The 144,179-nt window shown below is 37.7% G+C and overlaps 1 protein-coding gene and 1 pseudogene across 1 annotated transcript; both read left to right on the plus strand.

The window, feature by feature from the left end:
- The first annotated feature begins 5,342 nt into the window (after nucleotides 1-5,342).
- LOC149185953 (putative germin-like protein 2-1 pseudogene) lies at nucleotides 5,343-101,319 on the plus strand (annotated as a pseudogene).
- A 32,913-nt stretch (nucleotides 101,320-134,232) lies between these two features.
- Nucleotides 134,233-134,847, plus strand: LOC149185954 (putative germin-like protein 2-1). The gene has a single exon (XM_089409185.1). The coding sequence runs from the start codon at nucleotides 134,233-134,235 to the stop codon at nucleotides 134,845-134,847; it is 615 nt and encodes a 204-aa protein (XP_089265311.1).
- The last annotated feature ends 9,332 nt before the right edge of the window (nucleotides 134,848-144,179 follow it).

Below are 144,179 nucleotides of genomic sequence, written 5' to 3' on the forward strand. Positions count from 1 at the left end.
GATTTTCATTATTGTTGATTATCTGATTAACATATTATTTTTCTACGTGGAAGACGTTGCAGGAATATATGATGGTAGTTGAGTCAATCTCAACTGTATAGATGGAGGATATTAAGGGAAGCTCGATATCGAGTACCTGAAAACTATGAAGTCAAGATATGGGGATCTTGAGACTAAAAGGTAGCAGTATGAGAAGATAACCTGAAGGTCAAAGGAAGACCACTTTCAGAAGAAGCTATGATCAACTTGAAGTTTGGAAAGGCTCAATGTAATGCCTTCATATCAAAGAATAAAGGGATTAGCAAGAAGAGTGGCTTGGAACTTGTCACAAGATTGAAGAGAGAAGTTTTCCCCATGATGCCTTAAAAGAAATAAATCTCAATGTTATAGAGGAAAGAGGGAGCCAAGAAACTATGAATAATTGGTAGTTGATACTCTTATGAAGACAAGTTGTAAGGCTTCTCATGATGACCTCCCAAAGAGAAAGTATATATCTCCTCTGATTTTGAGAGGGGGTGAAGGAGTCTCATTGTATAAGATCAAGGTTCTATTCTCAATGTTAAAGGAGAATAGGTATGTCCTCTCTGGTTGAGAGGGAGTGGTGTTAGAAATAACATGTGCATTCTTTTATTCAGGTGATGAAGAGAGAATGGAGGAGGATTGGATAAAAATTTGTAGTTTCCTTGAGGATATAACATCCAAGAATGGAAAGGGACAAGCACTCTTTTAGGACGTGACAAGTATCCAAGGGAAGAGTGGTCAAAGAGGACTGATATTATTTAAGGACTCAGGATTAGAGATTCAAGATAAGAATAGTCCTAAAGGGACATACCTTGCAAACATTTGGATGGGGTGTATACCTTGTAGAGGTAGTGTGGTATCAAACATAAAGCCTCCCAGCATAATGCTGTTGATTAAAGTAGAGCTTGTCCAATTAGGCCTCAGGGACAATGTTGATCATGATGATGATGCTTATAGTATGACTTATCAATCCAATGCTTCAGTTTGAGATATGATGTTGTAGTGGTTTTTGTTAAACACACATGGACAACAAGAGAGATATGAAAGATAAAACATGCAAGTACCATTTTTATTAACAACTGATATACATTTATAGTACATTGTTGTGACTGTTGGGTTTCACATCCCAAGGTCTCTTCGACTACTTTGTCTATTCAGCTTCCATACTAACCCATTGAGGATTAGGTGTCCAACATTCCCCCCCTTAATCCGAAGGGTTATGTATGAGTCCAAGAAGAGACCTGTAATACAAAATGTGAAAAAATGCATGGCAGCACTAGGCTGAATGTGCTCTCTGAAATGTTGGTATAAAGGGCGGTGGTTTAAGGATGACCACCAACACTGGAACGCTTAGTGCAGTTCTCGAAACTCTTCCAAAACTGGCAAGAAACTGAATTCTTCTGCTAGAGGAAGTGCTCCTATTGTTTTGAAGAGGGAAACCTTCAACCATGAAAGGGAGGTCTCACCGCATATAAAAGGGAGAACTTCAACCTGAAAAGGGAAGTATCAACCTGTGATGGTTTAAGGATGACCAACAACTCTGGAATGCTTAATGCAATTCCTGGAACTATTCCAAAACTGGCAAGAAGCTGGAGTCTTTTGCTAGAGGAAGTGTTCTCAATTTTTTTCCTAGAATTCTTCCGAAACTGGCAAGAAGCTGAAGTCTTCTGGTAGAGGAAGTGACCCAAATTTCCAATTGAAGGCATGTTCACGGGCATCTTTGTCTCTGGCTACAACTCTGAAACTAGTGTGGCAGGTTTTGGCTCAGGCTCGCTTGATGTGGCTTTGAAGCTTGTAGATGACCATCATTTCCCCCCCTATCAGATACAAGGTGAGATGATGGAGAAAACTCAACTGCAAGACTGTTCAATACTCTGGAACAAGTTCTGACATGTGTTTGGAATATCCTCTTGGTTGTTGATGCCCATTGCCAAGAAGTGATCCATCCAAGATGAATCTTTGTTCTTGCAGGACGTTTGTTTCTAAAGCATCTGTGTGAAGAATGGCTGGTTTTATGACAATGCTTACATGGATGAAGATCAAAACAGTGATCTTTCAGATGGCCAACTCGGTCACAGTGTTGGCATTTCACAATCTGTTGTTGTTGTTGTTGCTGTGGAAGAGAGGCAGAGTCTGGAACAGCTGGAGGTGAACTGTCATGAGGAGCAGGTGAACTGTCATGAATGAATCCAACGCTCTGAAACTGAATGGGCTTTGAGTAGTCTGGAATATGAAAGGACAATTCCTTGTCATATCCAAGACCAGTTCTGTGCTTGTTGTGGACAAGCTGTTCCCAAGGTCTGATGATGGGCTTTGGAAGTGCAGACTAAGTTTCTGCATCTGCATGTACAATTGCTACTTTATGGGGTACTAAATCTGAATGAACTGTAACATTATTGACTTGTTGTTTATGGGAGTCTGTTTCATTGTTCTGAACAGAAACAGGTTCAGAATGATGATTCCTCTGTTTTAATTCTTCTTGCTGTAGCTGAGTTTCAAGCTGCAAAAAATCAATTTTCTCTTGTGCATTTTGTAGACAAACCTGAATGTCTGTGAGAGAAAATTTGCTGACTTTTAATGTATCATGATTAGAGGAATGTATCAGAGTTTTTAAGAACTCTAATATTTCAGTAATTCGAGCCATATTTTCCATTGTCAAAATTACACTTTTTTTTTTGTTTTTTTTTAACTGATCACAACTATTACCTAATGAGTAAAAGTAACACCCACTCACAGTACAAAGACACAAAAAAATCCTTTGTAAATGTGCAGCAAATGAATCAAGGAATCAATGCATATATATGTAGACAGAGACTATAATGAGTTTTAATACCACAACTGGGGCAACAGCAACTGCAAACTTGCTTGGATCCTTCAAGTACTCCTTCACTTTCAAATCAGAAATGATGACTATCAAAACTTCAATAATTATAACACCATGTCATGGGCAGGACTTGAATACTCATATGCTTTGACTGGGGTACAAATTAATATTCTCTGATCTTGCCACTTTCTAGCAATGAAGAGAAGCAATGAGAGTAAATTCTAACAAGGACTTTCAGACCCAGAATGCTGCTCCAACACTTACTCAGGTCATAGGCGTGGGAATGAGTCTCTAGCACGCTGAAACAATAGTGATAGAGCTCCTTACATGTCCAAATACTTAGCAAACTGTACAGTGCTGGTCATATATACCATAACATTTTACCATGACCTTTCAAGAGCCTTCCAACTATGCACAGTTTCAGGAAAACATCTAGGAGATTAGAGAATACTCGACCCTGCTTCAGATGTATATGCAGCCAATTATTAAGGAGATTTGACTCTTTGACAGTGATAAAATCTTTCCACAAAGGACAACTCGAACACAAACTAATAGAACTTGATTTGAAGATGCTTTGAAACCAAATTTTCCTCTTTGGATAAGCTACAACCAACTCAACCTCTTGAAATAGGCTCTTCTTTGTCTAGACAACTGTAAAGATATTTATTGAGTTTTACTGCAAATTGAGATGCACAGTGAGAGTATAATACCTCCAGAAACTTCTCAATCAGCAATATGATATATTCAATGATTTCACCATTAAATTAAATCACTGCTGAGCACATTACATCAGTCACTGGGAGTAATTTACTCACTGGAAACAACATTGAAGATACTAGCCATATTTTTTTGTGCTCACCATAAAACATGTATCGGCCTTGAAAATTAATTAACTCAGGTGTATACAATCTATACCACATATATAAAAATAAACAATATACTTCAGAGGAACATAGCTCATATGGGCGCACTTACTATTCCAACGCACTTAGCTCCATTGTTTGCGTTTTGAAAGCATGGACAAACACTGCAAATCCCACAGGTCGTATTTCTTATTAAACGCCCACCAAAAATTGTGTTGATTGATGACCCATGTTGTGCAGTTTGGAATTCAAGCTGGGGCTCAAAATATCAACCAATGAATTGAATTCATGCATCTATGATATTTGGTCATCACTTCACCACATTTGTGGCCTTCAAAGCTTTCACTATAATAATAAGGCGCTATGAGGAGACGTGAGATTCAAAATTCATATGAGAATCAAGCATGATAGTTGATGGGAAAACCAACAGTCGTTAAGGCAAGGTGACTTCAATGGACAGGACTCACTGCTTCATACATGTCAAACTATTTTTATATGACCCTTTCAATATGCCTTTATTTTCCAATCCTAACGCTTTCGCTTTTGAAGAAAATCGGTATGTTAATTAAGGTAGCAATATTTGACCATTCCAATGGCTTTGCTTCACTCCTCCTCCTACAATATCTGATTCTGAACTCGTAAAGGTAGAGCTTCTTGCATGGTCGTTGCAACACAACAACATCCTCTTCCGAGAGTTTGCACTTATATCTATTTGGATAACTACTAAAATGCCTGTTGGTGCTCATACACTACTAAGCTGCCTTGCGGAGCCTTTAAAGCAACCAACTGAGCTCCTTCTTTCTTTGGAACAGCATAGTGTATCAGATAACCTCAAGGAGTTTGAAGATTGGAGAGAGTACTATGCATGTGATGCCTTATATCGCAATTAGCTGAAGATAGAAATGGATAATGACGAAGTTTCTCCTATTGAACTCTCATTTGAAGAGAGGGAAAAAGAAGCTGTGGCAGCAAGGCAAGCGTTAAATGCATCGTTGTCTTTATTGGAAAGAAAATACACGCACTGGCTGACGGGGATTCAAGATACAGAAGAGGGTGAATGGCTTGAGTTGGATGGAATTGCAATGTTCTGTCTATCTTCTGGTGATTTCTTACAACCTGATGCAACGACATGCACTGCCTTGACAAGTGCCTTATATGCCTGTGCTGGAGAGTTAGCTACAGAATGCCAATTGTCGGTTGATATTTCTATTTGCACGGCTTTAGATCATGAAATTTACCATAGCAAGGGGCTTCACACTACTGCTAAAGAATCAAGATTTGATTTCAAGGAAAAAATGCTCGAGGGATTAAATCACATCCAGAGATTAATCTTCCCATACCAAACACATCTCCACGCATGAACAACACATCTCCATGCTTTTGCTGCGCCACGCTCAGCACATCTATTTTAATACATCTGTTAATTTTTTTTTTGAATGAGACAGCGTAGTATTCCGAAAGTGTAGTATTCTGGCACAACGTAGTGGATAGGTGTGATGTCGCTGGATTGGTGAGCATTATGTAAAAAACAAACTCAACGGATCAAAGAATAATACCATGTCAGAGAATAATGGTAAATCGCAGATGGAGCAACACTTTTTAAATGGGGCGTTTATGGACAGAGAGGGCAGGTAATGGCAGAGAATGAGAGCACAGGTACAGAGAGCGTCGGTATGGCAGACAGAGGTCAGAGATGTCACTCAGCAGCGGATTTCAGGCAGAAAATTCTCAGGATAGAGCGCATACAGTGTCAGGAGTATGAAGGCGCTTCTATATGGAGAGCAGACACCAACAACGGTATTAACAGGTTGCAGCTAAAATTTAGCTGAAGAAATATTCATGAGAAAATATTCATGAATTTCATGGTAGAAATAAACTGCAAAAAAAGGCCATAAAACAAATGGCTCAAATTAATTATGCAGGGCAGGAATACGCGTACTCTGATACCATGTTAAACACACATGGACAACAAGGGAGATATGAAAGATAAAACATGCAAGTACCATTTTTATTAACAACTGATATACATTTATAGTACATTGTTGTGACTGTTGGGTTTCACATCCCAAGGTCTCTTGGACTACTTTGTCTCAATTATGAATACATCCCTAGTTAAGAGGGAGTGTTGAGAAATGTAACTAGTTTCGCTCTTCATAATTGTTGTACTCATTTCAATATGTATCATATGTAACAAACAACAAAATAAGAAAGAAAAATTATTATTATAAAAGCATGGGTTTCATCCTCATCATCGATGGTCTTCTAAGTAAAATCATGTTCTTCATGCTTCTAGGGTTTGTTAGGTCTTAGAATTTATTGCCATGAGTCAATGTAGTCAACATCATGTTTATAAGACCCTTTCGGGAAATTTATAATTGTAAAAATAATTTTTTTTGATTCAAGAAAGTCTTGGAATCTCTAAGAGTACAATTCGGCCATGGGATCATCAAGTCATCCTAAAGGAGGGAATTTGAGCCCTTGAGAATGCTATATAAAGGAGAAGTTTGACCTCATTTGAGAGAGACACACTCACAAGTTCGACCTATAAGAAATAATTTGATCTGTATATGGGAAAGACATAAGAAGGAGAGAGTTCTAGGAGAAGTTGGATGGATGAAATTTCCTATTTTTGCACTCTATCTCTCTCACACATGAAAAATTATAAGGTTTCTGGGTTGCAGAAACATTCTGAAGTTGCAGGTATGAGTTGCAGTAGTACAAAGTTCATAATCTGGTACTTGGAATAGGGAAAACCCTTATCTTGACCTCATTGACCTTGGGAGAGTTGTCTTCCTCTAAGTAGGGCTCAGAAAGAGGATATTAGGGTTTCCAAGAAGTTATTAGGACAAAGTTGTTGCGTCGAAGTTGCAGACTGAGTAGTAGTTTTTTTCGCTGGCAGGTCCAAGTTGCAGGGTGTAGTGATTTGGTGCGGAATCAAGGAAGGACTTGAGGAAGGGCCAACTTGGTACTAGGAGAAGGGCTTGGTCTAGGGATTAGGTCTTTCTATCTCATTTGAAGCAAATTCTAAGAAGAGGAGTTTCTGGTTTTTTCCATGGCTGAGAGCTTATATATGTGTCCTCTTTTGTTATTGTTATCATTCTTGGTATTGTTTGATGAAAGATCTAACTAAATATTCACAAGCACTATCAATGTTAAGGAAACTAAGATATAATAGTTTCCGCATTAAATTTTCTAACATCTAGTGTAATGGTTTCCATGTATATTTTGTGTTACTTTTTTAGTTTATGAGAATGATGTTTTATCATGTGTGACTAACTTTAAATAAGTAAAAATTGTCATTATACTGATTCACCCCCCTCCCCTCTGAGTATAATTGTGAATCCAACACAAAATTGGTTGAAACATTAATTTGATCAACATAGATTTGAATGCTCCTTTGTTAAAGGGGATCAAGTGTTCCTTCACCTATAATGTTGTAAACAAACATCACTCATAAATAAACTTCTCTACAAGTTATCTCCTAAGTTCTATGGTCCCTATTAGATCATATAATGCATTGGTCATGTCACCTATAAGCTAGCTTTCTGTTAGATCCCTATAATACTAGTGATTACCCCATTACTATTGTAGTTGTATCCCTTATTAATATTGTTGTGCCCCTATTGCCCCCATATTGTTATTATTGTGCCCCATAGAAACCCTCTATTGTTATTTTTGTGGCTTTATAGTATTATTGTTGGGTCGGCTGGGTTATATTGTGACCCCTTAGACTCTTATATATAGAAAGGAGGTTTTGTCATTTGTAGCATCCAAGAATTGTTCATTTATGTAATGTAAAGGAGGTTGCCCCCTCGAAGAGGCTGAATTCTAAGGCGTTGATCTATCTTTTCTATCTTTTCTTGTGCTGGTTTCATAACATTTGGTATCAGAGCTTTGGATTCTAGGGTTTCGCTGCTCCAAACAGGTCATCGTGGCATTTTCGCTATAACATTTTTTCTCCGATGTTTCAGAAGCTAAAAAAAAACCCATTTGAGAAGACATCATGCTGAATCTTGGTTCTGAATTTCATTTCTTTTCGCTCTATATTTTGGAGATATGATCTAAGGAAGTTGGTCTTTTTGCAGACTTCTGAATTACATTCCAAACAGGTGACCTGAGGAAAATCGTCATAACTTTCTCTCTAAACATCGGATTGAAATTTCATAAGAAGGTACAGAAAGAGAACAGAATTTAGTTTTCTTATATATATTTTTTAGAGCCAAAGGTTTAAACAGTGACTCGTGGCACGTCATACAAGTTCGCTCTACTGAACTAGTCTATAATCAGGTCACTGTGGGAGATTTCGCATAACTCTTCCGTGGTAAATCCAATTTGGATCAGACTGGTGGAATTGGAAAGAGGACACAGAGGGCTATTACAGGTTGCAATTTTAGAACTATATGATTCGAAATTACAGAGATACATCAGATTCAATATCAAGCTCTTACAAAGTGAAAAAAGGTGTGTAGTTTTTTTAAATTTTTGCATAAGCTTGGTTTGAAAAATTAGTTTGAAGGAATTCGAATGGCATAGTAAAGAATTATTATCGGTAATTGATGACCCGAGGGAAGAAAATGCAAACACCTAGTAGGCAACCTGAAAGCTCTAGCATGACTCATGAATAAGATGAAGAAATGCAACATGATATATCAAAATTACGAGACCAAGTGCAACAACTGTCACTTGCACAAAAAGCAACAGAATCTAAGATGGATGGTTTAAAGAAAGATGTAAAAGCTAAGATGGATGGTTTAAAGAAAGGCGTAGAAGCTAATATGGATTGTTTAAAGACAAGCATGGAAGATTTGAAGACAGGCATCGAAGATTTGAAGACAGATTTGACAAAGTTTCTACAAGAAATGCTTACTAATGGTGAAAGGGTAGTAAAGGAAACTCATGATGAGAACAAAAGAAATGTCAATCACGATTTCATAGACTCTAATGTTGGATCGAAGACCCACCATATTCCAAAAATCGATATGAGGAAGTTTGATGGCAAGGATCCCGCAACATGGATATTACAGATGGAGCAATTTTTCGATCTCAATAATGTGCAAAACACACAAAAGGTACATATTGCAACTTTATATTTGGAACCAAATCAGTTTGTATGGTATCAATGGCTTTGCTCTCATAAACGAATTATCGCTTGGGCAATTTTTAGGAAGAATTGACAGCACATTATGAGGATACAAAAAGCAACACTTTTTTTAGCCAATTGATAAGTCTCAAACAAAAGGGTTCAATAATGGAGCACATTGAGGAGTTCCAAAAATTGAACATAAGAGTAAAAAATATTCCAGAGGAGCATAGGTTAACCTTCAATGGTTGAGGACCCTGAAGAGACAAGTCAATTGCCTTTTATTGATGACCTGCTACCTGAATATCTTAATGAATATAGGAAGACATAGTGCTGGACAGGAAGGTGAGGATGACGTGCAGGGGAGATGTGTACCTCAAAATTGGGCTTAAAGGTTCAAAGCCAAGTAGTGCAAAGTGGATTGAGGTTAGACAAGTGAGAAAACAATACCCTCACTTAATCGATGCTTGAAAACCAACTTTGGTGGTCCAAAAGCTTTTTTAGTGGGAAGGCTGTGATCCGAATTGGATCCATAAAAGACTGTCAAAGAACCATGAATGTATCAAGTCGGAACAAACACTAAAGAATTCAGAACCACGATTAAAAAACACCCTGAACTAGTGGCAATGGCAGCCAGCGTGGAACAATGAGGATCTCGGTCAAAGCACACTAACCGAGGCCCATGGAGACTGCACGGGAGGTCAAAGTAGCCCCTGGGAGCCCTGGATTGGGAAAGGAGGTGATTTTTGTTGCGTGATTAGCGCATCTCTCGGCACACAGGGCCAAAATAGAGGAAGCCCGAGGACTCGGTCGCATTGGGAGCTGAAGAACCGCGGGCGAAAAGGAAAAAGTGCTAAAAGGACAAAGGCCGAACCTGCGCTCTAGAAACCGGTGATATTGATTGGGCTGCCCTCAAATGGTAAGTGGTTTTGGAGGAGAGCGGAGCAATTCCACTCAAAGATCGACGCGTGGCAAGCGGAGGTGAGAGAAAACCACCGTTGATCGCGCACTAACGGTTTAACAAGTCAACCGCGTGAAATATGCGTATGACGTTGGATCTGGGGGACCCAGATCGGATGACTGAGATTGCATCCAATGGAGGAAGCGCAATCAACGAGGGAAATGAGCCGCGATTTAGAAGGACTTGGAATCCATTTGACTGCCACGGTGGAGCAAAGACTTCCTCCATGACGTAACTAAAGAAATGAACCGATGAAGCAGGCTGGCGCCATTTAGAGGAGGACATGTGGCCACTCTCTAAGCACTGATGATGACGGCGAATAGGGAACTCCAAGCATAGTTGCAGAAGGCGAATTGACAGAGGCGGAAGAGGAACCGAACAGGCATGGGAATGAATGGATTCAAAGCCATGAACAGAGAGAAGAAGACAATTATCGAGAGGGATAGAGAACCCCGAGAGGTAGAGAAAGAGACCAGAATCCCAAGAGGAGGACAAAACATAGAGAAAGAAGATAGTGAAGCAAAAGCAGAAAGAGGACAGAGGGCCGAGCTGACCAGAGGTAGCGTCGAGCACCAGAGGCTTGAGAGATCCGAGCCATCCTAGAGAGGATTTGTCCAGGCTGAGCACCACATTGGGCTCTCCCTTGTAGACCAGAAGGTCACAGAGCTGGTAGGAAGATGAAGTCTATGTACTCAAGTGGCTTGGGGAATCCAAGAACCACCCTGCCAAGCAAACCTACTTAAGGAGAACTCACATTGAGTCCCTGCACTGTAATTTCTCTGATTAAGACATAATAAAACAAGGCCACCACTGAAAGCTAGAACAAAGATGTAGCCCTAGAGAATAGGGTGAACTCCTTATTAATATCTTGTGTCTTTGTGTTTTCTTACTATATTTCTCTATTGTCTTTCCATTTAAACTGTCTGTGTATTGGCAATCAGATCGATCCGTTGCTTAAATAACACAGAACACACACCAACACATGAGTCTATAATACCTTTGTTTAATAAATCTTCAATTGATGTCATTCATAGGGTGATTATCAGATCAACTACACGTAGGGACTTTTTATCGAATACCATCTTCCACTTCTTCAAGTTGATGACTCCATTCATATCAGTGGCCTAGTCTATTTCTAGCAACGTGGGATAAGGGTCTCTGTCATCGACAATCTCTATTACTTCAAAGTCTGTCTGTGTGCTCACACCTTAGATATCAACTGTTACCCCTTGCAACTGTCCCATGGCAAAAAACTTCTGTTGGTTTCCATTCATAATTGAATAGGGGACCACTATAACGCGGGCCTGCCCATGCATTCCCATGTCTACTTTGGTAACGCATTCGCATCCAAACCCAGGTCTACGATTACCTGATCCATTTCACACTCACCAATATGTGCCGTCAATCTCATTTCCCTCCCAGTGCACAATGCATGCTTTCCCAGTTTCCAGACTATGCACTGTTCCCCTGACCCTCCGCACCTAGTGATCAACTTCTATAGTCCCTTAACTGCCTTAGTGTCGCGCAGCAGTTTCATGCATGTCTCCAAAGAGGTATTTAGCATAGAAGTATCCATCCCTATCTCTAGTTGATCCTTACTACTTGAAGTGGAGGCCTCCGCGAAGCTCTTCTTAGCTTCCATGAACATCTCCTTTGCGCGTTCTAAGTCAAACTTAGGTTCCTTTGTAGGGGCCTTGCGAACCCATGCATCTTCCTCGAGCTGCTTCCCCTTATCTTCCCTTGTAGTCACACCACTTCTGAGCACTATATTCACATTTGGGTCTTCTTCGCATTGTTCAAACCTCATCATTTGAATATTTTGAGTCGGAGTAGGCTAGAGTACCCCTTTCTCGTGCATCTGTGCGATCAGCATAGGAAAATATACTATTTCATGATCAAATTAAGCACAGTATGAACAAGATACTCTTGTCGAGTTGGTACAATCATGGGCATAGTGCCCTGGTCCTCTGAAATTGTAACAAATCAACTGTCCATGGCCCCTTCCTGGCCCCATTCCTCCTCGTCCTCGACCTCATCCCTGAAATCCACTGCACTCCATTCCCGCCACTTGGTTGAGGGCTCACGTTTCTGTTTGCATTCGATAGGCTAGGGTCTGATCCATCATTAACTCATAGCTCCAACAAGTACACTCGTCGTGGCCCATCGACCTACAGAAATTGCAAAACAGTTGCTGGGGTGCCGTTGTATACTTCTGCAACAAATGACAATTATCTGTTGTTTGCTTTCCTCCTATTTGACAAATCGCGCACGATAGCCTAGGTGCCACACTCGACCCTGCCTGTGCCTCCGGTCTCAATGGAATTGGCCCCCTCCTGCCAAGTAGTTCATGAATACCGGATAGTGGTCCTTGTCGTGGCCCTGGCCTTTGCATTTTATGCACCACACTTCCTCACTCGCCTCCAACCGTGGTGCCCTATCCTGCTTCAAGCTCTGCATTTCCAGGCATATATTCTGTAGTTGTGCGTGGATTTGTTGAAATCCTAGCCCCAGATCCTATATCGGTGTTTCATGCAACCTCATCACCATTTCCAACGCTTCGGCCTGGGTAGCGAGTTTCTGTTGTGACAGTGCTATCCTCAAGTACGGTGTTAGAGATGCCACAAACCATGCATGATGCAGTGCATCTGTGAACGTCATATTAGCCTCACAAATTGTACTCTTCAGCCATTGATCCAAATCCCAGGCGGTCTCACCTGGAAGCATCGCAATCTCTTTAAATCTAATGAATGACTGTGTCTCTGAATTCAGTCGGCTAAATTCTCTGTTCAGTGCATTCTGGATCTCTACTATTCCTACATTTAGGTGATCATTCGAGTGCTTGATATACCATGTCAACGCGCAATCCTGTAGTGCACTCACCAATGTATCCTTCTTAATGTTGTCATCTGTGACCCATTGTGCTTCCCATACTGCTCTCACCACGAACCAGAACTGGTCCGAATCATCATTCCCTAGTCCTTTGAATACGGGTAGCTTGATCGCACTCACCATGCTAAACTGCGGGTTTGGTGGAGGTGGAGTTGGTGAAGATGGAGGTGAATTAGGTGAAGCGGGTGATGGCACAAGTGGAGGTGATAACTGCGAAATGCGCTGCCTTATCAAACTAACTGCACTTCTCGGAGAGACCCGAGCGAGCTCTTCCTTTCTCTCTCACAAAGGTGAAATTAAGGGACTATTTCCTAATCCCTCGCTACCTTTGTAGATCTTTCTGCTCTGTGTCGTTCCAAACATTAATGTATTCACGTAACCCGATTTTCACATAATAACATCTTAATCCAAGTATTCAATGATTTAATGTACTTACCTCGCAGTCCCTTGAGAAAAAGTCATTCTGCTTCACTATAGCTCACGGTCATGACTACCACAAACTCAGTGATAAACCCCCCTATTATTCGGTCAAGCCATTGGTCCACAACTTGCGCAATCTTATCTTCTGATGCCTCTAGTCTGCGCAGTAACTTCGGAGTCCACACTATCGGTTGGTCGAGCTTACACCTTCCCTGGCTGTTGGCTAACCTCGCGAACCACTCATATAGTTCAGAAGGAAAGGATGCGAAGAACATCTCGTGGATTTTTGTCTACACGTAGCAATCCAGCAACCTTTTCTTAGATACCTGCGGAGTTTTGTTTTCCTATGTCACGAACTCGTGAAGCTTCTTGTCCAACCACTCTTCAATTTCCTTCTTTGTTGGGTTCCAGTGGCATGATATCAGACATCCCTTAGGCAGATCCCAGTCCCGACAACAGAACCATTTGTTGGCTTGTTGGGGCCTGACCCAGGTTCAAAAGCGATTTAGCCAAACAAATCCCGAAACTACCGGCCCTTTCGCCAATAGTCCACTGTGCGCGGACTGAGGTATCACCCAAGGTAGTATGGGAGGGTGCTGGAACCAAGTTTTTGCACCCCAGGGATGTCTTGATGAAGTCTGGGAAGTTCGCGAACTGATCCTGCGTGCTTGCGCTGCTTCGTGCAACCGTCTGTCCTTTGCAACTTGTGTGACTGCTTCCGCATAGCTCTGTAAAGAGCACGAAGAGGTGCTTCATAGATCCTAATTCCCGACTGTGTGTTTATTATAGATCTTAACTTAATTATGTGGGCCTAATATTCTCATTAATCATTCAACATTCATAACAAGTGCGCACAATCATAAACTATAAAGAGATGCATAAATATAACAGAAGCATAGACACAAAATATTCCAAAATCAACTTATCTTTTATTAATTCTCTGTCCCAGTACAATCCCAACTCCGCCCTGCACACTCAGCTGCAGGGGTCGAAGCACATAGCTGCGGACTCTACCAGGTCTCTACGCACTCAGCTGCACTGCCTCTTCCTACTACTACAACCTAAGAGTCAGACTTACAAACTTAGAGCTAATTCATCATCCAAAACCCCTTATGACTTCTCAAAGCTAAAACTTCCTTTACACTTAGAGCCTTGCTCTATTTATACAATCCCATGGTCTGTGGACCATGGGTAGGCCGACATACCATACATAAAATTATATTATTTTAGGGCGAAAAACCCTAGACTCTCACGCTCTGCCCCCCTTTTCGTGGGGTCTCTACATTACACTTTTACCAAAATTCGGGCTTCAAGCTCCAGAAACATACTATGGGGGGATCTGCTACCCAACACTCCTTCTCAACCACCTAGGCTAAACCCAATTGACATATATATTTTCACTACTCATGATAGGCAATATTGTATCAGAAACTGTAGTGTTGTACCACAACTCCAGATAAGGCAGACAAATCTAGATTCTAAAGTCAAAAGAGTCTAGAAAGTTTCCAAAAGATGGCATGTAAAATCCACAACAAAATCAACATTTTTTTCAATAATAAGAAAACTATCCAAGAGAAGCCAATAAAACAATGATTTCCTTGATGCACAATGTATTGACATCGACACTTACTGGAGTGATATTCACCTCACCAATAATTTATCAAGTTATTCATTCTCACTACCAAAAAGGTGTAGTAGGATGACACTCAAAATGTGATCATAACGTCTCTCTACACAACCAAACATATTTTCCCAGTCTTGGTTGAGCCAGACAGAATAACATATGCAATGATCCACAGCACTCCAATTTCCAATATTTTAATGTTTATGCTATGGTCCCACTGATACTATTTCAATTATTAATGTTTCTTTTACATGCAACACATATCCAAGGGAAATCCACTTAGCATTTCTCCTCATGGGGTGAATAACACTCCTTCTCAACCACCTAGGCTAAACAAACTTGACATATATCTTTTCAATACTCATGATAGAAAATATTGTATCAAAAAGTATAGTTTTGTACCACAACTCCAAATAAGGCAGACAAATCCAAATTCTAAAGTCAAAAGAGTTTAGAAAGCTGCTAGAAGATAGCATGTAAGATCCACAACAAAATCAACCAATTTTCCAATAATAAGAAAAAACTCCAAGAGAAGCCAATAAGCCAACGATTTCCTCGATGCACAACGTATTGACACGACACTTGCTGGAGTGGTATTCACCTCACCAATAATTTATCAAGTTATTCGTTCTCATTACCAAAAAATGTAGCAGGATGACACTCAAAATGTGATCATAACGTCTCTCTGCACAACCAAACATATTTTCGTAGTCTTGGTTAAGTGAGACAAGGTAGAGAAAGTTATATTCTTCAAAATTAATGCAAATACCAAGAAAACATGTTTTACTTCCCCTTAAAACATCCCATTTTTTACCTTCCTATCTAGACTGTTGAAATCATCGATATGAGAATTATTCCAAATGGTTTCCTCATGTTAAACCATCTCCATTTTGCAGAGAAGATTGAGCTATACAAAGTTATTTGACTTGTTTAGAACGTTTTTTGTAATTTGAAACATGCTTTGGTGCCCTTGTGTTGTCCATCAGATCATCAACTCAAAATGAATTCCAAACTCAATCTTTAAATTGTATCTCTCTATCTTGTCATCAATATAATAGCGGAATGTATAGAAAAAATGGCCACCATGCCTCGCTATGCCTTGTAACATTTCCTTAAATAAATCAAGACGGGCCTTCAATGCCATCATTGACCAGAATTTTTAAAAAGGGATAACAAAAATTAACTTGGGCATAAGAATGCTAAATTATTATGAACCCAAGGATAGTTACCCATAATGGACACAGTTCATTTTTTTGTCACACACCCCATGCTTTTGTGGGTTTTGGAACAATGAATTGACTTGGTAAAATCCAATGTTCATATTCATTCAAACTACACATATTACCAAGAAGTGTGCTCATTATGTTTGATACCAAACTTTAGATAACTAACCTATGCCTGAAATGTTAATCTGGATCCATGCTTTTTAAAGTTAACCTGCATGAAACATGTGATACTATTCTAAACCTAAAGATAGCTACCAATAATGCACATAGGTAAAGCACATCCCATGTTTAATGGATTTAGAACTGCAATGTGTCTTTGTAAACCTCAACTCCATACACATTCAAACTGTAGTGCTTAACCAAGGCATATACTTACTATGTTTGATAACAAAGAAGTTAGAACTAACCTCTGCCTAGCATAGCATGGCCACTAATGCTAAAAAATTATGTTGAATTCATATCTAAGCATTACGAATAATCACCACATGAACATATACCATCTATAAAATCATGGAAATGGTTCGCATCCCTCACAATGATTTCCCATCCATCAATCCTGAAAACGAGCTTTACAACAGTGTGACAATCGCTACATACACATAGATTCTTGATAATGCAAAGAGGTGTGCCAGGGGATGTTTCGAGAAGCCCAAATGCTATGGCCAAATTCTCACTATGATGGTAAAGGGAGTGCTCCTTTTCTCTTGATGAAAATCATGGAGTGAAAATCATGTATCAGGAATGTAGCCTGCCTCCTTCAATTGTCTAGTGAATTCCTCCAACTTTGCATAGATATCTTTAAATTGAGGATGTGTTCTACAACAAACATATAAATCCTATTATTTTCTTCAATCCAGTTATATCCTAGTTCCTTTTTTACCCCATGGTCTTCCATTATTTTTCTTGCATTTGCCACATCATCCCACTGATCAACTACATCATAAATGTTAGACAACATGTCATACATTTCATCATCTTGTGGTTCCAACTCACTCAACCATTTTTCTAGCATTTTTCCAACCTTCATGTTGCCATGCACTCTACAGGCACCAAGCAATGTTCACCACACCAGACTACTAGGTTCAAATCAGTTTTGAAGCTTGCATTTTGGTCATGATAGTTTCATCCAGGCAAGCGGAAGATTTCGTAAACATATTTTAATCCTCTCTAAATCTTGATTATCAACACATTCAGAAAGGGTAAAATGAAGGGTTCAAAGATGGAGTATAGTTGGGTAATGTAGAAGGAAGAGATATTGGTTTGAAGGCTTGTTTTGAGATAAGGGGGGAATTGGGTTTTTACAGGGGTTGTATCAATATATGGAAAGTTTTCAATTGAAGTTGAACCAACTGTATTCTTTGCAAGGGTACAAAAGAACCTAAAACAACTTGAGGAATTAGAAGATAGTTAACCACTTTTGGATTCAGAAAATGATTCAGTTCAGGACATTTTGGGAGCGATGAGAACAAATTTCGGAGCCATTTGCACAACATTATCAGTTCATCTTTAATAAAATGGATATCCCAAGAGTAAAAAAGGAACTGGCTTTTTAGTGAACAATTTTTCCCTTTGCATAAGTTTTGGCAGAGTTACTCATCAAGGCACACATGGAAATCGTTTTTGCACAGATAAAGAACCATTTCTTTTATTTAGAACCTGATTTGGGCCTAATTAATTCTTGTTTTGGATTGGGTAGATTTAGAACCAAATTATCACGTGGGTACTTACCCCATGTCTTCAGTGTCTGGGGCAATGCACAACAAGTGAGTCTAAAATAGGTGATCCACTTTGAAGTGACCCTTGTTGTTCATTCAGTTAAAATGTTTTCTCCTGCAACAATAACTAATCTTGGACCCAGATTTGAAATTTTGGGTTGTGATGTTGAGACACTGGGGGATCATCCCATTTTAGAGGTGGATCAGGATGTGGAATATGGTAATATCATGATTTCTTTCATCGATGGGGATAATAATCGACTTAGTTTCAATCCAATGAAGAATTTTGATGGGATTACAGCCAAAGAAATGATGGAATTGCTGGGAGTTATGCCATGTTGACGGTGTTGGACTTGCCAGCATTTAGGGGATCTCCCTGATATGAAGTCCAAACTAGACCTCACACCGTTTGGAGTAGGAGTCCCAATAGTGGGTGGTAGTGTAATGCCTTGACCAAGGAAACACGCAGAGGAAAATATGATTAGGTGAGAGAAAGTGTGTGACCCTGCAGAGAGTCAAGTGCGATGCATGAAGGTTCCAACACATGAAGGGAAAAGGAAGTGCACACCTCGGAAGCTTGTAATAGTACACAACTTGAAAGGAACACATGAGCGAAATTCCATCACAAGCTAAGATGCAAAATATTCCACAAATTAAAGTGATGATTTAATCCAACAACACACATTCAACAAGATTTGTACAAATGCATACAAAGTAGTTCATAAGCATATGTGTAAGTTAAATATCATCCATTGCCAACACAACAAGAATAGTCCTACTATATTAACAACATATGCATGAAAGTGTGTTGCCTCTGGTTTTATTATTATAAGTGAAACCTCCATCCATAAATACACCATTGACAACCACTAGCCCCAATAGTGGAACATTACAGTCAAGACCACTTTCTCCTCAAAAGAAGTATACTCACTCTACATTATGGAGAAGCCAAGGCCCTTCACAATACTCCCAAGCTCTTTCTAAGCCTAACCCTAGCCAGAAGCTTCGCTCCCAAAATCTTGTTACATGAGTTATGAGGTTCTATTTATAACAAGAGGGGTTGACTCTTCAACTCCCCTTTGTGACCTTTGGACTACCCTCATGAATTTTCAACTTATTCATTAAATGACACATTACATTCCATGGTGACTTTTCATATTCCAATATTGACACTTTGAATTTCACTTACAACATAATTAAAAATAATATTACATTTTCCACATGTACCCACATAAGATAAAATAAGGTAGTGATATACTAACAAGACAAAACACTATGATTCCGAATTTGGGGAAAATCTAGCTCGACAACCTCTACTTGTTTTTTCGCAATCACATATTGGTGCCAAGCTTGGTACTATGTGATGGTATCCCCAAACTACTTAACAGTGTCTCTTTGGAAGTGGATTCTGGCCTCCATGGCATCCAGGTACATTGCTTGGAACCTGTGTCCAACTCGTTCTGAAGCATGAGAAACATTGTCTTGACCTTGACAGGGCCACTGATGAATTTCTTCATGTTGTGTGCATTCAACTCTAAGTCTTCCATGGTGGCTTCTCGTCTCAGTTGCGCCAAGTACTCATCGATCTCCAACCAGACTTGGTTCTTGGGTTTAGCATTATAGAGGGAATCGATTGATGGGATTTGGTGTTTTCTCACCAAGACATCCAAACTACTGTAAACCTCACATATGAGGCATGTTTGTGGTCGATGAATGAGGCGAGTTATTCATTGTTCTAAATCAACATTCGAAACTTCGATTGCTTCATCTCTACCTATGGATTTATCTTCTTCACTAAGTCAATCGAGACTCTTTTGTACCTCATTTTTCACTCTTGTACATGGCCGATGGCAACACGTATGTTTTTCAGAGTTTTAACAAAATCTTTGCTCCACTGTTGTAAGCCATGAAAATGAACAACTGCTTTATGCACAGTGACAAATATATCATAGAGCTTCCACATGGTTTCTCCAAGTGATTATACTTTAGCAAGTATCATTTTCCTCATCTTACCTAGTGCGGAAACAACATTTTGTGCTGTTGCTCGGAGTTGTTCTACCTATTCCCTGGAAGCCTTCAAGTTCTTTGCTAGTTGTTCTTTCTTGGCCCTCAGATATTGAACATTTTACCTTGCTTCTCCTACATAGGCCAAGATGGATTCGGTAATGGCAATTGGATGCTTCCTAGTGTCTGACATTGTCACCCTTTCCTTGATGAATGCAGGTGATGCGCGATCATCCAGAAAGTACTTCTTTTGTGCCTACACAATCCTCTTTTGGAAATCATCGAATGATAAATTGTACACATCCATGACCTGATCATCATCAAGGAGAACAACATCTCCTTGCTCGCTCGGGACTAGCTCTGCTATTGGAGGTGGTAGAGACCGAGGGATGACCTATGGTGCTCTCGACTGACGTCAACATCTTCATGTTGTGGCTCATGTTCCAACTCCATGTCTATCACTTCAATCAATTACTCAATTTGTTGAGAAAGCTCCCAATTCTGCATCTGCTCACCTTCCTCCTCTACTGCTCGTTGTTCCAACACTTCAACTTGTAACTTCATTGTTTCCTCCATCATCGTGCCTTTCCTTTTTTCTTCTTCCTACTTCTGCTTCTTTTCTTGTTCTCTCCTCCTCAATTCTCCTTCTTCCTTCAACTTCTTCTCCATCTCCTGCAGCTTCAGTTTTGCTTCTTGCAACCTATGCTTTTCTCTCTTTCTTCTTTCTTCTCTCTTGATCCATTTCTCCCTCTTTTCTTCCATTTCCAAAGCTACCTTCACGAGCATATGATCTGCCTTCATTTTTCATCTTTTCTCTCCCTCTTGATTGTCAACAATCTTCCTATTTCCCCTGTCCTACATTGGATTGTTGCCTTCTACTATTGTTTTTGTTACATTTGGACTTACTGCTATCTGTAGAGCATAATTCCAATTCCTTGCTATACTGACCGACTCATTGAGTATGGAGGCATTGTAGTAATACCTCTAAGGGTCCTCCTCTGGCCAAAGAAATATCTCGTTGATCCATGGAAAGTAAACTCTCGTATAGTGGTCCTTGCAAATATCGTGGGGATAATACAGATTAAAGTCCTTGGCGTCAAACTCATTTTCACTATTTCCTTAGCCTTGGAATATGCATCTTTGTCTCCACCAAATAATCATATGAAGGTGCCACCTAGTGACGAATACTGTTATGTACCTAGGGGGGATAATATGGGGTACCAAGGGTGGTACCCAAGGTAATAATGTAATAATGGGATGGGCCATAGTAATAAATAAGGTGGTTAACCCATGTCATGTAAGGGACCACAAGTAGTTAATAATAATGTAAGGGGCCCATGGTATTAGTTGATGGTATAAGGAAACCATGGTAATGGTACATGGTATTGTATGTATGAGGCCTATATAAAGGCTAGAGACTCCACAATGAAGATGAAGAGAAGTATTATTGTATGAACAGGCATATGGCTTGTGGAGTGTTCTCCTTCCTTAAGGAGTGAATGTATGGTGTTGCCCTACCTTAAGGGTTTTGATCAATAAAGAATCATTTCATCTTATTTCTGGGTTATTTGCATTATCTCATGTTTTTATATCAGATCTATTATATTTCCGGGTTAGATCTACAACAAGTGGTATCAGAGCTACAACAATTGGTATCAGAGCTACAACAAGGGTTTTGAGATCAATAAAGAGAATCATTTCTATCTATTTTGATCTTGTTCTTTCTTGGGTTTATTTCTGTTATCATATATCTTTTGGATCAGATCTACAACAATTGGTATCAGAGCTACAACAAGTGGTATCAAGCTCTTTCTTGGGCAATAATAAAGAAGCATTTCATATTATTTCTGGGTTTATTTTCATTGTCTTGTATTTTCATATCAGATCTATATATTTCTGGGTCGGAGCTACAACATTTTCCCCTTTGATTAGAACTCTATTTTGAAAAAGTTTAAGTATTTCCATACTTTTCAGAGATAATTGTTTCTTCCAGCGAATCGCCAATTGTTGTGCTCTACAACAACCCCCCATTTCATATCATTTTTATTCACAAAACTATCATATGAAATGGGTCCCTTTTAGTTTTGATTGGTATCAACTTTGTATTATTCAAAAAGGTTCGAAAACAAAATGAAAACATTACAAAAAACCTTTTTGACAAACCAATTTTGGTCTTATAATATAAATAATTAATCTTTTATCATTGCGATAAAGCGATCGCAAGATCGCATATTTCAATGGCAAAGGAGGCATAACTTAAAAACCCATTGGTTTGCTCCAACGCGATAACATTCAATAGCCTATCGGACATCGACAATCATAAGTTCCCATAATTAAAGTGCCTTTCGATCCGATGCGATGTGATAAACTTCCGTTCGCTCCGATGCGATGCGATATCGCTATCAGCGATCGGCGATATACCATGCATGCTTTTTAAAGTGCCCCAGTTAATACTCCCGATGCGATGCGATATCGCTATCAGCGATCGGCGATATACCATGCATGCTTTTTAAAGTGCCCCAGTTAATACTCCCGATGCGATGCGATATCGCTATCGGCGATCGGGGATTTCAAAAGGTGTCAATATAAAGATTTAAGTTTTCCCCGACAACCGATTGCGATAAAGCCAAAAGCACAAACTTCAAAAAGCCGTTAAAGCAGAGGTATTACGATTAATTCGTATTAAAGGCCTTATCTTTCAAACAGTTATTTACCTGCGCTCAACCGCAAAAACATCCAAGGCACGCTTAAACAAATCATTCGGCCGATCAATGATATGATGGGCATTTAAAGGATTGACAGGTTTTAACGGCCATTTAATGAAATAGTAAGTCTAAAAATCTTTTCATAGATTGTATCCGCGGCCACTTTAAGTTAATCCTTCATCGTGCATCGATCAATATATCTCACTCGTATTACGTTTTCACTACCAATTCACTGTGTTACGCTTATTTTCACTCCTGTGCAGAATTCTTCCGAAGCGGTAAATTCAAGCAGAATGGGGAAAAAGTCTAAGAAAACTGCAATCACGTCCGCTTCACCAGCCACTGGACAAGTCGTCGCTGATCCAGGAAATAAAAAGAAAGGATTAATATCTGATACTACATGTTCAGGACTTGCCAAGACCACTTGGCAAAGTACCTATAATTTGATCGAAGCCGAAGAACCAAAGGTGACGGCAGTACAAGCTACAACGGGTTCCAATCGAAAATCTGATGGTACTTTAAAGGACTTAGCTGACTCCTTCCTTCATTGGATAGCCGCTCGGGAGCAAATTCTCCCATATACGGATGTAGTGAGGTGGGAAATTGAGGAAATCCCAATCACAGACAGAACTTTCTGCACCAGAGATGGGAGAATCTTCGGTTCATTCAAGGCTGATGATTTGAGGCAAATGTATCATTTGCCTGAGCTAGAGAAGAAGTACAACAAGGCATTTCTGGAGAAATTCCGAAATGAGAACGAAACTGAATCCGAACCCATTCGGGATTGGAGGCAAAATCCGGCGAAACACAAGCATGAAACTTCTGGTAAGTATTATGTTGATTCCCTATGTTCTCCTTATTGCTATGCTGGGATAATGATGTGTAGATTATGGGGGTTGCACGATTCCTCTAATTTCACTATAGAAATAGTTCCCTTGATGGAAGTGGCGTGTAATAGTGAGATAATGGATTGGGCAACTATATTGTCAGATAAGCTAGCAACAACAGTTCTTGATTTTAGAACTAAAACCCGCGTCACCGAAAGGCTTATTCCCCCATTCTACTACAGTGCCTATATACTAGACACCCTGTGTTTTAACTCTGAATTTCCCGTGCTCGGCTGGAGGTGGACTGCACAAGACCCCACGCCTATTCATATATACCATCAAAAATTGTGGAAAACTTCCTATAAGCACCATTTATACCAAGTCTGCAATGGTTTCATGTTACCCATTCATTACTCTATTTTTAATAAACCTGCTCCCAAAATTTCTTACCAAGCAGGGATTGATTTGACATCAATAGGAAGATGGTTCGGAGAGGAAAGATTTACTTATATAAGAATTTTCAGCAGCCAAGCCGAACCTCATGTCCTTCCTTTGTACATACCTGAAAAACTGCATGCAAGGGAGATAACCTATCAGATTACTGCCGAGGGAGTTAGACAAACTCTAAAGAAAAATAAGAAGTAGGTCTGGCCCTCCTTTCCTCTGAGATGTGGTGTCTACACTTTGCATGATTTTAAACATGCGGAAAAAGAAGCTACGAAGATGAAATCATTAACTCTAGCGACTCTCCCTAACAGGCGATTTGATCCCAACAAAGTCGCCTATAATGCTCTTGAACAGGCCAAATTGACAAAGTTTGATCATATAGAAGATAAACTTGATGACCTGTTCTCCTCGGCTGAATCAATGTATCAAGTTAGATTGCTGGCCATAATGGAATACAAAGATGAAGGGTTAGTTGAATTCAACAGAATTAGAGAATAGAGTTTGCAAACTCTGCCTCTAGATCTGTTAGCAGCAACCCCAGCAACAAGACCAAGCAGCGTGAACAACAACATTCAAAGGAACCGCCAGTTATAATAGAAAAATAGGAGAAAGTGCAAGAGGAAACCCAGACTAAAGAGCAGAAACAGAGCAACATAGAGGTGAATGTGGATACTCAAATTGATCCCAAATTGCTCCAGGAATGGCAGCAATTCGATTCAATTATCAGTAATCTTGAATGCTCTAAAGATGTCAAGACATCAAAAGCAGCAGATACATAGGAGACCACTTCAAAACAGGTTCCAAGTGGAACCAGTGGCCTACCCAGTTCAAAGGAAGTAGAAATAATCCCAAAGGACCCCTCCGATCAAATTATTTTGTAGATAGAAGAAATTCCTCCCTTGGATGTCTTCTATAGCCCAAGGCACAAAGCTGTGGTAAAACGACAGAGGAAGAAAAGAAGGACTGATCAACCTTCCCTTTTCCCAGAACAAACGGTCACGGGCAATGTGGTTTGGAAGGAGGAAGTTGACCCCTCTGATGACCTAACAAAACTATCGCAATATGCTGGAGCCTATTTGGCAGCAACAATAGACAAGGCATCAGAGGTGAGTCTTTTATTAAAAACGAAAGTCCAGGAAATCTTTTTATTGCAAGCATAGCTAACAGAAGCACAACAGAAAGCAGAGCAGGAAGAACAGCAATTGTTAACACAACAACAAATAAATAATCAATTAACTCAACAATTGCGGGAAGAGAAACAGAGGATTGATCACAGCGCAATCCAAAAGCAGAAAGAATTGTATGAAGCCTTGGCACAACTGAGGGCAACAAATGAACAAATTTTGAAGTCAAAAGATGAGTAGATTGCTCAACTGTCAGCACAGCTTGAGAAGACAAAGGGCGTTCCACAGATAGTCGAATTCAAATTAGAAGCATTACAAAGAAATAAGGCATTAATAATACAAATCAAGCTTCTATGTCAACAAATTGCCCAGCCGGAACCACTATGCGAATTGACGGCATCAATAAGTAAACAAACGAAAAAGGCTAGAACAGAATTGGATCAAGCTGAAGAAACATTAGCTGAATTTCTTGACAAGAAAGATACCAATCAGGGACAAGCGGCAAATTTACCAAGAATTTTAGAGTCACATAAAGAAATATTGTTTACAGAATGGCAGTCCCAGTTAATGAAAGCAGAGAGGGCAATTTCAAGATGCAAATCAACCACAAGTAATTTGGTTGAATTGGTTAATAATACTCTCTACTTGTCAAACATGATTTCCCAATGCACTCCAGGTAAATTGACAACGGTGAAAACATTGGAGCAGTCATGTTATCCAGATCTAGAGGAAAAGGGGAGATTAATTGCTGGAATTAACAGTTTAACATGGGACACCTATTGGTTCTTCTTGGTAAAACCACACAGTCAAAGAGCCACCCTCAAATGCCTTACAGATGCAATCGGGTATATTATCCCCGATATTCAGGATGCCACCTATGCCGCCCATCTTAACTCTCGCCTCAACAGACCACCCGAAGTGGAGCCAATGCTTGCGATAAGTCAGCTCAAGTTTAAAGGCAAACAACCTACTTGATGATTCATGCCGCCGACTGCCAGGTTGCTGAGAAGGAGATATTCAAGATCATTTGATACCAATTAAGTAGGATTTCAGTTTCATAGATAGTTAGTTTAATTCAATATTTATAGACCCTTTCATGTTTTTAGAAAGGGTCGTAAAGTTTTGTACTTGACTTAAAACCTGAAGTTGCACTACTGTACTTCAGGCATATTCTTTTATAAAACTGGACCAATCATTCTGATTTTGGCAAAGAAGCTTTTATGCAAATGTGCACTACTATCTTTGTTTGAAAGTATTTCTGCATTAGAGGAAGAATTTCAAATAGCGATTGATATTGGAGAGTGACTCGTAGCTCATATGGTACTATTATCTATGTCTAAATCCATTCTTTTTATATGAATTGTTATTTGATCGCCTTTGCTATTATCGAATATATGTATGTGTTTTTACAACATTTCTTTATTCCCTCCACTATTGGATGTTTATGGTAATGCTTTTCTTTTGATCATATATGTATTGATGATATAAATTATGAGTGTAGCAATATTGCGTTAATCACCTTGTTTAACTATTTAAGCAAAGTAATCCTTGAATGAGTAAATGTCCATGTTTATTAGATGGAGTCATCTACATGCCTGTTAATAAACATAGATCATCAAGCGCTACACTTCAAAGTACAATAGTTCCCGGGATTAGTAGTAATTATTTTTATTTCGCTGATAAATTAAGTTATTCGCCTATCATTAGATTATTCAATCAATCATTCATTCATTCCGTTTATTCATTGCTGGGAAACTAGTCCCATTATCCGCAGTTGGAGCTACCATTCCAAACGGAAAAGGAGTTGTATTAAGGTCCGGACCAGGTGGTTATCCCCCAATGTTGATACAATGATTTTCGGGGCATCAACACACTGACATGGAAACAAATCAAAGACACTTTCACAAAAGATTTTGAGGTAGATCTGGAGGGACGTGTTGTGCCCTACAACAACCCCCCATTTCATATCATATTTATTTACTAAATCATCATATGAAATGGGTCCCTTTAGAAGTTAGGTTGTATCAATACTTCATTATTTGAAAAAGGTCCGCAAACCAAAAGAAGACATTATATAAAACCTTTTAAAAACCCATTTTTGGTCAAATAAAACAATCTTTTATCATTGCGATAAAGCGATCGCAAGATCGCATATCGCAATGGCATAGAAAACACAAATAAGTGGCACATTGGTCTCCGCCGATGCAATATCGCTATCGGCTATCGGTAATACTCCATGCACATTTTAAAGCGCCCCATGCCATTAGCCCCGACGCGATGCGCAATCGGTGATCGGCTATCGGCGGTAATCTTTACACGGTCTTAAAACACCCCAACCCTTTCACCCCGATGCGATGGAATATCGCAATCGACAATCGGCAGTATCCCATGCACAATAATAAGGCGCCCAGGTCATACCCCCGATGCGATGCGATATCGCAATCGGCAATCGGCGATACACTATTTATGCACATTATGATGCCCATTCACCCCGATGCGATGCGATTTCGCTATCGGCGATCAGGATGTCAAAATTGTCAACGTAAGGATTTAAGTGTTCCTGACGCCCGATTACGATATAACGCGGTTTTCAAAAAGCCGTTAAATGGAGGGATATTATGATTCATTCATATTTAAAGCTTGATCTTTTAAGCAATCATTCACCTGTGCTCAACTGCCAAAACATCCACAGCACGATTAAACGGGCCATTCGGCCGAATAATGGTATAATGAGCATTTAAGGGGTGGCAGGTCTTAAACGGCCATTTAATGTAATTGTAAGATCCTCCCATGGATTGTGTCTGTGCCCATTTTAAAAGCTAATCCCTTATTACGCATCTATCAATATTTCTCATCACTTGCAAGTTTTCATTGCTATTTCTCTGTATTACGTATATTTGCGCCTCTGTGCAGAATTCATCCAAAGGAGAAAGCTCAAGCAAAATGGGGAAGAAATCCAAGAAGACCACAGGTGCTTCCACTACGCCAGCTGCAGGACAGGTTCTCACTGACAAGAAGAAAGGATTAATTTCAGATACAACATGTTCAGGTCTCGGCAGAACTACCTGGCAGGGTACCTACAACTTGATCGAAATTGAAGAACCTACTGTGACAACAGTAGAAGCCACTGCTGATTCCACTTGGAAATCTGAGTGCACTCTTAAGGATTTAGCTGACTCCTTCCTTCACAGGATAGCATCCAGGGAGCAAATTCTCCCATACACAGACGTAGTGCGGTGGGCGATTGAAGAAATCCCAATCTTGGATAGAACCTTCAGCACTAGAGACGGAAGGATTTTCGGGTCGTTCAAAGCTGAGGACTTAAGGCAAATGTACCATTTGCCTAAGCCAGAGAAGATATACAATAAGGCATTCCTGGAGAAATTCGCAAGTGAAAATGAAGTTGAATCCGAACCCATCCGGGATTGGAGACAAAATCCGGCCAAGCACAAACACGAATCTTCTGGTAAGTACTCAGTTGATTCCCTGGCTTCTCCTTATTGCTACGCTGGAATAATGATGTGTAGATTGTGGGGATTGCATGACTCCTCTAATTTCACCATAGAGATGGTTCCTTTAATGGAAGCTGCAGTGAACAGTCAAATAATGGATTGGGCCACTATTCTCTCAGATAAACTATCCATAACTATTCTTGATTTTAGAAATCAGACTGTCGTCTCTGAAAGGAAAATCCCCCCATTCTATTACAGTGCATATATTTTAGATACATTATGTTTCAATTCTGAATTTCCCGTGCTCGGCTGGAGGTGGACGCCACAAGACCCCACAGCTATCCACATATACCATCAGAAATTATGGAAGTCCTCTTACAAGCACCATCTGTACCAAATCTGCAATGGCTTTATGGTGCCTATTTATTATTCTATTTTTGATAAACCCATTCCCAATATTTCCTATCAAGCTTCATTTGATTTAACAGCGGTAGGGAGTTGGTTTGGAGAGGAGAGATTTACCTACATAAGAGTTTTCGGCAGCCAAGCCAAGCCACATGTTCTCCCTTTGTACATACCAGATAAATTGCTAGCAAGAGAAATCGCTTATCCAATTACGGCTGAGAGTGTTACACAGACTCTCAAGAAAGAAAAGAAGAGGGGCTGGCCCTCTTTTCCCCTGAGATGTGGTGTCTATACTCTGCATGATCTCAAACATGCAGAAAAGGAAGCCACAAAGATTCAATCTTTAACTCTGGCGACTATCCAAAATAGGCCATTTGATCCAAGAAAAGTTGCCTATAATGCACTAGAACAGGCCAAATTGACAAAATTTGAGCATAAGGAAGATATGTTTGACGACCTGTTCATTTCAGCCGAATCAATAGGTCATGCCAGAGAATTCACTAGAATGAAATATAATGATGAAGAGTTGACTGAGTTTAATAAACTTAGAGAACAGAGGTTGCAAACTCTGCCTCTAGATTTACTAGCAACAACCCCGGCGACATCATCAAGCGAGCCTGGTCGGCAACAGTCAAAGGAACCTCCGGTTATAACAAAGGATCATAAGAAGGAGCAAGAGGAAAGGTAGAGAAAAAAAAGAAGAAGGCAGAAGAGAGCAGGAGGAGAAATAGAGGAAAGAGAAAGAGGAACAACAAATGAAAGAGCAAGAGAAAGACAAAAGAAGGAACAAGAGCAACAGAAGAAAGAGCAGGAAGAAGTGCGGAAGGAGTCCCAAGCCGAAAAGAAAAAACAAACCACCATTGATGTCAATATAGATACTCATATTGACCCTAAATTGCTCCAGGAATGGAAGCAATTTGACTCTATCATCAGTGGGTTGGAATGTTCCAAGGATACGGACACTTCCAAGACAAACGATACACAGGACATCACTTCACCTCAGGTTCTAAGTGGAACCAGCAGCCCACCCATTTCTAAGGATGTTGAGGTAATACCAAAAGACCCCTTCGACCAAATCATTCTCCAGGTAGAAGATATTCCTCCCCTGGATGTCTTCTATAGCCCAAGGCATAAAGCAGTGGTAAAACGAAAAAGGAAAAGAAGGAAGATTGATCAATCTCCCCTTTTCCCAGAGCAAACTGTTACGGGTAGCGTGGTTTGGAAGGAGGAATTTGACCCCTCCGATGACCTAACAAAACTGTCGCAGTATGCGGGAGCCTATTCGGCAGCGACAATCGATAAGGCATCAGAGGTAAGTCTTCTACTGAAAACCAAGGATCAAGAAATTTTTGCATTACAGGCAGAGTTAGCTGAGACAAAGCAGAAGGCAGAGCAGGCAGAGCAGCAATTGTTGACACAACAGCAAATGAACAGTCAACTAACTCAGCAATTGCAGGAAGAAAAGCAAAGGATCGACCAAAACGCGATCCAGAAACAGAAGGAATTATCAGAGGCAGTGGCACAACTGAAGGCAGCAAACGAGCAAATGATGAAAACAAAGGATGAGCAAATCGCTCAATTGTCATCACAGCTCGAAATAATAAAGGGCGCTCCACAAGTGGCTGAATTCAGAGCAGAAGCATTACAAATAAACACTGCATTAATATCTCAAATTAGGCTTATGTGTCAACAAATCGCTCAGGCAGAGCCACTCTGTGAATTAACGACATCAATAAATCAGTAGGTAGAGAAGGCAAGGAATGAATTGGATCAAGCCGAAGAAATCATAGCTGCATTTCTTGACTGGCAAGATTCTGAACAAGGGAGAGCAGCAAATTTGCCCAGAATCTTAGAAACACATAAAGATATACTCTTCACAGAATGGCAGTCTCAGATGATGAAAGCAGAGAGGGCAGCTTCGAGATGTAAATCAACTTCCAGCAACCTGGTTGAACTAGTTAACAACACTCTCTACTTATCAAATATGATTTCCCAATGTACACCAGGAAGGTTGACAACAACAAACACATTGGAGCAATCATGTTATCCTGATTTAGAGGAAAAGGGGAGATTAATCGCTGGGATTAACAGTTTAACTATGGAAGCATATTGGCTCTTCCTGGTAAAGCCGCATACACAGAGAGCCGCCCTTAAGTGCCTAACAGATGCGATCGGGTATATAATTCTCGATATTCAAGATGCCACCTATGTCGCCCAGCTCAGTTCGTGCCTCAAAAAACCTCCTGAAGTAGAGCCAATGCTTGCGATAAGTCAGCTCAGATTTAAAGGCAAGCAGCCTACTTGATGAATCATGCCGCCGATTGCCAGATCACTGAGGAAAATAGGATCAAGATTTATTGATACCGATTTAGTAGGATTTCAGTTTAGTAGATATTTACGTTAATTTAGTATTTATAGACCCTTTCATTGTTTTGGAAAGGGTCGTAAAGTTTTGTACCAGACTTAAAGACTGAAGTTTGCACTATTGTGCTTCAGTCAGTATTCTTTTATGAAACTGGACCAGTTGTTCTTAATTCAACAAGGAGGCTTTTTATGCAATTGTGCACTATTGTCTTTGTCGAGAATGTTTCTGCGTTGAAGGAAGAATTACAAGTAGCGATTGATATCGGGAGTGTCAAAGCAGCTCATATGGTATTTCTATCTATGTCTGAATTCATTCCTGTTATGTGAATTGTTATTTGATTATCCTTGCTATTGTTGATTATATGCATGCGCTATAACAACAATTCTACATTCTTTCCACTATTGGATGTTTTATGATATGCTTTCCTTTTAATCATGTATATGTCGACAATATAAATGATGAGTGTGGTAATATCATTTTAATCACTTTGCTTAACTATTTAGGCACAGTAATCTTGAATGAATTAATATCTATGTCTGTTAGATGGAGTCATCTATATGCCTGTCTTTAGACACAGACCATCAAACGCTACACTTTAAAGCTCAATAGATTCCCGGGATAGTTCATAGTTTTTTGTATTCTTGTCAATAGAGTTAGTTATTCGCTCATTGCTAGTTCAGTTTATACATCACCCATTCATCCCGTTTATCCACTTTTGGGAAACTGGTCCCATTATCCCCAGTCGGAGCCACTATTCCAAACGGAAAAGGAGCTGTACTAAGGTCCGGACCGGGTGGTTATCCCCAATGTTGTGCAGCGATTTTCGAGGCATCAACATTTTTGGTGCTAGAAGGAGGGCCTGACTGTGAATGGCAAACAAACCCAAATCTGCAAGCCATTCTAAGAGTAATTCTCCCTCCGAATCCCCTCGAACTTCTCATTCGCATGCTGGTTCTCCAGTATCCAAACAAGAAGAAGAGGAATCAACTACCACTGCTCAAACCCATCATACTCCAGAACAATTAAGTCTTGAATCACCTGAAGTCCAATCTCTTATCCACAAACTTCAGAGCTTCTCGATTTCACCACAGAAATCTGAGGTATCACAAAGCAGTGCGACTTCGCAGTTCAATTTACCTCACCCTCTCACCAGACTTCAGAGCGAAAAGCTCGGTATTGAACCCACTGAGTTCCCTTTACCCAAAAGGAAAAAGGCGAAGAAAAATACTGAAGGATCTGACAGTGAAGAGCTTTCATCCATATCCTCCATTGCATCTTCCCCTCTGCAAAGTCAACCATCCACTCCCCCATTACATATTGTTGTTCACCAGGGATTAGAAGCTTCAACATCCCAACCTGCTCACTCCTCAGCATTATTTCCTTCCCATACATCTGGAATTCCAACAGTAGTATCAACCACTGTTGCTATTACAATGGCAGATCCATGGACCAGACCTGGTGCAGTCAATATGCCTGCGCCATTGCATCCATTACCAGATTATCCTGAAAAATGGCTACCCAAGTTTAATCCAGATGATGGAACCCAGGCTGAGGAACACATCAATAATTTCATGTTAGCAGTCAACTTGAAAGGAGTAACAGAACAAGATGTTGTTGTTAGACTTTTCCCTTACACCTTGCAAGGATCAGCAGGATCCTGGTATTTCTCTTTACCCTCTGGTTCCATTACCAGTTGGAACACTTGCCAAGAGCAGTTTCTTACCAAATATGGAGATGATAGGTCTTTGGCTACTTTAATAAACGATCTCTCCAATCTGAGAATAGAGCATAGGGAACCAATCAAGGAATTTAATGCCCGCTTCAATAAACTCCTGAACAAAATCCCTACAGCTTCCAAACCAAGTGAACAAATTCGAAGCGAATGGTATATCACCGCCCTACCTGCCAATATAGCCATTTTTGTAGACAGGGCTGGGAAACCTACCTTAGCCGAAAACATGAGAGAAGCACTTGCTGTGGAAAAGCGCATAAATGATCTAGAGAAGAAAGCTGCTCTGGAAGACAGAAAAGTCTCTTTTAAAGATGACTCAAGAAAGAAAACCCCAAAAGACCCATACGACATGGAGGGTTTACAAAAAGTCCTAAAAACATTATCAAATGAGATGGTTGAAATAAAGAAACAGGTGGTCGAAACCTCAACCAAAAGACCCTTTAGGACTTATAAGAAAAATGAATCAAAACCCCCAAATGTCATATCTAATGCAGACTCAGAACAAGAAGAAGAAGAGGAAGAGGAAACAATTGCACCGACTGATGATGAAGAAGAAGTAGTAGAATGTCATGGAATGTGGGATTTTATACTCCCCAACTCCGATACTGATAATGAAGAAGAAGCGTTCCCGGTCACTACTAGGAGCAAAAGTACTTCTGAACCTGTTCAGGCAACATCAAAGAAAAGGAGTGCCGGTTATGCTACAACCAAAGAAAAAACACCTGCAAAGAAATCACCTGTAGCAGTTCCTCAAAACCAGCCTTCAACTTCTAGTACTCCTTCAACATCCAAAACATTAGTAGTATCCGATTCAATGGAGTATAACATTGTTGATGACATGAAGAAAACTAAAGCAAACATTACCATGTTTGAACTTAGTAAATTAAAGCATCAGCAAAAATTACTTCTTAAAGAATTGAATGTTGTTCCCTCTACACCACTTCCCAGTGCAAAAGATGCTAATGATTCAGGCCAACCTCCTCCAGGTATGGTTGAAGCTACTGATTCAGTTCTGATCGGAGATAGATCAAATTCTCATACTCCACCCTTCCTTTTAACCTATGAGATTTACAACAGAAACTTGCACAACTGTTTAATTGACTCAGGGGCATCATCTAATATAACGCCAACTTCAGTTTGTTCTAAACTGAACATTGAACCCCAGAAGTCTGCTATCCATATTGTACAGTTGGACAGGACCAAAGTGCAAGTTGTGGGAGAAATTAATTCCGTAACTATCAGGTTGTCTGCTGATCCCAGAGTAGTACAAAGGATTGATATCCTAATAGCCGATATACCTGAATTTTACGGTCTAATTTTGAGTAGGGATTGGTCCGAAAAATTGCATGGGTATATTTCCACTGATTGGTCACATATGTGGCTTCCCTATAAGGGTAAGCCAAATCAAATAAGGATCGATCGGGAAAAACATATGGCCCATACAGTTACTGAATTTGAGCAAGAAAACCAGCCAGTAGCATTCAACAACAACATTTTGGGGAATTATTCATCAGAGTCATTCTTTGGCAACTTTACTGCCCAGTCATCCCCTTTCTCAGTCAATCATTTTACATCTCAGATTGAGAATTTTTCACAAACAGATAGGTCTAGATGTTTCAATGATACTGAGAAAACTGTAAATACAATTGTTAATACTTCTTTATTTTGGTCTTTATATTTTGATGGCTCCAAGTCTAGCGAGGGCTCAGGAGCTGGATGTATTTTGGTTAGCCCACAAGGAGAAAAGACAATGTTGTCTTGTAGGCTGGAATTTGAATGCACTAACAATACAGCCGAATATGAAGCCTTAGTCCAGGGACTGTATAAAGCGATCGGTCTTAAAGTGCAATATTTGAAAGTATTCGACGATTCTGAAATTATTGTTAAACAAGTGAGGAATGCAATCCATTGTCTTTCAAATCACCTCAAGCATTATCAATCGCTAGTACAAGAACTTACTTCGCACTTTTCCGCATTCAACATTTCCTCCATCCCCAGGTCTCAAAACTCGGCAGCCGATCTCTTAGCCAATGTAGCTTCCAAGCTTCTACCTTCTGAAGACTACAGCCTAGATAGATTTTCCGTAGAATTGCTTCTTAGGCCTTCAATTCCTGACAATGTCACTAATTGGAGAGTATTCAACCATGATAAGGATATTTTACAATTTCTAACTTCTGAAAAGTCCTATGACGATCAAATTATTGAGGAAAATGACCATGATCTACAAATGAAAGAAACACCTCAGGAAAACCCAATTCCTAAGCCAGTGGTAAAGCTCGAAGATCTTTATGATATCAAAGACAGGTTTAAACCTGTAACTAATGCAAAGCTCCAAAGTTCTACCCTTAGGTTTGAATTGATAAATCTAGGTACTGAGCATGCTCCTCAAAATATTAATTTAGGATTAGGACTTTCCTTGGAAGAGAAGGAGGCATTCATTAAACTGTTAAGGAAAAATAAACAGGTTTTTGCTTGGAAATATGATGATTTGAAGACTTATGATACATCCATTATCCAGCATACCATTCCTATGCTCCCCGATCAGAAACCAATTCAGCAGAAGTTAAGAAAAATACATCCAAACTTAGAGAGCCAGATAAAATCAGAACTTAACAAACTCTTGAAAGCCAAGATTATTTTTCCTGTCCGACACTCAAACTGGGTCTCTAACATGGTGCCAGTCAGAAAGAAAAATGGCGACATTCGAATTTGTATTGATTTCAGAAATTTGAACAAAGCAAGCTTGAAAGACAATTTCCCATTACTTACTATGGAGAAAATACTCCAATCAGTAGCAGGCTCTGAATTGATGTCCTTTCTTGATGGTTTCTTAGGATATAACCAAGTTCTGGTTCATCCTAATGACCAGCTTAAAACCACATTCAGAACAAAATGGGGAACATATACATATCAGAAAATGCCTTTTGTACTTATAAATGCAGGAGCGACATTCCAAAGAGCTATGGATATAGCTTTTAGAGGGTTGATTAATAGAACAGTAGTCGTCTATCTAGACTATATTACTGTATTCTCTAAGAAGAGGTATAATCATTTGCATGATCTAAATCAAATCTTTCAACGTTGCAAAAGATATGGTATTTCTCTTAACCCTAAAAAGTCTTTCTTTGCTCTTGATCAAGGGAAGCTCTTGGGTTTTATTGTGTCCAAAGATGGCATTTATATTGATCCTGATCGGATCAAAGAAATCTCTGAAATCCCTTTCCCACACAATAAAAAATCGATGCAATCATTTTTAGGCCAGATCAATTTTGTTAAAAGATTTGTTCCAGATTTTTCTCAAATTATTTTGCCACTTCAAACAATGATTAAGAAAAATTCAGTTTTTAAGTGGGGATCAGCAGAAAAAGAAGCTTTTGATCTAATCAAGCAATCAATAATCAATGCCCCAGCCTTAAATACTCCAAATTTTTCTAATCATTTTACATTGTATACCATCGCATCCAACTCGTCGTATCCTGCAGTACTCACGCAACTAAATGATCACAATTTGGAAGCACCCATTTCATTCTTTAGTTCAAATCTTCAGGGTGCCGAATTGAATTACTCCGGAGTAGAAAAACAAGCCTTTGTTGTATTTAAAGTAGTCAAACATTATAGACCCTTCCTTTTGAAAACTCACACAAAAGTTATAGTTCCTTTCCTAGCAGTTAGGCAACTATTAATCCAAAAAGAACTAGGTGAGAAAAGGGCAAATTGGGTCACAGCGCTTCAAGAATATGACTTAGAAATTAAACCAGCAAATATTGTTAGAGGTCAAGGTTTTTGCAGGATATTGGCAGGAGCATCCAACATTCCAGAATCAAGCGATACAGATCAAAATGAAGAAATCAATCAGATAAGTGTTACTCATTCTGAATCTCAATATGCAGATTTAATCTTTTATTTAAAGAATGGTTATGCACCTCCAAACCTATCTTACAAGAACAAAAGGGCCATTCGGTTGAAAGCAAAGAATTTTACAATTATTGATGATGTGCTTTTTAAGCAGAATTATGATTCCATCTTATTGAGATGCCTTGAGAAAACTGAAGCACAAAAGGTTTTGCAGGAGTTACATGATGGACCAGCAGGAGGAAATTTTGGAGCTGACACAACAACTCACAAAATTATTCATGCTGGATATTATTGGCCTACTCTGTTTAAAGATGCCCACGAGTATGTAAGGAAATGCCTCAATTGTCAAACTTCTAGTGGAAGACAACGTAAATCAGCTTTCCCTCTGCAACCAGTCAACATTGAACAACCATTTGAGCAATGGGGATTGGACATCATTGGGGAGATTACTCCACCATCTTCCAAACAGCATAAGTATATCCTAACCGCTACCGATTATTTTACTAAGTGGGTTGAGGCAATCCCTTTGAAGACAGCAAATTCTGAAGCAATCATTGAATTCATAGATCAATTCATCATTACCAGGTTTGGTGTCCCAAATGCTCTTGTTTTTGATAATGCATCTTATTTCTCAGGCAATGCTATGTTTGATTTCGCTATTAAAAGAGGATTTAAATTAAAATATTATGCTAATTACTATCCCCAGGGTAATGGTTTAGCGGAATCTACTAATAAAAATCTGATCAAAATCATTAAGCGAACTATCAAACAGAATCATAAAAACTGGCACAAATCCTTAATGTTTGCATTATGGGCTGATAGGATAACACAGAAAGCTTCTATAGGATCTTCTCCGTTCAATCTTGTGTATGGAAAAGAAGCAGTACTACCCACAAATCTTGTTCTTCCTTCTTTAGCCCTAGTGCAGTTCATTGAGGAAAGTCCTTCCTCTTCTATTCAGCTTAGACATGACCAAATCCTAAAATTAGAAGAGGAAAGAGAAAAAGCCAGGGTTATTCATGCCAAACATCAGCAAGTCATCAAGGCAGCTTTTGATTCAGTCTCATCCGGTTCAAAACAATTCCAAGTCGGTGATTTAGTTCTGAAATGGGACAAAGCCCATGAGGACAAGGGTAAACACACCAAGTTCCAGAAGATGTGGCTTGGACCGTTTCAGATCTGTGAAAAGATAGGCCATTCGACCTTTATATTGCAAGATTTATCAGGTTCGAGAGATTCTCTCCCTGTTAATGGCCTGATCTTGAAAAAATTCTTCAATTGAGGAGGTAACCCCTTCTCCTTTTATTTTAATAGGATTTTGTAGTTTGTAGAATTTTTAGGAAATAAAGTTGTAAGGTAACTTCCATTGACCTTTTGCTGTGTTTGAAAAGTTGTCCCATAGAAGTAGTATGGATATTTGCTTTTAAATAATAGAACTCTTAACCAAAAGGGATAATTTCTAGGAAATTAGGTATCATTGTATTCTGAAAGCATACTTCAAGTTTTGTGAACTCCTCTCAAAGTATAGAAGTATTGTAAATCATTTTCTGTTTTCAAATTGGTCTCAAAAGGTTATCAATATCAAGATAGAAGCTAATTCAATTTCAGCATCTTCAACTCTTACCCTGTCATCCATTTACTCTTAAAGGAGAAAATTGTTCATCCCATTCACTAAAGTTTATGATTACTCAGAGTGTAATTCTAAAATATTTGATAGAAAAGATAAGAGGTCTTATTACAAGCCTACTTACCATGTTCATATGGAAATAGTTTAACCGACATTACCAATACTTCATACCATAACAGGGTAATGGCTTAGAATTATAATACAAGGGTTCTCATCATGAGCCAGCTTGTTCGGTTAGATTAATACCAGTGAATGGCATTGTCAATAGCTGGCCACCAAACCAGGACAATGGCTTTTTATCTGATCAATAACAGAAAAAGGAAATGAAATACAAAATATGAAAACATGTTTTGAATTCATTATGTTAATCACACTCTTAATTGGATGGAACAATGGACAATAGCATGGTTAAAAGGTATCCCTGTCGAAACTATGAACGTTTGCTGGTGTTGTGGGGAAAAATGCCTATGCAGGACGATCCTATCCACCTAAGGTGTGACAGTGCCTTAGCAACAAACAGAAACAACTATTCTAGTATTCTTCCTTTATGAATTAAGAATGAAGAGAGATGGATGGACTAACCGGTGTCTTCCGTTTGTCCCTCGATCCGGTTTCTCTTCTCTTTGGGAGTTCCCAGCTACTTGCCTTCTCGCTCGCCCAGCTTCAGCATGTTTCTGCAAGATCACAAGAAGAGAATACTACACAAAGACATAGATTCATATTCATAACTAGTTCAGGATCAGAAATAAACTAAATACACTAATGCAATCATACATCAAAGACACATCAACATATAGGAGAAACCAAGATAGCTTTATTGATGAATAACAAGGTTCAGGAAGGGATACAACCCAGAGGGCTCCAATCCAGCATCTCCTTCCCAGCAAATGAAATTCCTATCTTCACCTTCCCTCAAAGCATTAAGCACCCAATGATTCCAATCTCAAACCAACAGCAATTCTTTGCAATAACAAAATTCCAGCCCCTAGATCTCATGGAGGAGAGATCCATATATAGATGTTTGGAGAGAGGATGAGTCAGCTTGAGATCTGACTAGTGTCCTCTACCTCTGTCAGTTCTTGCTTCCACTTGGAGGTTCTTGCTTCCACTTGGAGATTGAGAACCTCTTACTCATCACTAGTCGAATTTACTGAGGCAAGTGTCATTGAGGAAGATTCTGGAAGCTTCCAGGGTCTTGACACCTTGTTGAATGAACTTTCCATTTGTCAATTCCCGCTCAGCGCACCCTGGTAGTGCTTCTACATGCGTTGCAGTGTAGGTAGCCAGTGCAGACTTTGCATTTCAGCGCAGATAGCTAGTGGAGCCTCTGAATTGATCCTGAATTGACTTGTTTTTGAGCAGTTTCTGGTGGAGAACTTCTGTGAATTGCTGTGATTTGTTAGCCTTGTTCCTCTAGGGGTAGGAACAACATGTTTAGGGACTTTGGATCCCTTAGATTATGGACATTTCATGCTTATAGCTGCAAGGCACAAAAATGTCTATAACAGTTGCCCCCAAAAGTATGAGGCCGTTTATCGGGTGAAATGCTTTATCAGAAGGATCCGAAGTTCATTCATTGCTGGGAGGAGACCTGTAATACAATACAATACAATACATTATTTTTCATACTGCTTTCATGATCTAGCTGAGGCGGGCATTCCCATGCTCAGCTTTATAAATTCATTTTTCTGTACATAGAACAGACAATCGTCTGATGGTAGACTGATAATTTTGATGAAATTATCATCCTTTGGGTAGGATGATTATCTGCTGCAATGATGTACGTGTCAATGTCTTTATCTTTCCTGAATATATATCGCAGCCCGGATGGATGAAACTAGATCCGGGGTCTTCAAACTCGTTCGATCTTCACTCTAAGTACAAGTCGATCCATGTGAGAAATGTTTTGAAGTCGAACATGGAAAGACATCGCTTGATTACCGGTCAATGAGGTAAACCGTTAACAAGCGCGAGAGGAATCACCGATAATGATAATGACCCTCAAGGTACTGCAGTACAATTCACGTGGTGTGAATAAAGGACTTGGCGTCGAACACCACGCAAAATCTTTCGGTCGAAGGTCATTGATGTATACCTGTCGCTGGAAGTGAGAAGCTTGCCATTGAGGCATGCAAGCTTCAAAGTACTGAAGGGGTTGTTCCTAGATCAACTTCTTGGATAATGAGCTGATGTCGACAAGAAGCGATCCATCAAAGGAGGGCCTTAATGAATCCCACATCAGTGACACGGAACGGAGCTAATGATTTTGATGGAGGTGAAAATGATCTGATGACATATGATTCAGGGTGGCGGTCATGAAAGGATGAAGGATAATGTATGGCAGTGGATGGGACGCGGTTGACTTCTCTGAACGACTTCTCTTGAACATATGGCGACACTTATAAGATGGATCGGTAGCATTACCCCAAATATGGATGGTATGGCGAGAACATGGTGATGTGACCGGTGAATGAAACAACCCAACCCGACTGTGGTACGGAGGAAAAGTGTCATGTTCAAGAGCGACTTGCTACCATCAAAGTTTTCTTGAGTTTCTCCCAATTTTTCCCCAGTCATTGCTGACCAGTACCTCTTTATTTTTGTCAAGCTTTAGGAGGATAACATATGCTTGTTCTATAACTTGCCCTTCGGGCAAGCCCATCGCTATGTTTTAACGAGCCTAGCGATAGTGAAACTCGTTCTCGTCTAAAGACAAGTTTGTCGCTATTTAATGATTTTAACGAGTCTAGCGACAAAGATAACTCGGTCCTTTTCATTTTTAGAGAGTCTAAAAAGGTACATAAAGTTAACTCCAAAAGTCCTTTTTCGTCATCTAATCCCTTAAGTCCGAAAAAGTATAAAACAATACAGAAGGGATGAGTTTTCGATAGTTTTAACGAGCCGAACAAAACAAGCGCTCGATCTTTTTGTGCAATAATCCCTCAGGTCCAAAAAGATTAAAATCTAGAGGAGGGATAGCACTTCCGGTCGCTTTAACGAGCTGGAAGGCCAAAACTCAGCAATCTTTTCATATTTTATGAGTCAGATGAAAAGAGCTTAAAGAAGACTCGTCTTTTGAGGAACGAGTGATGAAACGGGTTAGCAGTTGATTCCAGGTACGGGTTGGAATTTTCCAATCACGGCAGCGTCACAAGGATGGCTAGTGAAATCACTCTTCGCAGCTGTTCCTCAAAATGGGTAAACAATCATATGGAGGTGAATGATCGGCCAATGGAAAAGTGGAGGTGACGGTGCAAACACGACCAAGGCTTTAATGGCTGATGATATTACATTCACTGTGGTTATTTACTGGGTAGTTCATTTTTTAATGAGCTTAAACGCGGATTGAAACACTTGCTCGATCTTATGTTTATTTTTTAACGAGCATGAACTATGTGCTAAAACTGCTCGGATCTTGCGTTTATTTTTTAACGAGCATGAACTGTGTGCTAAAACTGCTCGATTAATCCAGTCATATGATAAGAATGTCTCATTAAGATTCTATTTTTTATGGAGCTTCATCTCACAAAGCTTTGCTCCGGATCCTTTCGTTATGCAAGCTCAGAAACGACCAATCCTACGAGTTTAAAGGGTTAGACCTACAGGTTTAAAGGGAGGACCTAAAAATTTAAAAAATAAATAGCCACCCCTTGCTTGCACTCCAAAAGGTTTGCATGCCCCCAGGCATAAAACAGAGTTTCAAGGTTACCTCTACTTCATCTTCCGCCAAAACAATTGTTTTACCGAGAGAGGCCTACCTCTTTCAGGCTACCCAAAGATTGTTCTGTTATTCTTTCAACAAAACACTTCTTCGGCGGTGTCTACTGAGATAAACAAAGGTGAGTGACGACGCCCGCCCTCTCACATAACTTTGACAAAAGAATCTTATTCCAGAACAATCCCTCTTCCAACCACGGACGGAGTACGGACTAGTCATATTCTCCCGCGGAAACCTACCTTGTACCCAAAGTTTTCCTGCCGAAGCAGACCAGGACGCATGCCCCCTGGGTTTCAGTCATATCCTCCCGGATTACTCGCGCTCATCAGGAGGACGGACCGTGGGTTGAGACATTTCTTGCGTGAAGAGACCATTTAGGGATAGTATATGACTATTTGCGATGCATGATCCGGGAAATGAAAGCTGGTCCACGAGCTTGACCACTCTTCCTTCGTGCGGAAAACACATTACTCTAAAGAGTGAGGAGACGATGGCTCCCATGCAATATATATATTCTCGTCCGAGGAGTAGGTTATAATCCAAGGGTCCTTGAACGACCATCATGTTCATTTGAACGGTCTTCCCTTTCAATGTGATAGGCACATTGGGGAGGATCCCTAAAGGTCGACTGGTTCCTTTATCAAAGCCTGTCAGATTTCTCATTTCAGGCAAAAGCTGGCAAACCAAGCGCTTTCCAAGCAATAGAGGAAATGATACTCACAGATGCCCCCTCATCAATGATGGTGCCAGCCATTACCATTCTGTATATTTGAACGATAATTCTGAATGGTATGCTTGCTGGCAAACGGGGTCTGCCTAGTTGGTTCCAGTCGAACGAGACAACTAGGTTGCTTGGTGGTGGGACCGAATAGACGGCTGGGTATGACTCTGACGAATTTCCTTCCTGCGATAAAGGAATGGGCAAATTGCCCCCTTGTTCGTCGGAGTCTGTGTTGATGAAGAGAATTTGGACGGTGTCGTCTTTATTCTCCTCTGTGATGGTATCATTCGAAGATAGAGCCTCTGAAGGCAAAACCGGGTCAACTGCCGCCTCAACCTTTTGACTTTCGTCAGGTATGGATTCAGACGGTTCATCTTCAATGATAGGTGCTTCGGCTGACCACCTGAGCGGGCCAGCCGGGTTCTCAACTGGTGAAGGACTTGGCAGGAGTTTTTGATATCCAGGAGGAAGTTGCGCTCGTAAAATCGGGCGATCTTCCAAAACTCTTTTAGCCTCGTCTAAGAAGGGACAACGGTGGATGGCATGGTCGCCTTCACACAGTTTGCAGGGAAATCTAGCTTTCCCTCTCTGTCCTGTGACTTCACTTTCACTAGTTGACGGTGAGCTGTCAACATGGCTATCAGAGGTTGACGCCACCGAATTGTGCAAACGGGGAGACCAGTCCCTTAGTATCCGAGGAATGCAGGGACAATCTCTGTGGAAGTGGTCTCCCTTGCATATGACGCATGGCGATTTAGGCCTAGTCAGTGCTATGTGTAGATTTTTGTCAGACGCCACTTGTTTGCCCCCAGTCGCTTTTGGCTCCTTCTTCTTCTTCTCTTTCTTCTTCTTTTCCTTCTTCTCCTTAGGAACTTGGGTTTTTGTTTTACCAGTTCCGTCAAGCGAAGAGGAAGGAGGAGAGGGAGAATTAGATGAAGTAGAAGGCTGGTGGGTAACTCTGGTCTGGTCTAACTGTTGATTCGACTGTTCAGGAATAGTGGTGTTCTGAACGACATTGGTTGAAAAGAGCCAGACCGGCAGGCCAATTGTCAGTCCTGGAAGCGACAATGTGGCCATGTGGGGCACACCAACATCTCCCCAAGAGGAGAAGGGAATAGGATTTCTAAGGGGAATTCCTTGGTTGGTGTGCTCCATTTTCTCAACCTAAAGATCAACGCAGGAAGAAGGGGTGATTGTTCCGTTTAAAATAAATTTTAACGACGCTTTAGACACAACTTGCTTTTTCAATTTTAAAGAGTCGAGAAAAAGCTAAAGATGACTCTAGTCCCCTTCGATGTTTTAACGAGCCCGAAGTGACAAATGCTCGGATGGACTTTTTGTGTTATAGAGTCTGAAAAAGGCCAAAAGGAACTGCTCTGGAGTTCTAGGTAGAGGGTGTGCCAAACTTTTCGCAAAACCGCAGAATACTTTTTAGGGTACGGGCGGTCGATCTTCCTGAATGTTGTGTTCAGTGCATTGCGATCAGTAGGGCGGCCGACACGGCTTCCTAAGGATAAAGGTTTTATGCCTATAGGGGTCTCCCAATATATACGCGACGGTACGTGGGAGAACAATCTGTACTGGCGCTATCGTCCCTCAGGAGGAATCACCCACCATCAGCGAGATCGACAGTCACCAGGCTTTACGACACCGGAACACGTCTCTAGCCTAGACCTCTATGTTGTGCGTTATGTTACAAAGCGTTGTTAAGTTCATTCAATTTATTTTAGGTTAATCTTTTTAGAAGTTTGCCTTTTGAGGTTCACCACGAGATGTATGATACAATTCCTAAATGCAGTCTAAAGATGATAAGCAAGCTTTATATCTTTTCAACTATGAAAATCCTAGCTACAAAGGGAAAAGAAAGACACCATCTTTTCTCAAACAGCAATCAACACACTCTAATGCACTTTTCCTAAATCAAGCATGCAAACTATCAAGATGCAAATGCACAATGCAGGTGTTTGTTTTCCGCTTTCTTAGTATTGATGCCTAAAAAGAAAGCTTTTTGTACAACTTTGAATTTGCTTTTAAATGACAAATACAAACAAGTTTACTTTTTCGAAACCAGAAAGGGTAGAAGAGAATACAACACTTTACGACTTTCGAAATGAACACTTGTTTCGACACTTAAAAGAGGCAAACTCAAAATAAAAGCAAAAGTAAATGTATAATCAACCGTAAACAGCCAATGAACTCTCTCCTAAGATCACAATCAACAGATCTGAATCAAGGGCTACAAGATGACTATTTCACTCTTGCAAAGGAAAACTGTAAATGACGCCACAAACACATAAAAACACTCACAGTATTTTTGTACAAAAGGAGGCAGAATTTAAGCAGAGAAAAGGAGTTATCAGACAGGTACCTATGCTGGTTACAGGCTGCAAAAAACAGAGATCAAAACAGGGCAAAACAGAGCAGAGAACCCCAGCTGCACAAGGCCTAGCTGGATCAACGCACCCTCAACACAGGGGTTTTGACATTCAGCGCAGGTAGCCTTCATGGGACCTGCGTTGAAATGCAGAACCTCTTCACAGGGCCTGCGTTGAAGGAGAAACGAGAGTTTCTCACTGGGTTCCGGGTCACAGTTTGCTATTTAATCTACAGTTTCAGGCCAAATAAAAGCAACAAGCAAGGTACAATCAAAGGGATGCTTTGAGGAAGGGCTAAGATCTATCACAAAGGATCATCAAATCATTTGTGAATCCATTGTTCAGATCATAGATAAATCCAGTGATTGGATCAAAGCAGCAGCTGTCTACTTTGCATCTGAGAATACCAGATGCAGTTCGATTGTTGCTGTTGAGTCTATGAAACAAACAATGATGGAAACACAAATAAAATGATTAAACAGATCTCCCCAGCGGAGTCGCCAATTTGTTGTGGGGAAAAATGCCTATGCAGGATGATCCTATCCACCTAAGGTGTGACAGTGCCTTAGCAACAAACAGAAACAGCTATTCTAGTATTCTTCCTTTATGAATTAAGAATGAAGAGAGATGGATGGACTAACCAGTGTCTTCCGTTTGTCCCTCGATCCGGTTTCTCTTCTCTTTGGGAGTTCCTAGCTACTTTCCTTCTCGCTCGCCCAGCTTCAACAGGTTTCTGCAAGATCACAAGAAGAGAACACTACACAAAGACATAGATTCATATTCATAACTAGTTCAGGATCAGAAATAAACTAAATACACTAATGCAATCATACATCAAAGACACATCAGCATATAGGAGAAACCAAGATAGCTTTATTGATGAATAACAAGGTTCAGGAAGAGATACAACCCAGAGGGCTCCAATCCAGCATCTCCTTCCCAGCAAATGAAATTCCTATCTTCACCTTCCCTCAAAGCATTAAGCACCCAATGATTCCAATCTCAAACCAACAACAATTCTTTGCAATAACAAAATTCCAGCCCCTAGATCTCATGGAGGAGAGATCCATATATAGATGTTTGGAGAGAGGATGAGTCAGCTTGAGATCTGACTAGTGTCCTCTCCCTCTGTTAGTTCTTGCTTCCACTTGGAGGTTCTTGCTTCCACTTGGAGATTGAGAACCTCTTACTCATCATTAGTCGAATTTACTGAGGCAAGTGTCATTGAGGAAGACTCTGGAAGCTTCTAGGGTCTTGACACCTTGTTGAATGAACTTGCCATTTGTCAATTCCCGCTCAGTGCACCCTGGTAGTGCTTCTACCTGCGTTGCAGTGTAGGTAGCCAGTGCAGACTTTGCATTTCAGCGCAGACAGCTAGTGGAGCCTCTGAATTGATCCTGAATTGACTTGTTTTTGAGCAGTTTCTGGTGGAGAACTTCTGTGAATTGTTGTGGTTTGTTAGCCTTGTTCCTCTAGGGGTAGGAACAAAATGTTTAGGGATTTTGCATCCCTTAGATTATGGACATTTCATGCTTATAGCTGAAAGGCACAAAAATGTCTATAACAACTGGCAGCAGAGGCTCTACCTATGACAGAGGAGTTCACTTTAAAAAGCTGATTTGGAAAGGTTTTCTGTTTTATCATTATAAACCAATAAAGGCCTATTTAAAACTTAGAATGTATTTATTTTCTTAAAAAAGAAAGGAAGTTAGCAAAATAGTTTCATTTTACTCGGAATGCATATATACCTAGTTATATTAGAATTTTCCCCTTTGATTAGAACTCTATTGTGAAAAAAGTTTAAGTATTTCTATGCTTTCCAGAGATAACTGGTTCTTCCAGCGAATCGCCAATTGTTGTGCCCTACAACAACCCCCCATTTCATATCATATTTATTTACTAAATCATCATATGAAATGGGTCCCTTTAGAAGTTAGTTGGTATCAATACTTCATTATTTGAAAAAGGTCCGCAAACCAAAAGAAGACATTATATAAAACCTTTTAAAAACCCATTTTTGGTCAAATAAAACAATCTTTTATCATTGCGATAAAGCGATCGCAAGATCGCATATCGCAATGGCATAGAAAACACAAATAAGTGGCACATTGGTCTCCACCGATGCGATATCACTATCGGCTATCGGCAATACTCCATGCACATTTTAAAGCGCCCCATGCCATTAGCCCCGATGCGATGCGCAATCGGCGATTGGCTATCGGCGGTAATCTTTACACGGTCTTAAAACACCCCAACCCTTTCACCTCGATGCGATGGAATATCGCAATCGGCAGTATCCCATGCACAATAATAAGGCGGCCAGGTCATACCCCCGATGCGATGCGATATCGCAATCGGCAATCGGCGATACACTATTTATGCACATTATGATGCCCATTCACCCCGATACGATGCGATTTCGCTATCGGCGATCGAGATTTCAAAATTGTCAATGTAAGGATTTAAGTGTTCCCGATGCCCGATTACGATATGGCGCAGTTTTCAAAAAGCTGTTAAATGGAGGGATATTGTGATTCATTCATATTTAAAGCTTGATCTTTTAAGCAATCATTCACCTGCGCTCAACCGCCAAAACATCCACAGCACGCTTAAACGAGCCATTCGGCCGAATAATGGTATAATGAGCATTTAATGGGTGGCAGGTCTTAAACGACCATTTAATGTAATTGTAAGATCCTCCCATGGATTGTGTCTGCGCCCATTTTAAAATCTAATCCCTTATCACGCATCTATCAGTATTTCTCATCACTTGCAAGTTTTCATTGCTATTTCTCTGTATTACGTATATTTGCGCCTCTGTGCAGAATTCATCCAAAGGAGAAAGCTCAAGCAAAATGGGGAAGAAATCCAAGAAGACCACAAGTGCTTCCACTACGCCAGCTGCAGGACAGGTTCTCACTGACAAGAAGAAAGGATTAATTTCGGATACAACATGTTCAGGTCTCGGCAGAACTACCTGGCAGGGTACCTACAACTTGATCGAAATTGAAGAACCTACTGTGACAACAGTAGAAGCCACTGCTGATTCCACTCGGAAATCTGAGTGCACTCTTAAGGATTTAGCTGACTCCTTCCTTCACAGGATAGCAGCCAGGGAGCAAATTCTCCCATACACAGACGTAGTGCGGTGGGCGATTGAAGAAATCCCAATCTTGGATAGAACCTTCAGCACCAGAGACGGAAGGATTTTCGGGTCGTTCAAAGCTAAGGACTTAAGGAAAATGTACCATTTGCCTAAGCCAGAGAAGATATACAATAAGGCATTCCTGGAGAAATTTGCAAGTGAAAATGAAGTTGAATCCGAACCCATCCGGGATTGGAGACAAAATCCGGCCAAGCACAAACACGAATCTTCCGGTAAGTACTCAGTTGATTCCCTGGCTTCTCCTTATTGCTACGCTGGAATAATGATGTGTAGATTGTGGGGATTGCATGACTCCTCTAATTTCACCATAGAGATGGTTCCTTTAATGGAAGCTGCAGTGAACAGTCAAATAATGGATTGGGCCACTATTCTCTCAGATAAACTAGCCAAAGCTGTTCTTGATTTTAGAAATCAGACTGTCGTCTCTGAAAGGAAAATTCCCCCATTCTATTACAGTGCATATATTTTAGATACATTATGTTTCAATTCTGAATTTCCCATGCTCGGCTGGAGGTGGACGCCACAAGACCCCACGGCTATCCACATATACCATCAGAAATTATGGAAGTCCTCTTACAAGCACCATCTGTACCAAATCTGCAATGGCTTTATGGTGCCTATTTATTATTCTATTTTTGATAAACCCATTCCCAATATTTCCTATCAAGATTCGTTTGATTTAACAGCGGTAGGGAGTTGGTTTGGAGAGGAGAGATTTACCTACATAAGAGTTTTCGGCAGCCAAGCCAAGCCACATGTTCTCCCTTTGTACATACCAGATAAACTGCTAGCAAGAGAAATCACTTATCAGATTACGGCTGAGAGTGTTACACAGACTCTCAAGAAAGAAAAGAAGAGGGGCTGGCCCTCTTTTCCCCTGAGATGTGGTGTCTATACTCTGCATGATCTCAAACATGCAGAAAAGGAAGCCACAAAGATTCAATCTTTAACTCTGGCGACTATCCCAAATAGGCCATTTGATCCAAGAAAAGTTGCCTATAATGCACTAGAACATGCCAAATTGACAAAATTTGAGCATAAGGAAGATATGTTTGACGACCTGTTCATTTCAGCCGAATCAATAGGTCATGCTAGAGAATTCGCTAGAATGAAATATAATGATGAAGGGTTGACTGAGTTTAATAAACTTAGAGAACAGAGGTTGCAAACTCTGCCTCTAGATTTACTAGCAACAACCCCGGCGACATCATCAAGCGAGCCTGGTCGGCAACAGTCAAAGGAACCTCCGGTTATAACAAAGGATCATAAGAAGGAGCAAGAGGAAAGGCAAAGAAAAGAAAAAGAAGAAAGGCAGAAGAGAGCACAGGAGGAGAAACAGAGGAAAGAGAAAGAGGAACAGCAAATGAAAGAGCAAGAGGAAAGACAAAAGAAGGAACAAGAAGAGCAACAGAAGAAAGAGCAGGAAGAAGTGTGGAAGGAGTCCCAAGCCGAAAAGCAAAAACAAACCACCATTGATGTCAATATAGATACTCATATTGACCCTAAATTGCTCCAGGAATGGAAGCAATTTGACTCTATCATCAGTGGTTTGGAATGTTCCAAGGATACAAACACTTCCAAGACAAACGATACACAGGACATCACTTCACCTCAGGTTCTAAGTGGAACCAGCGGCCCACCCATTTCTAAGGATGTTGAGGTAATACCAAAAGACCCCTCCGACCAAATCATTCTCCAGGTAGAAGATATTCCTCCCCTGGATGTCTTCTACAGCCCAAGGCATAAAGCAGTGGTAAAACGACAAAGGAAAAGAAGGAAGATTGATCAATCTCCCCTTTTCCCAGAGCAAACTGTTACAGGCAGCGTGGTTTGGAAGGAGGAATTTGACCCCTCTGATGACCTAACAAAACTGTCGCAGTATGCGAGAGCCTATTCGGAAGCGACAATCGATAAGGCATCAGAGGTAAGTCTTCTACTGAAAACCAAGGATCAAGAAATTTTTGCATTACAGGCAGAGTTAGCTGAGACAAAGCAGAAGGCAGAGTAGCAATTGTTGACACAACAGAAAATGAACAGTCAACTAACTCAACAATTGCAGGAAGAAAAGCAAAGGATCGACCAAAACACGATCCAGAAACAGAAGGAATTATCAGAGGCACTGGCACAACTGAAGGCAGCAAACGAGCAAATGATGAAAACAAAGGATGAGAAAATCGCTCAATTTTCATCGCAGCTCGAAATAATAAAGGGCGCTCCACAAGTGGCTGAATTCAGAGCAGAAGCATTACAAATAAACACTGCATTAATATCTCAAATTAGGCTTCTGTGTCAACAAATCGCTCAGGCAGAGCCACTCTGTGAATTAACGACATCAATAAATCAGCAGGTAGAGAAGGCAAGGAATGAATTGGATCAAGCCGAAGAAATCATAGCTGCATTTCTTGACTGGCAAGATTCTGAACAAGGGAGAGCAGCAAATTTTCCCAGAATCTTAGAAACACATAAAGATATACTCTTCACAGAATGGCAGTCTCAGATGATGAAAGCAGAGAGGGCAGCTTCGAGATGTAAATCAACTTCCAGCAACCTGGTTGAACTAGTTAACAACACTCTCTACTTATCAAATATGATTTCCCAATGTACACCAGGAAGGTTGAAAACAAAAAACACATTGGAGCAATCATGTTATCCTGATTTAGAGGAAAAGGGGAGATCAATCGCTGGGATTAACAGTTTAACTATGGAAGCATATTGGCTCTTCTTGGTAAAGCCGCATACACAGAGAGCCGCCCTTAAGTGCCTAACAGATGCGATCGGGTATATAATTCCCGATATTCAAGATGCCACCTATGCCGCCCAGCTCAGTTCGCGCCTCAACAAACCTCCTGAAGTAGAGCCAATGCTTGCGATAAGTGAGCTCAGATTTAAAGGCAAGAAGCCTACTTGATTAATCATTCCGCCGATTGCCAGATCGCTGAGGAAAATAGGATCAAGATTTATTGATACCGATTTAGTAGGATTTCAGTTTAGTAGATATTTACATTAATTTAGTATTTATAGACCCTTTCATTGTTTTGGAAAGGGTCGTAAAGTTTTGTACCAGACTTAAAGACTGAAGTTTGCACTATTGTGCTTTAGTCAATATTCTTTTATGAAACTGGACCAGTTGTTCTTAATTCAACAAGGAGGCTTTTTATGCAATTGTGCACTATTGTCTTTGTCGAGAATGTTTCTGCGTTGAAGGAAGAATTACAAGTAGCGATTGATATCGGGAGTGTCAAAGCAGCTCATATGGTATTTCTATCTATGTTTGAATTCATTCCTGTTATGTGAATTGTTATTTGATTATCCTTGCTATTGTTGATTATATGCATGCGCTATAACATCAATTCTACATTCTTTCCACTATTGGATGTTTTATGATATGCTTTCCTTTTAATCATGTATATGTCGACAATATAAATGATGAGTGTGGTAATATCGTTTTAATCGCTTTGCTTAACTATTTAGGCACAGTAATCTTGAATGAATTAATATCTATGTCTGTTAGATGGAGTCATCTATATGCCTGTCTTTACACACAGACCATCAAACGCTACACTTTAAAGCTCAATAGATTCCCGGGATAGTTCATAGTTTTTTGTATTCTTGTCAATAGAGTTAGTTATTCGCTCATTTCTAATTCAGCTTATACATCACCCATTCATCCTGTTTATCCACTTTTGGGAAACTGGTCCCATTATCCCCAGTCGGAGCCACTATTCCAAACGGAAAAGGAGCTGTACTAAGGTCCGGACCGGGTGGTTATCCCCAATGTTGTGCAACGATTTTCGAGGCATCAACAAGACGATAGGTATATTTTAGTATTCAATAGTTAGGGTTATACAAGGTTACATGCAGGTACCCCACCTTCCTATATGCGGACATCATCAACTAGATTGTCTCACATACAGATGAACAGACTATGACATTGAGCAGTGCTAACGGGAAGAAGCTTTCCACCTTTAGGGTATAAGACTTTCAATATATATATCACTTTCCCGAGCCAATGAAGTGCATGGACTCACTCTTCTATGCCACCCATAGCTATGTGAACACAAGAGACATTATCAAGCACTGGGTGAAAGAGCCATCGAAGTTTAGACAAACACCCACCCATGTTTACAAGACAAAGTCCCTTAGGAAGTCTTACCAATTCTTGATCATATTTTCCTGTAGAATATATCGTTAAGAGAGCACAAAAACCTTCCATGAAGGGTGAGAAATATTACTGGACCAGCTGGTGAGTGATGGGAGTCCATTCAACTGGTCAGATCTATTGGGTCAACAGTTGAAGTCCCATGTAGCTAAGGCTTGGAATCTGGCCAAGAATGAGCAAGCAAGGTTTTTTATGTCCAAATACTTACTAGATGAAATTTGTGCACAAAAATAGTTTCCTGGCATGAACTGGACATGGACACCACAAGAGACTACCATGAACATCTATTTCAAGTTGCTTTCTGACTGCAATTATCGAGGAGTGATGGCAAGGCTAAATTACCACTTTATCGTCCCATTGTACAAGCTTATATTAGAGAAAAATACACCTTGCATGTCTCCATAAGCAATGGAGGTGATAGTAGACATTGCAGATTGGTATTTGTTATGTACCTAGGGGGGATAATATGGGGTACCAAGGGTGGTACCCAAGGTAATAATGTAATAATGGGATGGGCCATAGTAATAAATAAGGTGGTTAACCCATGTCATGTAAGGGACCACAAGTAGTTAATAATAATGTAAGTACTAAGGGGCCCATGGTATTAGTTGATGGTATAAGGAAACCATGGTAATGGTACATGGTATTGTATGTATGAGGCCTATATAAAGGCTAGAGACTCCACGATGAAGATGAAGAGAAGTATTATTGTATGAACAAGCATATGGCTTGTGGAGTGTTCTCCTTCCTTAAGGAGTGAATGTATGGTGTTGCCCTACCTTAAGGGTTTTGAGATCAATAAAGAGAATCATTTCTATCTATTTTGATCTTGTTCTTTCTTGGGTTTATTTCTGTTATCATATATCTTTTGGATTAGATCTACAACAATTGGTATCAGAGCTACAACAAGTGGTATCAGAGCTCTTTCTTGGGCAATAATAAAGAAGCATTTCATATTATTTCTGGGTTTATTTTCATTGTCTTGTATTTTCATATCAGATCTATATATTTCTGGGTCGGAGCTACAACAATTGGTATCAGAGCTACAACAAGTGGTATCAGAGCTACAATGAGACTATAACTAGGTATATAACTAGGTAACATAACTATTGTAATATAACTAGGTATATATGCATTCCGAGTAAAATGAAACTATCTTTGCTAATTTCCTCTCTTATTTAAAATTAGATACATTCTAAGTTTTAAATAGGCCTCTATTGGTTTATAATGATAAAACAAAGAACCTTTCCAAATCAGCTTTTATAGTTAACTCGTCTGTCATAGGTAGAGCCTCTGCTGCCAGCAAACGTTCATAGTTTCGACAGGAATACCTTTTAAGCATATTATTGTCCATTATCCCATCCATTTAAGAGTGTGATTAACAGAATGAATTCAAAACATGTTTTCATATTTTGTATTTCGTTTCCTTTTTCTGTTATTGCTAAGATAAAAAGCCATTGTCCTGGTTTGGTGGCTAGCTGTTTGACAATGCCATTCACTGGTAGTAATCTAACCGAACAAGCTGGCTCGTGATGAGACCCCTTGTCTTATAATTCTAAGCCATTACCCTGTTTTGGTATGCAGTATTGGTAATGTCGGTTAAACTATCTCCCTATGATCATGGTAAGCAGGCTTGTAATAAGACCTCTTATCTTTTATATCAAATATTTTAGAATTACACTCTGAGTAGCCATAAACTTTGGTGAATGGGATGGACAATTTTCTCCTTAAGAGTAAATGGATGACAGGGTAAGAGTTGAAGATGCTGAAATTGGATTAGTTTCTGTTTTGATATTGATAACCTTTTTGTGACCAATTTGAAAACAGAAAATGATTTACAATACTTCTAAACTTTGAGAAGAGTTCACAAAAATTGAAGTGTGGTTTCGGAATGCAATTATACCTAGTTTCCTAGAAATTGTTCCTCTTATCTAAGACTTCTTTTATTTTAAAAGTAAATATCATCACTACTTCTGTTAAGCAACTTTTAAGTACAACAAAGGTCAATGGAAGATACCTTACAACTTTATTTTCTAATGGTCCTACAAACTACAAAATTCTATTAAAAAGGAGAAGGGGTTACCTTCTCAATTGAAGAATTTCTTTAAGATAAGGCCATTAACAGGGAGAGAATCTCTCAAACCTGATAAATATTGTAATATGAAGGTCGAATGGCCTATCTTCTCACATATCTGAAATGGCCCAAGCCACATCTTCTGGAACTTGGTGTGTTTTCCCTTGTCTTCATGGGCTTTGTCCCATTTCAGAACTAAATCACCGACTTGAAATTGTTTTGAACCGGATGAGACTAAATCAAAGGATGACTTGATGATTTGCTGATGTTTTGCATGAATAACCTTGGCTTTTTCTCTTTCCTCTTCTAATTTTAGAATTTGGTCATGTCTAAGTTGAATAGAAGAAGAAGGGTTTTCCTCAATAAACTGAACTAGGGCTAGAGAAGGAAGGACAAGATTTGTTGGTAGCAATGCTTCTTTTCCATACACGAGATTGAACGGAGAAGATCCTATGGAAGCCTTTTGTGTTATCCTATCAGCCCATAATGCAAATATTAAGGATTTGTGCCATGTTTTATGATTCTGTTCGATAGTTCGCTTAATAATTTTAATCAGATTTTTATTTGTAGACTCTGCTAAACCATTACCCTGAGGATAGTAATTAGCAGAATATTTCAATTTAAATCCTCTTTTAATAGCGAAATCAAACATAGCATTGCCTAAAAAGTAAGATGCATTATAAAAAACAAGAGCATTTGGGACACCAAACCTGGTAATGATGAATTGATCTATGAATTCAATGATTGCCTCAGAATTTGTTGTCTTCAAAGGGATTGCTTCAACCCACTTAGTAAAATAATCAGTAGCAGTAAGGATATACTTATGCTGTTTGGAAGAATGTGGAGTAATCTCTCCAATGATATCCAATCCCCATTGCTCAAATGGCTGTTCAATGTTGACTGGTTGCAAAGGGAAAGCTGGTTTTCTTTGCCTTCCACTAGAAGTTTGACAATTTCGACATTTCCTTACATATTCATGAGCATCTCTAAACAGAGTGGGCCAGTAATATCCATCATGAATGATTTTATGGGCTGTTGTGTCAGCTCCAAAATGCCCTCCTGCTGGTCCATCATGTAATTCCTGCAAGACCTTTTGTGCTTCAGGTTTTTCTAGGCATCTTAATAAGATTGAATCATAATTTTGCCTAAAAAGCACATCATCAATAATTGTGAAATTTTTTGCTTTTAATATAATGGCCCTTTTGTTTTTGTAAGACAGGTTAGGAGGTGCATACCCATTTTTCAAATAAAAGATTAAGTCAGCATATTGTGATTCCTAATCAGTAATACTTATCTGGTTGATTTCTTCGGTTTGATCTGTATCACCTGATTCTGGAATGCTGGATGCTCCTACCTATAACCTGCAAAAACCTTGGCCTCTAACAATATTTGCTGGTTTAATTTCTAAATCATATTCTTGAAGGGTTGTAACCCAGTTTGCCCTTTTTTCACCTAGTTCTCTTTGGATTAATAGTTGCCTTACTGCAGGGAAAGGAACTATAACTTTTGTATGGGCTTTTAAAAGGAAGGGTCTGTAATGTTTGACAACTTTATATACAACAAAGGCTTGTTTTTCTACTTCGGAGTAATTCAATTCAACACCCTAAAGATTTGAACTATAGAATGAAATGGGTGCTTCCAAATTGTGATCATTAAGCTGTGTGAGTACTGCTGCATAAGATAAATCGGATGCGATAGTATACAGTGTGAAATGATTAGAAAAATTGGGGGTATTTAAGGTGGGGGCATTAATTATTGATTGTTTGATTAAATCAAATGCTTCCTTTTCTGCTGATCCCCACTTAAAGAATGAATTTTTCTTAATCATAGTTTGAAGTGGCAAAATGATTTGAGAAAATTCTGGAACGAATCTTTTGACAAAATTGATTTGGCCTAAAAATGACTACATGGATTTTTTATTATGAGGGAAAGGGATTTCAGAGATTTCTTTGATCCTATCGGGATCAATATAAATGCCATATTTAGAAACAATAAAGCCTAAGAGCTTTCCTTGGTTAAGAGCGAAGAAGGATTTTTTTAGGGTTAAGAGAAATACCGTACCTTTTGCAGCGTTGAAAGATTTGATTTAAATCATGCAAATGATCGGATCTCCTTTTAGAAAATACAGTAATATCGTCTAAGTAGACAACTACTGTTTTGTTAATCAACCCTTTAAAAGCTATATCCATCGCTCTTTGGAATGTGGCTCCTGCATTAATAAGTTCTAAAGGCATTTTCTGATACGCATATGTTCCCCATTTTGTTCTGAATGTGGTTTTGAGTTGGTCATCAGGATGGACCAAAACTTGGTTATATCCTGAGAAACCGTCTAGAAAGGACATTAACTCAGAGCCTGCTACTAATTGGAGTATCTGCTCCATAGTAGGTAATGGGAAATTATCTTTTAAGCTCTCCTTGTTCAGATTTCTGAAATCTATACAAATCCCGATGTCGCCATTTTTCTTTCTGACTGGCACCATATTGGAGACCTAGTTTGAGTGCCGAACGGGAAAAATAATCTTTTCTTTCAAGAGTTTATTAAGTTCAGTTTTTATTTGACTCTCTAAGTTTGGATGTATTTTTCTCAACTTCTTCTGAATTGGTTTATGTTTGGGAAGCATTGGAATGGTATGCTGGATGATGGATGTATCATATGTCTTTAAATCGTCATATTTCCAGGAAAAAACATGTTTATTTTTCCGTAACAGTCTAATGAATGCTTCCTTCTCTTCTACGGAAAGTCTTAATCCTAAAGTAATGTTTTGAGGAGCTTGCTCATTGCCAAGGTTTATCAATTCAAACCTTAAGGTATAAATTTGGAGCTTTGTATTGGTCACAGGTTTAAACCTGTCTTTAATATCATAAAGATCCTCAAGCTTCACCACAGGCTTTGGGATTGAATTTTCCTCGTGTTTACCTTGCATTTGAAGGTCATGCTCGTTTTCCTCAATGATTTGATCATCATAGGATTTTTCAGAAGTTAAAAATTGTAAAATGTCTTCATCGTGGTTGAATACTCTCCAATTAGTGACATTGTCAGGAATTGATGGCCTAAAAAGTAATTCTACTGAAAATCTATCTGGGCTATAGTCTTCGGAGGGTAGGAGCTTGGAAGCAACATTGGCTAGTAGGTCGGCTGCCGAATTTTGATACCTGGGAATAGAAGAAATATTGAATGCCGAAAAGTGGGAGGTGAGTTCTTGTACCAGTGATTGATAATGTTTGAGATGGGTGGAAAGATAATGAATTGTGTTCCTTACCTGTTTGATAATAATTTCAGAATCTCCAAACACTTTCAAATATTGGACCTTGAGGCCAATAGATTTATATAGTCCTTGGACTAAGGCTTCGTATTCTGCTGTATTATTCGTGCATTCAAACTCTAACCTATAGGACAGCATTGTTTTTTCTCCTTGTGGACTGACCAAAATACATCCTGCTCCTGAGCCCTCGCTAGACTTCGACCCATAGAAATAAAGTGACCAAAATAAAGAAGTATTAACAATTTTATTTACAATTTCCCCAGTATCATTAAAACATCTTGACCTATCAGTTTGTGAATAATTTTCGATCTGAGATGTAGAATGGTTTACTGAGAAAGGAGATGATTGGGCAGTGAAGTTTCCAAAGAATGACTCTGATGAATAATTCCCCAAAATGTTGTTATTAAATGCTATTAGTTGGTTTTCTTGTTCAAATTCAGTAACTGTATGGGTCATATGCTTTTCCTGATCGATTCTTATTTGATTTGGCTTACCCTTATAGGGAAGCCACATATGTGACCAATCGATAGAAATATACCCATGTAGTTTTTCAGAACAATCCCTACTCAAGATCAAACCATAAAATTCAGGTATATCGGCGATCAAGATATCAATTCTTTGTACTACTCTGGGATCAGCAGATAGCCTGATAGTTACGGAGTTGATTTCTCCCAAAACCTGTACTTTAGTCCCGTCCAACTGCACAATATGAATCGAAGACTTTTGGGGTTCAATGTTCAGTTTGGAACAAACTGAAGCTGGCATTATATTAGATGATGCCCCTGAGTCAATCAAACAGTTGTGTAGGTTTCTGTTGTAGATCTCATAGGTCAAAAGGAAAGGTGGAGTATGAGAATTTGATCTATATCCAATCAGAACTGCATCAGTAGCTTCAACCATACCAGGAGGTGGTTGTCCTGAATCATTTGCAGCTTTAGCACTGGGAAGAGGTGAAGAAGGAACAACATTCAATTCTTTGAGAAGCAATTTCTGCTGATGTTTTAAATTGCTAAGTTCAAACATGGTAATGTTTTCCTTAGTTTTCTTCATATCATCAACAATATTGTAATCCATTGAATCGGATACTACCAAAGTTTTAGATGTTGAAGGAGTATTTGAGGTTGAAGGTTGGTTTTGAGGAACTGCTGCAGGTGGCTTCTTTGTAGATACTTTTTCCTTTTTTGTAGCAGCACTTGCACTCCTTTTCTTTGAAGTTGCCTGAACAAGTTCGGAGGTACTTTTACTCCTAGTAGTGACAGGAAACGCTTCCTCTTCATTTTCTGTATCGGAGTTAGGTAATATAAAATCCCACATTCCATGACATTCAACAACTTCCTCTTCTTCATCAGTTGCTCAGGCTGTTTCTTCTTCTCCTTCTTCAAGATCTGAATCTGCATTAGATATAACATTGGGTGGTTTTGATTCAGTTTTCTTGTAATTCTTAAAGGGTATTTTGGTTGAGGTTTCGGCTACTTGTTTTTTGATTTCAACCATTTCATTTGACATAGTCTTGAGGACCTTTTGAAGACCTTCCATGTCATATGGATCTTTAGGGGTTTTCTTCTTTGAATCATCTTTAAAATAAACTTTTTTGGTTTTTCTATCTTCAAGAGCGGCTTTCTTCTCTAGAGCATTAATACGTTTCTCCACAACAAGTGCTTCTTTCATGTTTTAAGCTAAAGTAGGTTTTCTAGCCCTGTCTACAAAAATAGCTATATTGGCAGGTAGGGTAGTTATATACCACTCGCTTCGGATTTTCTCACTTGGTTTGGAGGCCGTTGGGATTTTGTTCAAGAGTTTATTGAATCGTGCATTAAATTCTTTAATTGGTTCCCTATGCTCTATCCTAAGATTGGAGAGATCGTTTATTAGTGTAGCCAAAGACCTATCATCTCCATACTTAGTAAGAAACTATTCTTGGCAAGTCGTCCAACTGGTAATGGAACCAGAAGGCAGGGAAAAATACCAGGATCCTGCTAATCCCTGCAAAGTATAAGGGAAAAGCCTAACGACAACATCTTGCTCTGTTACTCCCTTCAAATTAACTGCCAACATGAAGTTATTAATATGTTCCTCAGATTGTGTTCCATCATCTGGATTAAACTTGGGTAGCCATTTTTCAGGTGCATCAGGTAATGCATGCAATGGGGCAGGCATATTGACTGCACCAGGCCTGGTCCATGGATCTGCCATTGTAACCGCAGTAGTGGATGATATTACTGTTGAACTTACAGTAGTCTGGGAAGGAGTTAATATTAAGGATTGAGTAGTTTGGGATGCTGTAGTTGCTAATCCCTGATGATCAACAATGTGTGATGAGGGAGTGGATGGTTGACTTCGCACGGGGGAAGGTGAGATGGAGGATGTGGATGAAAGTTCTTCACTGTCAGATCCTTCAGTGTTTTTCTTTGCTTTTTTCCTTTTGGGTAAAGGGAACTCAGTAGGTTCAATACCGAGCTTTCCACTCTGAAGTCTGGTGAGAGGGTGAGGTAAATTGAACTGCGAAGTCGCACTGCTTTGCGATACCTCAGATTTCTGTGGTGAAATCGAGAAGCTCTGAAGTTTGTGGATAAGAGACTGAACTTCAGGGGATTCAAGACTTAGCTGTTCTGGAATATGATGGGTTTGAGCAGTGGTAATTGATTCCTCTTCTTCTTGTTTGGATACTGGAGAACCAGCATGCAATTGGGAAGTACGAGGTGATGCGGAGGGAGAATTACTCTTAGAATGGCCTGCAGATTTGGGTTTGCTTGCCATTCACAGTTGAGGCCCTCCTTCTAAAGCCAAAAATGTTGATGCCCCGAAAATCGTTGTATCAACATTGGGGGATAACCACCCGGTCCAGACCTTAATACCACTCCTTTTCCGTTTGGAATGGTGGCTTCGACTGGGGATAATGGGACCAGTTTCCCAACAATGAATAAACGGAATGAATGAATGATTGATTGACTAATCTAATGATAGGTTAATAACTTAATTTATCAGCGAAATAAAAAGAATTACTACTAATCCCGGGAACTATTGTACTTTGAAGTGTAGCGCTTGATGATCTATGTTTATTAACATGCATGTAGATGACTCCATCTAATAAACATGGACATTTACTCATTCAAGGATTACTTTGCTTAAATAGTTAAACAAGGTGATTAACGCAATATTGCTACACTCATCATTTATATCATCAATACATATATGATAAAAAGAAAAGCATTACCATAAACATCCAATAGTGGAGGGAATAAAGAAATGCTGTTAAAACACATACATATATTCGATAATAGCAAAGGCGATCAAATAACAAGTCATATAAAAAGAATGGCTTCAGACATAGATAATAGTACCATATGAGCTGCGAGTCACTCTCCAATATCAATTGCTATTTGAAATTCTTCCTCTAACGCAGAAATACTTTCAAACAAAGACAGTAGTGCACATTTGCATAAAAGCTTCTTTGCCAAAATCAGAATGATTGGTCCAGTTTTATAAAAGAATATGCTTGAAGTACAGTAGTGCAACTTCAGGTTTTAAGTCAAGTACAAAACTTTAAAAACCTTTCTAAAAACATGAAAGGGTCTATAAATAATGAATTAAACTAACTATCTATGAAACTGAAATCCTACTTAATTGGTATCAAATGATCTTGAATATCTCCTTCTCAGCAACCTGGCAGTCGGCGACATGAATCATCAAGTAGGCTGTTTGCCTTTAAACTTGAGTTGACTTATCGCAAGCATTGGCTCCACTTCAGGCGGTCTGTTGAGGCGAGAGTTAAGCTGGGTGGCATAGGTGGCATCCTGAATATCGGGGATAATATTCCTGATTGCATCTGTAAGGAATTTGAGGGCGGCTCTTTGACTGTGTGGTTTTACCAAGAAGAACCAATAGGTGTCCCATGTTAAACTGTTAATTCCAGCAATTAATATCCCCTTTTCCTCTAGATATGGATAACATGACTGCTCCAATGTTTTCACCACTGTCAATTTACCTGGAGTGCATTGGGAAATCATGTTTGACAAGTAGAGAGTATTATTAACCAATTCAACCAAATTACTTGTGGTTGATTTGCATCTTGAAATTGCCCTCTCTGCTTTCATTAACTGGGACTGCCATTCTGTAAACAATATTTCTTTATGTGACTCTAAAATTCTTGGTAAATTTGCCGCTTGTCCCTGATCGATATCTTGCCAGTCAAGAAATTCAGTTAATGTTTCTTCAGCTTGATCCAATTCTGTTCTAGCCTTTTTTGTTTGTTTACTTATTGATGCCGTCAATTCGCATAGTGGTTCTGCCTGGGCGATTTGTTGACATAGAAGCTTGATTTGTGTTATTAATGCCTTATTTATCTGTAATGCTTCTAATTTGAATTTCTGCTATCTGTGGAACGCCCTTTGTCTTCTCAAGCTGTGCTGATAGTTGAGAAATCTGGTCATCTTTTGACTTCAGCATTTGTTCATTTGCTGCACTCAGTTGTGCCAAGGTTTCAGACAATTCTTTCTGCTTCTGGATTGCGCTGTGATCAATCCTCTGTTTCTCTTCCCGCAATTGTTGAGTTAATTGATTATTTATTTGATGTTGTGTTAACAATTGCTGTTCTCCCTGCTCCGCTTTCTGCTGTGCTTCTGTTAGTTGTGCTTGCAATAAAAAGATTTCCTGGTCTTTCGTTTTTAATAAAAGACTCACCTCTGATGCCTTGTCTATTGTTGCTGCCGAATAGGCTCCAGCATATTGCGATAGTTTTGTTAGGTCATCAGAGGGGTCAACTTCCTCCTTCCAAACCACATTGCCCGTGACCGTTTGTTCTGGGAAAAGGGAAGGTTGATCAGTCCTTCTTCTCTTCCTCTGTCGTTTTACCACAACTTTGTGCCTTGGGCTATAGAAGACATCCAAGGGAGGAATTTATTCTATCTGCAAAATAATTTGATCGGAGGGGTCCTTTGTGATTATTTCTACTTCCTTTGAACTAGGTAGGCCACTGGTTCCACTTGGAACCTATTTTGAAGTGGTCTCCTGTGTATCTGCTGCTTTTGATGTCTCGGCATCTTTAGAGCATTCAAGATTACTGATAATTGAATCGAATTGCTGCCATTCCTGGAGCAATTTGGGATCAATTTGAGTATCCACATTCACCTCTATGTTGCTCTGTTTCTGTTCTTTAGTCTGGGTTTCCTCTTGCACTTTCTCCTGTTTTTCTGTTGTAACCGGCGGTTCTTTGAATGTTGCTGTTCAGGCTCGCTTGGTCTTGTTACTGGGGTTGTTGCTAACAGATCTAGAGGCAGAGTTTGCAACCTCTGTTCTCTAAGTCTGTTGAATTCAACTAACCCTTCATTTTTGTATTCCATTATGGCCAATGATCTAACTTGATACATTGATTCAGCCGAGGAGAACAGGTCCTCAAATTTATCTTCTATATGATCAAACTTTGTCAATTTGGCCTGTTCAAGAGCATTATAGGCGACTTTGTTGGGATCAAATCGCCTGTTAGGGAGAGTCGCTAGAGTTAATGATTTCATCTTCGTAGCTTCTTTTTCCGCATGTTTAAAATCATGCAAAGTGTAGACACCACATCTCAGAGGAAAGGAGGGCCAGACCTGCTTCTTATTTTTCTTTAGAGTTTGTGTAACTCCCTCGGCAATAATCTGATAGGCTATCTCCCTTGCCAGCAGTTTGTCAGGTATGTACAAAGGAAGGACATGAGGTTCGGCTTGGCTGCCGAAAATTCTTATATAAGTAAATCTTTCCTCTCCGAACCATCTTCCTATTGATGTCAAATCAATCCCTGCTTAGTAAGAAATTTTGGGAGCAGGTTTATTAAAAATAGAGTAATGAATGGGTAACATGAAACCATTGCAGACTTGGTATAAATGGTGCTTATAGGAAGTTTTCCACAATTTCTGATGGTATATATGAATAGGCGTGGGGTCTTGTGCAGTCCACCTCCAGTCGAGCACGGGACATTCAGAGTTAAAACAAAGGGTGTCTAGTATATAGGCACTGTAGTAGAATGGGGGAATAAGCCTTTCGGTGACGCGGGTTTTAGTTCTAAAATCAAGAACTGTTGTTGCTAGATTATCTGATAGTATAGTTGCCCAATCCATTATCTCACTATTCCACGCCGCTTCCATCAAGGGAACCATTTCTATAGTGAAATTAGAGGAATCGTGCAACCCCCATAATCTACACATCATTATCCCAGCATAACAATAAGGAGAACATAGGGAATCAACAGAATACTTACCGGAAGTTTCATGCTTGTGTTTCGCCGGATTTTGCCTCCAATCCCGAATGGGTTCGGATTCAGTTTCGTTCTCATTTCGGAATTTCTCCAGAAATGCCTTGTTGTACTTCTTCTCTGGCTCAGGAAAATGATACATTTGCCTCAAATCATCAGCCTTGAATGAACCGAAGATTCTCCCATCTCTGGTGCAGAAAGTTCTGTCTGTGATTGGGATTTCCTCAATTGCCCACCTTACTACATCCGTATATGGGAGAATTTTCTCCCGAGCCGCTATCCGATGAAGGAAGGATTCGGCTAAGTCCTTTAAAGTACCATCAGATTTTCGATTGGAACCCGCTGTAGCTTGTACTGCCGTCACCTTTGGTTCTTCGGCTTCGATCAAATTATAGGTACTATGCCAAGTGGTCTTGGCAAGTCCTGAACATGTAGTATTAGATATTAATCCTTTCTTTTTATTTCCTGGATCAGCGACGACTTGTCCAGTCGCTGGTGAAGCGGACGCGATTGCAGTTTTCTTAGACTTCTTCCCCATTCTGCTTGAATTTACCGCTTCGGAAGAATTCTGCACAGGAGTGAAAATAAGCGTAACACAAAGAATTGGTAGCGAAAACGAAATACGAGTGAGATATATTGATCGATGCACGATGAATGATTAACTTAAAGTGGCCGCGGATACAATCTATGAAAAGATTTTTAGACTTACTATTTCATTAAATGGCCGTTAAAACCTGTCAATCCTTTAAATGCCCATCATATCATTAATCGGCCGAATGATTTGTTTAAGCATGCCTTGGATGTTTTGGCAGTTGAGCGTAGGTAAATCACTATGTGAAAGATAAGGCCTTTAATACGAATTAATCATAATACCTCTGCTTTAACGACTTTTTGAAGTTTGTGCTTTTGGCTTTATCGCAATCGGGTGTCGGGGAAAACTTAAATCTTTATATTGACACCTTTTGAAATCCCCGATCGCCGATAGCGATATCGCATCGCATTGGGAGTATTAACTGGGGCACTTTAAAAAGCATGCATGGTATATCGCCGATCGCCGATAGCAATATCACATCGCATCGGAGCGAATGAGAGTTTATCGCATCACATCGGATCGAAAGGCACTTTAATTATGGGAACTTATGATTGCCGATGTCTGATAGGATATTGCATGTTATCGCGTCGGAGCAAACCAATGGGTTTTTAAGTTATGCCTCCTTTGTCATTGCGATATGCGATCTTGCGATCGCTTTATCGCAATGATAAAAGATTAATCATTTATATTATAAGACCAAAATTGGTTTGTCAAAAAGGTTTTTTGTAATGTTTTCATTTTGTTTTCGAACCTTTTTGAATAATACAAAGTTGATACCAATCAAAACTAAAAGGGACCCATTTCATATGATAGTTTTGTGAATAAAAATGATATGAAATGGGGGGTTGTTGTAGAGCACAACACAGTGTTTTTCACTTCTGAATAAACAACTAAGTATCTACATATACTGCTAAATCAACTGATATCTACTCAATTGCCTCCCCAGTACTAATCTTGGTGGTTTCCTTTGATACAACTCTCTTGGATGTCATGCTAACTATGACTATTGGAGAGATGCTCTGTTAGAGCTTGAAATTTCACCTCAGGCTGAGAAAGGTAAACTTGAAGGCAACATCAAACCACTTAGCCTCGTAGCTAGCCCTACGGGGCAGGAGAGGGCTCTCTTTGGTCTATCTCAGTAAAGATCTTCAATGGGCGAGATGACCAATAGGGAAACACTGATTTTAGGCTAGTAAACTGATCAAGAGGTTTAATTTGGGATTTTTAGGTTTATGGTGGAAAATTGGGGAATGGCAATTTTGGGTGCGGGGATTGGACCCAGTTTTCGCAGGGGGTTCTTTGGGGCGAGGTAGGAAACAATATTGATGCCTTTAATAGAGATGGATGGATGAGAATGACTGGTGAGGAGTTAAGGAGAGAAAGCAATAACCTTTAATTCCCCTTAAACAGTTGAAAACATTGATATTAAGCAAACTTAAAAGCAGAGCGTGACAGTCATGAATTCTACTTTAACGCTTCATTTGCCTAATTTGAAGAAGGAAAAGTAAGGAAATGATTCACATAACACACTTATAAGTACAAAGAGAAACACACCATCAATACATGTGACCACAAGAATCCAAAAAAGGACTGCAAAACCCTGGTCTTCCTTTGCCAAAAATTGCAGAGATACAGTGAGTAATACAATAAGAGCTTCTCCCTCAAGAGTCCAACCTCTCCAACCATGAAAATGATTGAGAAAATACATAATATAGACCATGACAACCCATTCCCTAGCCTCTAGGGGTCGAGCTCATCCTTCTAGGAGATGTTTCAATCAATTCTAAACTGAGTACTAAAATCTAGGCAGTCAAAACAACTTGCCTCTATAAGCTAGGAAACCAATTCATTCATTAAATTTTGCCTATCTTATGAATGAATCTTCTAGAAGAGATAAATAAGTGTCAAAATATCATAAAATTACATCATTTACAACAAGGAGGATGAAAATCAACTCCAAAAAGTCAAATCCAGTCAAAACTGCGTTTTGCTGAGCTGTAGGCTGAAATCCTAAGCATTTTGCCTGATGGGTCGCGCGCCATTCCTTAACGGGTCGCGCGCCTTTGAGAGGACGTTTGGGGCACTTCCAGGTGTCCAAATGGGGCAAGAGTAGGCTTGTTGGAAAGGTCTGGATGTCTACTTTCAAACCCAAGTGGAATTTCTGAATTTGGTGGTCATTTACCCCTCCAAAGTTGCAATCTCCCAAGACTGCTTTATGTGTGTCAAAAATGTGGCAGAAAGTCATTTTTTGCTTGTTTTTTGACTTTCTGGAGGCCCAAAACTTCATAAAATCTCTTGGAAATGGGTGAGCATGTGTAGCTTTTCATGAAAAATCCAGAAATGCTGAGTTTTCCCGGAACGAAGTAGCCAAATGAAAGGGTCGCGCAGGGGGTGAGATCCGTTGAGGGGACAAAACCTGTTTTTTGCCTGAAAAAACCAAAATGACCCAAAATGCTCAAAATTTCTTGGAATTTGTGTTGGGGCTGAGCTATTTAGTGCCATGCTCCTTCAAGGAAGCCTCGGCCAAGATGTTGAGGGGGTCGGACCTTTTTCTTCGTTTTTGTGCTTTGGCCAACCGCCTTTGGAGCACCTTCATTTTTGCCTTGCATACGTGCATTCGGGCCCAATAGTGGTTTTTCATGTTCCGGAGCAGGCTCAACTTCTGGTGTTGACTCACGATCATCACTTTGCTCATAGTCGGTTTCAGTTTCTGACATGGTTTCAGGGGCAAAGTGACTGAAATGTATTGCTGCTTCTGCTTTGAAATCTGCTGTTTTAACTGTTTTGAAATGTTGTTTCAAGGGGACAAGTAGCACAAGGGAAATGTTAGGGAAGGGAGACTTGGAAGGGAAATAGGGAAAAATATATGAAACATGGGTTAAAGAGAGGAATCATGACATCAACATCATCATACAATTTCATTTGCAAGGATGTTATGGAAGGTAGGGTTTAGGGTTTGATTTTTGATTTCTTAATATTTTTGGTAGGGAAATTAAATAACAGTGATAAGGGAGTAAGAAATGGGAGGTGGGAAAATGTAGGAAAGATAGGAATGAAAAGGAATACCTTAAAACAACAAAACAAACCCTAGCAACTTTGATATTTTCAAGCAAAAGCACATGGAATCTTTACTTGCAAATGAAGGCTCTTAAAATATTATCATGATCTTCTCAAGCTTTAGCAAACCATAATTTATATGATTGAAGGCCTACTGGACAAGCTTGAACAATTTGTGGTCGCTTGGCAGCTTGCTGGTAATTTTCCGTGGAGGAAACCCTGATGGGTCGCGCGCACTGCCCAACGGGTCGCGCGCGTTATAACTTAACACTGGCACAGGGCACCTGACGGGTCGTGCGCCTCCAACGGGTCGCGCGCCTTCCCAACTCACACAATTCACTCAAACTCTCTTGGAAACAATTGCTCTATCACTTGAATGCACAATGAGGCTTGATGGACAGATATGAGGGCTTTTATAGCCTTGTTTGAATTAATTTCATGTCATAACCCACTTTATAATGTTTTTCCATGACACTTTATAAACTTGACTTTTTTGGTTTCCTTTTGTCCTGAAATTGATTGATTTGATGCTTTTCTTTGATAATTTTTGCAGGGATAGCATCTGAGGGATCTTGACAAGGGAGCCAGGGTTACATGCTGTCCTTTGAATCATTTTGAATTTTTACAATTTTTACAAAATTTTGAGAAATGACATTGGCAAATTTTGAGAAATGACCTTGGCTTTAAAAACAAGGTTTTTGAATCCAAGGTGAAAATTAACTATACAAGATGAAATTTTTCGAATAAACATTCTGAAAATCATCCCTCTGGCTTGCTGGGCACTTATTGACCTTCAGAGACATGACCTTGACGATAAATTTGACCTCAACCCTAGACCTAAAATTTTTGACCTAAAGACAAGACAAGTAACCTTGACAAAGTTTAATGACTGAAACAACTTGATCCAACAGTGCTAAGAGGAGAATAAAGACACCAGCTCCTCCATCAGGGTTATGGCATGCCTAATGGAATGCAAGACACTGATGAGACACCTACTTATGCAAATGCAAAGAGCTTTGATCGCTGATGGAGGGCTACTAGACCGACTCTAACATTGGATCCAATGGGGATGGTAGCTCCTTGGAGATACCAAGAAATTTAGACCTCTGGGAGAGTAGACCAGTGCCTTATAATCATTGGGTAATGGAGTCAAAAACTCAAGCTGCAATGCATGACTGAAAACTGATGACTTGACAACACAAATTGACTCTCACTCAACTAAAAACTGACTCAATACTTAAACACAACCGACAAACTGAAAATGATGCTCAAAGTGGAGCTTATTCATCAAAACCTACTCTAACAGTTTCATTCATCACCTGATCAAGTGAAATGAAACAACCAATGCAACCAAGTAAGTATTCTGTCTGCTGGTTGAATTCTCCACAAGTTCTCGCTTATGAATAACAAGAGAGAACTACTGAAAGGCAACTCCCATGACAACTTAGAAACAGATCCGTTGAAAGATATGAATTCTCTATCCACCTCCAAAAACACTGCATAAGGATCTTGAAATTCAAGCACACTGGAACTTAGCTCATCCAATGGATTACTTCTCTTTCCTTCATACCATGAATGCAAACTTTGATCTGAGCCTTGTGACGAGACCTCTGCTGAAAATAAGAAAGAAACTGGCTGCCGGATCAAATTCATATCAGCACATGTTTCAAGCTCACATGTAGTCAATGGAGAAAGACTTTGACTGCAAACCTCATCCAAAACATCAGCTATTGGATCATGAAAAAACTGAAAAGACTGCTGCAATGTATCCATTGAAAATGTATAACATCCTTCTAGTTGTTCATCTTTTTCTTGAGAGATTTTATGAAGATTCTGCCTTATAAACTGAAATGCTTCGAAACAAAAGGGCATAGAATCTTCCTGCATCATCAAATCATGTATTTCGGCTGCCATACCTTCATCTGTAATCTGCCCTTCAAGTTCATTTGGTGGCTGCAAATCTGATGCTACAGGCTGCTCAAGAATTTTGTTATCTGTCTCATCCTCAACATTAACACTGAGAAATTGCTGATTTGTGATAGGATGTTCATTTGAAGATCTACTATGCAATCTACCCTTCAAAAACTGAAATGATTCAAAACAAAATGGTACGAAGTCACCTTGAATCATTAAAGCATGTGTGTTCACTTCCAAGTCTTCAGCTGCAACTTGATAATCAATGGCTTTTGGGGGTTGCAAATCTGAATATGAGAAGTCTTGAACAAAATTTTCTTTGCTCTCAAGATGATTCAAATCAAGACTTGTTGACATTTGATTTATGATTGCATGGTAGTTATCTCTGATGAACTGAAACGAATCAAAACAAAAAGGCAAAGATCCTTCACTTACTTCAAACTTTGTTGCACTTCCCTCCTTACTGTCATAGCTGATATGTGATGGCTGAACATTATATTCGAGCTGCTGAAAATGAACTTTTTCCTCCCACAATCTAGCCGCTGATTTGTCTGCAAGATTAGCTTCTGTTTGGAGAACATAATTATCGTCATACTGATCAAACTGAGGCAAATCATCAGTATAAAACACATCATCAAGCATACATGTCATATCAACAGATCTCTCTTCTCCAAGGTGATCTACAAAACAATCATTATCAGATCTATGACAACTAGGATAAGAAAGAAAATGTTTTGGATCAGCAACTTTTTCCTTTTCAATCAGCGAGCCTTGAACTTGAACATCATAATCATTCCTTGTGTTGATCTTGTCCATCATCTTTTCCACTGCACTTACCAAAATGGCAAGCTTCACCTCTAGAGATGTTGATTCGGCCGGATCTATGTTTTTCATCTCTTCTTCTTTCAACCTTGCCCTTCGGATCAACAGATGAGCTTCTACATTTACTGCACTGTTTTGCATCTCATGAAGTGTTGCAATATCCCTTTCTCTCAGCTGAAACTCCATCTCCGGATCAAAGGCACCCGGATAGTGCAAGAGAGCAGATCTAGGAGAAGGTCTAATATCAACTGGCATCGAATAATAAACTTGGTTAAATCTGGCTGAAAACTGTTGTACTGTCTCCCCTGGTAGTCTTTTTAGCTGGTTATACTCTTCTATAATCAAGAAAAGGTTCTGCCCGATCATCCACATGTCGAGAAAAACCTTGACAAACTGCTGGAAATCTGAAATGCTTGCATCAGGCAGGGTTTTGAACCAACTCTTCACTTTGGCTTGCAAAGAAAGAGAAAAAAGCCTAATACTAACATCTTCATCATCAACTTCAAAAAGATCTAGAAAAGTCTCAACATTCTGCACATGTTGCTCAGCGTTGATATTCTTACATTCACCATCAAACCTCGGCAAGTATAGATCATAGTTTTTGGGGAAAGCATGGAGAACAGAAGGTAAAACAAGAGGTTTATACCGATCTGGAATTTTACAATGTGCAGGTATAGAATCGGTCTTGGTCTCTTGAGATTCATCAATTTGAAGATGGCCATCAAAAAATTCGGAAAAAGGATCTTGATCAAGCTCAAAGGTATGCAAATCTTTGGTATTCACAATCTTCAGAGGGAAAGAATCAACTGCAGGCCTGGGATCTTTTCTCAAATACAGTATACGTTGCAAAGCCTTCTTGACATTCTTGGGAAAAGAGAAGAAATAATTTATGACAAAGAACAAAATTTCTTGGATGAAATTCCAACTTGAATACCTGGTCTGTCCATGTTGTCCTTTCATGTTTTTGCTGGTCGGGATCATCCTCCAGTGGAGTCTTTGGATCTGATCTCGAAAATGATTTAGAGTCGCCAAGTGAATGATTTCAGCCTTTCAAGTGTCTGATCGTTGTCCACTATCAACAATCAGATCTGAACTTGATACATGTACTGGGTAAAATGCAAATGAAGTGGCCATATTCACAAGCTCACAGAGATTGACTGAAGCAACGTTTATCTACTTCCGCTTATGCAAAGCAAAAGCGTTTCGAAGGCTACCTGGCATAACTTCAGGCTCCGTCTAAGACTTATGAAACAAACACATCAACCCACAGACAAGTTTGTTCTCCCCAGTATGGTCGCCAATATGTTAGCGCTTGAAATTTCACCTCAGGCTGAGAAAGGTAAACTCCAAGGCAACATCAAACCACTTAGCCTCGTAGCTAGCCCTACGGGGCAGGAGAGGGCTCTCTCCGGTCTATCTTAGTAAAGATCTTCAATGGGCGAGATGACCAATAGGGAAACACTGATTTTAGGCTAGTAAACTGATCAAGAGGTTTAATTTGGGATTTTTAGGTTTTTGGTGGAAAATTGGGGAATGGCAATTTTGGGTGCGGGGATTGGACACAGTTTTCACAGGGGGTTCTTTGGGGCGAGGTAGGAAACATTATTGATGCCTTTGATAGAGATGGATGGATGAGAATGACTGGTGAGGAGTTAAGGAGAGCAAGAAATAACCTTTAATTCCCCTTAAACAGTTGAAAACATTGATATTAAGCAAACTTAAAAGCAGAGCATGATAGTCATGAATTCTACTTTAACACTTCATTTGCCTAATTTGCAGAAGGAAAAGTAAGGAAATGATTCACATAACACACTTACAAGTACAAAGAGAAACACACCATCAATACATGTGACCACAAGAATCCCAAAAAGGACTGCAAAACCCTGGTCTTCCTTTGCCAAAAATTGCAGAGATACAGTGAGTAATACAATAAGAGCTTCTCCCTCAAGAGTCCAACCTCTCCAACCATGAAAATGATTAAGAAAATACATAATATAGACCATGCCAACCCATTCCCTAGCCTCTAGGGGTCGAGATCATCCTTCTAGGAGCTGTTTCAACCAATTCTAAACTGAGTACTAAAATCTAGGCAGTCAAAACAACTTGCCTCTATAAGCTAGGAAACCAATTCATTCATTAAATTTTGCTTATCTTATGAATGAATCTTCTAGAAGAGATAAATAAGTGTCAAAATATCATAAAAGTACATCATTTACAACAAGGAGGATGAAAATCGACTCCAAAAAGTCAAATCCAGTCAAAACTGCGTTTTGCTGAGCTGTAGGCTGAAATCCTAAGCATTTTGCCTGATGGGTCGTGCGCCATTCCTGAACGGGTAGCGCGCCTTTGAGAGCACTTTTGGGGCACTTCCAGGTGTCAAAATGGGGCAAGAGTAGGCTTGTTGGAAAGGTCTGGATGTCTACTTTCCAACCCAAGTAGAATTTCTGAATTTGGTGGTCATTTACCCCTCCAAAGTTGCAATCTCCCAAGACTGCTTTCTGTGTGTCAAAAATGTGGCAGAAAGTCATTTTTTGCTTGTTTTTTGACTTTCTGGAGGCCCAAAACTTCATAAAATCTCTTGGAAATGGGTGAGAATGTGTAAATTTTCATGACAAATCCAGAAATGCTGAGTTTTCCCGGAACGGAGTAGCCAAATGAAAGGGTCGCGCGGGGGGTGAGACCCGTTGAGGGGACAAAACCTGTTTTTTGCCTGAAAAAACCAAAATGACCCAAAATGCTCAAAATTTCTTGGAATTTGTGCTGGGGCTGAGATATTTAGTGCCATGCTCCTTCAAGGAAGCCTCGGCCAAGATGTGGAGGGGGTCGGACCTTTTTCTTCGTTTTTGTGCTTTGGCCAACCGCCTTTGGAGCACCTTCATTTTTGCCTTGCATACGTGCATTCGGGCCCAATAGTGGTTTTTCATGTTCTGGAGCAGGCTCAACTTCTGGTGTTGAATCACGATCATCACTTTGCTCATAGTCGGTTTCAGTTTCTGACATGGTTTCAGGGGCAAAGTGACTGAAATGTACTGCTGCTTCTGCTTTGAAATCTGCTGTTTTAACTGTTTTGAAATGTTGTTTCAAGGGGACAAGTAGCACAAGGGAAATGTTAGGGAAGGGAGACTTGGAAGGGAAATTGGGAAAAATATATGAAACAGGGGTTAAAGAGAGGAATCATGACATCAACATCATCATACAATTTCATTTGCAAGGATGTTATGGAAGGTAGGGTTTGATTTTTGATTTCTTAATATTTTTGGTAGGGAAATTAAATAACAGTGATAAGGGAGTAAGAAATGGGAGGTGGGAAAATGTAGGAACAATAGGAATGAAAAGGAATACCTTAAAACAGCAAAACAAACCCTAGCAACTTTGATATTTTCAAGCAAAAGCACATGGAGTCTTTACTTGCAAATGAAGGCTCTTAAAATATTATCATGATCTTCTCAAGCTTTAGCAAACCATAATTTATATGATTGAAGGCCTACCGGACAAGCTTGAACAATTTGTAATCGCTTGGCAGCTTGCTGGTAATTTTCTGTGGAGGAAACCCTGACAGGTCGTGTGCACTGCCCAACAGGTCGCGCGCATTATAACTTAACACTGGCACAGGGCGCTTGACGGGTCACGCGCCTCCAACGGGTCACGCGCCTGGTTCAACGGGTCGCGCGCCTTCCCAACTCACACAATTCGCTCAAACTCTCTTGGAAACAATTTCTCTATCACTTGAATGCACAATGAGGCTTGATGGAGGGATATTAGGGCTTTTATAGCCTTGTTTGAATTAATTTCATGTCATAACCCACTTTATAATGTTTTTCCATGACACTTTATAAACTTGACTTTTTTGGTTTCCTTTTGTCCTGAAATTGATTGATTTGATGCTTTTCTTTGATAATTTTTGCAGGGATAGCATCTGAGGGATCTTGACAAGGGAGCCAGGGTTACATGCTGTCCTTTGAATCATTTTGAATTTTTACAATTTTTACAAAATTTTGAGAAATGACCTTGGCAAATTTTGAGAAATGACCTTGGCTTTAAAAACAGGGTTTTTAAATCCAAGGTGAAAATTAACTGTACAAGATGAAATTTTTTGAAGAAACATTCTGAAAATAATCCCTCTGGCTTGCTGGGCACTTATTGACCTTCAGAGACATGACCTTGAAGATAAATTTGACCTCAACCCTAGACCTAAAAATTTTGACCTAGAGACAAGACAAGTAACCTTGAAAAAGTTTAATGACTGAAACAACTTGATCCAGCAGTGCCAAGAGGGGAATAAAGACACCAGCTCCTCCATCAGGGTTATGGCATGCCTAATGGAATGCAAGACACTGATGAGACACCTACTTATGCAAATGCAAAGAGCTTTGATCGCTGATGGAGGGCTACTAGACCGACTCTAACATGCTCAATAATTGTTGTACCTATGGGACAGAGAGGACACTCATGGCAAGCAAATTCTAGTTTAAAGAAAAACAAATCCAAGGCAATTTCAAGCAGCAAGTCAAGCACTTGATGGGAAGGATTACACAATTTTTCTTGATAGGGGAGACTAACTGACTCTAGTGGAAGCCTGATGACTAGAACTTCGCAATGCGTAGTTCAGGCTAGGCCAAGGCCTGAGAGAGACTTCACATTGCACAATCTCAGTGGCCAAGTTGGGAGGCTGGATCCTAGAACTGCATAGTGTGTTGTTGGAGCCAACTCAGGATATGCTCTACACAATCCTAGAGGCCAAGTTGGGAGCTTGAGCCTCCAGATTGCATAGTGCAAGCTATGTAAAGTGAGATTTGAGCAAGGGAAACCTAGATTTACCTAAGGGGAGTGTGAAACCTGAAGGTTTTAACCCCGTACAAAAATTACCTGCATACAAATTCTAAGAACATAAAATAAACAATGCAAGAGCATAACACATATACACAGATATTTTCCCATGGATCCCAAAACTGGGACTAACAACTTGATTTTTCATTATGTTCCTTTCAATGTTACAATACATATATGTACATGTCGAAGCATCCAATACCATGGACCAAAAATCATCGCGCCCAAAACCATGTGCGAAAACCATGCACAAAACCATAGGTAGGTCCGCCCACCTAATATAGTGATCTATAATTTATCTAAGACAAATAATAAGGTATTACAGACTCATGTGTATGGATATGCCTATCTTATTTTGTGCAATGGATCGATAAGATTGTGAAATACACAGGCAATGAAGCAGTTAAAGAAAACATAACAGGAAACACATATAAACACAACAAGTTTAATAAGGAGTTCACCCAATACTCCTAGGATACATCTCCTGGTCTAGCTTTCAGTGGTGGCCTCTCTATTATGTTTTCAAGTAGAGTTTTTACAACAGTGAGCTCAATTTGAGTCTCACTCAATAGATACAAATCAGCAAGACTGTACTTGGATCCCCCAAGTCTCTGGAGTACACAGACTCTCCTTACTGAATCTTGACCTCTATTGGTCACAATGGCATGAGTCCAATCTGAGACTCAGTACATGATAGGCATATACAGAGGAGTTCATTTGAACCTCTTAAGCCTTCTCTGGAGTAAATAGACTCTCTGACTCTCTATGGCTCTGTCTTAACTCTGGCTCGATACTACCTTTTCTTCTGCAGGTTAGCTCAGCTTCTTCTCTCTGCTCTTTGCTCTCTGCTTGATTACTGCTTGCCTACTCTCTGTCAGTTTGTGGCTTTAAAGCCAGTCTGCATCTTGAATATTCATTTCCGCTTCTCGGTTTTTCGGTTTCCCTGCCTCTATCCGTTTGAATCCCTCTGTCTTGCGTCATCAGTCACTGTATAACACCTCACGGGGAGGTGGCCACCTATTTCATAACGGATGAGTGTCAGTTCTCTTGGACGTGGACGTTTATTCCGTTAACTCCAAGAATGCCTACGAAACACGACCTTCTGCCAACGCATTGTCCATATCGAACCTCAAATCCTATACAACTCTGCCTGTTGAACCCATCGAATCTGGTCATCTATCGGAACACATCTCCGTCATTGATCTAGGGGCCCCAGATCCTATGGTCATCATTCATATTGGGCGGCTAAGTAGCATGATGTTTACCTGTCTAATGTGAACGATTTTATCTCTCTTCCATCGGACATGTGGCACTCAATGTATGGCATTAGGAGGAACTCAGTTGAAACCACTTACCGCTCGTAGCCTCTCCGATATTTTGCCAGTTTTGTGGAATCCTGCTTTCACGAAATCAGAATGATATCGATTGCATTTTATAACATTTCGTGTCCAAGTGCTTCTGGCATTTCCTTCTTTGAGGGGTTTGCCCTGCGATATGTGATTAGTGACTTGTCGCTAATCACATATCAGAAACTACCCGTGTTTCTCGAAATGGCCTCTACCTTTGCTAATTTGTGATAGAGCGTGTTACCATGGGCTAATGGTCTACGCGCTTAACTGACAGTCCTCGTTGCTCTGCGCTGATCACAAATTGCAACTTTTACGAGGATATCTCCAATAAGCTTGATCTTTGTAAGACTTTTAATCCTTGACATGAGTTTCAAAGAGTTCATGAAAACTTAGAGAGTATTCTAGGATCCAATTTGGATCACGAACTTCCCACTAAAAAATCTTTTGGACCACCAAAAAGTGGTTTTTAAGCATCAATCAAGTGAGGATATAGATTCCTCGCTTGCCCAATTTCTATCCATCTTTCACTGCTTGGTTTTGAACACTTAAGTCCAATTCTAAGGTACTCAACATCCTCTCTGTGCGTAGTTCTCACCTTCTTGTCCAGAACTATATCTTCCTGCAACTCGTTGAGATATTCAAGCAACAGATCATCATTCGAAGGCAATTGACTCTGCTCTTCGAGATCTTCAATCAATGAAGGTTCAAACAGTCTCAAACTTTCTACATTAACTACTGAATAAATGTGCATGTAAGCCGGCAAATCAAGGAAAAAAGCATTCTCAACAATTTTCTCAAGTATCCTAAAAGGTACATACCTTATTGGCTTCAACTTCTTACCTTCACCTTGCATTCTGTCTTTGCTGATATACAGCCAGACTTGATCACCAACTTGGAAACTATGCTTAGTCCGATTCTTATCATGCCTTGCCTTATACTTGGCTTGGCTCTTTTCCAACTGTTCTTGTATTGCCTGGTGAATCTCTTGGATCTATTCAATGAACTTGGTTGCCTTGTCCACATCACTATGTCCATCAACCGCTATGTCTTTACCAAAGACAAAATCCAAGGGAGACCTTGGTATGAAACCAAAACAGGCCTCAAAAGGAGATCTCTGTGTAGAAGAATGTTTAGCCCGGTTGTAAGCATGTTGCACATAACACAAATGTTCATCCAAAATCTGGGGATGCTTGCTGCAACATCCTCTGAGCAATTGGATCATTGTCCTATTGACCACCTCTGTTTGGCCATCTGTTTGTCGATGAAATTTTGTGCTCTTCTTTAGTCTGGTGTCCATTAATTCCCACAGACTCGACCAAAATTTCCCAAAAAATCAAGAATCTCGATCAGATACAATGGAAGTGGGTAATCCAAAATGAACCCGTACATGCTGAAAGAACAACTTTTCTATTTGTTCAGTTGTAATCTATTTTTTACAAGGTATTAAAATACACATTTTGATAGATTAACATAGAGATTTTCTCTTTTCAAAACATCTAGAGTCTGCTTTACATGCTTCAAATGTTCTTCCCATGTTTTACTAAATATAAGAATGTCATCTAGATATATAATGACAAAATCATCAATAAAAGGCTTGAGTACATCATTCATTACTCTCATGAAAGTATCAGGAGCATTATTTAAGACAAAAGGCATAACTAACCACTCATACAATCCATGCTTTGTTTTGAAAGCAGTCTTCCATGCATCTTTCTCTACAACTCTAACCTGATGGTAGCCACTATGCAAGTCCAACTTGGAAAAGTAAACAACTTCTTTCAACTGATCTAATATATCATCTATGCGAGGAAGGGGATAAAGGTTTTTGATTGTTATCTTATTCAGTTCTCGGTAATCAATGCACATTCTCCATGATCCATATTTCTTTCTCACCAAGATAATTGGAGACCAACATGGTGATGTGCTAGGTCTTATGAACCCTTTCTCGAGCAGTTCTTGTACTTGATTCTTTATTTCTGCATTCTCTAAAGCGGATAACATGTACATTCCGAACTTAGGCAATGGAGCATCTTGTTGCAAATTAATATCATGTACTATTTCCTTTTTGGGTGGCAGACTTTTAGGTTCTTGAAATAGCATATCATATTCTGAAACAACTTTTTTCTAAATCAGCTTGTTGTTTAGCATCACAGCCTCCAAATACATTGATTTTATCAGGTTTCTTTTCCTTTACAACCATCAGTAAAAATTGTTTGCATGAATTTACAATTATTTCCATCTTCCCTGATTTTATGAGAGTATAATTATTCTTGAGTTTATGAGCTCTTACAATATATTCAATTCCATCTTTAATGAGTTGATGCTTATTTTCAGCTCTATAGAAATTTGCTTTTCTATCATACAAGTAAGGACTTCCCAAAACAATTCCACGTATCCAAAGGAATTACATCTAACTCAACCTCATCTACAAATGATGAACCAATGGCAAACCTAAGTTTACATTGTCTAGTCACTTGTAGCTTTGTTTTATCACATATCCAACCCAATGGATATGGCTTTTTGTGAGGTGTGGTTAGTAATCCAAGTTTCTTTACAATTTCTTCAGAAATTAAGTTTACTTGTGAACCACTATCAAATAAAGTATCAATCTTCTGATGCTTGGAAATAACAATAATATGAAAAAGCTCATGTCTTCTTCTCTCATTTTCTTCACTATCAATAGTTTGTGCAAAATTACTAGTAGATGCTTTAGAATTTTTACCATTTATACCTGCGGCTGCGATTTTTGTTTCATCCCCTAAGTCTGACCCCAAATCCTTCTAAATAGCTGTAGCAGTCTTCTTCTTTTTTCCATCGTTCTTCTTGGGTTTTAGCTCTGGATGCAGAATCCAATAGTGTTCATCATCATGCCCATCCTTCTTGCAATGAGTGCATGAAGGTTTTGTCTTTTGTACAACATTTGCCTTCCTCTCTTTCCATTTCTGCTTTCACTTTTCCTTGTTCTTGCTTGCAGTGGGTTTTGATGATCCCCCAGCTTCTAGGTTCACATTCTTGCCCCTAGCCTCGAGATGTGTAGCCTGAACAAATACCTCATCTATGCTAGTAGGATCAAACATGAGAATGGTATGTCTCAAATAACTATGTAGACCACCTATATACTTCAACAGAGTTTCAGATGAGTCTAAAGAAATGCCTAGAATCAAAACTCTTTTTCTAAATTATTGGGTGTAACTTTGTACACTTTTCCCTTTCAATTGGCGAAGAGTTTGCCAACTCATCATAGCTTTCTGCATATAAGCTAGTGGATAGAATTGTTTTTTAATTGTAGAAACAAATCCACTCTAGACAGAAAGGATTTTACCATGCTTCTTCATGTCAGCTTGTGTCCTGCCTTCCCATCATACCAAGGCAATTCCTCCAAGGTGCAGGCTAGCCAGCTGAATCTTACTTCTGTCTAAATCAATGCTCTGCACCCTGCAATACACATCAATCTGTCTAATCCAATTATCCAACTTCTCTGCATTCAACTCTTCATCATATATCGGCAAATCAAATTTAACATCTAATTTAATCAAAGATGTATTATTTTTTATTTTTAGGGCTATTAGGAGGTGTGGGAAGATTTTCTTCTTTGCCTTTGCCTTTAGAATGGTCATTGAGGATAGATTCTTCTACTCCTTTATCTTGTTTGGAGTTTGATGAATCTTCATCTCTACCCTTCTTAAATTTTCTATACATTTACTCTACCATGGTTCTCATAGTCAAGAAACTGTCCATGAAATGAAGGTCTGATTCCAAAGGAATTTATTTTGACATTTTCCCCCTAGTATAGACTCTACCAATTTCTGGGTTAAATTCAGCCAATTCTCCTCCTCCTAGTTTAAGCTTTGATCTAGTTATCATTCACTAATAGTCCAACACAAATTTGTCTAGCCTTAGCAACCTAAAGATTTGATACCACTTGATCTATAATTGATCTAAGACAAACAATAAGGTATTACAGACTCATGTGCATGGATGTGCCTATGTTATTTTGTGTAACAAATCAATAAGATTGCGAAATACAAAGGAAATGAAGCAGTTAAATAAAACATAACAGGCAACACATATAAACACAACAAGTTTAATAATGAGTTCACCCAATACTCCTGGGCTACGTCTCCTGGTCCAGTCTTTAGTGGTGGCCTCTCTATTATGTTTTCAAGTAGAGTTTTTACAACAATAAGCTCAATTTCAGTCTCACTCAATAGATACAAATCAGAAAGACTATACTTGGATCCCCCAAGTCTCTGGAGTACACAAACTCTCCTTACTGAATCTTGACCTCTATTGTTCATAATGGAACGAATCCAATCTGAGACTCAATACATGACAGACATATGCATAGGAGTTCTCTTGAACCTCTCAAGCTTTCTCTGGAGTACACAGACTCTCTGACTTTCTCTGGCTCTGTCTTAACTCTGGCTCAATGCTGCCTTTGCTTCTGCAGGTCAGCTCAGATTCTTCTCTCTACTCAATACTCTCCGCTTGCTTACTACTTGCCTACTCTCTGTTAGTTTGTAGCTTTAAAGCTAGTCTGCTTCTTGATTATTTGTTTATGCTTCCCGGCTTTCCAGTTTCCCTGCCTCTATCCATTTGAATCCCTCTATCCTACATCATCAGTCACTGTATAACGCCTCACAAGGAGGTGGCCATCTATTTTGTAACGAATGAGTGTTAGTTCTCTTGGACATGGCCGTTTATTCCATTAACTCCAAGAATGCCCGTGAAAAATGACCTTCTGCCAACGCATCATCCATATTGGACCTCAAATCCTATACAAATCTTCTTGTTGACCCCGTCAAATCCGGTCATCCATCGGAACACGTCTCCACTGTTGATCTGGGGGCCCCAGATCCTACAGTCATCGTTCATATTAGGCGGCTAAGTAGCATGATGTTTACCCATCCGATGTGAACAATTTTCTCTCTCTTTTTCCATATGCATGGCACTCGTTGTATGGCATTGGGTGGAACTCAGTTGAAACCACTTACCGCTCATAGCCCCTCCAATATTCTGTCGGTTTTGTGGAATCCCGCTTTCATGGAATCGGAACGATATCCATTGCATTTTATAACATTTCGGGTCTGGGTGCTTACGGCCTTTCCTTCTTTGAGGGGTTTTCCCTGTGATATGCGATTAGTGACTTGTTGCTATTCGCATATCAAAAAGTTACCCCATTTCTCGAAATGGCCTCTACCTTTGCTAATTTGCAATAGCAAGCGTTACCATGGGCCGACAGTCTGTGCAGTTGACCGATGGTCCTCGTTGCTCCATGCTGATCAAAAATTGCAACTCTTATGAGGATATCTCTGATAAGCTTGATCTTTGTAAGACTTTTAATCCTTGACATGATTTTTAAAGAGTTCATGAAAACTTAGAGAGTGTTCTAGGATTCAATTTGGATCATATAGGGTCCAAAAAAAATTCCTCGGCGTGCTGCCCCGGACCCCGTAGATGGGAGCTAACCACCCCCCTCAAACCCCCTGTATAGGGAGGCTTTCCACCCCCTTGTTGTAAAATCAACACAAAGAAGGGAGGGCTTCACCCCCCCTCTAACCCCCCGGTTAACTAGGGGAGCTAGTCATGGAAATAATATAACACAACCCAACATTCTCCCACTTGTTGTTTTCTTTCCACAGGGGGCCACAAGAGAGCTTAGTCATCTATCCAGCCCTACAACTCCCATTGTTTCTCTACACCAAGAGAAATTCTCAAAGCTCACAGATTTTGTCAATGCATCTGTAGTATTCTTCAAAGTGTCCACCTTTACCAGCAACACCTTTTTGTCTTCTGTCATATCCCTCACAGAGTGATACTAAACATCAATTTTCTTTGTCTTTGAATGGTAAGCAGGGTTCTTTGCCAATAAAATTTCACTTTGGCTATCACAGTCTATTCTTATAGCTCCTTTTACTAACCCCATACTTGAACACAATCTTTGCAATCAGAGTGCTTCCTTGCTTTCATGAGTTACTGCCATGTATTTTTCTAGATCCCTTTCATTTGTCAAGAGCTTTAGATTTACAGTCCCTTTTGTCGTGCCCTTCATTTCCGCATTTCCAGCCCACCTTTACAAGTTTTCATGGAGATTTAGATCTCCCACTCGATGACTTATTTTTGTTTCTGTTCTAGGACCATCCTCATACAGATAATGCATCACCATTCTGGCTCTCCATATTTTTTCATTTCATCTCCTTCATCAGCAAGGATGAGACTATTTCATCAAACTGCAAGGCAATTGCATTGCTATCTATTGCAATAACCAGATTATCCCATGAATCTGGTAGAGAACAAAACAAGCTGATGCACTTATCTTCATCTGAAATTTTAATATCAACAGATAATAACTAACTTACCACAATATTAAATGCGTTTAGATGCTCTATCACCGAGTCTCCATCTTTCTTATGAGTTTGTTCTCTATGGGACAATTTGATGATGGAGGTTTCTCCATAACCTTTGGGAAAAGTGGCTAGAAAATTAATAAAGGGTCATTGCTCATGGCTAAAGGATTCAATACAGGAACCTTGTATATAATGAGGGAAATAATAGTGAAAATGGCCTAAAAGTTTTTGTTGTAAAAATCTAATTCCTGGTTTGAAATCCTATGATTTTTTTTATTTTAACCATGGTGGATCAATAACTCATTGGAGTGATCTATGATAGGCCCTAGATCAAATATTTCGGTTTCCACTATACCACCAAGTTTATATCCGATCTACTTGTAAGAAAAATATATTACAAACATATGAATTTGAGAGAACTGAGATGTGTCATGATGACCACAAATGGAGTAACTCCATGGGGCCACCTATTCCTTTAGCCTCATCACAACATGATTAACCATATATGATGGTTTGAAACGTTGATGCAACCGATAGTTATGTGTTGGATCCCAAAACCAATTCTACACACAAAACTAATTGCACAAGTCTAAATTCTAAAATCATCACAACATGTTTGAAATCCTATGAACTTGATCTTTGTGAGCATTGTATTCATGGTAGGAAACAAAAAGTTTCTTTTATGAGAGGTGGCCATGAAAGGAAAACAAATTATAACTTAGAATTAATACACTCTGATGTGTTTGGTCCAATTAAGTATTTAGTAGAAACCTCATATTTTGTCACATCTATAGATGATTCATCTAGGAAGGTTTAGGCCTACCTTATGAAAAGTGAAAGTAAAGTGTTTGATATATTTCAAAATTTTATGTTGTTGAAAGACATACCAAAAAAATTACTCAAGTGTTTGAGTATAGATAATGGTGGAGTGTATTGCTCCAACGTATTTAAAAACTATTGTAATATGTTTTGCATTAAACATGAGAAGATTGTCCCCAGTACTCCCCAATAGCATGGCCACTAGAAAACAGTACAAAGGAGGGGTTGTGGTACGTTATGAGCCCACATACATGAAGATTCTTGAGGAAGACCCCAATTTCATACAATCATTTGCTAGCATTGGGTGTCATCGATTCTGTCAAAAGCTGCATGGTTTTCATGCACAGATCACCAAAAATTTCGCTCTCGATTTCACAGGAGTTGGCATGAAGGTGGGAATTTTGAGCTTGAAAAATCTCCTGACACCTTTTCTCATGCTACTGAAATCATAAGGTCAAGGGAAACATTTTTTAAGGTTCAGAAGTTCCAGCTGCAGAATTGTGATGAATTCTTGAAGGATGAACATCAAGCTTAAACTTCATCTTTAGGAATAACACTTTCTGCATGTGGTTTTCAAGCATCTTGGTCTGGTTATGAACTAAATGTATCTTCTTCTTCTCATTCTCATGAGTGGCTCATTGATTCTGGAGCTTCTTATCACATGGCCAAAAACAAATCCATGTTTTCTTCTTTAGATGATTGTAACACCAAAAATATATATGTTGGTGATGATAGATCTCTTAGTGTTGTAGGGATTGGAACTGCTCATCTAGACAATGGTCAATTTAATGATGTCTTATGTGTTCCAACCTATCCTACAATCTTATATCTGTATGTTAGATAACTCATTTAGGTGAAGGTAAAATTGTTGAATTTTCAGCTCACGATGTTGTAATTAAGGACCTAAGAGATCCTAGATAGATTTTAGGTACTGGCATTGCTTATGATTCTATAAGGTTGTATAAGTTTAAAAAATTTGGGTCATCAAATATTCCCTCGGTATTTGTTGATCATAATGATGAAGTGAGCAAACTTTTTCATGAGCGATTTGGTCACTTAAACTATCGCTCCCTTCAAAATCTATGTAAAGAAAATATGGTGATAGGTCTTCCTATGGTAACTTGTAGGGATGGTGTTTGTTTCGGATGTGTACTCAGAAAATGTCATTGGGATAGTTTTGAAAAACGTGCCTCTTGGTACACCTCAACCCCTTTACATCTTGTGCATAGTGATTTATGTGGTCCACTTCCAATTGTTTCATTCTCTAGCTACAAGTATTTCTTAACTTTCATTGATGATTTCTCCAGGCGCACTTGGGTATACTTCTTAAAACTCAAGAGTGAGGTATTTAACATGTCCTCGACCTTAAAGGCCTTTGTTGAGAAATAATCTGGACATCAAATTATTAAGCTAAGATCTGATAATGGCAGAGAATATGTTAACAACAAATTCATCAAATTTTGTACTGAGCATGGAATTCAAATGCAACATACTATTCCATATACTCCACAACAAAATGGTGTAGCTGAAAGGAAGAATCGCATCTTAAAGAAAATGACTAATTGTATGATTCAATCTAAAGGATTTAGTCTTAATTTTTGGGCAGAAGAAATTAACTGTGCAAATTACATAGTAAATTGCACTCCTACTAAGGTTTTAAAGAATATCACTCCAGAAGAAGCATGGAGTTCAATTAAACCAAATGTAAGTCACTTTCATGTTTTTGGAAGTGAAGCATGGGCCCATATTCCAGATGAGAAACATAAAGCTTTAGAAACTAAGAGTGAAAAATGTATTTTTTTGGATATTCTGAAGACGTCAAAGGATATAGACTTATTCCACTTAAGTCCAAAAATGTTATCATTAGAAGAGATGTAAAGTTTGCTGAAAATATATCGGCCTACAAGCCTAGTTCAGCGGATGTGCCACCTCTCTCTATCCCTTCTACTTCTGAAAATATTTCTTCTTCAGATGATGACAGTGAGGATGACAATCCTTCACCACCTTCCCAGGATCCTCCTTCAGCTCCTCAGCTTCCAAAATGGGTCTGGGCTACTTGGGATGCAGCAAGAAATCTTGCAAGTGATCCTACAGATTAGCGACGTACACGTTCTTAGTTCGATACAACCTCTTCTTTATTGGCTCAAGCTTTAGAAAATTGTGATCCTCACGCCTTTTTAGAAGCTTCAGGCCATCCAGATTGGGACACAACTATGAATGAAGAATATAATTAATTATTGGCAAATGATACATGGGACCTTGTTCCTCTTCCAAAGGGAGGAAGACTTGTTAGATGCAAATGGGTTTATAGAACCAAGTTTGGACCAGATGGAAAATTTGATAAACATAAAGCTCTTCTTGTTGCTAGGGGTTTCTTACAATTTTAAGGCATTGACTATACTGAAACCTTCTCCCCCGTTGTCAAAATTAACTCTATCTGCCTTGTTCTTTCCCTTGTTGCCTCTTTGAAATGGGATGTCCATCAGATGGAAGTTAAATCCACCTTCTTGCATGGGGACTTGCATGAAGAAATCTATATGGAATAACCTCCTGGCTTTATACAAACAGACTCCAACCTTGTATGCCAGCTTAAGAAATCCATTTATGGTCTTAAGCAAGCCCCTCAGGCTTGGTATGCCAAAATGGATAGCTTTCTTTTAGATACTAACTTTTCCAAGTGTCATTTTGACAATACTATCTACACCAAGAAAGTGGGTAAGTCTCTTACCATTCTTGTTCTCTATGTTGACGATCTTATCCTTACTGGTAGTGATCCCAACCTTATAAACCATGTGAAGTCCAAACTTAAAAATCAGTTTGAAATGACAGACTTAGGACACTTGCATTATTTTCTTTGTCTTCAAGTCTTGCAATCCAAGGAAGGTATTCCCCTTTCCCAGTCCAGGTATGCTTGTGATCTTCTACGCCACTTTCACATGGAAGACTGTAAGCCAGCCCCTTGTCCCTTTCAGTTTGGAGCCAAACTTTTAGTCACTTTTACTTCCCATGAAGTTGATGAAACCTTATACCGTCAACTTGTAGGAAAACTTTTGTATTTGACCCATAATCGTCCTAACCTTTCCTTTGTTGTTGTCCTTATTTCTCGGTTTATGCAAAACCCACATGAAATTCATTAGAAAGTAGCTAAAAGAATACTTTGTTATGTTCGAGGTACAGTTTAGTTTGGGATTCATTACAATGTAGAAGCATCTCCTCTATTGGTTGGTTTCATTGATTCTGATTGGGTTGGTGACCCTGATGATCGGAAGTCTGCTACAGGTTATGTCTTCACTCTTGGTTTTGGACCTATTACATGGGCTTGCAAGAAACAAAGTGCCATTTCTCTTTCTTCAGTAGAAGTAGAGTATCGTGGCGCGTAGAAGCTAGTAAGGAAGCCCTGTGGCTTCGTCAGATCCTGTCAGAGTTTGGCTTTTAGCAGCAGCATTTGACTACATTTTGGTGTGATAATCAAAGTGCCATTTAACTATGCCAAGATCGAGTCCAACGTCAGTGCAGCAAACACATTGAACTATACATGCACTTCATCAGAAAGCTCATTCATGACAATGTTCTTGAAGTGCAATATTTTTTAACCGATGATCAAGTTGCAAATATCTTTATAAAGGCTCTCATAGAGGCGAAGTTTACTAAACTTTGATTTATGGTTGGAGTTTAGGAAGTTGTCACCAAGGGGGGATAGGCTCTAATGCCTCCTTCCTTCTCCTATTGTATCATATTTGTACATCCTTCAATCCTATCCCAAGTTGTTCTTAAGGGCGGATGTTAGGATATTCTGACACATAGGAAATAGTTAAGTATAACTTGGTCTAGTATAGAGTTAGGTAAAGTGTGTTTCTTTACTATGTACTTTTGTAACTTACAATCCGACAGTCATGATATGTTCTAGACATGAAGTGATCCGACGATTCATTCTCTCCTTGGTATTACCAACACTTGATCCGTGGCTTAACACTTGATTGGTCCATGATATCTATTTAAAGAGCATGGAGGGTCATTTGTAAGGTGATCGTTTATGAGAGAAGCTTATGTAAATTTTATTTCTTTTATTAATAAATTGCCTGAAGTGGCCGCGTTGGCTCAGGCCATGGACTGTTTCCCTCTTTGAGGGTTTTAACCACGTCAAGAATACTGGTGTATTGATCTATGATCTGTTTGTGAGTGGTGTCCTTTGGTATTCTATCTGAGGAAATTACCTTGTAAATTCCTACATGCAACACTCGATATTGATCATGACGCTGCTTGTACTTAGCATTGGCTCTATATAATATATCATGGAACTACTGGCAGATGTGTTGAATGCGCTCAATGAAGATGTTAGCCCATTTAGCTTCAGACTAAATGTGAGCCGAATCTACTTGAGTGGCTTCAAATGGTATGGCCACATCAATGGGGCATAATGGATGAAATCCCGTCCCTTTCTGAAAGAGGTTGTGGCTTGTTGAGTTGTGTAGAGCTTTGTTTTAGCTGTGTTGGACATAGGGGAGACTTTCATCCCACGTGCATGGATGCTTCGAGTTATACATGCATAGAATGTGTACGATCATCATGTTGACAACCTCTGTTTGGCCATCTGTTTGGGGATGGAAATTTGTGGACTTTGTAATTTTTGTTTCCAACATCGACCAGAAACTTGACCAAAATGCACTGAAGAATATGTTGTCCCGATCTAAGACAATGGAGTGTGGGATCCTAAAGTGTACCCAAACTTGCTCAAAGAAGAGATAAGTCGTGGCCTTTGCTATGATACTCTTCTTGTAGGCTGCCATGATGGCCATCTTAGAGAATCTGCCGACAACCAAAAAAACGCAATCGTTGATGTCCTTAGTAGAAGGAATGCCCAACATGTAATCCATGGAGACAAATTCCCAAGGCTGACTAGGAGTAGGTAGAGGAGTATGTATTCCTTTCTTCTTGATGGTTGGTTTGGCAATGGCGCAGGTGGTGCAGGATCTAATTTACTTCCCAACATCCTAACAAAGTTTCATCCAATAAAAATACTTATGCAATACTGCCATTGTTTTCTCTACTCCGAAATTTCCAACAACCTGATTGTAGTGCGCCTCCAAAATCATCTTAGAATCCTCACTTAAAGGAACACAAATGTGTCCCAGGTGGCATAACAGTGCATCCTGAAGGTGAAAATTTGGAACTTGTTTCCTTTCCAGGAGTGTCTGGTATATGCTGCCAAATCCTCGATTACTCTTGTAAATATGTGGCCACCTCGATGTCTCGTGCCCACAAGATTCGAGCACAGTGATCAGTGCCATGACTAGTGGTCAGCTGAGAAAGTCATCAACATTATTGGTATTTCCCTTCTTATAGTTAATGTTCAAATGGAATAGTTGCAGATAGGTGAACCATTTCTAATGGAAATTGTTCTACAACTTCCCTTATGTCTATATGAACTGTAGAGGTCGATGGTCTTTGTGGATGACTATTTCCTTCCCTGGAATATAATGCTTCCATTGATAGCAGGCCTACATAATGGAATAAATTGACAAGCGGTAAAGTGCATTTTGAGATATCTCAAGCGTACTAATAATTATTTTTTATTTTTGATAATAATAATGTTGTTCTTGAAGGTTATAAAGATGCAAATATGGATGGAGATGTGGATACTAGAAATTCCACCATTGTCTATTTATATGCTTTTGTAGGTGTAGTGTAGTATCTTTGGTGTCTAGACTGTAGAAAGTAGTATCCCTCTCCACAACAGAGACATAATACGCAGTTGCCACAAAAGCTTGCATGGAGATGTTGTGGATGTAGTGATTATTAGGAGAGATGGGAATAAAACAATACAAATATGTTGCATTGTGATAATCAAAGCAACATTTATTTAGCAAAAAAATCAACATAAAATTCTAGGAAAAAACACAATGATGTCCAATATCATTGGATTCTTGAAGCAACATATATTTAGCAAAAAATCCAACATAACATTCTAAGAAATAGCACATTTATGTTTGATATCATCGATTCTTGAAGTGTTAGATGATGGGTAGTTGGAGAAAATACACATTAAGATAATCCATATGATATGTTAACACAGATTTTGAAGGGATAAATAGGAGCTTTATAGAACCTTGGTTGGAGTAATGCAAAATTGATGAAAGACATCCTGGGAAAGGATCAATAGCTAGGAGGGAGAAACAATGTCAAAATTGTTCACTCAAGCTTCGATGTGGTCTGAAGTGGGAGATTGTTAGGTGCAAGACCAAATCAAAAGTAAAATTGGTAATCAAAAGTTAAATTTTCGCACCAATGGTATCCCTAACTCATGGTATTGTACCATGGTATTGGGCCCATGGTATTGTAATGAAATTTATTGGTATTGGACCCATGGTATTGTAATGAAATTTATTGTTATTGGGCCCATGATATTGTAATGAAATTTAATTTTATAGGGGTGTGAGTAAAAAGAAGTGAATCAAATACAGTAGATTTGTTGTCATTGTAATAAAAAAAATCTTTAATCCCTTTCCTGGTGGATTTTCTCAAATAGATTTCTATGTAAATGTATGTCCAACTTATGAGTTGATTTGTTTCAATTTATTTTTCTAATATCATTTTTTAACACAATATTTCATTAAATAATGATGACCATATACATATAAAGCACACATGTAGTAATAATAATAATAATAATATATATAAAGAATAGACGTACTATTATTTTTAATAAAAAAATCAATGATGATTATCATTAATTAATATATATATATATATATATATATATATATATATATATATATATATATATATATATATATATATATATATATATATATAATGACGATGATGATGATGGTTAATGTCCGCCAAGACCAAACATTGGTCTATTGGACCTAAAGAAACAAATTATTTATTTTGATATAAGATTTTATTCCTATGCTCAAAAAGATTGGAGAGAAGCCTCCCGAGCTCACTATAATTTTGGCATTGTAAAAGGCTAGGAAGGTCAGTATTGTAATAAATATTGTGAAACTGAGATCCAATGTGGTTGTAGGCGGGGCACTCTAAGACGAAGTGGTTTTCATCCTCGATGTTCCTATTCTCACATATATGGCAGATCCTTTCCATCCATGGAGTTTTAGGAACTGCCCAATGACCTATTTCACTATGGAGCTCATGAGAATTCATTCTAATCTTTGCTATATTAATTTTCTTCTTTGAGCTAGTTAAAATAGAGAGGTACTTTTGATCTTCTAGGGTGGGGTTGATGACCTTCTTATAATAACTTAATTTTATTTTAGCTGCTAAATCTTTCTCACACCACATCTTTTCTTTGAACTTAGAAGTAACAATATATTTAATGTTATTTATGTTTTGCAATGCATCATTCTTGTTGATCTCCCAATAGTTTAATCAGGCCCTTGTGTCTTTATGTCACCCCCGATTGAGCCTTAGGTGGTTTTGGCTAGAATTTAAAGCTAGCTTAGGAAGTCTATGATCGTCTATGTTATTGATTTTGTGCTTGTACAACAGAAACCTAATCATAGCTAGGCTCTCAATAGGGGAAATACCTGCTTCTATAAGGAGAATAGGATAGGGTGTATTACTTTTAATTTTCAGGTTATAAGTTATAAAACGCTTCTAGATTTGCTCAATCTTTCTCCATGATTCTCTGGAGATGCTGCAACCCCAAACCTCACAGCCATATAAGATAACAGGAGTGACTAAAGTTTCAAAGAGGAACTTCTTTTTATCCCACATTATGAGGTTTGTTGTTTTACAATTATTTTCAAGACCAAAATAAGCTTTCCACCCACCATTAATCCTTTTCTCAATGCTATGGTTCCAGTTGAGCTTGTGATGAATATCAATTCCTAGGTACTTGTAAGAATACACTTCCTCCAAGTTATTATTGTCATACATAAAATTAGCGTAAGTGTCCTTCTTGTATTTGATAATCATAACTTTTGTTTTGTTAGTGTTAACAGTCATACCCATGGTAGTGCAGAAATCCTTAAGAAGCTTGAGTTGCCTATCAAGATCAGATGGGCACCTTGCAAAAAGAACAATATTGTCAGCATAGAGAAGAAGGATGACGACTATCCCAGCTAAGATCGTGCCCTCACATCCTGCTTCCTCTAAATAGCCTTCGAGCTTATTGATGTAAATGCCAAATAGAGTAGGGGAGAGGGGGCAACCTTGTTTAACTCCAATGTTACACTTAATATCTTTCGACCACCCCTCATTTCTCTTTAGCTTGGCAATTAAGAGTAACATTTATTTATCCTTAAGTAATATTACTAGAATAATAATAATTATAGATTATTTAACAAACTTATGACCATTATATTTAAATAATAAATATGGATATTGTATTATTAAATGATCTTATATATAATTAACATATTTACCTGTGTTAGCTATTTATAGAAATGTTAATAATTGAATTACTGATTTGACCAAGAGCATTAGGTCAAATTAGCCGTTGGAATATAGCCGTTGGAATCTCTGCACACTCTATTTAATCAGCTAAACCGGATTGGTTCTTCAACTTGTCCTGACGATGAACCACACTGGTTGGTTCGAAACGCGTCGACAAAAGATTGGTTATGTGATTTTGCCGAAGATTATCTAAACAATTACATTCTCGTATAACCTTATAGCGGCAACTCTCAACTCGAGAGGAACCTTTAGCTCTTCTAATCTATTCCAAAGGTTGTATCTAGGAACTAAATCAAAATCCTTTCTAAAGTCCACAAAGCAACAAAATAAATTGGATTTATCATTACGACATTCCTCCGCAATGATCCTAAGCGTAACGAGGTGGTCTATTGTTAAGTGATGCCTTCTGAAACCTGTTTGGCCTTTAGCCTGCTTACCTTCACTTTCAAGCCATATGCTTAACTTCTTTTCCAAAATACTACCATATAACTTGGCTAAGAGAGGGCTGATCATAGTTGTCCGATAATTAGAGGGGTTATTTGTATCCTCTATTTTAAAAATAGGGATAATGAGGCTCTCAGTCCAAGGTTTAGGGAACCCTTGCTTGACAACTTGATTGAAAATCTTGTGGATGTGGCGGATGAGGACAAGACCTCCAATTTTTAAGATTTCTGCATTGTAACCTTCAATGCCCTTAACTTTCCCATTAGCGAGGTGATTAACCCCAAACTTAATGTCTTCTAAAGAGAAAACTTCTTTCGTTGTGAGCAGGGTTTCCAAATTATCCATGACATTTGGAGATTCATAAAGCTTTTTAAGATAGGAATTCCAATCATGAAGAGCAATTTTATTATTATCTTTAGTCTTCCTAGTCAGAATCTGCCTCCAAAATTTCTTAGGAGCTACCTTAGAGAGGTGTAAGAGATTCTCCTGTCTTTGACGAATGTACTGCCTCTTTTTCCTTTTAGTTATGGCTTTGTATATTTTTATCTTGTCCATTTTAAGAGATTCATCAACAACTTCCTTAATTGCTCTCTTCACACTTTTAAAATCTTTGTCATACCATGGATTGGTTTTGCTATTTCTTTTATTATTTGAAACTTCAATTAAGAACGTGTTAATAGAATATGAGAGGGTTGTAGTAAAATTATGATATAGGTCTTCTATGTTGTCTATACTAGATAAAGGAAGACAATTAGTTTTTAATTCATTTAGAAAGAGATCATTTTTATTTCGATCAAATATTAAGTTCTTTTGGTTGTAAGTATTATTTTCTGTGGGAACTCTATGCATGACAAAATTAAGAGTTATAAGTAAAGGGATATGATCAGAGTCAAGTTCATGGTCGTTCAAGATGTCAAAATTTATTATTTCATTGTATAATGGGAGATGGGAAATAACATAGTCTACCACGCTGCTACCGAGTCCATGGATGCAGGTCATCTTGCTGGAATTGGGCCACTTCTTTAGACCGTTGTAAATTATGAGATCTTGAGCACTACAGATCTTGACTAGCTCCAACCCAAACAAATTTTCCCCAAGGTCTTCAAAGCTCCTTTTGTACCCACTAGCCAGAGTAGGGTCTTCGTCTAACCAAAGAGGATTAGGGTTGGAATGATTGCTTAGAATAATAGCTTGGTTGTTTGAAGTTTGAGCATTAAAGTGACCTATTAAAAGGATATTACCGTCATTCCTTAGGCTAGAAATATCATTCTCTAAACCATTGTAAGGGTTAGTTTTATCTATTTTCTTCTTCTTATAGAAGTTAGAATTGAAGGGGGGAAAATAACATATTGCTATGTAGGAATTTTTATTATTAATGTCACAGATCTCTACCCAACTATATTGGTTGTGAGGGTCATTTTTATAAATCCTAGCATGGGGGGAGATGGTCTTCTTAATGTAACAAGCTATTCCCCCAATGCCTCTACGGGAGGATCGCCTTTTCCAGGTAGACCATAGCGTAAAGCCATCTATGTTAGGGGACCTTAGATTCTTCATGCTCCCAAGTTTCAACAAGCAAAATAATATCAACATCATTTGAAATCCAACTTATCTTGGGGCCTTCGTTCCATGGGAAGCCCCGACAGTTCCAAGAAAGGATCCGGAGCATGTTTAATTGCTATTGATTACTATCTTTTTGGTTTCTATCTCGAATAAAGGATTTTCTATTTCTGATTATTGCCCATTTTCCTTCCTTTCTAGCTTCTTTTACCTTTTGAACCTCCTTTCTTAATTCTTCTTGATCTTCTGGAATGAGATCTTCATTTATGAATATTCCCATTCCTTTTAGACTTGAGGTTTTACTAAGTATGTCTTACTTATGATCAGTGGAGCTCACCTTTATGCGAATTAGTCTTCCTTTATTCTCAGTTAATTTCCCCAACCTTGTTGCTTCTGTGAGACACACTGTTTCAATTTGTAATCTATTATGTAATTCTGTCTGGGCTAAGGCTAAAGTATCCTCATCTACTTCCTCTTTTAAACCGAAGATTATAAGGTTCAAGGCCCTTTTGTTACGTTTGTGGTCTAATTCTATTAATTTTTTCATTTCATCTTTAGTTGGTTTGATATCTAACTTATCTACCACATTATTTAGGGTGAGGTAGCTATTAAATTTTTCTTCTAGTTCTTTAATCATGTCTTTCATTTTAAGACTCTCTAAAGTATCATCATCTCCTTGTTGGGATGGTTGGTTAGTATCTTGGTTTTGTTTTTCTATAACCTGCAATCTAATCTCCATTGCCTCCATTTTATTCTCCAATAGTTCTATTTTATTTTCTATTTGTTCTTGGATCGTGTCTTCAAGAGATGCAAATTTATTTTCCAGCATGGCTTCTAACTCTTTTTTTAGCTTGGCTTCTCTTTCTTCTCTATGTTTCTCTAAAGACTCTATATACTCATAAAGGCCTTGTAGAGTAACTGTGCTAGGTCTGCCCTTGGTAATCTTTGGTAATTGTGGTGAAATATTCATACTTGAAATTATATGAGCAAATATGTATTAGAAAAAGAAAAAGATAAGAAATGTCTACACCTAATATCAGAAAACCTGACTGAAGATCGCCTGTGCCCACCGCAGCCCGTAGACCGAAGAATATATAGAGTACGTTTTTAACTCTTTCACCGAGCCTCAGAACTCTTTCACCAAAGAATATATGCAAAGACAATATAAAGTACGTGTTTAAATCTTTCACTGACCCTCAGAACTCTTTCACCGAAGTATATATAGAGTACGTGTTTAACTCTTTCACCGAGCCTCATAACTATTTCACCGAAGAATATATGCGAAGAATATATAGAGTACATTTTTAACTCTTTCACCGAGCCTCAAAACTCTTTCACCAAAGAATATATAAAGTACACGTTTAACTCTTTCACTGAAATTAGCATAAGTGTCCTTCTTGGATTTGATAATCATAACTTTTGTTTTGTCAGTGTTAATAGTCATACCCATGGTAATGCAGAAATCCTTAAGAAGCCTGAGTTGCTTATCAAGATCAGATCGACACCTTGCGAAAAGAACAATATTTTCAGCATAGAGAAGAAGGATGACGATTATCCCAGCTAAGATCGTGCCTTCACATCCTACTTCCTCTAAATAGCCTTCGAGCTTATCGATGTAAATGCCAAATAGGGTAGGGGAGAGGGGGCAACCTTGTTTAACTCTGATGTTACACTTAATATCTTTCGACCACCCCTCATTGCTCTTTAGCTTGGCAATTACATTCTCGTATAACCTTATAGCGGCAACTCTCAACTCGAGAGGAACCTTTAGCTCTTCTAATCTATTCCAAAGGTTGTATCTAGGAACCGTATCGAAAGCCTTTCTAAAGTCCACAAAGAAACAAAATAAATTGGATTTATCATTACGACATTCCTCCACAATGATCCTAAGTGTAACAAGGTGGTCTGTTGTTGAGCGATGCCTTCTGAAACCTGCTTGGCCTTTAGCCCGCTTACCTTCACTTTCAAGCCATATGCTTAACTTCTTTTCCAAAATACTACCATATAACTTGGCTAAGAGAGGGTTGATCATAATTGTCCGATATATATCTATATCTATATCTATATATATATATATATATATATATATATATATATATATATATATATATAATCAAAATAATTATTATGTTGAGGGAAGATTTTTAAAGCCATCTGTTTCTTTTCTTTTTTCTTTTTTTGGGCTATATCCCTAACACATACATTTAAAAAAATATTAGTAATAAAAAAACATTTAGAGATTAGCCACAAATAAAATATTTTAATAATAACATGATACATGAAGATAATGTGATATAGAAAGATAAAATAAAATAATAAAAAGAAAAAGAAAAAAAACTAAAATATTTGTGAGAACTATTATTAAGTTAAAAAAAATACATAACATATATAAAATCTAAAAGAAATCAATATTTAGTAAATAAATATTTTGCATTATTGATTATTAATTTTTAACTATATAATTTAGAATAACCATTCCATTACATCTAAGAAATATATATATATATATATATATATATATATATATATATATATATAGATATATATCGAATGTACAAATAATTTTTATATTATTTTATATTTAAGTCTTATTAAATTATAATATATATTTTGATATATAGTGGAGAATTTTTTAATCATATATAACTAATAAAATTAATGAATTGGTAATATCTTAACTATTTTTTAAAATAAAATCTAACTTACCAAAATAAAAATGATTTGGTAACATATTAACCACACACTAATCTAAAATAAGATCCAATTTACCAAACTAAGGATGAATTGTTAACCTCTTAACCACACACTAAAATAAGATCATCCAACTTATCAAACTAATAAGATCAAACTAACCGTAACCATTACAAGATTGACAATAATAAGATGAAACTAACCATAACCATTATCAAACTAAAAATAAGATCCAATTTACCAAACTAAGGATGAATTGTTAACCTCTTAACCACACACTAAAATAAGATCATCCAACTTATCAAACTAATAAGATCAAACTAACCGTAACCATTACAAGATTGACAATAATAAGATGAAACTAACCATAACCATTATCAAACTAAAAATAAGATCCAATTTACCAAACTAAGGATGAATTGTTAACCTCTTAACCACACACTAAAATAAGATCATCCAACTTATCAAACTAATAAGATCAAACTAACCGTAACCATTACAAGATTGACAATAATAAGATGAAACTAACCATAACCATTACCAAACTAATGATTGACAATAATAAGATGAAACTAACCGTAACCATTACCAAACTAATGATTGACAATAATAAGATGAAACTAACCGTAACCATTACAAGAGAGATTCAACTGGAAAAAACACCACCACAGTTGGTTTGCATGTCTATTAGGTCTCATAAGCCCTCATAAAGGTATCCACCCATTGGTTTTGTAAAACAAAACTTGGGATTTAATAAAGTTTCCAAAAGGAAGAGATTCTCTACAAAACAAATGGGTATACATGATTAAACATGAGGGTGGGGAGAAGAAGGAAAGGTATAAAGCAAGGTTGGTGGTGAAGGGATTTTCCTAAAAAGAAGGTATTGACTTTACAAAAAAAATCACTTATTATTAAAATGTCATTCATAAGAGTTGTCCTTGGTCTTGCCACCACTTTAAACTTGGAATGTGAAGAATTAGATGTGAAGACAACTTTCCTTTATGGATAATTAAAGGAAGAAATCTATATGAAACATTTGGAAGGATTTAAGATAAAAGGTAAATAAAACCTTGTCTACGGGTTGAAGAAGAGCCTTTATGGGTTGAAACAAGCACTTTGCCAATGGTACAATAAATTTGATTCATTTATGTTGGAGCATGGCATCAAAAGGCTAGAGGTTGATCATTGTGTCTATATCAAGAGGTATGACTAAGATAAGTATATTATACTACTATTATACATATGCTAATTGTTGGACATGACAAGAACATGATCAATAGGTTGAAGAAAAATTTGGGTAGTCAAATTGCAATGAAACATTTAGGTCCAACATAAAAAATATTAGGGATGAGGATTATACATGATAGGAAGAACAAAAAGTTATGTTTGTCACTAAGAAAAATATATTGAGAAGGTGTTAGATAGACTCAACAAGAAGGATGCCAAACCAAATGGTATACCTCTAGCATCACACTTCAAACTTAGTGCTAATTTGTTCCCTTATGGTGAAAAGAAGAAGGAGAAAATGAGTAAAATCCCTTATGCTTCAATGATTGGTAGCTTTACGTTTTCCATATTATGTACACATCCAAATAATTCACATTTAGTGGGAGTAATGAGTAGGTTCTTTACACATCTATAAAAACAACATTGACAAGAAGTAAAGTGCATTTTGAGATATCTCAAGTGTACTAATAATTATTTTTTATGTTTTGATAATAATAATGATTTTCTTGAAGGTTATACAGATGCAAATATGGATGGAGATGTGGATACTAGAAATTCCACCATTGGCTATTTATATGCTTTTGTAGGTGTAGTGTAGTATCTTGGATGTCTAGACCGTAGAAAGTAGTATCCTTCTCCACAACAGAGACATAATACACAGTTGCCACAAAAGCTTGCAAAGAGATGTTGTGGATGTAGTGATTATTAGGAGAGATGGGAATAAAACAATACAAATATGTTGCATTGTGATAGTCAAAGCAACATTTATTTAGCAAAAAACTCAACATAACATTCTAAGAAAAAGCACATTAAGATGTTGTGGATGTAGTGATTATTAGGAGAGATGGGAATAAAACAATACAAACATGTTGCATTGTGATAGTCAAAGCAACATTTATTTAGTAAAAAACTCAACAGAACATTCGAAGAAGAAAAATCACATTGATGTTTGATATCATTGGATTCTTGAAGCAACATATATTTAGCAAAAAACCCAACATAACATTCTAAGAAAAAGCACATTTATGTTTGTTATCATTGGATTCTTGAAGTGTTAGATGATGGGTAGTTGAAGAAAATACACATTAAGATAATCCATATCATATGTTAACACATATTTTGAAGGGATAAGTAGGAGATTTATAGAACCTTGGTTGGAGTAATGCAAACTTGATGAAATACATCCTGGGAAAGGATCAATAGGCAAGGAGGGAGAAACAATGTCAAAATTGCTCACTCAAGCTTCTATGTGGTTTGAAGTAGGAGATTGTTAGGTGCGAGACCAAATCAAAAGTTAAATTTTTTTGCACCAATGGTATCCCTCACTCATGGTATTGTACCATGGTATTGGGCCCATGGTATTGTAATGAAATTTATTGGTATTGGGCCCATGATATTGTAATGAAATTTATTTTTATAAGGGTGTGAGTAAAAAGAAGTGAGTCAAATACAACAGATTTATTGTCATTGTAATAAAAAAATTCTTTAATCCCTTTCCCCGTGGATTTTCTCAAATAGATCTCTATGTAAATGTATGTCCAACTTATGAGTTGATTTGTTTCAATTTATTTTTCCACTATCATTTTTCAACACAATATTTCATTAAACAATGATGACCATATACATATTAATTTTAATTAAAAAAAATAATGATGAATCAAAGTAATTATTATGTTGAGGGAAGATTTTTAAAGCCATCTTTTTCTTTTCTTTTTTCCGTTTTTGGGCTATATCCCTAACACATACATTTAAAAAGTTTAAATATTAGTAATAAAAAAAACATTTAGAGATTAGCCACAAATAAAATATTTTAATAATAACATGATACATGAAGATAATGTGATATAGAAAGATAAAAAAATAATAAAAAAAAAAGGAAAAAAAAAAACTAAAATATTTGTGAGAGCTATTATTAGGTTAAAAAAATACATAACATATATAAAATCTAAAAAAATATTTAGTAAATAAATATTTTGCATTATTGATTATTAATTTTTAATAATATAATTTAGAATAATATAATATATAGTTTAAAATAATAAAAGATTCAAAATAATAAATTAAATTTATTTAAATGAATAACCATTCTATTACATTTAAGGAATATCATTACAGCTAAGGGATCTATATATATATATTTTTTTTTTTGAATATATAAATATTTTTTATATTATTTTATAGTTAAGTTTTATTAAATTATAATATATATTTTGGTATATAATAGAGAATTTTTTAATTATATATAACTAATAAAATTATTGAATTGATAATATCTGAACTATTTTTTAAAAATAAAATCTAACTTATTTTTTAATGATTTGGTAACATCTTAACCACACACTAAACTAAAATAAAATCCAACTTATTTGGTAACATCTTAACCACACACTAAACTAAAATAAGATCCAACTTACCAAACTAACTAAGGATGAATTGGTAACATCTTAACCAGAAACTAAAATAAGATCATCCAATAACCAGACACTAAAATAAGATCATCCCAAATAAGATCATCCAATAACCAGACACTAAAATAAGAAGATCATCCCATCCCACTTATGAGAACGAATTATCTTAAACGTAAGAAGAAAATATTTGATACACATTAAACTATAAAAACAAGACAGACTTGATAATTGATCAGCATATGCTACTCCGTTCCGTTTCAGCTTCAGTGGAGCTTGTTTGATATTTGCAATGGGTTTAGGTGCATTCATCTCCTCCGTGGGCAGAGCCACTATGGGCATCCTCTTCCTCTTAGCGCTAATGAAGGGAGTGAGGGGAGATCCAGAGTCGTTGCAGGATTTCTGCGTCGCAGACACCCAGTCATCCGTTTTTACCAACGGACTGCCGTGCCTGGATCCCGCGAAAGTGACTGCTCAGCACTTCGTGACGTCGGTGCTGCGCAAGCCAGGGAACACATCAAGCTCACCCACGGCCGCAACCTTCATTGGGGTGAATCCGCAGAACCTGCCGGGCCTCAACACGCTGGGAATAACCTTGGCTCGCATAGACATAGGTGTGGGGGGCATAACAGGTCCACATATCCATCCCAGAGGCAGTGAAATATCTTACGTGTTGCAAGGCAAAATCTTGGCTGGCTTCGTGGAACCAAGAGCAAACAAACTCTTCTCTCAAACGCTGGAAGCTGGCGATGTGTTCGTGGTTCCGGAGGGTGCCTTGCACTTCGCTCAAAACGTTGGAGACACGGCTGCAGTTGCTATCAACGCACTTAGCAGCCAAAATCCAGGGTTTCTATACCTGCCCTTGGCCACTTTCGCTTCCACTCCGGCCATTCCCCAAGATATTCTGGCCAAGTCATTTGCCTTAACTGAAGCGCAAGTAGCCCAAATCAAGAAGAGCCTGGGAGGAGGTAGCTGAAATTTTTATTTACTTTTTATAACAATGGTATTACCTAGTATTATTATGTAATAATAATAATAGAGTAGTAACTCAATGTGTATATGCGTGGAGGAGCAAGGTGTTTTGAATGATGCACCTCAACATTTTTGCTGAGAATATCTCCCTCTCCCTCATACTGAGCTATAAGTCTCCTTAATTCTATTTTTTTTCTTCTTTTTCTATAATTATATATTTTACATATTTTTAAAAATATTATCTCTCATTATAGTATTATTATGATTAATTTTGTTTACTTCAAATTGTAGGAAATATTTTGGAAAAGAATATTAGTTTATATTTGAAAACACTGATAAAAGAGATAAATATCAAGTTAGGTTTAAGAGATAACATTCAATTATGGATCATTGAAGAGAAGTGTCACTAATAAAATTGAGTTCTTATGTTGTTTATCGATTTTAGAAAATCTTTTGACATTATGCCTAGAACAAATCTATGGAAGAGGATGGAAGAAATAATGAATCTTCTTCATTTGAGGGTTGTTGTGTCAAGGTTGTATGAGAACATTATTTCCAAGATTAAGGCCACTAAGGATTGGTCTAAAGAAATTAACTATAATATTGTAATGAAGCAAGGGTGCCCTACCCATTTTGGCTTATACATTGATAAGTTAAAAGAGTAATTGGAAGATGCAAGTTGTGTTGACCCAAACTCACTAGTATGAACATAACTCTTATCCTTTATGTTGTATTTGTTCCTTTGGAAAGGAATCATTACCATCTTGACTAGCAACTATGAATCATCCAAGATTCTTGTTCCAATATGGGTATGACTATTAATACTAGCAAAAAAAAATATTGATAATCGAATCCAAAAAAATCACATATGATACTTTCATAAAGGACAACAACAACAACATGGTAGAAGTTCCTTCATACAAATATCTTGGAATCAATATCCATCACAAGCTTAAATTTAATTATAGCATGAGAAAATGGCAAATAAAGGATGTAAAGCTTATTATAGACTTGAGAAAATATTTTTGAATATGGGATAAAAAGAAACTCCTTTTTGAGACTATCATCATGCCTATTACTTCATATGGATGTTATTTTTAGGGATGTACTATCTCCAAAGAGTCATGGAGGAAGATAGAATACCTGTTGTTTCAAATGGATGTGAGTTTTAAGGATGTAGTATCTCCAAGGAGTCATGGAGGAAGATAGAATAGATCCAAAAGCAATTTATAACCCACATGATCAAGATTAAAAGAAATACACCTTATCCGATCCTCATCATCTAAGCAGGTCTTTCTTGCATTGAAAATATGGCTATGACTATATATCTTATGTATAAGAAGAGATTAAACAATATAGAATAAAACAACTCATAAATCAATATAGACTCAATTGGTGGCTTCATAAATAAGAGAAATTCAATTACAGGAATATTCATTATGCCACTATAGAAGGACTTATCAAGACTCAGATAATCCTTTTAGCTACAAAAGAAGGAATAACATATGCCATGATCCACAACACTCCAAATTTCCAATATTTTTAATGTTTATGTTATAGTCACACTGATATTATTCCAATTCTTAATTTTTCTTTTACATGCAACACATATTGGAGGGAAATCCACTGGTCATTTCTCCTCATGGGGTGAATAACACTCCTTCTCAACCACCTAGGCTGAGCCCAATTGACATATATCTTTTCACTACTCATGATAGGCAATATTGTATCAGAAAGTGCAGTGTTGTACCACAACTTTAGATAAGGTAGACAAATCCAGATTCTAAAGTCAAAAGAGTCTAGAAAGTTTCCAAAATATAGCATGTAAAATCCACAACAAAATCAACCATTTTTCCAATAATAAGAAAAATATCCAAGAGAAGCCAATAAAACAATGATTTCCTCGATGCACAATGCATTGGCATCGACACTTACTGGAGTGATATTCACCTCACCAATAATTTATCCAGTTATTCGTTCTCATTACCAAAAAGGTGTAGCAGGATGACACTCAAAATGTGATCATAACGTCTCCCTACACAACAAAACATATTTTCCGAGTCTTGGTTGAGCCAAACAGAATAACATATGCAATGATCCACAACACTCCAAATTTCCAATATTTTAATGTTTATGCTACATTCCCACTGATACTATTTCAATTATTAATTTTTCTTTTACATGCAACACATATCTCAGGGAAAGCCACTGAGAATTTCTCCTCATGGGGTGAATAACACTCCTTCTCAACGACTTAGGCTAAAACAACTTGACATATATCTTTTCAATACTCATGATAAGCATTCTTGTATCAGAAAATGCAGTGTTGTACCACAAGTCCAGATAAGGCAGACAAATCTTGATTCTAAAGTCAAAAGAGTCTAGAAAGCTGCGAGAAGATAGCGTGTAAGATCTACAACAAAATCAACCAATTTTCCAATAATAAGAAAAATCTCCAAGAGAAGCCAATAAGCCAATGATTTCCTCGATGCACAATGTATTGATATCGACACTTACTGGAGTGGTATTCACCTCACCAATACTTTATCAAGTTATTTATTCTCATTACCATAAAAATGTAGCAGGATGACCCTCAAAATGTGATCATAATGTCTCTCTGCACAACCAAACATATTTTGGTAGTCTTGGTTAAGCCAGACAAGGCAAAGAAAGTTATCTTCTTCAAAATTAATCCAAATACCAAGAAAATAGGTTGTACTTCCCCTTAAAACATGCCATTTTTTTACCTTCCTATCTAGACTTTTGAAATCATTCATATGAGAATTATTCCAAATGGTTTTCTCATATTAAACCATCCCCATTTTGTAGAAAGGATTGAGCTATACAAAGTTCTTTGACTTGTTTAGAACGTTTTTTGAAATTTGAAACATGCTTTAGTGCCCTTGTGTTGTCCATCAGTTCATCAACTCAAAATGAATTCCAAACTCAATATTTAAATTGTATATTTCCATCTCGTCATGTTGAAAATAACAACAAGAAATGCCAAAATAGAAATGCTATAAATAGCAATGCTATAGATAGCATTTCAGGATATATTCCAATTTTAACTTGTCCTTGAATTAAAATTGAGCATTAAAATTAGAATTTAGTTTCACCAGCTATTAGAAAAATAATTAATTAATTCATCTTGAGTTAATTAGTTGGAGAAATTCAAACATGAAGTCTTTGTGAAGACATGCAACAATTATCCCTTTGATTGAGGAAGTTATCCCTTAATTAAGGAGATAAGGATGAGCTGTATTTGGGTTGTAATTGGTTAGCTTAGTTAACTAAGTTAAGTCCGGTTAAATTAGTTCCAAACAGTTGGAGGAACTATTTGTGAGTTCAGTTTATTAATGCATGCATGCATGCAACTAGTGTTCTCCAGATAAATGAATATTCTCTCATCAATAACTCATGCATGTCAGTTCAAACAAAAACCCAGTTGAGATTAAAGATAGGGACATTGTACTATCAGTTGGAGGAATTTTCCTATAAAGGAAACTCATCCATGCAGAAGGAATAAGGTTCCTTAACGATTGCACAATTCAGACAAGGTGTGAGATCAGTGTGAGAGATCAATTTTCCACTTGGTTGGAGAAGATCATCCAAGAGAAGCAATGCAAGGAAATAGGAGGCTTGGAGGGCAGAGGAGAAGGTTTGTGAGAAGTCTTGTTTGCTTGTGAGCGTCCAGGAGGATTATACTGAGAGTTGGCTACCTGTGAGAGCTAAAGCTTTGTGTAATCTTGATGTATTTCCACCTTGTATGATAATAAATATAGCAGGGTTTTTAGCTGAGGCTTTCCACAGAGTATTCTTCTGTGTTTCATGTGTGATTGAATCTTCTTCTCTATTATATGTGTTTTGTTTAATTTTGCTCAAAATCGATTAAGATTCTGCAAGTTTGATTGTAGAAGTATATTCAGTATTTTGCTTTAGTACATTGCATAATCATATTAATCTACAGTGAGAATTTCTACATGGTATCAGAGCCAGGTTTATTGAAGCAGTGAACAGTATACGAAGAAGAGAATTCGAAGTAAAAAAAATTTGGGCCGCAAGTTGCAGAGCAAATCTGAAATTTTTTGTGCAAAATTTTCAGAATCAAATAGTAGATCTAGATTCCCTATGAAAAAATACCCAAATTCAAAAAAGAAATCAGCTGAATTGGAGTTAGGATGAGGGAGATATCACTAATTTAAAATCATCTCTTTTTCCAGAAAATTTTGTCAGGGCGGGAAATATGAAATAGATTGGTGTGCTAGCCAAGAACCTGTATCAACTTGAGGTACAATATGCATGCAAAGCCTTGAGGAGCAAGGAAAAGGTTATATACTTGGTGGTTGAGAGGGAGAGTAAATTACTGCTCAACATGCAGTCCCAGAAGAAGTCTCAGACAATTGTGGAGGAGCCACAAGTAGAGATGCTAAGAGGAGACTGAGTGGAGGCATCCACTCATGCAAAAACCTCTAGTAGGGGGAAATTTCGAGCCAAGTGGGCAGAAGGAGCACATGCAGCCATACCTCCAGGTGTGAGGTGGGGCGATGTGAAGTGATAGTCCCATGAAGGCTGAAATAGGGGTAGGATCCTTGAGGTACCCAGCCTCTTTGATTAGACCTTGCTACGGGAGCCCCAACGAGGAGTAGCAACACTGGCTGAGTGGGTAGAGATAGATGCGGATGTAGCAATAGAGGGAGCTTCAGCATTAGAGGGTGTTTCTAGCCCAACAGGGAGGTCAGTTGGGAGATCAGTTACTTACTTCTCAGTAACTGAGTTGCAGTGTAGCTTTGGGAAACATGATGCAACATGATGAGAGGAGGTGCAGTGCGGATGCAATGTTGGGAGATAGGACCAGCAACAACACGGATGCAGCGGGAGGAAACAATGTGATTGATGTAGTCAAAGATCAAAGTGACAGAGGCTAGAGCAGTTAGATACTGAAGAGCCCAAAGGTGTAGAGTTTTCAGTCAACAGAGGCAATAACAGTCAGAGACTTTGATGACAGAGGCATCATTCTGATTCAGGTTGGATATTTTTTTTTGTTTCTAGAGTTGCTGGAACAACAACACTAGAGAGAAGTGTTGCATGTAGAACATTTTGAAGGTTCAGGGTCGAGATCAAGTTGAATTCCTTTCTTGTTGAGAGGGAGTGTTGAAAATAGAACCAAGAAATGTTAAAAATAGAAATGCTATAATTAGCATTGATATAGATAGCATTTCAGGATATATTCCAAATTTAATTTTTCCTTGAATTAAAATTGAGAATTAAAATTTGAATTTAGTCTCTCTAGTTATTTGAAAAATAATTAATTCATTCATCTTGAGTTAATTAGTTGAAGAAATTCAAACATGAAGTCTTTCTGAAGACATGCAACAGTTATCCCCTTGATTGAGGAAGTTATCCCTTAATTAAGGAGATAAGGATGAGTTGTATTTGATTTTTAATTACTTAGCTCAGTTAATTGAGTTAAGTCCAGCTAAATTAGTTCCAAACAGTTTGTGAAACTAATTGTGAGTTTAGTCAGTTAATGCATGCATGCATGCAAATATTGTTCTCCAGATAACTGAATATTCTCTCATAAATAACTCATGCATGTCATTTCACAAAGACCCAGTTGAGATTAAAGACAGGGACATTGTACTATTAGTTGGAGGAATTTTCCTATAAAGGAAACTCATCCATGTAGAAGGAATAAGGTTCCTTGAGGATTGCGTAGTTCAAACAGTGTGTGAGATCAATGTGAGAGATCGGTTTTCCACTTGGTTGGAGAATATCATCCCAGAGAAACAATGCAAGGAAATAGGAAGCTTGGAGGGCAGAGGAGAAGGTCTGTGAGAAGCCTTGTTTTCCTGTGAGCATCCAGGAGGATTGTACTGAGAGCTGGCTAGCTGTGAGAGCTAAAGATTTGTGTAATATTGATGTATTTACACCTTGTATGATAATATAGATAGCAGGGTTTTTAGCTGAGGTTTTCCCCATAGTATTCTTCTGTGTTTCATGTGTGATTGAATCTTCTTCTCTGCTATATGTGTTCTGTTTGATCTTGCTCAAAATCGATTAATCTTTTGCAAGTTTGATTGTAGAAGTAGATTAAGTATTTTGCTTTAGTACATTGCATAATTAGATTAATCTATAGTGATAATTTCTACATGTCATCAGTATAATAGTGGACTGTATAGAAAGATGGCCACCATGCCTCGCTATGGCTTGTAACATTTCCTTAAATAAATTAAGACTGGCCTTCAATGCCATCATTGACCAGAATTTTTAAAAAGTAACAACAAAAATTAACTTGGGCATAAGAACGCTAAATTATTATGAACCCAAGGATAGTTACCCATAATGGATGCAGTTCATTTTTCTATCCCACACCCTATGTTTTTGTGGGTTTTGGAACAATGACTTGACTTGATAAAATCCAGTGTTCATATTCATTCAAACTAGACATATTACTTAGAAGTGTGCTCATTATGTTTGATACCAGACTTCAGATACTGACCTATGCCTAAAATATTAATCTGGATCCATGCTTTTGAAAGTTAACTTGCATGAAACATGTGATACTATTCTAAACCTGAAGATAGCTACCAATAATGCACATAGGTAAAACGCATCCCATATTTAAAAGGATTTAGAATCGCAATGTGTCTTTGTATACCTCAACTCCATATGCAATCAAACTGTAGTGCTTAATCAAGGCATGTACTTACTATGTTTGATAAAAAATAAGTTAGAACTAACCTCTAGATGGCATAGCATGGCCACTAATGTTGAAAAATTATGTTGACTTCATTTGTAAGAATTACCAATAATCCCCACATGAACATGTACCATCTCTAAAATGATGGAAATGGTTCGCATCCCTCACAATGATTTCCCTTCCATCAAACCTGAAAACGAGCTTTACAGCAGTGTGAAAATCACTACATACACGGAGGTTCTTGATAATGCAGAGAGGTGTGCCACGAGATGTTCCAAGAAGCCCAAATGTTATGGCCAACTTCTCACTATGATGGAAATGGAGTGCTCCTTTTCTCCTGATGAAAATCATGGAGTGAAAATCCTATATTAGGCACGTAGCCTGCCTCCTTCAGTTGTCCAGTCAATTCCTCCAACTTTCCATAGATATCTTGAAATTGAGGGTGTGGTCTACAACAAACATACAAGTCCTATTCTTTTCTTCAATCCAGTTATATCCTAGTTCCTTTTTTACCCCACATTCCTCCATTATTTTTCTTTCATTTTCCACATCATCCCATTGATCAGCTACATCATAAATGTTAGACAACATGACATACATTTCATCATCTTGTGGTTCCAACACACGCAACAGTTTCTCTGCCAGTTTTCCAACCTTCATGTTGCCATGCACTCTATAGACACCAAGAAATGTTCGCCACACCAGACTACTAGGTTCAAATCAGTTTTGAAGCTTGCATTTTGGTCATGCTAGGTTCATTTGCACAAGCGGGAGATTTCACAGACATATTTTAATCCTCTCTAAATCTTGAGGATCAACACAATTGGAAAGGGTACAATGAAGGGTTCAAAGATGGAGTAGAGTTGGGTAATGTAGAAGGAATAGATGTTGGTTTGAAGGCTTGTTTTGAGGCAGGGGAGGAATTGGGTTTTTATAGCAGTTGTATCAATATATGGAAAGTTTCAATTGAAGTTGAACCAATTGTATTCTTTGCAAGGGTACAAAAGAACCTAAAACAACTTGAGGAATTGACAGATAGTTAACCACTTTTGGATTCATAAAATGATTCAGTTCAGGACATTTTGGGAGTGATGAGAACAAATTTTGGAGCCATTTGCACAACACTATAAGTACATCTTGAATACGATGGATATCCCAAGAGTACAAAAGGAACTGAATTTTTAGTGAACAAGTTTCCCTTTGCATAAGTTTTGGCAGAGTTACTGATCAAGGCACATATGGAAAGACTTTTTGCATAGAAAAAGAAAGAATTTCTTTTATTTAGAACCTAATTTGGGCCTAATTAATTCTTGTTTTGGATTGGGTAGATTTAGAACCAAATTATCATGTGGGTACTTACCCGATGTCTTCAATGTCTGGGGCAATGAACAACAATTGAGTCTAAAATAGGTGATCCACTTTGAAGCGGCCCTTGTTCTTCAATCAATTAAAATGTTTTCTCTTATAAGAATAACTAATCTTGGACCCATATTTGAATTTTGGGTTGTGATGTTGAGGGATTGGGGGATCATGCCATTGTAGAGGTGGATGGGGATGTGGAATATGGTAATATCAAGATTTCTTTCATTGATGGGGATAATAATCGACTCAGTTTCAATCCGATGAAGAATTTTGATGGGATTGTAGCCAAAGAAACGATGGAATTGCTAGGAGTTAGGTCGTGTTGACGGTGTTTGACCTGCCAATATTCATGGGATCTCCCTGATATCAAGTCCGAACTAGACCTCACACCATTGGAGTAGGAGTCCCAACAGTGGGTGGTAGTGTAATGCCTTGACCAAGGAAACACGCAGAGGAAAGTATGATAAATTTAGGTGAGAGAAAGTGTGTGACCCTGTAGAGAGTCAAGTGCGATGCATGAAGATTCCAACACACGAAGGGAAAAGGAAGTGCGCACCTCGGAAGCCTGTAATAGTACACAGCTCGAAAGGAACACACGAGCGAAATTCCATCACAAGCTAAGATGCAAAATATTCCACAAATTAAAGTGATGAGTTAATCCAATAACACACCTTCAACAAGATTTGTACAAATGCATGCAAAGTAATTCGTAAGCATATGCGTAAGTTAAATACCATACGTTGCAAATATAACAAGAATAGTCCTACTATATTAACAACATATGCATGAAAGAGTTTTGGCTTTGGTTTTATTATTGTAAGTGAAATTTCCATCCATACATACAACATTGACGACCACTAGCCCCAATAGTGGAACATTACAGTCAAGAACACCTGCTCCTCCAAATAATTATACTCACTGTACATTATGGAGAAGTCAAGGCTCTTCACAATACTCCCAAGCTCTTTCTAAGCCTAAGCCTAGCCAGAAGCTTGGCTCCCAAAAACCTGTTACATGAGTTATGAGGTTTTATTTATAACAAGAGGGGTTGACTCTTCAACTCCCCCTTGTGACCTTTGGACTACCCTCATGAATTTTCAACTTATTCACTAAATGACACATTACATTGCATGGCGAATTTTCATATTCCGATATTGACACTTGGAATTTCACTTATTACAAAATTTATTTAGCAAAAAACCCAACATAATTTTTTAAGAAAAAGCACATTGATATTTGATATCATTGGATTCTTAAAGTGTTAGATGATGGGTTGTTACAATTGGAAAAAATACACATTAAGATAATCCATATGAAATGTTAACAAACGTTTTGAAGGGATAAGTACGATATTTATAGAACCTTAGTTGGAGTATTGAAAACTTGATGAAAGACATTCTCAAAGACATTCTCAGAAAGAATTAATAGCGAGGAGAGAGAAACATGTCAAAATTGTTCATTCAAGCTTCGATTTGGTCCGAAGTGGGAGATTGTTAGGTGCAAGGCCAAATAAAAAGTAAAATTTGTTCACACCCATGGTATCCCTAACTCACAGTATGGTATTGGGCACATGGTATTGTAATGAAGTGGGAGATTGTTAGGTGCGAGACCAAATCAAAAGTAAAATTTGTTCGCACCAATGGTATCCCTAACTCATGGTATTTTACCATGGTATTGTAATGAAATTTATTGATTTTGGGCCCATGGTATTGTAATGAAATTTAGTTTTATGGGGGTGTGAGTAAAAAGAAGTGAGTCAAATAAAATAGATTTATTGTTATTGTAATAAAAAAATCTTTAATCCCTTTCCCCGTGGATTTTCTCAAATAGATTTCTATGTAAATGTATGTCCAACTTATGAGTTGATTTGTTTCAATTTATTTTTCTACTATCTCTTTTTAACACAATATTTCATTAAACAATGATGACTATATACATATAAAGCATACACGTAATAATAATAATATATATAAAGCATAGACGTACTATTATTTGTAATAAAAAAAGTAACAATGATATCTATATATATATATATATATATATATATATATATAAAGAATGATGATTCTTTTTTTTGGGTTATATCCCTAACACATACATTTAAAAAAATATTAGTAATAAAAAACATCGAGAGAGATAAGCCATAAATAAAATATTTTAATAATAACATGATATATGAAGATGATGCTATATAGAGATAAAAAGGAATAATAAAAAGAAAAAAAACATAAAATATTTGTGAAACCTATTATTAAGTTGAAAAAAATGCATAACATATATAAAATCTAAAAAAAATAATCAATATTTAGTAAATAAATATTTTGGATTATTGATTATTAATTTTTAATAATATCATTTAGATTAATTTAGTATATAATTTAAAGTAATAAGAAATTCAAAATGAATAAATTAAATTTATTTAAATAAATAAAAAATCAATTATATATATATATATATATATATATATATATATATATATATATATATAATTATCCAAATATTTATTTAGATGTATAAGGATTTTTTATAATATTTTATATTTAATTTTTATTAAATTATAATATATGTTATGATATATAGTTGAGAAGAACCCTTAATCAAAATAATAAGATTAATGAATTAGTAACATCTTAACCACTTACTAAAATAAAAACTAACTCACTAAAATAAAAATGAATTGGTAACCTCTTAACCACGCACCAAAACTAAAATAAGATCCAACTTACCAAACTAAGAATGAATGGGTAACCTAAATATTTTGGATTATTGATTATTAATTTTTAATAACATAATTTAGATTAATTTAGTATATAATTTAAAGTAATAAGAAATTCAAAATGAATAAATTAAATTTATTTAAATAAATAAAAATTCAATTATATATATATATATATATATATAATTTCCCAAATATTTATTTAGATGTATAAGGATTTTTTTTATATTATTTTATATTTAATTTTTATTAAATTATAATATATGTTATGATATATAGTTGAGAAGAACTCTTAATCATATAGAACTAATAAGATTAATGAATTAGTAACATCTTAACCACTTACTAAAATAAAATCTAACTCTCTAAAATAAGAATGAATTGGTAGCCTCTTAACCACACACTAAACTAAAATAAGATTCAACCTATGAGAACAAATTACCTTTAGGATGAACCTTATATTTTGTCACATATATAGACGATTCATCCAAGAAGGTTTAGGTCTACCTTATGAAAAGATTAAGTGAAGTGTTTTATATATTTCAAAATTTTCATGTTGTTGTTGAAAGAAAGACTAACAAATTACTCAAGTGTTTGAGGATAGATAATGGTGGAGTGTATTACTCCAATGTATTTAAAAATTATTATAATATGTTTGGTATTAAACATGAGAAGATTCTCCTTGGTACTCCCCAATAGCATGGTATTGCAGAAAGGATGAATCGCATTGGAAAAGAATTTATGGGTAGCAAAAGTATGGAAAACTTGTTATCTCATCAATAACTCACCTTGTACAACCTTGTATTCCTCAAGAAGTTTGGACCGGTAAGAAAGTAAATTATTCTCACTCGAAATTTTATGGATGTGAAGCATTTATGCATATTCCCAAACAACATAGAACTAAATTATATGATAAATCAAGGAAATGTATTTCTTTGAGATATGTAGATGGTGAGTTTTGTTACCATCTATTTTATCTATTTAATCATAAAATGGTTAGAAGCATGGATGTAATAATTAATAAATTAGAGATATATAAAATGCCTGCAAGTGATATGGAGGTTAAGAAAATTATTGACATGTTTACAGGACAATAAGAAAATTTCTCGCCATTCTAAGAATTTGGGTGTAAAATCAAGAACATGATGAAAACAAATTGAAAATGATGGACAATGATAAGATGAAACTAATCGTAACCATTACAAGAGAGATTCAACTGGTAAAAACACCACCACAGTTGGTTTGCATGTCTATTAGGCCTCATAAACCCTTATAAAGGTATCCACCCTCAAATTATATTTTTATAACTGATGACGGTGAACCTTGTTGTTTTCAAGAAACTTGTGAAGCATAAACTAGCACAAAGTGGAAGAAAACAAGGAAGAAAAAAATGGGTTTTTTGTTGGAAAACATAAATTGGGATTTACTAAAGTTTCCAAAAGGAAGAAATTATCTACAAAACAAATGGGTATAAATGATTAAACATGAGGGTGGGGAGAAGAAGGAAAGATATAAAGCAAGGTTGGTGGTGAAGGGATTTGCCTAAAAAGAAGGTATTGACTTTACAAAAAAATCACTTATTATTGAAATGTCATCCATAAGAGTTGTCCTTAGGATGAAATTTATATGAAACATTTGGAAGGATTCAAAGTAAAAGGTAAATAAAAAATTGGATTTAAGGCCTCGTGGTTTATTATTTTCGACTTAGTCACCGGAGAATCCACAGTAAGAACCATTTTCTGCCAATGTTTCAAATCCCAACCAGGATCTATCATCAGGACAACTTGAATGCTTGATAGAAGAAGAGCTAATTTGAGGGTTTAAATAGTAATGAGGAGAGAAAAAAAGATGAATGTCCGCTCTCAATTTTTGAAAAATAATTTTTGATGAGAAGTCGGCTGTCTCTGATTAATTTAATTAATTAATTAATTATTTATTTTATTTTATTTATTTATTTTTTAATATTAATATTAATTAGTTACTTTTAATATGATAGTTATTATTAATATTAATTATATTAATAATATACTAATTAGTATTATAATAATTAATGATAATTAAAATTAATGATATTAAATTGATCAAAGTTAATGTTAAAAAGAATTAATTCTAGAAAATTGAATTAATATTTAATATTTATAAATGATTGATCAATAATATTTATTAATAGTGATATTAATTGAAATAATTATTATTATTATCATTAATTATAATTATTAATATAATAATTAGTAGTGATAATTATAATCATCATAATTAATGTTAAAAAATTATTAATCTAGGTATATTGTATTAATTTTTAATATTTATTATAATATATGTTGGTACAATTTTTATTTATTTATTTATTAATTTTTTAGAATAGGTTTTAGCTCAGTAAGGAAATTAATAAAGAAATAATTGCTAATTGAAAATATTATTGTTATTAATAATTATTATTTATTAATCTAATAGTTAATAATAATAATTAGAATTAATAATATTAATAATGAACATAACTAGAATTGATTAAATTAATCCTAGAATATTGTATTAAGAATAATATTGAAAATATTAATCCTAGCAAATTGTATTCAGAATTTAATATTTATTATTTATTTAATTATATATAATAAATATGTTAGTACAATGATATTTATATTTTTAATTAGAATAATTATCAAAATAATTTTGATAATTTGGGAGAAAAATTATAAGAGAAATGGGATAATATTAAAATTGGTTAAAATTATTATTTAAAAGTGTAAATATTAATAATAATAATTATTATATTAAAATAGATATTTTAATATTAAGAAATGAAGTAATTAATATGGGTAATTAATAAATAGATTAATTAATTAATGATAATTAGTATTGTAAACGTTTAATAGTGAATTAATTATTATTATTATTATTATTATTATTATTATTATTATTATTATTATTATACCGGTAGCGGGTTAATTTTTCTGATTAGGGGAAGCCAGCTTCCACTAATCTCCATACCATTGTCTCTGTTGAGATTATGCGGGTGTTTGATAATTTCAAGAGCTTCTCTGATCTTTCGCCTATGGTGTTGCTCTTCCTTAGCGATAATAGAGGCGCTTTCCAAGCAGACATGGTGCTTAGTTTTTGACGAGTGTTCTGCCAGGGCGGAAGTACGAGACCTTTCATTCTTAATATCAGCTCCATGTTCCTTGAGTCTGGTCTGCAGGGAGCGACCTGTTTCACCAATGTAGCTTTTCCCACATGAGCAATCAATTTTATAGACCCCTTTAAGTTGATGTCTATCAATATTATCCTTGACAGATCTCATACCTTGCCTAATCGTTCCAGGGGCTGAGAATTGCGTGCTTATGTTTTTCCTTCTTAGGATTTTCGCAATCTTATCTGTAACTCCATGAATGAAAGGTAGAAAAACCCTACCACCCTCAGGTTGATCTCGGGCCTTAGGTTCATGAGATAACATCCTTTTCTCGGCTTTCTGAATTGCTCTTTTAATCTCATTTTCTTTGTAGCCTATGCCTTTAAAGGTTGAGACTAAATTCTTCTTTTCTTCATCCAGATGATCAGCGTCAGAAATTCGAAGGGCCCTGATAGCAAGAGTGTTTATAACACCAAGTTTCTGGGCCGGATGATGGTGGGAATCAGTGTGAAGGTAGTTTTCTGTATGGGTTGACTTCCTGAAGACTTTGTGCCCTATGGAGCCATCCTATTTTCTCATTATGAGGATGTCTAAAAAAGGGATGCTCATGTTTCCTTCAAGCTCCATAGTGAATTTTATTTCTGAGGAGAAATAAAATGGTTCTTACTGTGGATTCTCCGGTGACTAAGTCGAAAATAAAACCTTGTCTACAAGTTGAAGAAGAGCCTTTATAGGCTGAAACAAACACCTTGCCAATGGTACAATAACATAACAGACAAGGGCATTCAAAATCAAAAGGAATATCAAATAAAAAACAAGAAGACTTGTTTTCATTGTTGAAAACTATGACATACGAAAAAGGATTGTTGGTTTTGGAAGAAGGAACATAATGAATAGAGGGAACAAAAATCAATCACCGTAAATAAAAAATATAGTAGCACAAATAAATGTGATACCATTATTGTAGCTTCTAAAAGTGATGTCTTATTTACTATTTTAGTAGAAGAATCTTGTTATATTCTTCCAACAATACCCTTGATTGGGTATTTGACTATGGGGCATCTCATCATGTGACCACATGCAAAAATAATTTTATTACATATGAAGCAAGTGAACATGGTAGAGTAAATTTAGGAAATAATCATTTTTGTAACATTGTTTGAGTGGGAGATGTTTGAATCTAGAAAAAGTATGGATAGGGTATCTTGCTAAAATAGGTTAGGCATGTCCTAAAGATTCTTATGAGTTTGATCTCTATGGGACGCTTTGATAATGGAGGTTTCTCCATAACCTTTGGGAAATGTGGCTAGAAATTTAGTAAAGGGTCATTGGTCATGGCTAAATGATTTAGTACATGAACCTTGTATATAATGAGAGAAATAATATTGATGTTAGATGCAATTTCTATTGAAAAAGAAGGAAACTTAGTGGAGTTATGGCATAAGCACTTGGGTTGCATGACTGAAAATGACCTAAAAGTTCTTGTTGTAAAAATCTAATTCCAAGTTTCAAATCCTATGAATTTTTTTATTTTAACCATGGTGGATTGTTAAATCATTGGAGTGATCTAGGATATGCCCTAGATCAAATCTTTCAGTTGCCACTATAGTGTATATCCGATCTACCTGTAAGAAAAATATATTAGGAACATATGACTTGGAAAGAACTAAGTTGTGTCATAATGAGCACAAATAGAGTAACTCTCTAGGGCCACCTATTCTGATAGCCTCATCACAACATGATGAACCACAATTTTTTTTTCGAAATGTCTATGCAACCAATACTTATGTGATGGATCCCAAAACCAATTCTATACACAAAAATAATTGCACAACTCTAAATTCTGAAATCATTGCAAAATGTTTGAAATCCTATGAACTTGATCTTTGTGAGCATTGTATTTATGGTAGGAAACAACAAGTTTCTTTTATTAGAGGTGGACATGAAAGGAAAACAAATTTATTAGAATTAATACACTCTGATGTGTTTGGGCCAATGAATGTTAAGTATTTAGGAGAAACCTCATATTTTGTCACATCTATAGATGATTCATTTAGGAAGGTTTAGGCCTACCTTATGAAAAGTGAAAGTGAATTGTTTGATATATTTCAAAAATTTCATTTCGTTGTTGAAAGAAAGACTATCAAATTACTCAAGTGTTTGAGTATAGATAATGGTGGCATGTATTTCTCCAATGTATTAAAAATTATTGTAATAGGTTTGGCATTAAACTTGAGAAGATTGTCCCTGGTACTCCCCAATAGTAGTGTACTACAGAAAGGATGAATCACACTATCATGGAGAAGGTGTGGTGTATGATGTCAAATTTTACATTGGAAAAGCATTTATGGGTAGAAGAAGGAAAATTTGTTATCTCATCAATCTCTCACCATATATAACCCTAGATGGTGGTATTCCTAAATAAGTTTGAACCGGTAAGAAGGTAAATGATTCTCACATGAAAAGTTTTAGGTGTGAAGGATTTATGCATATTCCCAAATAGCATAGAACTAAATTATATGATAAATCAAGGAAATGTTTTTTTATGTTTTATATGTGGATGGTGAGTTTTTTTACCATTTATGGGATCTAGTTTATCATAAAATTGTTATAAGCATGGATGTAATAGTTAATGAAATAGAGATGTATAAAATGCTTGCAAGTGATATGGAGGTTAAGAAAATTCTTTACATGTTTACAAGACAACAAGAAAATATCTCACCATTGCTATAATTTGGGTGAAAAATCAAGAACATGATGGAAAACAAAGGGAAAATAATGGAAAATGATAAGAATAAACTAGATGCAACCATTACAAGAGATGCAATAAAAAAAAAACACCACCACAGTTTGTTTGCATGCCTACTAGGCCTCATAAGCACTCATAAAGGTATCCACCCTCAAATTATATTTTTAGAACTGTTGAAGGTGGACCTTCTTGTTTTTAGGAAGCTTGTGAAGTAGAAACTAGCACAAAGTGGAAGAAAACAATGAAGGGAAAAAAGGACTCTCTATTAGAAAACAAGAGTTGGGAGTTACTAAAGTTTCCAAAAGGAAGATATTCCCTAGAAAACAAATTGGTATACATTATTAAACACGAGGGTGATGAGAAGAAGGAAAGATATAAAGAAAGGTTGGTGGAGAAGGGATTTTACTAAAAATAAGGTATTGACTTTACAAACAAAAAATCACATATTATTAAAATGTCATCCATAAGAGGTATCCTTGGTCTTGCCACAACTTTAGACTTGGAATTTGAACAATTAGATATGAAGAAAAATTTCCTTTATGGATAATTGAAGGAAGAAATTTATATGAAACATCTAGAAGGATTCAAGGTAAAAGGTAAATAAAATCTTGTCTACACATTGAAGAAGAGGCTTTATGGGCTGAAACAAGCACCTTGCCAATGGTACAAGAAATTTGATTCATTTATGTTGGAGCATGGCTTCAAAAGACTAGAGGTTTATCATTGTGTCTATATTAAGTGGTATGACTATGAAAATTATATTATACTACTATTGTATGTGGATGATATTATAAATGTTGGACATGATAAGAACATGATCAATAGGTTGAAGAAAAATTTGGGCAATCAAATTGAAATGAAAGATTTAGGTCCAACACAACAATTATTGGGGATGAGGATTATACATGACAGAAAGAACAAAACGTTATGTCTATCACAATAAAAATATATTGAAAAGGTGTTAGACAAATTCAATAAGAAGGGTGCCAAGCCAATTGGTACACCCCCAAGCATCACACTTCAAACTTAGTGCTAATTTGTTCCCTTATGATGAAATGTAGAAGGAGGGAATGAGTAAATCCCCTTATGCTTCAATGATTGGTAGCTTGATGTATGCCATATTATGTACATGCCCAAATATTTCTCATTTAGTAGGAGTAATGAGTAGGTTCCTTACAAATCCAGAAAAATAACATTGACAAGTGGTAAAGTGCATTTTGAGGTATCTTGATGCTAGGTTACCCCTGCTTTACCCACATAATGCATGCCTTATGCATATAACTGATTGTCCCAGGAATTTTAACTCACACACAAGTTAAATCTTCATCCCTCTAATGGTTAAGGCCCTTTATCATGGTTCCTTTGTATTGGAACCAGTCACCCCGCCTTTTTCCTCCTATCGGGGCTATATGATCCCTCAAGACTTCATATAAGACTTTTTATAAAGTATTCCCACTAATAATTCTATTCGGGATTTTTAAACATTGTAGAAACCTTTAATAACCTCTTAAACCCTTAAACCATGTATACATATAACCTTCCACTCTTCACACTGGTTACATATATATTAATGCATGAAATTCTCTATCGGCATTGTTTCCTTCTAACTCTTTTATAAAGGAAATTATATACATAACCCACCTTTTCCGCCTTCTGTACGCCCTCTGCACGGATCCTGAGGCTTAACCTCATCGCAATTGGCTATCGCATCCATCGCAGCACACCACATATATATTTACATCACCCCTCCGACTCCGATCTCCCGACTATGGGAATCGCTACCTCCACGGTTTAGCCTTAAAAGACTTGTCACCACCCCTTAACACAATACAAAGGAATACATGTAAAATCCGCTCTGGCCCACATATGCGGAACTCAAATATTATATACCTATATTCATATATGTCGTCGGGTCCGCTCATCGCTGGACTTTCCGTCGCGCTGATTTGCGATGGTCGATTTAATCGTGACCGTCGATCAGGATCGTAATTCGACAGTCAACGATTAATCACCTAATCGCCGATATAACCTAACGCCGATTGCCGATATACCACAAATGCTGATCACCAATAAATGTTGTCGATGATATCGCAAAAGTCCATAACCCGCTGACCCTTGGCACCTTTGATCACAGATATGTGATTAAATTGTGACCGTTGATCTGGGCATGATCCAACGGTCCATGATTAATCACACCTATCCATTGCACTTCTCCAAGCCTAGATTTCAATTTAAACTCAACCATGGATCTTCCAAATCCGACGGTTGCTAAGTGTTAATACTTGATTTCCTATGTCTGCCTATTTACTTCAAATTTACACTATTTCTTTAGGTTTCTGTGGTTTTTGGTTTTATTCAAAAGGCTCTAGCCTTTTGCCTTCGTTGTTCCACTGCGACTCCTTTTGGCTTAACCTCTCCTGCCCCTTTGATCTATGTCATCCCAGATCATTTACAGATCCTTCAAGGGATTCAAGGATCTATTATGAATCTTTGATTTGTTCTTCTCCTCGGTACTCCGCCTCGACTCTGCCTCTTTTTGTTACCAAATTATCCGGCACATATGTATGTATTACAGCGAATCCAAATTTACTCATCACTCATTGTTCCACATTCGAAACACATTTAACTCAGAATTGAGTTGTCTGTTATTAATAGACAAATAATTCCATAAGAGACACTCTCGGCCTGATCTTCTAATTACTATGGCCTTTGGTTACAAACTCTGCCCGTAGGCTTACAAACCACACTTAAGCTATCTATCTCTCTAACTTTTCTAGCTTGTCTAACCTCTGTCTTTGCCTTTTAGGCTTACATTTATACCCATGGATTCTACAACCAATTCTGGTTTAAATCCATGAATTCTTTAAAAAATTCCTAAATCTCCTCATTGTTCCTAAAACTCCTCTCAATCCTTAAATCCTTACTCCTAATCTAAGATTTACAATCAATTCTCAAATTCCTCAATCTCTCAACTATCCTAAATCTCTCATGTTCTCCTATATTCGAGAACATTTACAAATATGCCTCACAATATTCAATTAATTTCCTATTCTAGCTTATCTCATTAAAATCACTCAAAACATTAATAATTACATTTAATTCACACTTAGGAAACCAAGTTCCTTGAAAACACAATACCCCTATGTCCACTATATTACAACGAGTTTTCTTCTGTTGGATGCTCCTGCATCAGACTCCCAAAGTAGAAAATTTCCATGATCTCCTAATCATGTATCTTCATAAGTTGTTAGAAAAACCTCCAGGATCCTAACTTTAGTTTGTAGCTACCCAAGCGCTTTGCTCCTTTGTTTTTGTTGTACTTCTATTGTTTTTTGCTCTATCTTCCTCTCCTTGTCAATCAGATTCATACTCTGATTGATCATCCTTCCTACTGTTGCTAATCTCCTCCATATGGATTGTTTCATCATTAACTACCACATTTCTTTAATCTTTGTCTCCAACACATCCTTGAACTGGTCCATATTGTGCCATTCACTGTTATTTCTTTCCTTCTGCTTCAGGTTGTTGTTGATTTCCATCAATTCTTCAAATTGTTGTTGGTTTTATTTTTCTTCTTCATTTGATCTTGTTCCAATTGCTTTACTTGCTTTGTTGACTCTTGCCTCACTTGTTGCCTCCCTATCATCCTTACCCTCTCTCATGACTGAATCATGATTGTTTAGCATTTCCTCCAACAAATTAACTTCTCTATTCCATGGATTGAATTCTTCCATGGAGTCTTCTTCCTTCATTTGGCTACTCATTTGTGCCAAGTTCCCTCCAGCATCTGCAACTAAACCTGCACTCATAAAACACTTGTTAAAATAAAAATCATAAGGCTTTTGTGCCTTATCTCCCTTTGGCAACACATCAGTATGTTGCTCTGATTTTTCCTCCTTTATCAGCACATCAGTATGCTGATTTGAATTCCCCACAGAATTCACGAGACTATTAGCTAGTCTCTCCTCCATACCATCTGCTTCTATGATGTCTTTCTGCTCTTGTCCACTGTAGTGAACTCCTTCCTCTGCAATCACACTGTCATACTCTGACTTACCCAGCAAATACTCTAGCAATTCGAGTTCTCTATGACACTTCATAAGTACTTCATCATTACTTATGTTTCTTGCATTTATATACAAATTATCAATCTGAAATTTACAAGGTTCAACAATCTCAACTGTTTCTTTACATATCAGCTCTCCAGACTGAATTTCACCTCCTTCTTTCATAATAAATTGTTCCTTTGTTGTCATAGTTTCAATCATCAATACATTATTAAGTTCTTTCTGCTACAATAAATCACCACTTCTCTCATTTAAGAGATATTCGCCATTCTCCTTTACTTTAGAATTTTTACCTTCTGAAAGATACTCTCCCATACTTCTGACAGCTTTACAATATTGCTTATCCACTACAAAACCTGTAGTTACATCAAAATTATTAGATTCATCAATACAATGTTTTCCCTATTCCTGTTGGTTTGCATTTGTCCAACAGTTCAAAAATTCATCAATAATTCCTTCTTTGTTATGAAACCAGCTCAAGAAAAGATAGAAAAGAAAGATCAACGCCTTAGAATTCAGCCTCTTCGAGGGGGCAACCTCCTTTACATTACATAAATGAACAATTCTTTGATGATACAAATGAAAATACCTCCTTTCTATATATAGGAGTCTAAGTGGTCCCAATACAATCAAAGCCTACATAACAATAATATTGTAGGGCACAACAATAACAATAGTGGGCTTCTATGTGGCACAATAGTAACAATATGGGCACTACATGGGTACATCAATATAAATAAGGGGTATAACTACAATAGTAATGGGGTAATCACTAGTATTATAGGGACCCAACATGCCCCTCTCCTTCAAAAAAGTGTTGTCCTCAACGCTTGAGTAGTTCAGGATACTTCTGCATAAAATTCTCGTCCTCCCATGTGGAATCTTCAGCGGATAAGTTCTTCCACTTGATAAGGTACTCTGAAATTGATCGATTTCGTAGCTGTCGAGTTCTTGTTTCTATAACTGCTTCCGGTTTCAATATAATTTTTCCTTCTTCGTCAAGTTCTGGCAATATTGTTTGAACTGGGAGCTTGTCGCCTATAACCTTCTTTAAGCATGAAACATGGAAAACTGGGTGCAATCGAGAAGCTGCAGGAAGCTCCAATTTGTATGCCATAGTACCAATCTTTTGCAACACCTTGTACGGACCATAATACTTTGGTGATAATTTATTATCCTTCTTAGCTTGCTTGAGGGACATTTGCTTATATGGTTGTAGCCGTAGGAATACCCAATCACCTATATCAAAACTTCTTTCACTGCGATGCTGATCTGCCTGTTGTTTCATTCTATTCTGTGCCAACACAAGGTTATCCTTTAAGAGTTGGAGGACTTGTTGTTGATGTTCGATGTGATGTTCCACTGCCTGAACCTTAGAATTTTCTCTTAAATATGATGTGATGGATGGTGGTTGATACCCATAAAGTGCCATAAATGGGGTCATTTTTGTTGCTGTATGAAAGGAAGTGTTATACCACCATTCAGCCAGAGGCAACCATTTGACCCATTGTGTCTGTTTATCAGATACAAAGCAACGAAGGTATCCTTCCAAACATTTGTTTACTATCTCAGTTTGCCCATCAGATTGAGGATGATAAGATGAGCTATGAGCTAACTGAGTACCAAGACAAGAAAATAATTCTGTCCAAAAATTTCCAGTGAAAATGGGATCTCTGTCACTTACAATAATCTTTGGGTTTCCATGTAGCTTTTGAATTGTTTCCATAAATGCAGTAGAAACTATACTGGCTTTAAATGGATGTGATAATGCACAAAAGTGTGCATACTTGGTAAGTCTGTCAACTACCACCATGATGACACTCTTTCCCTCAGAATTGGGTAAACCTGTGATAAAATCCATTGATACCTCCTCCCAACGTTGGCTTGGAATGGGTAAAGGTTGTAATAAACCCGGTGTCTTAATTGTTTCAACTTTATTTTGCTGGCAAACCAAACATTCTGCCACAAACTTATGAATATCTGATTTAAGGCCATCCCAAAAAAATTCCTTCTTCACCCTGTGGTAAGTTTTTAAAAATCCTGAGTGCCCTCCTAAGGGAGAAGTGTGCAATTCCATAAGAATCTTTTGTTTTAGCTGGGAATTCTTACAGAGGTATAAGCGATCTTTGTACCATAACGAATCATTTTTCCAGCTAAATGTATCAGACGTACTGGAATCTTGTTGTAGCTTTCGAATAAGTGCCCATACTTCTTCGTCATTCTTCCATTCCTCCCTTGCTTCATTTATCCAATCTGGTTGGATGATAGAAATAGCGCACAACAATGCTTCCACATCCTCATCCTTCCTTGAGAGTGCATCTGCCACCACATTTTGCTTCCCCTTTTTGTAGATGATTTCAAAGTCATAACCCAACATCTTTGTGACCCACTTTTGTTGCTCTTCAGAGGATAATCTTTGTTCTAAAAAGTATTTAAGGCTATCATGATCTGTTTTTACCTTGAAGTGTCTTCCCATTAGGTAGGGTCGCCATTTCTTAAGTGCATGGAGTATTGCCAACATTTCCTTCTCATAAATAGCTTTTCTTAGAAACTTTCCCTTGATTGGACGACTTTCAAAGGCAATGGGTCTTTCATCTTGCATTATAACAGCACCAATTCCATTTCCTGAAGCATCACATTCCACAATAAAGGTTTTTGTGAAGTCCGGTGTAGCTAAGACCGGTGCTTGGCACATTGCCTCTTTAAGATGTTCAAAGGCCTTTGTTGCTTCCGGAGTCCATGAAAATGCATCTTTCTTCAATAATGTCGTTAGAGGTGCTGCTATTCTCCCATAATTCTTAACAAACTTGCGATAATACCCTGTCAACCCAAGAAATCCGCGCAAATGCTTTATGGATGTGGGGATTTTCCATTCCTTAATGGCTTTAATTTTGGTAGGGTCTACCTTAACTCCTTCATGAGATACAATATGACCCAAATATTCCACCTCCTGGACTCCAAAGAAACATTTGGATCTTTTGGCATATAATTGTTTCTCTTCCAATAGTTGTAGCACCCTGTCGACATGTTCAACATGATCCTTCCAAGACTTGCTGTAGATAAGTATATCATCAAAAAATACTAACACAAATTTTCTAAGGAATGGTTTGAAAATTGAATTCATCAAACCTTGAAATGTTGAAGGTGCATTGGTAAGGCCAAAAGGCATGACCAAAAATTCATAATGACCCTCATGAGTTCTAAATGCCGTTTTCAGAATGTCTTCAATCTTCATTCTGATTTGATGATATCCTGAACGAAGATCCAACTTGGTGAAGTAAATTGATCCATGCAATTCATCTAGTAATTCATCAATGACAGGAATGGGGAACTTATCTTTAATAGTGAGCTTGTTGAGCTCCCTATAATCCGGACACATGCGCCATGATCCATCCTTCTTGTGCACCAATACTACTGGAGCAGAGAAAGAACTTTGATTCGGTTGAATTATACCAGCCTCTAGCATTTCTGCAACCATACGTTCAATTTCACTTTTTTGGACATAGGGATATCTGTACGGCCTGATGTTTGGAGGAACACTTCCTGGAATCAGATGAATAGCATGATCATGATCACGCATAGGTGGGAGACCTTTGGGAGTCTCAAATACCTTGGAATGATTGTCCAGGACTTTTTGGAGATCTGGAGAAATAGATGATTCTAATGTGGAAACATCTAGCGAACATAATTGTGCAATTACACCCCTTTGGTCCTTTTTTAGAAGCTTTGTCATACCATTAGAGCTGATTATCTTTCCTGGTTTCCCTGCAATACCCCTTAATTCAACTTCCATTCCTTCCACAGAAAATTTCATGAAAAGTTCTTGAAAATTAAAAGCTATTGTACCCAAGGATTGTAGCCATTGGACTCCTAGTACAACATCAGCACCTCCCATTGGAATGGAAAGCATTGGGCTAGTCAATACATATTCTCCCATGGATAGCTTGATATTATGGCACTTTCCAGAGCAATTTATTGTTCCTCCATTTGCAATCATCACTTGACACTCTGGTGCTGGATATAGGAAGCAATTCAATTCTTTTGCTACCCTACAATGAATAAAATTGTGGGTGCTTCCTGAATCAATCAACACTATCACCTTTTTCTTCTTGATTTGTCCTTCTATCTTGATGGTTTGAGGAGTGGTAATTCCCGCCAATGCATTACAAGATATGGTCGGATTTATTTGTTCTTCATATAGGCTTTTTTCCTGGAATATATCCTCTTCTTTTGACCTTTCTTGCTCCTTTTCTTCTTCCTCTTCACAATCTATGTAGAATAATTTCTTCTCAGCACACTTATGACCTTTTGTGTATTTGCTATCACAATTGTAACAAAGCCCTTTTGCTCTTTTTTCTTCCAATTGTTGCGGTGTCAACCTTGTAGGTTGTGGAAGACTATGGGCAACAACACTTCCATCTTTATAGTTGTGAATGGTATGCTTCCTAGTTGCCATAATTTTGCTTTCCATTTTTCTTGCTAACCTGAATGCCTTCTCTAATGAAGGTTCCCAAAGGCGCACATCATGTTGGATATTATCCTTTAAAGACCCTATGAACACATCAATCCTATGCTCCCCTGGAATATCTTTTATCCTTATGTTCAATTTTTGGAACTCCTCAATGTGCTCCATTATTGAACCCTTTTGTTTGAGATTCATCAATTGGCTAAAAAAAGTGTTGCTTTTTGTATCCTCATAATGTGCTATCAATTCTTCCGTAAAAATTGCCCAAGTGATAAATTGTTTACGAGAACAAAGCCATTGATACCATACAAACTGATTTGGTTCCAAATATAAAGTTGCCATACGTACCTTTTGTGTGTTTTTCACATTATTGAGATCGAAGAATTGCTCCATCTGTAATATCCATGTGGCGGGATCCTTGCCATCAAACTTCCTCATATCGATTTTTGGAACATGATGAGTCTTCGATCCAACATTAGCGTCTATGGTATCATGATTAACATTTCTTTTGTTCTCATCATGAGTTTCCTTTACTACCTTTTCACCATTAGTGACACTTTCTTGTAGCAACTTCTTCAATTCTTCCATATCTGTCTTCAAATCTATCTTCAAATCTGCCATGTCTCTCTTCAAATCTGTCTTCAAATCTATCTTCAAATCTGCCATGTCTCTCTTCAAATCTGTCTTTGAATCATCCATCTTAGCTTCCATGCCCTTTATCTTAGATTCCACGCCACTTATCTTAGCTTCTGTTAGCTTTTGTGATCGTGACATTTGTTGCACTTGTTCTTGTAATTTTGATATATCACGTAGCATTTCTTCTTCTTCTTCATGAGTCATGCTAGAGCTTTCAGGTTCCTTACTAGGTGTTTGCATTTTCTTTCCTCGGGGCATCAGTTACCGATAATAATTCTTTACTATGCCCTTTGAATTCCTTTAAACCAAGCTTACACAAAAATTTAAAAAAAAACTACACACCTTTTTTCACTTTATAGAAGCCTGATATTGAATCTGATGTATCTCTGTAATTTCGAATCATCCAGTTCTGAAATTGCTACCTGTAGTAGCCTTTTGCGTCCTCTTTCCAATGCCACAAGTCTGAGCCAAATTGGATTCTCCAAGGAAGAGTTATGTGAAATCTCCCACAGTGACTTGCTTTTAGACTGGTTCAGTAGAGCGAACTTGTACGACGTGCCACGAGCCACTGTTTCAACCTTTGAATCTAAAACACACATACAAGAAACTACAGTCCGTCCTCTTTCTGTACCTTTTTACGAAATTTCAATCCGATCCTCAGAGAGAGAGAGTTATGACGATTTTCCCCAGGTCACCTGTTTTGAATGTAATTCAGGAGTCTGCAAAAAGGCCAACTTCCTTAGATCATATCTCTGAAAATATCGCGCGAAAATCTCTGAAATTCGGACCCAAGGTTCAGCGCCAATTCTTCTCAAATGGGTTTTTTTTTACGACTTCTGAAACGTCACAGAAAAAAAGTTATAGCGAAAATGCCACGATGACCTGTTTGGAGCAGCGAAACCCTAGAATCCAAAGCTCTGATACCAAATGTTATGAAACCAGCTCAAGAAAAGATAGAAAAGAAAGATCAACGCCTTAGAATTCAGCCTCTTCGAGGGGGCAACCTCCTTTACATTACATAAATGAACAATTCTTTGATGATACAAATGAAAATACCTCCTTTCTATATATAGGAGTCTAAGTGGTCCCAATACAATCAAAGCCTACATAACAATAATATTGTAGGGCACAACAATAACAATAGTGGGCTTCTATGTGGCACAATAGTAACAATATGGGCACTACATGGGTACATCAATATAAATAAGGGGTATAACTACAATAGTAATGGGGTAATCACTAGTATTATAGGGACCCAACATTCTTCTTCACCCAGAACTTCACCCTGCTCTAGTTCACAAATGGATACTTCCATTCCCATTTCAATTTCTCTGAGTTCTTCAAATTTCAATTGAACATCCAGTACCTGTTCAAGCTTCATTATCTCTTCTGCTAATTGCATATTCACCTACTGACTTCTCTTCTCTTGTAACCTTCTCTGCAATTTATACACCCTATGTCACCTCACTAGCTTCCTCTTCAAGACCCAACCTTATCTTTGGTTATCTTCTAGCATCATTACTAATACATCGAGTTGTCCTCTTATCTCAGCCATTTCCTTATCAATCTCTGTTTGACTCATCCATTCTCTATGGATTGTTTTAGCATCCTTTTCCTTCATCTTGTAGCTTTCTTCTGAACCTTCCATATCATGACTTCCACAGTCATCTTTTCTTCAGTGTCAGCTTCTACACCTACAACCAATCAACTCTTCTAAGTTGATCTCTCACCAAGCTTCTCCTCTGCCTAGTTTCCAAGTCCTCTTTCTTTAGAACTTGCACTGAGCAATCTTGTTCTCTCTCTCTCTCTAGTTTCTCCATTCACTACTATTAAGGACTCATCTATCCTTATCTATTCCAAGCCTCAGCTGGAATAAGGTTCTGCTACAATTCTAAGAACTTCCAAAAGTTCTTCCTACAACCTCACTGCTGTAGTCCTGTGCCAAAATTGCATTCTATTCAACTGCTGCTACTTGTATACCTCTGTTTACTTAAGCCAAAGGTCATTCCCAAGCTTTCAAAAGCTTGATTCTCAATTTCCTTTTGAGAATACTCTTATCCTCTTTGTCCAACCTTAAATTGGATTCTTCAAGTTCACTTCTGCTGCATGGTTTCACAAGTAGTCTCCATCCATTTTTCACATTTGAGTGAATCTCCAGTCTCCTCAAGAAAACAAACATCACGGTGTTTTCTTTATGCTACTACCTGTGCATTAGTATAAAAACACACATTCACCAATCTTCAATCAAATTAAAACAAATATGTCATCTCACCTTCAAGATCTGTGCATGATCTTGTTCCACCACTTTCTGCCCTTTGAATGGATTGTCCTCTATCTTTTGCATCTGCAAAATTTGCTATACATCATCTATGTGTGCCTACTATCTATCAAATTAAAATCCGATCCTTCCTCTATGCCTACATAACATCTTTCACATATAACTCTGTTTTCAATTCTTTCACATAGAATTTCTCTGTTTTGTTTAACCCCAACTGGTTTAATTACAATTCTTCTCTGCTATCAATTGTTTCAATCACAGTTATGCTTTAATACCAAATGATGCTGGGTTACCCCTTCTTTACCCACAGAATGCATGCTTTATGCATATAACTGATTGTCCCAAGAATTTTAACTCACAAACAAGTTAAATTTTCATCCCTCTAATGGTTAAGGCCCTTTATCATGGTTCCTTTGTATCGAAACCAATCACCCCACCTTTTTCCTCCTATCGGAGCTATATAATCCCTCAAGACTTCATATAAGACTTTGAATACAGTCTTCCCACCAATACTTCTAATCGGGATTTTTAAACACCGTAGAAACCTTTAATAACCTCTTAAACCCTTAAACCACGTATACATATGACCTTCCACTCTTCACACTGGTTAAATATATATTAATGCATGAAATTCTCTATAGGCGTTGTTTCCTTCTAACTCTTTTACAAAGGAAATTATATACATAACCCACCATTTCCATCTTTCGTACGCCTCCTACACAGATCCCAAGGCTTAACCTCATCGCAATCGGCTATCACATCCATCACAACACACCACATATATATTTACATCACCCCTCCGACTCCAATCTCCCAACTATCGTAATCGCTACCTCCATGGTTTAGCCTTAAAATACTTGTCACCACCCCTTAACATAATACAAAGGAATACATGTAAAATCTGCTCCGGCCCATATACATGGAACTCAAATATTATATACCTGTATTCATATATGTCGTCGGGTCTGCTCATCATTGGACTTGCCGTCGCGCCGATTTGCGATGGTCGATTTAATCGTGACCGTCGATCAAGATTGCAATCCAACGGTCGACAATTAATCGCCTGATCGTTGATACAACCCAACGCCGATCACCAATATACCGCAAACGCCGATCGCCGATAATTGCTGTCGGTGATACCGCAAAACTCATAACCTGCTGACACTTGGCACCTCCGATCGCCGATATGTGATTAAATCATGACCGTTGATCTTGCCACGATCCAACGACCCATGATTATGTTAAAAAAATATATATTACAGGGCAATGGAACACATAAAATATTGCAGAAATATAAACACAGAAAACGCATAAAACAAGAGAGACACAGATATACGTGGTTCACCCAGTTTGGGCTACGTCCACAAAGAAACAACCAGTCCTTCTTTTTATATTATCTAACAAACTAAAGAGATACAACCTATAGCAGATTTGTTGTAACTCCCTCTTTGCTCTCAATCTCCTCTCTCTTCCTCACTTAGAATACATATCTTCATAGATGCAATACAATTCCCTCATATATAGTGATGGGTTGCCTTCTAGGGCAAAAAACCCTAAATTAAACATAACTTCTACCGTCAGATCATCTGTCTAATGAATGGCCTAGATTGACTAGAAATTACTAGACTTTTACAAGGCAATTTTACATCTGTTTTTAGCTTCGGGGGCGCTGCCCCCGAAACACCCGCCAAGGAACTGCTGGCCCCTGGACCCCCCAACCGAGGGGGTGGGCCCCCCAAAACCCCCGTGAGGGGGACAAGTCCCCCCTGCACCCCCCCACGTGGAGGGGTGTACAATCTTCCTGAGGTATACATCTAGCTGAGACATTTGAATACAGAAGATAATTAGGCTCCACACCCAACAAATTAATCGTGCCTGTCCATTGCACTTCTACAAGCCTAATTGCGATTTAAACTCAATCGTGGATCTTCCAAATCTGACGGTTGTTGAGCGTTAATACTTTCTTTCCTCTGTCCGCCTATTTACTTCGAATTTACACTATTTCTTTAGGTTTTTGTGGTTTCCGGTTTTATTCAAAAGGCTCTGGCCTTTCGCCTTTGTTGTTCCACTGTGACTCCTTTTGGCTTAACCTCTCATCCCCCTTTGATCTATGTCGTCCTAGATCATTTATAGATCCATCAAGGGATTCAAGGATCTATTACGAATCTCTAATTTGTTCTTCTCCTCGGTACTCCGCCTCGACTCTGCCTCTTTGTGTTGCTGAATTATCCTGCACATATGTATGTATTACAGTGAATCCCAATTTACTCATCACTCATTGTTCCAAACTCAAAACACATTTAACTCAGAATTGAGTTGCCTGTTATTAATAGACAAATAATTCCATAAGAGACACTCTCGGCCTAATCTTCTAATTATTATGGCCTCTGGTTAGAAACTCTTCCCGTAGGCTTACAAACCACACTTTAGCTATCTATCTCTCTAACTTTTCTAACCTGTCTAACCTCTGTCTCTGCCTTTTAGGCTTACATTTATACCCACGAATTCTAAAACCAATTCTGGTTTAAATCCATGAATTCCTTAACATAATTTCTAAATCTCCTCATTGTTCCTAAAACTCCTCTCAAATCCCTAAATCCATGAACTGACTCCTAATATAAGATTTACAATCAATTCTAAAATCCCTCAATCTCTCAACTATCCTAAATCTCTCATGTTCTCCTATATTCGAGAACATTTACAAATATGCCTCACAATATTCAATTAATTCCCTATTCTAGCTTCTCTCATTAAAATCACTCAAAACATTAATATTTACATTTAATTCACACTTAGGAAACCAAGTTCCTTGAAAACACAATACCCTTATGTCTACTAGATTACAATGAGTTTTCTTGGGTTGGATGCTCCTGCATCATATATCAAGCGTACTAATAATTTTTTTTTATGTTTTGATAATAATAACATTTTTCTTGAAGGTTATATAGATGCAAATATGGATATTAGAAAGTCCACCACTAGCTATCTATATGCTTTTCTAGGTGTAGTGCAATATCTTGGATGTCTAGACTGCATAAAGTAGTAGCCTTCTCCACAACAGAGATAAAATACACACTTGCCACAAAGTATTACAAAGAGATGTTGTAGATGTAGCAATTCTTAAGAGAGATGGGAATAAAACAAGACAAATATGTATTGCATTATGACAAAGCAACATTTATTTAGCAAAAAACACAACATAACATTCTAAGAAAAAACACATTTATGTTTGATATCATTGGATTCTTGAAGTGTTAGATGATGGGTAGTTGGAGAAAATACACATTAAGATAATCCATATGATATGTTAACAAATATTTTGAAGGGATAAGTAGGAGCTTTATAGAACCTTGATTGGAGTAATGCAAACTTGATGAAAGACATCTTGGGAAAGGATTAATAGCGAGGAGAGAGAAACAATTGTTCACTCAAGCTTCTATTTCGTCCGAAGTGGGAGATTGTTAGCTGTGAGACCAAATCAAAAGTAAAATTTGTTCGCACCAATGGTATCCCTAACTCATGATATTGTACCATGGTATTGGGGCCATGGTATTTTAATGAAATTTATTGGTATTGGGCCCATGGTATTGTAATGAAATTTATTGGTATTAGACCATGATATTGTAATGAAATTTATTTTTATAGGGGTGTGAGTAAAAAGAAGTGAGTCAAATACAATAGGTTTATTGTTATTGTAATTAACTAGGTCAAAGAAGAAAATTAATATAGCAAAGATTAGAACGAATTCTCATGAGCTCCATACTGAAACAGTTTGTTGGGCAGTTCCTAAAACACCATGGATGGAAAGGATCTACCATCTATGTGAGAATAGGAACATCGAGAATGAAAATCACTTCCTCTTAGAGTGTCCCATGTACAACCACATTAGATCTCAGTTTCATAATCTTTGTCGCAATACTAACCTGCCTAGCCTTTTGCAATGTCAAAATTGTAGTGAGCTCGGAAGGCTTCTCTCCAAGCTTTTTGAGCATAGGAATAAAATCTTAAATCAAACTAAATAATCTGTTTCTTTAGGTCCAATAGACCAAAGTTCGGTCTCAGCAGACGTTGACCATCATCATCATCAATAAAAAAACCCTTTCGGATGGATTTTCTCAAATAAATTTCTATAAATATATGTCCAACTTATGAGTTGATTGGTTTCAATTTATTTTTCTACTATCATTTTTTAACACAATATTTCATTAAACAATGATGACCATATACATATAAAGCATACAAGTAATAATAATAATACATATAAAGCGTAGACATACTGTTATTTATAATAAAAAAAGTAATGATGATTATCATTAATTAATTAACTATTATATATATATATATATATAATTTTATTTTTATTTATTTTTTATTAAATTATAATATATATTTTAATACATAGTAGAGAAAAATTCTCAATTATATATAACTAATAAAATTAATAAATGGATAACATCTTAACTATCTTTTAAAATAAAATCAAACTTACCAAAATAAAAATGATTTTGTAACCTCTTAACCACACACTAAACTAAAACTAAAATACGATACAACTTACCAAAATAAAATAAGATAAACTTACCACAAACTAAAATGAGATCATCCAACTTATGAGAACAATTATCTTAAATGTAACAAGAAAATATTTGATACACATTACACTATAAAAACAAGACAGACTTCATAATTGATCAGCATATGTGACTCCGTTCCGTTTCAGCTTCACTGGAGCTTGTTTGATATTTGCAATGGGTTTAGGTGCATTCATCTCCTCCGTGGGCAGAGCCACTATGGGCATCCTCTTCCTCTTAGCGCTAATGAAGGGAGTGAGGGGAGATCCAGAGTCGTTGCAGGATTTCTGCGTCGCAGACACCCAGTCATCCGTTTTTACCAACGGACTGCCGTGCCTGGATCCCGCGAAAGTGACTGCTCAACACTTCGTGACGTCGGTGCTGCGCAAGCCAGGGAACACATCAGGCTCACCCACGGCAGCAACCTTCATTGGGGTGAATCCGCAGAACCTGCCGGGCCTCAACACGCTGGGAATAACCTTGGCTCGCATAGACATAGGTGTGGGGGGCATAACAGGTCCACATATCCATCCCAGAGGCAGTGAAATATCTTACGTGTTGCAAGGCAAAATCTTGGCTGGCTTCGTGGAACCAAGAGCAAACAAACTCTTCTCTCAAACGCTGGAAGCTGGCGATGTGTTCGTGGTTCCGGAGGGTGCCTTGCACTTCGCTCAAAACGTTGGAGACACGGCTGCAGTTGCTATCAACGCACTTAGCAGCCAAAATCCAGGGTTTCTATACCTGCCCTTGGCCACTTTCGCTTCCACTCCGGGCATTCCCCAAGATATTCTGGCCAAGTCATTTGCCTTAACCGAAGCGCAAGTAGCCCAAATCAAGAAGAGCCTGGGAGGAGGTAGCTGAAATTTTTATTTACTTTTTATAACAATGGTATTACCCAGTAATAATAATAATAGAGTAGTAACTCAGTGTGTATATGTGTGGAGGAGCAAGGTGTTTTGAATGATGCACCTCAACATTTTTACTGGGAATCATGGTTCAGATGGTTTTGCTCACATATATGTAGAAGTGTTTATGAAGTCTTCCGTGAAACATTCGCCTATTATGGTTTCTTTATGTCTTCCAGAAAACAGCTGCTGATTCAATTTTGCCACCAGTGGATTTCTTTAATAGTAGATGTGTCTCAGTCCGTGGATTGAATTCAATGCAAATTTCATACTTTGTAGATTTTATAGCATCACACATGAATTTCTCATCCTTCAAGCTACAAAATCGGTTTGTCATACTTTAATAACCTTCACCCATTGTTGAAATCGCAGTTTATTTATTAATGTAATATTTTAATCATTAAAAGTGGTTCACTCTATCTCTTTTATCTTATAAGATTGAAATAGAAAGTAGATTTTTCTGCAAACCTGAGGTGGATTTTGTTTCCATCTTCAAGCCTTATGGATGATGATCCAATGCCTTTCACTCGATAGCTTTTATTGTCTCTAAGTTCTACAAAGTATGCAGATTTTTGTTTTGAGAAGGTCTTCAATTGGCGGGAGTGACCAGTCATGTGCCTTGATGCACTGCTATCAATCACCCAAATGTCTTTGTCTTGAAATGTCCCAGATAGAGCTGAGAAGAGTCCCTCATATCTTTCTTTGAGTGATACCTTCCTTGAAGAGAATATGAGACTTCATACTTCTTTGATACCTTTACCTTTCTTCACATGGCTTGCAAATATTTTGATGACCTTCATTGTAGAGGAGATCTTCATGATGCCCTTAGAGAACTAAAGATCTAAAACCATGTTGAGAATTCAATAGGGCAATGTATATGTTAATTCTCTTAACTTAATAACTATTTGTGTTACCTTTTTGCTTATTAGCTTTGATGTTTTTTATTCCAATGTGAAGTACATCAAACAAATACCAAAATAGTAAGAACAATGACACAGTATGTAGGCTGCAAGCCAAGGCCCAAACCCCTCCTCTTGAGGGGAAAACCCATAAAATCTATTCTTATCTTTCATATCTTTCAATTTACGAATACCATGACCTAGACTCAGATAAATACCTTCCAAGACTAAGTCTTCCTTGGCCTTCTACTGAAATATCGTTGACCTCCCAGTAGATCCAAAAACATTCTCCCCAAGAACTACTACAACTATTGTTGCATCTCTAGAAGACTTTGATCTCCCTCTATCTGCGTTCCCCTTGACCTCGCTTGCCTTGACCTGCGTCCTAGGGCTAGTAAGATTCCCTAAGAGACTTTCACTTGCCTTCCTTCTCTCTTGCTTTCAAAATCAAACCTCAGACTAGCCTGGTGCAGAAACCCTAACTTCATACTTCCATAAGAATGGAGAGAAACCCAAACACTTGGAATTTCTTCGTCCTTCTCTTCTTCACACTTCCTTCTTCTTCATTCTTCACATAAGATATGAATGAATGAATGATCCAAATGGAGGATGAGTTTCTCTTATATATAGGTTCCTTCAAGGGTAGTTGTGGCTCTTCATGTAGGCCGACTTGACACTTCATTAGGCCGAATTGATCTTGGAGGTATTTTGACACTTTCAAGACAAAATAAAATCTTTTACAATTTACAATGTGCCCATAAGGTCTTCCATATATGACAATGAATCTTATACCTAGGACAAACCCTAGAAGAACTTAATGGGTGCTTGAGCTGTAAAATAAAAGAACTTGAGCATGAAACCCATGCTCCAATAATAATAATAATTTCTTTTTCATTTTATATATACAAGAATACATTTCACACTAATGAAGATCGAACCTAGTTACACAATTTTCAACATCATTTTCATGTATTGAAGATGTTACGTATTGTAAGGAAAAATTCATAGAGTCAAAATAAAGTCAAAATACCTTCCAAGACATCGTCATGGCACAAAGATCAAGTTGACCTACATGAAGAGACAATTCGGCCTAAAGATAGAAATTTGTACCCCTCAAAAGCCTATATATAAGAAGGAACTTGACCTCGTTTGGACACACTCTCAAGCAAGTTCAATCTCCTCAAGATAGAAGTTGGACAAGGACGAAGAAGGAAAAGAAGGAAATGTTCGAAGTTTTTGGGCCCCTCTCTCTCTCTTTTTAGGGTTTCTACAGTCACTGGGCAAGATGAAATTATGAAGCTGCATTGAAGCTGTGAAGTTGCAAGGTCGAAGTTGTGAAGCTGCAAGCTCAAAGCTTCAAGGCCAAAGTTGTGAAGTTGCAAGGTCAAATTTGTGAAGCTGCTTCTAGGTCAAAGCTATGAAGCTACTAGATCAAGGTTGTTGAAGTTGCATCAAGGTCAAATTTGCTAAAGCTACATCAACGTCGAATTTGCTAAAAAAATTGGTTGCATTTTGAGTGACATCTTGGAGTGGGGCAAGAATGAAGAGAATAATAAAGCGATATTCACAATTCACAAATCAAACATTTAAGACGTAAAAATAATGAAGAATATTTTCATAACATATTTTCCACCCATACAAAATAGTGGATCTCAAAAAAAATAGATTGAATAAAAAGCACCAATGGTTTTTCATGACTTAATTTACAGGGTTTAGTCAATTTTTATAAACTCTGTTTTATTTTCAAAGCTAGTAGTACCTATGATGAGCATGTTAAAAATATCAAGAAGGTTTATATTATAAAAATTAGGATGTAGATTCGAAACTTCTCATGAAATTTACTAAAACACAAGGCTCAAATCTACTCTACTATTCTGCGGAATTCAATTCATGATCAAGAACACAAATCATAAACATAAAAGAAGAATTATCACACGTGAATAGATATTTATTTATGGGAAATAAACTGCTCAAAATCCCTTCCTATCTGTATTTCATTAATGAGAGAATAGAGATGACTAAATATGCTTGCTCAAGCCTAAGCACAACCTGCAAGTGTATAGTCTATCCCCCTGCCTGATTGACTGACTCTAGCCAAAACTTAGCCAATTTTCAAGCCCTCCAAGATCCTATTTCCTTGTATTATTCCTTGATGAAATTAAACCTTATTATTTAGGAAATTCCTTCAATTGTATTGCACAATTCCTCTAGGGCCTTCCTCTGACTGCATGCATCATCTATACACATGGAAATAGTCTACAACTAATAGTACACTAGGTTGGAATCTCCATCTCAACCAGGTAACTCGAATTCTTATCATGCAACAATTATTTTGTGTTCATTGATGAGTTAACGAGGTGATCATTGAGTGTGGTTGAAGTTCCACTTACATAACTTAACCTCCACTAGTTCTTCTGATAATTAGAACTAGATAACTCAATTTAACTGAAATAGATTGCTACAAATTAACAATCAATCATGTTGAACTAAATCAAGCTTCCCCAACTTGAATTAACTGAGTTAATTGAGTGACAAGTGCCATGTCACCTTCGTTAAATTCCTCCAAGATTTCTGCTGAAATAGAAATTTGAATTTTCTCTAGTTTGACCAAGGCAAAGTCAAACTAATATTTTTTTGCTACATTTTCAACACTCCCTCTCAGCAAGAAATGGATTATCAACCATCCCTATCCTACACCTTTGGAACTCAAAATTCCCTCTTCCTAAGGCCTTTGTCAAAATATCAACATCTTGTTCCTTTGTTTGAATATATTACAACAACATTATCCACATCTACACACAATCCTATAAATGGTGATCTCAAATATCTATATGCTTGGATCGATTGTGAAAACACTATTTTCAAAGAGTTTGATGCAACTTTGATTATCACAGTAGATCACAGTTGGATCCATCATCTAACGAAACAATCCAGCAAGTATCTTTCTCACCCAGATTGCCTCACATGTTGCTTGACTTGCATCCAAGTATTGTGCTTTTGTCGAGTTGGGTGCCATAGATCTTTGCTTCTTGTTGTACCAAGAAACCACTGTAGACCCAACACTAAAAATTCCACTTGATGTACTCTTTTGGTCTAATGGACTCCTCGCCCAATCTCCATATGTGAAGCCACACATCATCACACACTATGTCCCTCTGTATCATAGTCCAAACTGGGTAGTGCTTCTGAGGTACCATAGAACATGCTTAGCTACCCTCTAAAATAGTTTGGTTCGCCTAACCATAGCTTGGCTTAGCTGGTTGACTGCATAGCACATATCTGGTTATGTGTTCACAAGATACATGAGTGAACCCACCAATTGTTGGTAAATAGTAGAATCCACTTCCTCACCTGAAGTGGCATCATCCTTCCTTTATTTGGTCACTAGAGGTGTCTCCATGGGTTTGCATATGTGAAACCTCTGAAGTATCTTGTTGGCAGGCTTGCACTGAGAGATACATAGTTCCCCATCACCTTGCCATACTTCCAATTCGAGGAAGTAGTGCATGAGACCCATGTCCTTCATTTGAAACTCTCTTGCAAGGTCTGTTGAAAATAGTAACAAGAAATACTAAAAATAGCATTGCTATAGATATCATTTCAGGATATATTCCAATTTTAATTTGTCCTTGAATTAAAATTGAGAATTAAAATTTGAATTTAGTCTCACCAACTGTTTGAAAAATAATTAATTAATTCATCTTGAGTTAATTAGTTTGTGAAATTCAAACATGAAGTCTTTTTGAAGACATGCAACAGTTATCCCTTTGATTAAGGAAGTTGTCCCTTAATTAAGGAGATAAGGATGAGTTGTAATTAGTTAGCTCAATTAACTGAGTTAATGTTAGGCCCCTATACTCCTAGTGTAACCCCTTATTGTTATTAGTACAACCCCCTTATTATATTGATGTACCCATGTAGTGCCCATATTGTTACTATTGTGCCCCATAGAAGCCCACTATTATTATTATTGTGCCCTTACATTATTATTGTTATGTCGGCTTTGATTATATTATGACCCCTTAGACTCCTATTTATAGAAAGGAGGTCTTTTCATTTGTATCATCCAAGAATTGTTCATTTGTGTAATTTAAAGGAGGTTTTCCCCTCGAAGAGGCTGAATTCTAAGGCATTGATCTCTCTTTTCTATCTTTTTGTGAGCTGGTTTCATAACATTTGGTATCAGAGCTTTGGATTTTAGGGTTTTGCTGCTCCAAATAGGTCATCGTGGAATTTTCACTATAACCTTTTTCTGTGATGTTTCAGAAGCTAAAAAAAAACCCATTTGAGAAGAGATCGCACTGAACCTCGGGTCTAAATTCTAGATTTTTTTGCACTATATTTGCGGATATATGATCTTAGCAAGTTGGCCTTTTTGCAGACTCCTGAATTACATTCCAAACATGTGACCTAGGGAAAATCATCATAACTTTCTCTCTGAGGATCAGATTGAAATTTCGTAAGAAGGTACAGAAATAGGACGGACTTTAGTTTCTTGTATATGTTTTTCAAAGCCAAAGGTCGAAACAGTGACTCGTGGCACGTCGTACAAGTTCGCTCTACTGAACTAGTCTATAATCAGGTCACTGTGGGAGATTTGGCATAACTCTTCCTTGGAGAATCCAATTTGGATCAGACTGGTGGCATTAGAAATAGGACGTAGAGGGCTACTGCAGGTCGTAATTTTAGAACTTAAAGATCCGAAAGTACAGAGTTACAATTGTTTCAAGATCGAGTTCCTAAAATTAAGAAAAAGCAAGATGAGGAAGTTTGATGGCAAGGATCCAGTAAATTGGATACTTCAGATGGAGCATTATTTTGATCTACATGGTGTACCACTGTTACAAAAGGTATGTATTGCATCTTCATATTTAGAACCGGATCAATTTTTATGGTATAAAGGGCTTTGTTCTCGTAAACAACTTGTTACGTGGTCAATTTTCACGGAGGAAATGATAGCACATTAGGATGATACAAAGAGTAACACCTTCTTTAGAGCAACACCACAACAATTGGAAATAGTAAAAGGGATTTGTTACATAGTGGAAAGTAAAATTATGACAACAAGGAAGTCTACCCTTCACAACTATAAATATGGAAGTGTTGTTTCTCCTAGCCTTCCACAACCTACAAGAGTTACAACACAACAATTGGAAGAAAAAAGAGAAAAAGGGCTTTGTTACAATTGTGATAGCAAATGCACTAAAGGTCATAAGTGTGCTGAGAAGAAATTATTTTACATAGAGTATGAAGAGGAGGAAGAAAAGGATCAAGAAACATCAAAATAAGAGGATATACACCATGACCTAACCCCAGAGAAAGAAGAAATGAATCAGGCCGTATCTTGTAAAGCATTGGCAAGAATTACCACTCCTCAAACTCTCAAGATAGAAGGACATATCAAGAAATAAAAGGTGCAAGAAGTGAAAGATCACATCGAGAAAGAAGAAATGAATCCAACCATATCTCGTAAAGGATTGGAAGAAATTACCACTCCTCAAACTCTAAAGGTAGAAGGACATATCAATAAGAAAAAGGTTCAAGCAATGAAAGATCACATCGAGCATCAACAACAAGTTCTCCAACTTTTAAAGGATAATGCCACTTTGGTGAAAAATCGAATGAAACAACAGGTAGATCAACATTGTAGTGAAAAATGTTTTGATGTAGGTGATTGGGTATTTTTACTGCTACATCTCAAGCAAGCTATTTATGAGAAGGAAATGTTGGCAATACTACATGCACTTAAGAAATGACGACCTTACCGAATGGGAAAACACTTCAAGGTAAAAATGGATCATGATAGTCTTAAATACTTTTTAAAGCAACTATTATCTTTATAAGAACAGAAAAATGTGTCACAAATATGTTGGGTTATGACTTTGACATCATCTATAGAAAATGGAAGCAAAATTTTGTTGCAAATTCACTCTCAAGAAAGGATGAGGATGTGGAAGCATTGTTTTGTGCTATTTCTATTATCCAACTAGATTGGATAAACGAAGAAAGGGATGAACGGAAGAAGGACGAAGAAGAATGGCCACTTATTCAAAAGTTGCAAAAGATCCCTATTCAAACAATATTGCTAGAAATTGAAGAGGAAGGAAAAATCATATTGGAACCTAGAGCAGTCACAAAAACAAGAACCCGATAGCTACGAAATCGATCAATTTCAGAGTATCGTATCAAGTGGAAGAAGATTCCACATGGAAGGACAAGAATTTTATACAAAAGCATCAAGAACTACTCAAGCGTTGAGGACAACACTTTTTGAAGGAGAGGGGCATGTTAGGCCCATATACTCCTAGTGTAACCCCTTATTGTTATTAGTACAACCCCCTTATTATATTGATGTATCCATGTAGTGCCCATATTGTTACTATTGTGCCCCATAGAAGCCCAATATTATTATTGTGCCCTTACATTATTATTGTTATGTCGGCTTTGATTATATTATGACCCCTTAGACTCCTATATATAGAAAGGAGGTCTTTTCATTTGTATCATCCAAGAATTCTTCATTTGTGTAATGTAAAGGAGGTTGCCCCCTCGAAGAGGCTGAATTCTAAGGCGTTGATCTCTCTTTTCTATCTTTTTGTGAGCTGGTTTCATAACAGTTAAGTCTAGTTAAATTAGTTCCAAACAGTTTGTGGAACTAGTTGTGAGTTCAGTCAGTTAATGCATGCATGCATGCAACTAGTGTTCTCCAGATAACTGAATACTCTCTCATAAATAACTCATGCATGTCAGTTTAGACAAAGACCTAGTTGAGATTAAAGGCAAGGAAAGTGTACTATCAGTTGCTAAAATATTCCCATGTGAATATATCTTGCATGCAAAAGGAATTCATTCCTTGAGGATTGCGCAGTTACTACAGAGGTCAAAGCAGTGTGTGAGGTGAGAATCACACAGGTTACAGCTGGAGGACCCAAGAGAAACTGCGCAAGGAAATAGGATGCTTGGAGGACTGAAGGAAGGCATATGTGTTGTCTATTCTGTCTATGAGCAGCAGTGAGGGATTGTACTGAGAGCTGGATAGCTTGAGAGATAAAGCTTTGTGTAATCTTGAGATATTTCCACTTGTATGATAATACAGATAGTGGGGTTTTTAGCTAAGGCTTTCCCTAGAGTATTCTTCTGTGTTTCATGTGTGATTGAATCTTCTTCTCTGTTATATGTGTTCTGTTTGATCTTGCTCAAAATCAACTAAGCTTCCGCAAGTTTGATTATAGAAGTAGATTAAGTATTTTTCTTTAGTACATTGCATAATCAGTTTAATCTACAGTGAGAATTTCTACATGGTATCAAAGGAAAGGTGATCAAAGAGGAGAACAATATACAAAGAAGGGAAAAGTTCGAATTTTGAAGTTCTTGATTGTAGGTACAAAATCGATTTCTTATCATGTCTCAAACTTCACCAAGGGTGTTCAATGGCTTGAGACTCGAGTATGCCCTGGATGGTAGCTCGAATTACATATCATGGAAGGATCGCATGTAAGTGGTATTAGAAGATAATGGTTTGAAGGACTTCATTGATCAAGAAGTCCCCAAGCGAGCATCAACTAATGCCCAAGAATTGGCGGAATGGAAGAAATGTGTGGCGAGAGCGAGGAGGATTCTTCTGGAGGGAGTTCGAGACCATATTGTCTCAACTCTCCATGGAAGGAGACTCTGTTTTCAGTGTGGAAGACATTGAAGGATCTATATCAGAACAGTAGCGACCAGAGGAAGCTGGCGCTGAAGGACAAGCTTCGAAAAATCAAGTGTGAAAAGGGCGACATGATCTCTACATATCTGAACAAGCTCACCACCTGTAGAGATGAGCTTGGAAGTGTAGGAATCACGACATCTGATGATGATATGGTAAGTATTTCTCTCCTCGGTCTTCCTAAGAGCTGGCATAGCTACCAGGACTCAGTGAATGGAAGAGTGAAACCGCCAGATTTGGAACGACTGTGGTTGGATCTGATGCAGGAGGAGATCAGGAGAAACACCAAAGATGGTTCTTCATCTAAGCATGATGATGAAGAAAATATAGCCTTATCAAGTAAGGCACGGAAAGGGAAAGGGAATGCTTCCCATTCCAAATTGAGTTCTTCCCATGGTGGGAAGAATATTGACAAATATAAAGTGAGATGCTTTAATTGTCATGAGGTGGGCTATTATGCAACTAATTGTCCATTGAAGAAATCCAAGAAGGGATCCTCGACAGGATCAGATGGTGAGGCACTGGCCTCACAGTTCGAATTGGATTTTACCCTCATCGCATGCATGGTTTAATTGTTGGTGGGTTGTGTTTGGTACCTGGATAGTGGAGCCTCATTCCACATGACCAGCAATAAGAATTTATTCAGTAACTTAGAGGAGAAAGACCTCCAAATGCACATCG

Source organism: Pinus tabuliformis, chromosome 3_1, assembly GCF_031772625.1.
Source record: "Pinus tabuliformis cultivar Carrire ecotype Pingquan chromosome 3_1, CPIR1, whole genome shotgun sequence".
Lineage (NCBI taxonomy): Eukaryota > Viridiplantae > Streptophyta > Pinopsida > Pinales > Pinaceae > Pinus > Pinus tabuliformis.

Excerpts from the sequence above, each read along its gene's own strand:
- LOC149185954 (XM_089409185.1), top strand. The coding sequence starts at position 134,233 with ATGAAGGGAGTGAGGGGAGATCCAGAGTCGTTGCAGGATTTCTGCGTC.